Raw genomic sequence first — 143,709 nt, 5'->3', positions numbered from 1 at the left:
CTATCGCTGCAGCAGCAGCAGCCCTTGCTCTCTTCTCCGCATCAGCCAGTTCCGCACGTAGTTTCTCAATTTCACGAGTCATGGAAATCATATATCTATCCATTGCTTGCCTGTGCTCGAGGTTACTAGCACGTGTTTTCTTCTCGTTTTCGATAGCAGCCCTATTCATATCCCATAACAGGAGTGGTATCATTTGAAACTTTCGAAAAGACAACAATGTAATTTCTTATTACTTTCAAACAATTAGATCATAGAGCATCAAGTACTCGAAGGAACAAAATAACTCCCTCTTCACCCACCCTTCCAAAGTGGCTTTGCTATTCTCTACTTAAACTCCTTGCTTAACTCAATTCAAATTCTATGCACGGTTCTTTTCAGATTATGCATCTTTAAAAGGCTTCTCAACAATTTATCTGATACTTCCGCCACTAAATTTTCCTAGTCTCAATTAAATGCATAAAAATGAAAAGCAAATGGGAGTAAAACTGCATAAGAAAAATAAAATCAGGAAAAAATTACCTTCCTCTCTGAATCTCCTTGCGCACGCTCTCAATGTTGGCCTTAATAGACGGGACTTGCTGCGACTCCGAGCGTGCCCTGGCGAGATCGTCCTCGATGGCTTGGAGCTTGGCCGAGAGCTCCTGGCGTGCCCCGCCGAGTTTCTGCACATCGGACCGCACCTGAGCGAGCTCGGCGCTCATCTCATCGATCGCACGAACCTCGGCCTCCATCTTCAAGGACCTCTCGTACAACTCACTCGCTTGAGCATCTCTCTCGGCTTTCACATCGGCGGCCTTCTCCGATAGGTGTCGGAGATCCATCTGAGCCGATCGGAGGTTGTGCTTGAGGGCCACATGGGTGGAGGCGAGCCGTTGGTTTTCCTCGAGAAGGGATTGGATCTCGCGGTGCTGAATGGCGATTCTGTCTTCGAGGACAACGGAGCTCGGGTGGTGGTGGGACCTAACAGATGGCGAGGGGTGGTGGGGGCCACGATGGTGGTGAAGGAGGCGAGCGTCGTCTATTCGGACTTCTTCCCGGAGTTTCGAGGCACTGGGCGTACGGTGCTTTCGTCCGGCCATGTCCCAGATTTCCCAGCAGCAGAAGCCTGCCTTGCCAAAAAGAACAAAGAAAAACAGAACGGCTGCTCTATCTCCGAATTTACACTGTTCACTTTTTGAATTTTAGATTGAAAAAATCTAATTTTTTTTCTCATCCTCTTATTACGTGAGATTTGATGATAAATTCTTAAGTTAAATATAATAAATAATCTTTAATTATTTAATATCACATGATAAAATAATAGAAGATAATGAGAATTAGAATGATGAGTAGATTTAAAGTTTTGATAATAAGTTAAGATGAAATGAAATGAAATGAAATGAAAATTAAATAAAATATTGTTAGAATATTATTTTTTAATAATAATATTATTATTTTGATATTTTAAATTTTTTTATTATATTTTATATGATAATTTGAAAAAATTATAATGATTAAATAAAATAAATTAAAATGTTGTTTTGTATGAAAACCTACGTTTGAATCATCAACTCCTCTCAACTCATATCAATTCATTATTATAACTTTTTCAAATTTTAGTATAAAATATAATAAATAATTTAATTTTTTTTAATTTTAAAATAATAATAATATTAAAAATAATATTTTATCATATTAACTTAACTCAGTTGAACATTTTTAAGTTTTCAGAAATATTTTATTTTAAAAATATAATTTTTTAATAAGTAGTGACATCACAAACAAAATAAATTATATATATTAAGAACATAATAGCATTACTTGTAATTTAGTCTATGATAAAAGTCATAAATTTATAGTTTTAGTTTATGATAAAAAGTCATAAATTTATAGTTTATTGGGAATACATGATTTTCAATTTAATCTTATAGTTTTCTTGACATAATCAAATAACTGACTATTAATAAGAATTCATGAAAATATAAAAATTTATTTTATTTAAATAATAATAATAAACTAATTCAAAAAATCTTGAATATTTTTGAAAAATAAATATACTTGACTGTGAAGGGTTATAAATTCGAACTCAACTCAACTTGTTTATAAACTTATCTTTAAGCTCATGTTCGTTGGATTGTATCAAGTAAATGGGCGAGGGGCAAATTTTAAGCAAGATTCGCCCGTTTTATACCTTCCGCCCGTCCATAATAATTAATTAAAATTTTATTATAAAATTATAACTATACCCCAAGAACCCTAGTATCTAATTTATTTTTGTTTCCCATTTCTTCCACGTCTACCTCTTTCTCTCGTTTATTCTCCCTTTCCTTGGTCTCTTTTGTTTTTCTTCCTATTTCTTTATTTTTCTTCATTATAATCACATAAGTTGGGTTCATCATAATCCTAGCACCAAAAATTTATTCTCTTGTTCTTTCTTTCTTGTCTTCTTTGTGGTTTTCATGGCGTGTTCGTGGAAGAGCCCTCGTTTCGTGGTAGGAGCATATGTTCTCTCCATTATCAATTTCTACGTTATTTTTGTGGACGAAATATCTTTATAGTTTGGACTCAGAGATGGATAACGAGTTACCGTGGTTGAGCATCTTCGTTGTTTTTGTTAGGTTTGTAATGAGTTTATCTGATAGTTGCAAGACAATCTTCATGGGTGTTAATTTTGGATGTTTTGATCTAATTGGATAAAGACGGTTTACGAGCAAAACGAGTAAGAATCCTTTCGATCGTTTAAAGGATGTGAGCAAGACAAGGTTGGGGTGATGCCAGAATTGATGCCAACCCCCCCCCCCCAAAAAAAAAAATAGGTGGGTGCAAGGTCGAGAATGACCGGCTAAATGATTACTATATAATGTTATGAGTAGTGCTACTCTGTTGCCTGAATAGCACGAGTAGCACCGTTCATTTTGACCGCTAGGTTAAAATTATGTTTTTATTTTTTAAAATTTTCTTATTCATTTTTTTTATCATTTTAAAATAATGTTAAAAAATATAAAGATATATCAATACACTAATAATCACTTCTTTAACTATTATTAATAAAAAAAATAAAAATATATGAAGTGTCAAAATGAGGAGACAAATTGAGTGGGCAAAGTATGATTTTTCTAATGTTATATTCGATTTAATGAATGTTAGGGTACTTACACTTAACATTTGAAGGAGATTTAAAAAATGTATGAAATAATTTGTGAAAATATAAATGATTTATAATCTTATAAAAATACATTTTTATAAATAGACATGATTTGATATAAAAATTAAATTTACTTTAACTTTGTGGAAAAAAAAAACTTCCCTTATAAGGACAACGAGAGAGATTCATCGAGTGAATTAACTTTTTTATTTTTTTGTTAGAACATAACAATGTCATTTATAATAATAGAATCAGTAACAAAATTAACACCCAACAATTACAAATTAGCATCTAGTAAGACTCTAGGATGAATAAAATCTAGACATTGATACCATCACTGAATAGTATCATCTACAAAATGAGCGTGCCTCACAAGTAAGTGAGCTGCTTCATTTTCTTGCCTGATACATGAATTACATCATAGTCCACAAAATAAGAAAAAAGACTTTGAGTTTAGATCATATTCCCTTGCCTTGAGTAATTAGTTTCCTTAGATCTAATAGCTTCAATTATAGACAATGAATCTCCTTCCAATAGCAAACTGGAAAAACCTAAATTCAAAATCATCTGAAGTCTCCTCAAAGCAACCAAAGTCTCAATGTCATCTACTTCAAATAGCCCAACTTTTTTCTGACTCAAAGCAAATAAAACATCATATTTATCATCTCTTAAAATAACTCCAACCCTCACAAAGTCAGAAAAATGAAATAATGCATTATCAAAATTAAGATTTGCTATATTTTAGTGAGGGAGGTTTCCAAGAGAGTACAATTTCTTTACGTATAATCAGCTGTTGCATTTTAAAAGTAGTGTACCCCTCAACATATACTAAGCAATAGGCATGTTCATCTGGGCCGGGCTTTTTTGCTGGCCCAGTTCGGAACATGGTTATCTGGGTTTCGACCCGAAACAAATTCGGACCAGTACCCGCATAGAAAAATTTAGGTACACCCAGAACCTGGGTTTACAACCTGGTACCTGATTTTTTATTTTTTATTTTTCGGTTTGAATGTGTTGATTTGTTTTTGTTCCTTTTTAGCAACTAAATGGACAGAAACTCAAAAGAAAAATGCATATTATATCCAATGAATCATCCATCTTATGATTTTTTTTACTCTCTTATCCATTTGGTTTTTTATTGGTGGTCAAGGAACATGTAGACTTTGATTTAAAAAACTAAATAAATAGAGTTTGAATGCTGCATCAACATTTTTTTCATGAAAAAATATTTATAACATGTAGGCTTTAATTTAAAAAAGAAAAAATCAGGTGCAACTAGGAACTCGGGTTCTAGGTTTTTAAAAATCGATTTCAATCCTAGTTCTAGCCCGAGTTTGACTTGGACTAACTCGGTCTGGGTTTTAGCCTAATTTTGGAACCCGAGTTTCGATCTCAGTATACTCGAGTTCTTGGGCTGGAACCCCGATGAACAATACTTCTAAACAATTATCAACAACATATTAAAGCACACAATCAATTATAAAATAATTTGAAATTCCTATACTTCCAGAGTGAACTAACTAAGAAGTTTAGAGCATTCTCATTGGTTTGACCAAATGCAAATTCATATTTTAACTAATATCACATGAGTTTGTATTTGTATATTCAATTCATATATAATCCTAACATTGAATTATCTATTTACTTTTTATATAATAATAAAATATTATTAATTTAATAATTTTTTTATTTAATTTATTTTTATCACATTTTATTGTTCTACAAATTGATAATAATTACATTCTAATTAAATTAATATTAAATATTACTATTAATAATAATTATATTTTAATTAACTTATAATTATAATTAACTTAATAATTAATATTCTAATTAATATTAACTATTAATTGATTTTTATTACATTTTATATTTAATAATAATAAATTTAATCAAATTTATTAATTACAAAAAATACTTACATATTTTGTGAGAGGAGTGAGAATTGAATATTTTAATATTTGACAAACCTATTATTCACCTACAAATTTCGTGAATTATTGTAACCGAAGTCCAAATTTATATAAGAAGTGCTACATACACAAAGAGAGTACATAAATATAAATCTATAAATTGATGTAGTTTCATGTGATCCGTTAGATCTACATTATAATAAAAATAATTTTATAATTTGACGTACTACATAAATTTATATATTAATTTTTGTATAATACTTTTGTGGCCAAAGTATTAAGATATGCCTAATCCAATGTGGTGGTTTTTTGACACATATTGACTAAAATTTAACTATCTTTAAACTTCTTATATATATAAAAAAAATTAAAATTATCTTTAAACTTTAACTAAGCCAATAAAAATACTCTAAAAATCTCTGTTAAATATTCTCATTACGACTATGTCATCATCGTCGTCAAAGAATGTAGGATCATTCGTCATTGAGAAATATCAACGAAAACTTCTAACGATTGTGTAATTTTTTTTTTTATTTTGTTTCAAACATTTTTTAAAATTCCTTAAAATATTCGAAAAAATCATAAACTTATTAAAAAAACAATTTCTTAAGTAAAAAAGAAAAGAAAAGAAAATCTATATATTCTCTCGATACGCACTCGGGGTGGAACACTGGAACTAGCATGGCACTATTAAATACTTGTGCACTATTAAATGCACAAGTATTTAAATTCCATACCAATTCGAGAATATGGCCCGCTAGTTCCCTCCAAAAATGGCAGAAGCGCTTGCTCAGCAGCTTTACACCTCTTCCGTTTCCCTAAACAAACCCAGAAGGTCGATTTTCGTTTCCATAGATTTTTCAATTTGTTTCTTGGTCTGGAACAAAAACTTTGAATTCCTCTTTTCGGCGCAGATTCGACAACGCGACGTACGAATTCATTCTCGAATCTGTTTTGGTTTCCAAATCCGTGATATCGCTGAAGGAATTCGAATCGATCTTCCCGAGATCCGAATCTCTTTGTTCCATTCGCGAAATCTGCAATAAACCTGTCGATCGGAATTCTTGATTCTTGAATTTCTCGTCTACGCTATTTTTCGTTCTAATAGGCGAGGTTGAGGCACTAAATCTTGGAAATATAATCAGCATTTTCATTACCTAAATTTTGTTTACCTAGTTGGCTGGCTGCATATGATCTTCTATAGTTAGGTGATGTAGTAAAATGTGTGTAGATTTTGAAGTGAAATGCCTCTTAATACGTTTGGAACTTTTGTGTGGTATCTTGTATTCCTGTTTCGTTAAGTAGCTTTTGGAAGTGCTTAATTCTGTTTGTTCAAACTATCTGTATCTCGTTTTATTTTCATTGTGATAGCTGATTCCGTAAAATAAATGGATTAAAACCTTCCATTGTAGTATTTCTAACTTCTTTTCTATTATGTTCTATAAAAACCCCTTAGTTTTTGTTTTTCCTTATTTCATTGTTTCTCGTTGAGTTGTTTGCTGAAATAACAAAACCTGATTAAGAAAGAGTTTGATGAAGGGGATCTTGTGCTAGTGCATTTTAGGAAGGAAAGATTTCCTAAGGGCACCTACCATAAACTAAAGGCAAGGAAGCAATTTGAATAGGGATTATGAACGGGCCCTTACCTTGGCCTTACCCGTTCGATGAATTGTTCTACTAAAGTCGAAGTTTCATTAAGATTTTATTAAAATTTAAAATTAGGATTATAAGAATTCCAACGTATAGATCTAGAGGACTTTGATTTGAAAGGATGTTGTGGAAGTTATTGGCTGCTGCGTATTGCAGGGTCATTGTTATTGTTGATGCAGTTTATTATTTAGCTAGGGAAACACTGTATTAATGATCTACCCTTATTAGTAATTTTTTCTTGACGCGCTCAATCTTTTCAGGGTTGCTTCGCTCTCAGATACGAGGCCTTGCGTATGTGAGAACTCCAGTCTGCAAGTTCCCAATGGCTAGAAGTTTCATATTTTGAATGGCTGAATTTCGCTGAACACTCACTGGACCATGGTTTCTATTCAATTGCTGTGAAGGTAATTTCGATGTTGTTTTACTTTATTCTTATTCTGGTGATAGTTGACATCACGATATTTAATGTATAAAATTCAAATTAAAATTTATCTTGCAAACCAAATTATGCCATGTTAGTAGAATGTTTGATGGGTCGTTGACACCAGTTTGCAAGTAAGAGGACTTAGATGGCTACAAATTCTGTCATGGGCCAAGTTATAGGTATGGAAATGTTCATGAAATTTAGGTCTAAATTTTAATGAGGCAATATCACTACCGATGTTAAATAGGGTTCCTCTGAGCCTTGTGGATCATATCAGAGTCAGGCTTAAGAATCGTCAGATACGGTGATTAAGGAAGCTTAATGCATTAGAAGGAAAATTAATCTGGTTAGCTTTTGTAGCATTCCCAATGAAGCTATTCATCTTAATATTGAAGGAAATTTGATCTTGTTAACTCTCCTGATGGTCTCATGTGGGTTTTTTTTTTTAAGATACAGACATTTGTTTGCTCTGTTTTGGTGATAATTTATCACACCTCTGCCTGCATATTCAACATCATTCAAGAGGAGTGTGTCTTCATGTTCTTACATCTCTATGTCAGAGGGATTTTAGTGTGTTTCTATTTTAGAAGAACTATTTCCTTGTTTCGTTTTAAAGTCCATGTTTAGAATATGATCTCGTATCATCACTGCAATTTATATATAACTGGATCATCTGATTGGTATATTCGATGTATCTCGACCTTACTTTTGCCAGATCAAGCTGGCTCAGATATTCAAATCTTGGGACTTCTTTTTTTTTTTTTTCTACATAACAGCTGTTCTAATTGGAAATCAGAAAACGTAATGATTGTTTATTCTAATCTCAGCCTTCACTATTGACTTTTTTCCTTATAGGCATGTGAAAACGCACTATTATGCCTTAAAAGGAACGATATTGCAAACCCCAAAATAGATGCATTCTTTGAAAATTTGTAAGTTTTGGACAAAATTAGGAGACTTGAAAACTGAAAAGTTGTCTTTAACATCAGCCGCTTCACGCTCTGGACAGTCTTCCTTATTTGTGTAAATAATTTCCTAAAAAGCTCTTTGAGGGGATAAAAAAGAGAGAGAAAGAGAACTTATGCTGCGATTGATTTGAAGGCCTGACCTGCTCCGAGAGCCTGTTCGGGCTAGTTGGATGTAGATCCTGCCAAGCTCATTAGGTTTAACTAATTGTATTCTAAGTGCTATGTGCCCATATTGCATCAATAATGGTATCTGCCATAGAAGTTGAGATGCAGGGACACAATAACTAAGCCTAGTACATTTGATGCCTCTGTCTCATCAAGTGAAAATATAATAACCTTACCACCTGATCAGTTGGCAGAGAAGCAGCAGCTCGATTCTCATGTTTTGGATTGCATAGGAAGATTATCCTGACTGAAAATTTTTGAAATGAAAAGGAAGTTATCAGTTGATTATGATGATCAAGAAGATGATTTAATTATTCTATTGAAAAATTCATGTAGGGGAAAACTGAAGCCTTCAGTTATGGTTGTGTTAGTCAGTGAAGTGATTTGTAGAAATGACGTGATTTACAAAGGGAGTTTGTATGATTTGACCTTGTTATACCAAATAGGTGAATAGGGAGCTGCAGGATTGCTGTTCAATTTATTGAGCTAATTATGCATCATGTGTATGGCAGTCACAATTGATAAACTTGAATGTCTCGTGATGACATTATTTTTGGCAATTCATCTCTGATTGGTTGACTTATGGTTCTGTTTTCCAAGAGTACAAGAGCTTGGATATTGGACTTGTCAATTTGTTGTTATTTTTTGTTGATATTACGGAGTTATGATATACTGATCATCTGGTCATGTTGCTTATTCAGACGAGTTTCTTTAGCAACTAGCAAGTGGGAATAAAGGGTTAAATATGAGGAGGATCTAGAAAGAAGTGCTATAGGTCTAATGAGGGTATGTGTTACGGTTCTTATTTCTCTTAGTTCCGATTTTTGGCGATCAAATGATTCAAATCATTCCCATTTTCCTCAAATAGGATTTAAGGGCCAGATGCTGTCAATTGATCACTGTAAATTCTGTCTCCATATCAGTTCAGACGCAGGCTGCAGAGTACTTGCCACCAAGATTACCGGGTCGTGTAAACCCAGTAACAGAGAACATACCTCACGGCTCAAAGTATGAGGGTAAGTCGTTGTCGGTCATGCAATTTTCGTAGATTACTCTTATTGATTTCATTTCTGAAATAGTGAATGATGTTTGTTGCCTTTCTTAGCGCTCTGAGTAAAATTTTTCTTTGAATAATATTCGTTTAGTTTACTTGCACATTTGGATTCACTTACCCCTTTTAAACTTCAATATCTACGTCTTTTTATTTTTATTTTACTTTATAATTTGTTCGAGTGAACGATCAAGATTATCATTCAACCATCTGATTTTTCGAACAGTTGAAAATTTATGTGAGAAAAAAAAAAAAAAAAAAAAAACTCGACTCAATCCGTCTGCTTAGAGTCACTTACCCTCCTTTTTAACTTCAATACATATGCCTTTTTTTAATTTATTCAAATGAAGGGTCATGATCATCATATAACTTCAATATGCCGATATGCTTGTAGTACTCGAATGAATAAATTAAAATGATTTTTCGAACTGCATGTGTGGGCCCGGGCCGATATAATTGCAATACTGGGATTGGTAATAGGTAATTATTAGGTTTAGTGCCGCAGAATAATATTATGGAATTGTTGTGGCTCGACCTTGACCTTGCCTTATCAGGAGTGAATTATATATTCGATCACGGATTATATATTTATCATTGTCGCGGATTATATTTATCTTGTATAATCTTTTTTTTTTCTATTAAATTGTTGTGAGGGGTTTCCACAATCATGTATTATCAACGGTGGTTGGGAGTTGGATCACTGAATTAGTACAAGATATCTGGCGTTTAGAGGTCCTTTTTAATTCTAAGAAATATAATAAAAAAAAGTATGGGCAGGCCGCGGGGATTGATTAGTCACACTGTTGATTAAAGTCCCACTTGCTCAAGTCTGTTTAAGAGCACTAATAATGGGTTTAACAAAGTTAAATTTTAACCAAAAAATAACCGAAGTTCAATAATGGACTCAATAAATAAACAGTAAATTTATCTTCAAATTTGTTGAGCTAAAGGGGCTAACCAAATATTATGGATAAAAATATAATGTTTCTGCTGCTTGCTTCTCTCATACGCAAGTAGAAATGTATTATTTTCCGTTGCTGGCTTCTCCCCCCATGCCACCGTGATGACTTTTTAAATATGAACTTTTAAGATAATTTCTCTATATATTATATATATATATATATATATATATATTAAAATCTTAACTACAATTTCCAGTTTTGCAATACTTGCTAGCTCAACTAGAATTTATAAATTAGTTTTCCAAGTAACAAAAATTTATAAGTAAAATAAATAAAGAATATCCACTATAAATAAAAAATTTACAAGAATAAATTACAATTACAATTAGAATAAATAAATAGTTCAAAATCAATATTTTAAGGAAAATGCTACTTGCCCAGCTGGGGGCTCCCGCTGGGTCTGTAGCATTTTTTTATTTAGTTTATTTAATTTTTTTTTATATAGATATTTTTAATAATTTAAAATATTTTAAAAAATAAAATAAAAATTATAATATTATTAAAAAATACTTTCTTAATCATAAAATAGAATAAAAAATAATATTTATTCTACTTCGTGATTAAGAAAGTATTTTTTAATGATTTTTTTAACTTTCTGATTAAGGAAGTGTTTTTTAATGATATTTTAAATTTATTTTATTTTTTAAAAATATTTAAAAGTGTAAAAAAATCAATATAAAAAATAAATTAAAAAAATACACATAGAAAAGTACATGTTAAGCCCAACCGGAGCCTCCAATGAGACTGTAGCATGTCCATTTTAAATATTTAAAAAAATCATAATATTATTAAAAAATAATTTCTTAATCATAAAGTAAAATAAAAAATTAAAAAAATATGTCCATGCTACAATATGTCCATTAAAAAAAAAATTAAATAAACTAAATAAAAAAATGCTACAGGCCCAGCGGGAGCCCCCAGCGGGGCAAGTAGCATTTTCCATATTTTAATGGAATGGTAAAAGATTTGTTGAGCCTGTTATTTGATGTTGTTGAAAAGTGGCTAGTTAAATTTGTAAAAGTGAATTTCTTAGTAAAATTTTAGCCAAAGTTTGTTGAACCCACTACTAGTACTCTAATTATGGGCCGGGATCCAAATCTCTGCTCATGCTTATCTATCCTTCATTATAGTGTAGTTTGGAGAGAAGATATTTGCAACTGTAAATTGTGCAACTACCGCATAATCACTTTGAAAAAAATGATTAAAACATGGGACTCACATAAAAATAATTAATTTTTTTAATAGTGAATCTCACTCTTTTTCAAAACGTTTATGCGGCAGTTGCATACTTTACGATTGTATGTAGAATTACTCGTGTAGTTTGATATCCGGACCATTTCTATAAGCATGTCTTGTATGAAAGGTAAGTAATGGAAAACCTAAACCTGCTGGAAGAAATTAGCACGGTCCAATGTCCGAATGGCATGTGGTTCAAACTAGTGAATCTTGATCCTATCCAAGTTTTATGTTTACGCTGAGCAGATATTAATGTAGACCTTGATTCTGAAGAGTGGCATTGGAAATCCAAAAACACTCTGCTCAAGCAATTGAATTTCAGGTCAGCTGCATGCCATGACTTGAACTTGAACACCCCCCCTCAACTCCAAACAACATTGCTAGCTATCTTGTAATAATCTCCACCCTTTCAGATTTGAGAACCGCATCTATGCAAATCTCAAGAATCGAATCTTCCATATCACCAAGCGCGCATTCAATGTTTGCATTGGAGCTAGCGTGTTTTTTGTTTGTCTAAGATGGTGAGAGATGTCTGTTTTTTTCTTTACTTTATTCACAAGCTTTAAAGAAAAAACCCAAAACAAAGATTATTTGGCCGGGTTTCTCATCACCTTCTACTTTCTAGAGCCTGGAGGCCGTTTTTCTTCTTCCTAGAGCTTAGGTGTTTGAAACTTTGAAAGTGGAAGTAATTATAAACATGATAAGCGTTCTGTGACGTAATGCAATAAATAAATTCAGCAGAGTGGTCCCATTTTTTTCTTTTTTATAGTGTGAGATGAAAGTCTTAAGAGAAAAAAACACACGTAGTTTATACGAAAAGTTCGTATAGGAATAATATATATATATATGTATATAAATATTCCATGACAACTAGGGGAATAGTGCTGTTTTCCTCGGAACTAAAGATTAGAAGCTTGGAGTCATGTGAAGATCATTAAATGCTAGAGTGGGAAAAGGGTCTTAGGGTTCCACAACTCTAAAATAGTTTCAGTTTCAAATTAATCTTCTGATCTCTCGAAGTGGGATTCCTTTTAATAATCATTAGATCTTAGCTTCATGTCGGATCTCATTAACTGGTTCACATTGATCATTTCTTAGTTGGCTCTTATTATTAATGTTGTATATAATATAATAAATCATGAGATGAGAATTTAGAGTTAAAAAATAAAAATAAAAATCAGATGATAGAAATTTTAAAAAAAATCACATGAATGCGGTTAATCGGTACGCGCATGCATGCAAACTATTTGACTCGAAGTAGCTAGATTCATAATTGGAACAGCATTTTGTTTATAGTTATTACCATTCTTGTTGTTCTTGACGATATATATAATTAAATGTAGATTGCTAGCTATCTATCTATCTATATATAAGAAATATTAATGAATTCATGTATATATATATATATATATATTTCTCTGAATTTCCACAATCTCGTGCACGTGGGTGCATAAGGGTGCTTAGAGGGTCATATTTACTGGGTAGGTGGGTACATACATGCATGTAATATTTCCACATGAATGTCCCCCAACAAACATTCACGTCGAAACTGGCCATCTCGCTCTCTCTTTTAATTACTTCACCTTTCTCTTTTTACTATATATATATATATTACTATTCATATTCTACCCTAATAATTAATAATTAGTACTGATCTCTACATTTAATTTAACCTGCTCTCTCTCCCGGCCAGTAGTACTCCCTATCTAATAAATAATTAATCATGTTTCTGAATAACAAACTCGATCGTATGAGGAATAGAAAACATCATGAATATCATGACTTATATATATATATATAATGTACGTATGTATGCATGTATGTATATAGAAGATCGAGTCAAAAGGAGAACGTGAAAACTACTAATTCACAACTAGTGCATGGATGGATTGCGCGCCAACCTATCACACGCCTAGGGGCGGTGGTCAACCCTCTCCAAATTTTTTAATAATAGTTTATTATTCCACTGCTTGAAAACGACCCTTTATTCCCTTGATCATGCTATTTTACACATCTTTCATATTACTAGCTGGCTAAAACTGTCAAGTCCAACTTATGTATGTATGAATTCGATCAAGTAGTACTAGTACTCATGTGTCGTGTATGGATTAACTATTAATGGTTCCTTCTACTTTCAGGAATATTTCGTAGACTTTAAATTATTTTCTTTGTTGTGGTAGGACACTATCAATGCAATTTCTTGTTTAATTAATTACGAGTGTACATACTTTATTCGTATTTTAGAACAGAAGCATGTGGATGATCTATTCTACATTGATCAGATAGCACCTCTCCGTAACCACTATAAATACATATATATTAAGCTCATTTTTCTTCAGCATCTTTCTGGTCTGAAACGTCTCTTGATCCTTCATCCATCCCCTAGAAATTAAGCATCTTCTTTTGATCTTGGCTTGTTTTTGATCGACCGTCTGTCTACATGGGGGGTTCTTCACCCTGTGCTTCATGCAAGTTGTTGAGACGCCGCTGCGCCAAGGACTGCATCTTTGCTCCTTACTTCCCACCCGATGACCCTCACAAGTTTGCCATTGTTCACAAGGTTTTTGGTGCCAGCAATGTCAGCAAAATGTTGCAGGTCTGATCTCTTTCTATTTTCTAATCTGCGCATAATGTACTTTCATTACTTTTGAGCTTCTTCTTAATTTACTTTCTTTCGATTTCTATAGCATGCACCATGCTTTGGCCATAAAAAGAAAGACTCGTTATAACAAGTTCTTTAATTTGACACTCCATTTATTTTTCTTTGAAATTTTGCAGGAGCTTCCTATTCATCAGAGGGCAGATGCCGTGAGTAGTTTAGTTTACGAAGCAAATGCAAGAGTAAGAGACCCTGTTTATGGATGTGTTGGGGCAATATCTTACCTACAGAATCAAGTATCACAGTTGCAAATGCAGCTTGCAGTGGCTCAAGCAGAGTTTCTTTGCATCCAGATGCAGCAAGAGCCTAACTTACCAGCCCAGATAGACCAAGACGAGAAGTCGTTTCTTTTATCCAGCAACTTCAATAACAATATTCCCCAGTACCTCGGCTTTGCTTCTTCTAGCACTGTAAACCAAGACCCTCTAAAGAGAGAGTCTCTTTGGACTTAATATTATCTCCTAATTGCCTCTAATGAAATTGCCAAACTGTTCCAAATTGTTTCTTTTTCTTATTTTCTCCTCCCTCTTTCCCTTCTCTCCTTGGTTGTTGGGCCTAGATTATTTTGCTTGTCTTGTATGTATATGTATGTATGTATGTATGAATGCACTTATGTAAGAGAAGCTAGTGGCTTAGTGATCCAATATTGCAAGAGGAAAATGTAGCCAAAACTAGATGCATAAGAAAACAAGGGGACCTGGATTTAGGGGTCAACCCTAGCATGCATGTGAGACATGGAGTAAAGTTGGGTTGACATAGTTTCCCTCCCTTGATTTAGAAGTTATATAAATGAAGAGTAATGTTGTACACCACACTTTCATCCCACTATATAAGATATGGCACATTTATCATCATTGGTGATTGTGAAATTACTATTTGTCCCAAAAGTTTAAGTTGATGGGAAGAAGTAGATTTTATTATTTATTTTTATATCTTAACACTCCCCCTCACGTGTGGGACAGACTCCAACACGTGAAATATTTAATTAAATATGATAAAATGCAGAGTCACTCTGAGTACGGCACTTCGAATCCGACTTTGTCGGAGGTCGAATCTGACCTCCGACTCCGATTCCGATTTGCATAGACTCCAATTCGACTTCGACTTGTCGGAGCGGAGTCGAATTTAGATTTTTTTATTGGGCTTTTTTTCTTAGCCCATTTGAATTATCAATTTGACAATCTTGGACTCACTAATCGGATTTGAGCTTCTAGATTTCAGTTTTTTTTTTTTTAAACAAATATTTTTTTCAATTTCAATTTTATTAAAACATAATCAAAACTGAAAAAATAAAACACTGTACAAATTAATGTTATTATACATTAGTATTATATGTTATTATATGTTAATATTTATACATTAGTATTACATGTTATTATACTTTAGTTATTATATATTAGTATTACATGTTATTATAAATTTATATATTTGTGTTTATACATAATACATTGGTATTAAATGTTACTTTACATTAGTTATTATATAATTAGTATTAAATGTTATTATACATTAGTTGTTATTATTTATTAGTTTTATATGGTAGTAATAATTAATAGTATGGTGTTTAGTTACATATACTAAACTCTAGTATTAGTCAATTTATTCTATTTATATTATATTATAAGCATATTATTTTATAATAATTTGCTCATACAATATTCTTAAATTTAATTAACAATATAAATTATAGTTATATAAAATATATATGATTAATATATAAAAAATACATATATTTTTATAAAATATGTAAAATATAAGAGTTAGAATCGGTACATCGCCACCTCTATTTCGCTCCTGAGTCGGATTTTCAGAACTCAGCCCTACTCTTGAGACAGCTATCATTGTTCTATAAAGTTATAGCCGTAACTTTTTGCCTTTCTACTTTTTAACTCGAAATCTATTAAAATTTGAGCCTAGCTGTAATTATACGATAGTATTGAATATAATATATATATATATATATGTATGTATGTATATATAGATGCTGAATGGAATATCAAATTGTTTGGGATGGAATCAAATTCTTGGCCCATTCATATAATGATTCCAAGAGGCTCTTATAAGAGTTTTTGAAATGTAAAGCCAAATTTAATTTGAAAATGTTAATAAGAAGGTTCAATTAATAGAGTGATATCGTCTCTTTTTAACAGTGGATGTCTCGGTTGTGTCCTCTCATAATCAGTGTGCGTTTGGGATTACAGAATAGGACAACACAACACAACACAACACTATCATTTGCAAGCAGGAAAGCATAAAAAGAAGGATACTAGTAAAACAGTGAAAAGTGCACAGAAAGTAGCCGACCACGCCGAGAAAAGATATTTACAATAACGGGAATTATATTCGAGAAAGGGTGCAGCTTTTGTTTACCGGCCAGGAGATGAATGCACGTACACTGCATAGATAGGCTAACATGTGTATGAATATGGGCCACCCTTTTACCTGCTGGCTGCATGAAAGCCCATTGAGCTGTGTTTATCAACATTCAACCCTTTTGGTCACGTGAATTTCGATAACTATATTACAGTACTAGTCTCGACAGGAGTAAGCGTCTTTGGTCCCAACTTCCAAGTCACAGCCACAGGCAGTGAAAAGGGCATTTGGGAACCACTACCTCCCTCCAAGCTGGAGTCTTTCAACCAATTACAAGAAAGTATGCTATGAACCAACCGATAGCAAAATGATAAGGTACCATATTGTAGGACAATAAAGCAAAAAAAGTGAAGAAATGAATAAAAATCTAGCTACCCTCATTTGGCTATATTCAGATTCGTATGCATACATAACACAAGAAGCAAAAGTACTAAGACTGTCTCTGAGAGAGAGAGAGAGAGATAAGAAGAACAAAGATGGGTTACCATTCGTTCTTGAGAAGTCCAAAGAAAGAAGAACAGGAAGTGCCAGATACTGTTCTAACCGAATTCTCCGACACAAAGGATGCTTCTTATGCCGATGAAGAACTCGACATCATGGATGAACTGGAGGGTATTTGGGGCATTGAAGCCGATGAAAAATTACCACAGAACAACAAGAAGTATGGTCAACTCAACTGGGATTTCATGGATTGGGAAGAATTTCCATTTAGAGAAGGCCGTACTGAAGAACAAGATCATCAGCAGAAAGTGTTTGAAGAAGAAAGCAACCGTACAACTGGCAAGGTTATAAAGAAGGAGAATCTTGGGCTTTTGGGGGATGATGATCATGATGATGAGAAGAAGGCATCATTGAATTTGAACTTGAATTATGAAGATGTCTTACATGCTTGGTCCGACCGGGGCTCTCTTTGGGCCGATGATTATTCTCCTTCCATGGCAAGCAATGGCTATTATGTTAGTACCATTCATTTATTATATATATATATTAGCCTTTTTGAATTTCTTTCTTTCCCTATATTTTGAAGGAAATTATATATATCTTGATTATACAATCAAGTCACGAGCCTTTCAAGTATTTTCATTTGTATGTACGAGTTCATTACATATATATATATATATATATATATATATATATATTATATTATTCCAAAGCATGGAGGAAATTAGTTAAAATTTATTTCTGAATAATGAGATATTTTTGAATCTTTTTAAGACGAGAGAGGTGCCTGTGATGGAAGAGGAGAGAACAAGAAGGGAAGCAAGAGTAGAAAGGTACAAGGAGAAACGCCATACCAGGTTGTTCTCAAAGAAGATAAGATACCAAGTTCGCAAACTCAATGCAGATAAAAGGCCTAGACTCAAGGTTATATATATAATTCATGTCCTCTAGCGCCTCTGTATGATTATCTCTATCTATCTTCCTCGTGACGCTGTGATTTTTTATATATATTTCCAACTTAAGTAGTATTTAATGCAATATTTTTGGTTGCAGGGTCGGTTTGTGAAGAGAGTTTCTTGACAATATAGTTAGATGCTCGAACTTGGACGAAGAAATATCTCTCAAAATATCTCTATACATATTGTATCTTTTCTAGAATATCCTTTTTTGTAATTGCATCTGTTGAAAATATCTCCACTCAGCAGACTTTCTGTGCACATGTTATGGAACTTTATATGGTGGACTTGAAAGTTGAAAGGCCCTATCATGCAAAATTGACAGACCCCATTAGTTAATATCATGGTCTATCTCCATCCCAGCTCTCAGATCATGAACCGTATGACAAGATTTTGATCTTCAGCAATCCAACGGTCAGCATTCAGAGGGATATATATATATATTATTTTGTATATAAGGGGGTATGTACAATAATATTATACAGTGGTCCTCATCGATCCATCTCCATCACCATTTTTTATCTTGTTCTTTTTTCCTGGTTTTTTCTTTGCTATTGGCTGTCTTTTTTACCTATATATATGCAGCTGCAATAGTCTGCTACTGCTAGAATATGCATATCATCATGATCATGATCAGGAGGCTCCAACACAACCAATGAACCATTGTTAAGGTGCCAACGTCTAGACAGGTGGTGCCTCATGATAGCAGTACGCGATATTGATTCCAATTGAAGAGTACTTTCTACTGGTCATATCATGTGGTAATTATGGACTTTCCGATGTGGCAGACATGTATCAATTTGGTGGAATAATCGAATATCTCACCTCGGATATTGATGTTTTTTTAGTCCTTTCCTTTTACTTTTCTTAAGCTTTTTTTGGTTAGCATTAATTCGTTGTATGGATTGGATGGTACTTCCTTAATCTCCGGAGATTTTGAACTTTCTTTATATATTGACAACATGACTTTATGGCACACACTCGATTAACGCTTAAGTATAAATTGACATTTAAAAGTGATATAACATTTTAAGTCTTCAAGGTGCTCACATTATCATTTGTTTTTTTCTTTCAAGCAAGATTTTTATTAAGAATTCTACTTACGCAAAGATTCTGGCTATAAATAAACACACTATTTATTAATTATAAGATTAAAAAATAAAAATAGTACAAAAATTTAAAAATAAATAATTTTTGTTCTGCTTGATGTGACAGTTTTCTATATAGTGATTAAAGTTTCATTTGGTAACACAATTGTTTTAATGTATTCTTAAATTTTTTTTTTTATAAATATCACTCAAACGCAAAATATTTTCAATTTTAAATCTTTAAAATTTTTTAATCCAAAGCGTTCTAGCATCTGTTATTCTTGGTCTCCCCTATGAAGCAAAGTCGAACAAGAGGGAGAAAGACATGGAATTGATAGGGAACCGTAGCCAAGTGGCCAAGGCATGATCAGTCTGCGCTTAGTGAAGTAGAACTGGGGTCGTGCAGCTTGCTTGACGCATCATTTCTTTCCTTTCAGCCTTATTAGCGTTAGTAGTTAAGACGGACAGGTAAATTTCGTCCCAGTTGTTGTAATAATCATTATAATCTAATTATTATAACTTTTCTAAATTTTAAAACAAAACACAAAAAATAATATTACTCTCTCATCTCTCTGCATGAGCTACAAAACTTTCGGTTGGTGAAAAGTGTAAGATATTTTGTATTTTTGTAAGGGAGTTTTCATGTTCAACTTGTTTTGAGTCCTGTCCAACATTTTAGGTAGTCATATATATATATATATATAAACGAGCTAGGGACTAATGGGCGATGCTTGAAACTTTTGTGGGGTTTAGAAGAAATCGACTCGACGACTCATGATCGTGATCGAATCCATGACTGTTGGGAAGGGCCCAACCCCGCCCCGCATTTCTCCCGCCCCGCCCCCGTCCCCATTTATATATATATATATATATTATATACATATATAAACATAAATATCTATTTATATTTTGCAATTTTTATATATATAAATATATATATTACAATTTGTTAGACTTGTTCACAAAATATGTATTGACAAATTTAAAAATTACATAGTTTAAAAACTAATACACTACAATTTACACAAAATATGTACTAATAAATTTAAAAATTACATAGTTTTTAAATTATAGTCATATTTACAAAATTTTAATTTATAATTTGGATCTAAAAATGTATTTTTAAATATTTTTACACTTATAAATAATTTTTAAATAAAATAAATATAGAGTTTTTTTTAAATGAAAAGAGGCGGGGCGCACCGGGGCGGGGGACGGGGGTGAAAACCCCATCCCCTCCCCATGCGGGGCGGGGTGCGGGGAAGGGGTGCCCCCGCCCCGTAGGGGGCGGGTAGCACCCCTAGAGCAAGGTTCGTCTTCTTCCTCTAACCACGAACAGAGCAAGGGCTGGGTCTTCTTCTCATCTTCTTCGTCTACCCACGAAGACGAACACAAGTTAGATTCTTCTCATCTTCTTGTTTTCATGCCCTAAAGAGCAGTACGTGGTCGCATGCCCTAAAGAGCAGATTCGGTGATCTTTGGTCTTCTTCTCATCTTCTTTGTCTACCCACGAACAGAGCAAGGTACTGCTATTTGATTTATCAATTATTTTAGTAAAAAAATTGATGTAAAGAGCAAACTAACATTAGAAAGGCACTACATGCAAAGCACAGACTCGCGAACACAGTTTTTGTGCATTGAAAATTTCAAAGTATGATATTATGCAAACAACTAGTTACAGTTCATCATGGAAACATAGCATACCTCCGGAAAAAATCTAAAATAAATGACACCCAAGCTGCCTATCAATGTGTTCTCCTTCAAAGCACAAATAAAAGTCCAAATGGAAATGCTGCACCTGAGGCATAGAAAAGGCAAGAAATTTGACTTCCGACGGCACTCCCTCCTTTCTCTTCTTCTTCAGCTAGGTTTTATTTTCCCTCTATTTTTGTGTTTTCTTTTTTTAATTTTATAAATATATCGGCTGACTAACACGTCAGCCGATTCCCCCAAAGGTACCCAATGCCAATTGCCGGGTACCTGTAGCAGAACTGAATTTAAAATTACTACTCTAATTCACAAATTTTTAAGATCTCTTCATGTGACACTTTAATTCGTCGCTATATATAACTAAGGGTGTGCAACCAGATCCGGATCCGGATATTCGGTTATAACCGAATCCAAATCTAGATCCGGATTCTAAAAACCAGGCGATTATCTACCCAAATTAATCTGGGCAGATAATCGGATTCAATCCGGATATTCAGATTTTTTTTCCTTTTTTGGCTATAAATTTGGATATTCGAATTGTAATCGGATTTATTAATACTTTAAAAAAAATTGTTTAAACCTTAAAAAATATTTTTATAGCACTTTTTTTAAAAAAAAAAAATTATGATATCATGTTTAAATTGCCCGGATTTAAAAAAAATAAATAAATTAAACACTTTTTAAAAGGTTTTTTTTTAAAATAAAATAAATAACAAAATAAGTAACAAGGTAAAATAAATAATATTATTGTTACATCATAATGCAAAATATTAATTTACAAAGAACAAAATAAATAATAATAGATCATAACTAATTAGACTAATACAATGCTACTACTCTTCACATCTTGAATCTAAAATTGGGGGGAAAATTGATTTCTTTCATCTGTAACACAAATTGAAGCAATATCAAATCAAGTGTACAATGCTAGCACTAAAACTTTATAATCATAGACAGAATTCAAAGGTAAGCATTGGTGAAGTATAAAAATGCCAACCTAATAGAAATTTTGTGGACATCTATTTTCCTTATTTAATGCTACTCATTATTAATAGAAAGCTCTGCCTACTTCCGCCTTAGCTTCAAAAGTTCACATTAATTTTTTAGAATATTATAAGTAATTTACTACTCCATCGATATTATTACTCCATTGATATTAGAATATTCTTCTTTATTAATTTATGTTTTAGAATATTATTAAGTTCACATTCAATAGGGATCCGGATTGAAAACATACTACAGATGAATATTTTATTACTCCATTGATATGATCTCGCTATCTTAATAATTAAAAAATTATTTATTATTCCATTGACTCTAGAGTGCTGAATTCGGATTCTGTGGCTGTGGTGGTCCTGGCCGGGCCCTGACACGAGCTCCACCAAGTTTCGCTCGCCACTCACGTAAACTAGCGAGATCTAGTCCTGGCCCATGCCCTTGAATTAGCGGCCCATTGACACGAGTGCTTGGGATCTTATTTTTTGTGCATTCTCGTCATCACATATCTTAATGCTCAAGCTTAAACTTATAAGCATAATTATAAGAAGTTCTACCAAATACATAAAATATAAAGTCTTATAAGAGTAACCATATTTTGATTGGACACCATGGTTTTTTTTTTTTTTTTTTTCCTACTCCATTTTCCTTAAAATATTTTTGAGTACTACTATCATTTTGAGTAAGTAAATTTCATCAAACATGGAAACAATTCCACGACACACGAAAGTAACGCTATTATTTAATTTAAAAGATCAGAAAAGATGATACGTAGAATAGATTAATTCTGTATTATTGATCTATTACATAATTTTATATTGTTAATAACTAATGATTATTATATACTTAATGATGGAGAGCTAAAAGTGTGGACACGTCTTACTTTATTGAATTATTATTACCTCATGATGAGTAATTCTCAGGTAGCTTTCAACTATAAACATATCTATCAGAGTCAATCCCACAAATCATGCATCAAATCAAATCACAGAAACGTAGCCAAGATTTAAGGAGGTGACTGTCGGACTAATCGCAAGAATCAAGCTTCACAATAGTTACATCCTTACGGCCACGATTTTAGCTAACTTTCCTAGAATAAATTTCTTACTCTGTGTATATATATAGCACTCAATTTAATTGTATATGTATTGGGATATTGTAATCAATTCTGTTAATATACAGTCAAGATTCAAATTCGATCAGTATTTGCATATTATCGTCAATTAAAATCGACATTTTATTTAAATAATTTTGAAATTATTTATATAAAATATTAATTTTAATAAATTGGTTTCATCCCTAGTTTAGAAAAAGTACTTTACTAGATTAATGGAAGGAGATGTATGCTCCAACTTCCTTCATTCCCTTTATTTAAAAATAACCAAAAACTAAACAAGTGAAAAACTTCAAATTATTCATTATTCTTATGGTGGGATTGGATACAGAAATTATCTCATCTCATCTCATCAATATAATTTTTTCAAATTTTCACAAAAAATATAATAAATAATTCAATTTTTTCAAATCTCAAAAAAATATTAATATTAAAAAATAATATTCTAACAATAGTTTATTCAACTAATTTAAAACCATTTCATCTCATCTCATTATCTCAACTCATCAGGTAGGTTTGGGACATGAGATGAGACATAAAATTCACATCTAATAGCATTTTATCTCATTCTATTTTATTCTCAAATATAATTTAAATACAAAATTCTCAAAATAATCATTGCAACTTTTTTCAAATTTTCAAATAAAAAATATTTCTAATTTTTTCAAATTCCTAAACAAAAATAATATTATAAAACTATATTATTACAATATTTAAATTTTATAATATTTTTTATTTAACTTTTTCTCTCTCATTTTCTAAAACTTAAAAAATACTCAACTCAAACTATATCACTATTATTTATAAACTATCTTACTATTATTCACAAAAGGATAATAGCGGGATCCCGTTCATTTTCCCGTTGACTTTTTTTTTTTGAGTTTTTTTTTTTACGTAATGATTAAGAAAATGTTGTTTAATAATATTGAAATTTTAAAAAAAAAATATTTAAAAGTATTAAAAAATAATGTGAAAAAAGTTAAAATATAATATTTTCTTAATCACTACATTAAAAAAAAAAAACTCAAAAAAAACAAAAAATTAGAAACGAAAAAATAAACGAAATCCCTAACATTTTTCTTCACAAAATTATCACATTTCATCGCATCTCAATTCTCAAATAATCTTTCCGGTGTCTTCATTTAGCAATTGTCGTCGTGCTGCTGTCCAACTAGGCATGCTCTTATTTTGTCATGCTGTTTCCAGTGACCCTACGTGGGCCAAATTCATTATTTACCTACCCCCAGTGTCTTATCAATAAAAGAAAAAAAAAATTATTTGAGGCTTCTAAACGTGAGTATATGATATAGATTTGTTCTTTTTTTTTTTTAATAAAAAAGACGATACATCTGCATATAAATTTTATATAAAAAAAATTATACAGTGAAGTTATTTTAAGTAACTTATTTAATATAATATTTTAAATTTATTTTATAATACAACGTTTTATAATATAATATACTATTGATAAAGCATTTTATATAAGATTTGTACGATGATTAAATATTTCCTATTTTATAAACTGAAGGTAGACAATCTTTATAGAGCAATGCTATACAACCTTCTTAATCTCTACACATCATATTTTTTTAAAATTTTAAAATTTTTTAATATTTTTTTAAATTTATTCTTTTTAAAATAATTTAATTTTTCTATTCATTATTTATACATTAAATATTTGATAAAAAAATAATAAAAATTAAAAAATATGTGATGTATGGATGTTATGTAAATAGTACAAGATTGTGTAAATTTTTTTATTTTCAAATGTAATGATAACAAATATTGTTCATAAATAGTGTGAATTTTATTATCGATAAATAATAATTAAAAAAAAAATTATTAGATCCGCGATGAAGTGCGGGGATAACTTTGATCTGCACTGGTCAGAAGAAGTCTACCGCCAAGTCAACACCCGTCGGTCAACACGGCACTCACCAGTTCGTCAAGAGGCCAGAGCTATTACCAACTGCCGCATCGAGATTAAGCAGTTAATCCCGTACAGGCTTGGGGCAGCTCCGTCATTTAAATTAAAATTTCATAATGTTAGGTACAAAATATTAGTAGACAAATTTCATACGAATTCATTATAAAAAAAATAAGATGCAGTTTAAATAGTAAAAGTGTTTAATTTAATTTAATTTAATTTTATCATGATAATCTTTTAAAGTTTTATATAAAGTCTAATAAAAAATTCAAAATTTTTAATTTTTAAAATAATAATAATATTATTTATAAATAATATTTTAATAATATTTTATTCAACTTTTAATTTTAATTTTAATTTATTTTATCTTAAATTTTATTAATAAAAAATAATTTATTTTAGATTTTTTTAAAAGATATAGCCTACTTTTGATTTATTCGGCTTCTACGTATCAGTTCTATCTATTTAAGCCGCCACTGCCAAGCTTTCTAGGAACAATTTCTTACCTCAGTGGCTCAGTGCCGTTTCCCGTCTTGTTCCGGAGTTGCTGCCTGCCATTGCCCGGAGCTTGCGTCGATCGTTAAGATCAGCTGCCAGAAATGGATCCTATCAAAAAGAGCTCATCCGCCTGTTAAATATTTTAACATGAATATTAATAAATGGATCTTTGATTTTGTATGATCCACAATAATAAACCGTAATAATAAAAGATGTACCTTTCTCCATCTGTTTGATGAAGAAATTAATCTGGCTATGAGAGAAGGATCACCCTAGCAACTTGGCCTCACTAGTGTCTCCCGATGGCTAGAGGCACTCTAATGCTGTAGGTGAGAACTCTTTAACCCCTCAGTCCTATTTATAGATTTCTGGCCATCATGAAATCTAAGGGCTCGTTTGTTTTCAGAGATGAGATGAGATCAGTTGAGATTAAAATTAAAAAGTTAAATAAAATATTGTTAGAATATATTTTTTAATATTATTGTTGTTTTGGGATTTGAAAAAGTTGAATTGTTTATTTTATTTTATATGGGGATTCGAGAAAGTTGTAATAATGAGGTGAGATGAGATGAGATGAGATGAGATGTTTTTGGAAAACAAACAAGGCCTAAGTCTTTGAGTCAGACTATAATTAGAGATAAAAGTTAATCTTATCTCTTAGGAGTTTAAATCCCATTATAACTCTAACACTATTTAAAACTCTATCAGATATGGGTGAGTGGGACATATAGTTCAAATAGAACTCTTACATTCTCCCACTTGGCTCATACGCCCATAAATGATATTTTCCGTTCATGAGTTTATTACAGGAAATTAACCATATTGCGCAAATTCATTTCCTAAAATTTTTTATAGCTTAATTTACATTTCATGAGTTCCGTGATATCAATGTCAAACTAGATACTAATGCGAGTCATGGCGGTCCTCTGTTATATAATCAACAAATTCCCTTCCATGTACCACAACATCAGTAACCTAATTTAACATGATCTTTGATTGGGATAATTAAGGCTAATGCTATAATGCCTTGGGTTCCAATTCATGTCTATTGTTGGCATTATCTTGTCATCATTCATCCACATCATTTAATGTACATATAAAGTGGAAAGACAAGAAAACAGAAACAAAATAACCATAATAGATATCATTAAGTGTCAAAATAGAATTCAAAATATTTACAAGCTCATTAACATGTTCATATCATAAGACTCATTCTATCAACATGTTCCTTAAATAGCTTTGCTACTAGACCCTTTGTTAATGGGTCTGCTATCATGAGCATAGTACTAATATGTTCTATGGACACTGTTTGTTTCTGTACTTCCTCCTTAACGCTTAGGTATTTGAGCTCCATGTGCTTGGCACCTTTAGAATACCTATCGTTCTTGGAAAAAAATACTGCAGAGGAATTATCACAATAAATTCTCAGCGGCCTGGCTATAGAGTCGATAACTCCAAGCCCTGAAATAAAGTTCCTCAGCCATAAACCATGTACTGTGGCCTCAAAGCATGCCACAAACTCAACCTCCATTGTAGATGAAGTAGTGATGGTTTGCTTCATACTTCTCCATGAGATCGTTCCACCAGCCAGCAGGAAAACATAACCTGAAGTGGATTTCCTGCTATCAGAGCAACCAGCAAAATCAGAGTCTGAGTATCCAGTTACCTCCAAAATGTCAGTTCTTCTGAAGGTAAGCTGGTAATCCTTAGTTCCTTACAAATATCGCAACACCCTCTTTGCTGCTTTCCAATGAGACATCCCTGGGTTACTTTGGTAGCGCCCAAGCATGCCAACTGCAAAACTAATATCTGGCCTCGTGCAAATCTGTGCATATATCAAGCTCCCCACGACTGATGCATATGGGATTTTTGCCATCTCTTTGCGCTCCCACTCATTTTTAGGACACTGAGATAGGCTAAACTTATCACCTTTTGATATTGGAGTGTCCAGTGATGAACAACTTTTCATGCCAAATCTCTCAAGAACTCTTTCTATGTAACTTTTCTGAGACAATCCCAACAGTCCTTGTTTTCGATCTCGAAAAATTTCGATTCCGATCACAAAAGATGCCTCACCCATATCTTTCATTTCAAAGTTCTTAGAAAGAAAACCCTTGGTTTCATAAAGTAAGCCAAGATCATTGCTAGCTAACAAGATATCATCAACATACAGAATCAAAATTATGAACTTACTCCCACTGACCTTTAGGTATATACATCGATCAACAATGTTTTCTTTAAAACCAAAGGCAGTAATGGTATCATTGAACTTTAAGTACCATTGTCGGGAAGCTTGCTTAAGCCCGTATATTGATTTCTTAAGCTTACATACTAGGTGATCTTTGCCCTTTTCTGAGTAGCCTTCTGGCTGCTCCATGTAGACCTCTTCATTCAAACTTCCATTTAAAAATACCGTTTTCACATCCATCTGGTGTAACTCTAAATCATAATGAGCCACCAATGCCATAATGATCCTGAAAGAGTCCTTTTTAGATACTGGAGAAAAAGTCTCTTTGTAATCAATGCCCTCTTTCCGAGTGAAACCCTTGGCAACAAGTCTGGCCTTATATCGTTCAATATTGCCTTTTGAGTCGCGTTTGGTCTTAAAGACCCATTTACACCCGACTCTTTTACTCCCTTCAGGCAATTCAACGAGATCCCAGACTTGATTTTGATCCATGGATTTCAATTCTTCTTTCATGGCATCGATCCATTTACTAGAATCATTTCCGTGTATAGCTTGTGAAAATGTTAGTGGATCCTTACTTGTCCCAATGTCAAATTCAGATTCCTGGAGATACACCACATAGTCTGTTGAAATAGCAGGTCTTCGATCTCTCTGAGACCTGCGTAAGACAACTTGTTCTGGTGACTCCGAATTTGGTTCGTCAGTGATATTATCATTCTGAGATGGATAATCATTTACATGTTCCAATGTATCATCGTGATGATCAATTAGAGGAACTATTATCCTTTCTGAGGATGTAGGTATAGGGACATCTATCCGTACTTCCTCAATTATCACATCTCTGGGTTCAATTCTCCCACTGATCTCACCAAATTCAATGAATTTAGCATTTCCTGTTTCCACTATTCTCGGACTGTGATTAGGACAGTAAAACCTATACCCTTTGGATCTCTTTGGGTACCCAATAAAGTACCCGCTTACAGTTCTAGGATCCAATTTCCTTTCATGTGGATTGTAAAGTCTCGCTTCGGCTGGGCAACCCCAAACATGCATGTGCCTTAAACTTGGTGTCCTACCAGTCCATAGCTCGAAAGGAGTTTTTGGAACTGACTTACTAGGAACTCGGTTTAAGATATACATTGCCGTCTTAATAGCTTCACCCCACAGTGATTTGGGTAAGGTAGTATTGCTTACCATACTTCTGACCATATCCAATAAGGTCCGATTACGCCTTTCAGCAACACCATTCTGCTGTGGCGTCCCGGGCATCGTATATTGTGCAACAATGCCACGCTGTTCAAGAAGTTTGGCGAATGGGCCAGGGTTACGGCCCGATTCATCATACTTTCCATAATATTCTCCACCTCGATCCGACCTGATGATTTTCACTTTTTTATCTAACTGCCTTTCCACCTCCATGAGAAATACCTCAAGTACTGAAACAGCTTGAGATTTCTCATGTAATAAGTAGATATATCCAAACCGTGAAAAATCATCAATAAAGGTGATAAAATATTTTTCTCCACCAAAACATTCAGTGGAGAATGGTCCACATATATCAGTGTGAATTATTTCAAGAAGCCTTTTACTTCTTGTGGCACCTTTCTTAGTATGTTTGGTTTGCTTTCCTTTAATGCAATCCACACACACTTCAAGATTAGTAAAATAAAGATGCGGAAGTATCCATTCTTTTACTAATCTTTGTAACCGTTCTTTGGAGATATGTCACAATCTTTTATGCCACAAGTCATAAGAATTTTCATTCATAATGTTTCTTTTAGTTCCAATACAAGTTTCATGGTACTGAGTATAGGTATTTTTAATAAATGTATTATCGAGGCAAAGTCGATAAAGACCATCGGAAAGAAACCCAGAACCAATAGATAAATCATTTCGAAATAAATTGAAACTACCATTATGGAACGAAAAAGAATAACCATCAGTATCAAGTCTGGATAAGGAAATCAAATTACGCCTCACAGAAGGCACATATACTGTGTTATGAAGGTCTAAATATTGACCGGTATTTAAAACCAAACGAAAAGTTCCTATGGCTAAAACTTCAGCCTTATTATCGTTTCCCATAAAGATAAATCGTTCACTGGGGCTTGGTGTTTGGCTTGTAAGGTATCCCTGCATGGTTATAAAAACATGAACATTAGCACCTGAATCTAACCACCAAGAGTTAGTGGGAACATTTACAAGGTTTGATTCAAAACATACAAAGGCAAGTGACTTACCTTTCTTTTCAAACCAAGCCTTACGTTTCGGATACTCAGCTTTCATGTGTCCATGCTTCCCACAAAAGTAGCATTTGCTACTGTTATGTTGAACCTGATTAACTTTCTCAGGTTGCTTTCCTTTCGGTGGTCCAATTCGTTTCATCTTGCCATACTGGTGCTTTTTCTTTCCGGCTTCTTTGGTCACAAAATTAACAGAGTAATGACCTTGTTGTTTCAGTCTCGCTTCTTCCTGAACTACCATACTTGCCAACTCATTCACATTCCATTTGTCTTTAATTGAATTATAATGCATTTGGAATGGACCATACTGAGGTGGCAATGAGTTCAGAATAAACTGAACAATGAAGGACTCCTCAACTTTCATTCCAAGAGTTTGTAATCTAGCGGCAATATTGGTCATTTCAAGGATATGCTCTTGCATTCCTTTAGCACCATCATATTTCATGGTGGTAAGTCTAGCCATAAGTGTTCATGCTAAAGATTTATCTGCGGACGTAAATCTCACCTCAGCATTTTTCAAAAAAATTTGGGCTTCCTCAGCACTAGGGAGTGAATTTTTTATATTTTCAGCTATGGTCATTTTCATGAACATCAAACTCAGCCTATTTGATCTCTCCCATTGTTTATAAGACTCTCTCTGATCTCTATCACTATTCTCAATGATGGGTGGTGGTTTTGGACTCGTAAGTGATGAGTCCAAGTCAAGGACTCCCAAGGTGAACCTAACTCGCTCAACCCATTCAGAAAAATTAGAGCCAGTCAAAACAGGAACAGATGAAGTTTGTGAGTGTAGTGATGTAGATACGCTTACTGCAAGAAAATTTTATCACATAATGCTTTGAGTTAGACACTTATAAATAATAATCAGAATTTAAACAATTATGGATAAACAAATAGTATCATCAAGACCCTCCTTTGGGAGTAGATCTTAATACACAAAGTGTTCTCACCAGTATTAAATTCTGTGGATGAACTAGTTGTATCATCAGAATTCTCCTTTGGGAGTAAACTCTGATATACAAAGTGTTCCCTCCAATCTTTACTTTTGATGGATGAACTAGAAGTGTCATCAAGACCCTCCTTTGGGAGTAGATATTAACACACAAATTGTTCACTCCATCATATCCACTTTACTATAGGTTTAATGATTTATCATAAAAATTAAGAAAATCTTGTACCTTTGGGCAACCAATATTTCCTTAATTTTTGAAGTAAATCATTTGTCCTATATTGGATAAAATATGCATGACATAATAATAGCCAAAATAAACAATTCATACATGTATTTAATAATATGCATAAAATTTAATTAATACATGTATATAATAATAACATGTTAATAAATTTAATACATGTCCTTAACAATAATAACATGTATAAAATTCAATTTTATACCAACAATAACATGTTAATAAAAATTAATATATGTCTTTAACAATAATAACATGCATAAAATAACAGAAAATAAATTCCAGAATTTTTTTTTTAAATAAAAAATAATATAATATTATTATAATATAATATAATATAACCGGTCCGGGTCTGGACCGGACCGTACAGTAACCCGGGCGGAAACCCGGTTCAGTGATGAGGCTGGTTAACACAGTAGACCAGAATTCGGGCCTACTGTACAAGGCCCAATACAATTCTGTTTTTTTTTTTTTTTTAATATATACCTTTCTCTCGGGCTGGGCCAAGGCCCACGGCTCAGGCCCTTTACAAAACAGAAAAACAAGAAAATACAATAAAAACTCGGGTTGGGCCAAGACCCACGGCCCAGACCCGTATCAATTATAAGAAACCCTACGGTTTCTTTCTCTCCCGCCCACAGTGCTACATCATATCCTTTCTTCTGTGATGGCGCCGCAGCACACACAGACCAGCCTCATCCCGCAATGGTGGACGTTGCCGGCGAGGAAGAGCTCGGCAAGGGTCTCCGTCCACCTCTTGCCGCCGACATCCAAGTCACGGTTCATTTTTTTTTTTTTTTTTACTGCTTTTCTCCTCAAAACCGCCGTGGGCAGTGGGCTTGAGAGCCCTCTGCCGCCGTTACAGAGATGCCGGCGAGGAGGTTCTCAGCCTCCTCGCGGCGCCGTCCTTCCTCAGGGTTTTATATAGGCAGGAACGGCACCCATTCGGGACTTCACAGTCCCATTGTGCCGTCCCGTCTAGCTCCTTGCACAGCAGCGTGTAGAGACACGGCCACTACTCACAGTGGTTCCACCATATACGGTGGTTCCTCAACCTCAACCACACGGTTCCACCAGAGTTGTTATTGGAATTTTTTTTTTTTTTTTATTACCAACACGCATCAATGTAAACAATGCGTAATATTTGAAATACACTCAACCAAAACAGATGCAAGTAATCGTAACAGGAGAAATAGGTACAAAACCGAAATATATTAATAATTATCAATGCATCGTAATTTCATATTACATAGAAACAATCGTTATAAAATTTTCCTCAGATTGTAAAAACAATGTTTTTAATCTTTCACAGAATGATAAAATCATAATATATGAAAGCACATGTTTACTATAAATTTTATTGAGATCATAAAAATCTATAACCTGAAGCTCTGATACCACATGTTAAATATTTTAACATGAACATTAATAAATGGATCTTTGATTTTGTATGATCCACAATAATAAACAGTAATAATAAAAGATGTACCTTTCTCCATCTGTTTGATGAAGAAATTAATCTGGCTATGAGAGAAGGATCACCCTAGCAACTTGGCCTCACTAGTGTCTTCCGATGGCTAGAGGCACTCTAATGTTGTAGGTGAGAACCCTTTAACCCCTCAGTCCTATTTATAGATTTCTGGCCATCATGAAATCTAAGTCTTTGAGTCAGACTATAATTAGAGATAAAAGTTAATCTTATCTCTTAGGAGTTTAAATCCCATTATAACTCTAACACTATTTAAAACTCTATCAGATATGGGTGAGTGGGACATAGAGTTCAAATAGAACTCTTACACCGCCGTCTGCCACGTGGTGGCGATGCCATATCCCGGTCGAGGCCATATCAACCCCATGATGAACCTTTGCAAGCAACTAGTTTTGAAAAGCCCATCCATCCTCGTCACCTTCGTCGTCACCGAGGAGTGGCTCGGCTTCATCGGCGAAGAACCTAAGCCGGCTAACATAAGCTACGCCACGGTACCCAACGTCATACCCTCCGAGCATGGTCGTGCTAAAGACTTTCCCCGCTTCTTTCAGGCCGTCAATACGAAGATGGAAGCTCCCTTTGAGGAGCTGCTGGACCGGCTTGAGCATCCGGTGAGTGCCATAGTGGCCGATACTTATGTGATTTGGGTTGTCAGAGTGGGGAACCGGAGGAATATCCCGGTGGCGTCATTAATGACCATGTCCGCGACGGTGTTCTCGGTGCTTCACCATTTCGAGCTCCTAGTGCAGAACGGGCATTTCCCGGTTGAACTGTCAGGTGAGATGCTTCCAAAACCTCTTTCTCTATCAAATTTTGCCCTCCCTCGTGCCTTGTGGATTAGAGAATGGACCAGACACCACTCACCAGCAGTCATCAGTTGATAAGAAGCTTTAGTTCCCATGGACTGAATTAGATTAAATTTAAAAATTAACTAAAATATCGTTAGAATATATTTTTTTAATATTATTTTTATTTTAAGATTTAAAAAAGTTAAATTATTTATTTAATTTTGTATGAGAATTTGAAAAAATTATAATGATTAGATGAGATAAGAGGAGTTGAGAAGAGTTGTGAAAACCAACCATACCTAAATTCATCTCAACTCAAAATATTTTTACACATGGGGCCTATAACTTTTTTTTAATTCAACATTTCTTTACACGCGAGACTTATAACATTTTTCAACTTTTCATAAATATATCTAAACTAATCTTAACAACCAAACACATCTAAATTTATCTTAGATTGACCCCACAAAACTTATTTCACCATCTCAACTCATTACTATTTATAGAGAACTCAACTCATTTCAAGTCAGCTCAATATCCAAATACGGCTTTAAACTTTTCCCATATAGATTATGCATTCTCTTTTTCCCTTGGATTTAAGGTAATTGAAATTTTTTATTTTGGGTCAGTGGGAACGATTAATTTCGTTGAAATATAACACCTGGTTCAATTCATTACCGATTTAGATAGAAAAAATTTACTTATCATTTTCACACCATGCACTATATAATTTTTTTTTTTCCTCACCAAATATATAGTGTACGGATGATAAGTAGAAGCTTTCAATTAGTTTAGAAAGATTAGAACAAAAGAAAATAATTAAAATAAATATGCTGTATGATGTGTGTAAATGATGAGTAGGAAAGCTCAACATATGAAAGTATAGACTGATCTCAACTTACCTCCTAAGGGCTTAAAGCTAACAAAGCATCTCTTGTTCTGCCTATTATAAAGGTCATTTGAGAAGTAATTAAATCTTGTACTTCATGCGACATAGATGTGTCATATGTGAGAATTTATGTCACTCTGATCTCAATTGGTATAGCTCGATATCCAGTTGACACATAAGACTTCCATTCCTTCAATATTTGTTTTGGGTTTGATATGCATGAGCAATCATAAATTTCAATAAAACCTAGTTAGCATCAGGCATCCTTAATAAAGAATCTCAAGTTGAATAAAGATCATCTTGTTTCTATAGGTTTTTAAAATTTTTCATTACAACTTCTAGCTAATAGCTTTCTTTGTCATTCTGTGATGTGTTTGATTAAGAACGGGGAGACGAGCTTGTTGACTACATCCCCGGAGTCCCTACAACACGCCTTGCAGATCTTCCTACCTTTTTCTCTGGAGATGGGCTGATAATCTTGCCTCTTAATCGGGATTGTATTTTGTCAGTACCAAAAGCACAATATCTACTATTCACTTCCATCCACGAGCTTGAAGCACAAGTCATTGACACTTTAAGAGCAAAACTTTCAATCCCCGTCTACCCAATTGGCCCTTCCATACCCTACTTAGAACTTCAAGACAATGCCTCTGACTCTAATGGCAACATCAATGGTGTAAACTATTTTCACTGGCTAGATTCTCAACCTATTTGTTCTGTCTTGTACATCTCTTTTGGAAGTCTCTACTCAGTCTCAGATGCTCAAATGGATGAAATTGTTGGTGGGGTGAGGGACAGTGGTATCAGGTGCTTGTGGGTGTCCAGGGGGAACACTGCTAGGTTTAAAGATGGTAGTTGTAATATGGGGTTCGTGGTACCCTGGTGTGACCAATTGAAGGTTTTGTGCCACTCCTCCATAGGAGGGTTTTGGACACACTGTGGATGGAATTCTACATTAGAGGGTGTTTTTGCTGGTCTTCCAATGCTTACTTCACCCATATTTTTTGATCAAGTCCCAAACTGTAAACGAATTGTGGAAGATTGGAAAATTGGATGGAGGATTAAGAAAGATGTGAAATCTAAAAATTTGGTGTCAAGAGGAGAGATTTCAGATCTCCTGAAGAGATTTATGAATCAAGAAAACAATGAAGGGCTCGAACTGAGGAAACGAGCGAAAGAACTTCAAGATACCTGTCACAAAGCAATTGTTGAAGGTGGATCAACTGATAATAATCTTCAAGCTTTTATCAGGGACATTACAAGAGGCCAATCTTGATGATTTGTATTACAAATTATAATGTGTTGTATTTTGCAATTACTTGATTTGTAGCATATGTTTGTAGTTTGAGTAACTACTTCGTGTGCTGAATCTTCTACCATTAGTAAGGACTATCAATAATTTTAAAAGGTACCAATCCCCTTATTAAAGTACAATTATGTTCATTTGAATCATGGAGACTCGTTATTCTTCCTGAGATCTTGAAAAGTAAAATTGAATCTATCACACAAAAAATGCATGAGAAAATATATGCAATGAAATTGACTGTCTCACTAGATATTTGTTCTGGGTTTTGTTCTATACATACTAAGAAATTAAACTGAATTATTTATAATTTATTTATAATTAAATATATGAAACCCATATTGGTTGGGATTAATCGATTGACTTATATATATATATATATATTGAAAGTAATAAACTTGCACATCGAAATGAAAGTGGCTTGGTACGTAGCAGACATGCTACTTGATGGTTTTCGATAGTGCTACATTGCCATGTGTCATAAGATTTATTTGCTTGCATAGTTTTGGGCATTTAAGGTACTGTACGTAATGTTCAAAATAGAATATAGTTCTAGCCGGCCCTAAATATTTCTAGAGAGAAGCTCTCATCCTCCCAGATGCAGTTTTCTCTAAGTATTTAATTTTTCAACCGGTGTTTTGATTTTATTTTTATTTTTTCTGGTCAAAGCATGGAGAAGCAGCGTGTTTGATGTTTTTCGGTGACCAGCGACCACCACGGGATTCCTAAGCCACCAATCTTTCAAATTGCTTAAGGTTTCTCCAAAAGGAGTGGTGTGTAATCCACACGCGCAGGTCAAAGTGTTTGCCTCCACACGCCACCACACAGAGGGTTCTGCTAGTGCTACGCGCGGCATTTCTGGGGTTAGCGATCTCGGTAGCTTCAGGATTGACGGTCCGTCACACTCCTAGCGTGGCACATGTCCTTCACGCACCATTACAGCTTCCTTGTTCAGTGTTTTTGGTTTTCAGTGTATTTCAAGGTTATGTTTTGTTGTATTTCTATTTTTTCTTTTTTTTTTTCCTTTGTTTTTCCATTTTGTTGCTTGTGTTAAGTAAAACTAAAAAGAAATAAGCTATTGAACTTGTTGTCCATAGCAGGAGAACCCTCTCATTCTTTGGAGGATGAGGGATGGTTTTCCCGCTCCTCATTTGGAGGATGGGGGGTGGTTTTCCCTTTCCTCCTTTGGAGGATAGGGGGTGGTTGTCCCTCTCCTCCTTTAGAGGATGAAAATTGGTTATTTTGTTGTTACAGAGTGTTATATTCTCAGACAAACTGAGATTGAAATCTCTGTTCTTACAAAGTCTCATATCTTCAATCTCAGAAAGTTTTGACATTAGGGAGCTTATAGAAGTTAAGATAATATCCATCACAAAAAAATTTGTGTACGGTGAAGCCCCAAACAGATGACTAGTTTGGCTTTTAATATAGATTTTTTCCTGTATTTATCAGTTACAACTGTAACTTCAATTTCATTAAATGAAATGAAATATATTTCCCATAAAAAAAAAATAGAGGAGACTTTCTCTCATACTCATATTTGTTATAATTTTAAATAATAGTTTTAAAAATAATTTAAATAACAACAAAAATATAAAAAAATAATAATAGTAAAAATAATTTAAAGTTTTATTTTAAATATTCACTAGAGTAATAGTTCAAAATATAAGAAAAAATATTGAATAGTTAAATTTGTAAATGGAATTGAGAGAAAAAAAATAATAAATAAAGAATAGAGAAATATTATTTTAATAGAATAGAGAAATGATAGGGAATGGTATGTAAAAGGTTTTTTAAAGATAAGTAAAATTTAGGATAAAATTATAGAGAGTATCGTTTTTAGCTAAAATTGAAGGAAAAACTTAGGGAACATGATGAGAATGCTCTAAGGATGGAAAAATGATTCTTCAAGTTACAAAATTGCTCGGGTTAGTGTGAACTCGTACCATTTAGAATAGAGGATTGTCCACAAAATAGACAGTAAAAGACTTCACCATCCGAGAGAGAGAGGAACATACTGTAGGTTTCGGAGTTGAGAGAGAGAGAGAGAGATGGGGCAAACAGCGACGAACTCGCAGTCACAGACTTGCAGTGATGACTTTCGGATTCGAGAGACTTGAGAGAAGCTGAGACTTGAGAGTTGAGAGACTTGAGGAAAAAAAAAAAGAAAAAAAAAAGGATTCGAGAGTAGTTTGAGACACTTGAGAAAAAAAATTTGCTTCCAAAACAACATCGTTATGGAAGCAGGAATTTTTTTTTATAAAAAATGGAACTAATTACGGATAACTGGATCATAAAATCGGATCCGTAAGTGAATATAGGTTTCTCTCAACCTCTCGGATACACCTGGATTTCGGGTTTCAGACCGGACCGGGAAAAAATTCGGCCCGGTTCTACACCCCTATATATAACAACATATATAAAACAAATGAACAGGTATTCATGATAACATGACCTTGATCATGATATGCTCATGCATAGTAATTATTGGCATATTAGAAAGTACTGCTACATTTACAAATAAATTATACAAAAACAATCTTACAAACTGATATGGTTTTATCTAATCCGTTAGATCTACTTTACAATAAAATTAATTTCATAATTTGATGAACTATATCAAGCCACGTCAATTTGTAAAATTGTTTTTATGTAATTCATTTGTAGTTAAAATATTTATATATATATATATATATATATATAAACTCCTCAGAATAACATCCCTTAACTCGATTACTTATTTGAGGGTTTTTTTTTCCTTTATTTCGTATCCTTATATCCTTATAAATTAAATTATTAAGTTGACATTAATTTTTTAGAATATTATAAGTAATTTACTATTCCATTGATATTATTACTCCATTGATATTAGAATATTCTTCGTTATTAATTTATGTTTTAGAATATTATTAAGTTCACATTCAATACGGATCCGGATTGAAAACATACTAAAGAAGAATATTTTATTACTCCATTGATATGATCTCGCTATCTTAATAATTAAAAAGTATTTATTATTCCATTGACACTGAAGAAGTACTTAGTCCTTTGCTAAAACCAAGGGTATATAAATAAAAGTGGATTTTATTTTTTAAAATAAGAAATTAACCCCCAATAACTATATCTATTTTTATATAAAATAAATAAATAGACCCGAAGTTTCCTATTTGTTATGTGTACCGCTTTGTATATTATTGATGGTCGAGAATGACCATAATTATTAGCATTTCAAAGGTAGAATTTATAGAGTGCTGAATTAGGATTCTGTGGCTGTGGTGGTCCAGGCCGGGCCCTGACACGAGCTCCACCAAGTTTCGCTCGCCACTCACCTAAACTAGCGACATCTAGTCCTGGCCCATGCCCTTGAATTAGCGGCCCATTGACACGAGTGCTCGGGATTTTGTCCCGACTAAACTTTGAAGTGCACGTTTCTTTTGTAAGAGAGATGCGAGAGTATAATTTAGGTGTGCTACCCGCATCGCTCTCCACATGGGTCGGGGGTGGAGTTTTCACCCTTGCCCCTCGTCTCTGCACGTTGGGGTTGGGATAGATTCTTAATCTACTTCGCCTCTCGCCCACTTTAATAATGGATTACAGTTCACTAAATCTAAAAATTATTTTTGAATATAAAAGTGATAAAAAATATATATTTGGATCAAAATTGTAAATTTAAATTTGTAAATATGACTATAATTTAAAAACTATGTAATTTTTAAATTTATTAGTACATATTTTGTGTAAGTATTAGTGTAGTAGGGTAATCCTTTTATAGATTGTCTTCACAATACAAGTCTCACACTTAAGCAGTATGAGACTCTTGTATTGCCATGATAATATATAAAAGGGTCATTCTATTACACTACAACTTACACAAAATATTAAATAAAAATTCTATTTAATACATATTACAATATTTAGATATAGTATAAATAATAAATATTTATAAAAACGTATAGTATAAATAGATATAAACATATATTTATATAATAAAATATATAAGTATGGGGCGGGGGAAATGCAGGACGGGGTTGGGCCCTCCTCACCCCTTGCCCTCATTAGGGGGGCCAGATTCAGGGCGGGGTTGCTTGCCCTGCCATGAGGGGGTGAGGTAGCGGGGCCCGCTGCTTCACCCCTAGAGTATATTGATATTCTATGCTAATTTGATATTCTTGCCAATAACAAACTAAAAAAATAAACAAAACATAAGATTTTATTTTTGTGCATTCTCCTTGTAAAGGATTTTTCCCCCTCTGTCTTAGCGGGCCTGAGAAGGGCAACTAAGTTAACAAGAAGCAAATGCCCAACCCAGATCAAGTAGACTCTTTGGTCCGACCCACGGGTAAACTCTCCTGGACACAACTTCCACAAGGGAACGTACTATTGGGGGATGAGATTTGCTGGCCTAGAGAACCCTCGAATAGTGTCCAGTCCTTGAATACTTGTCCACGTAAACGAGGGGGAAGTAAGGGGATCCTCGATCATCTGACAATGAGATATTGATGGACCACCAAGGACGCCTGTAGGGTAAGGCAAATTGGAAATCACGTCGCATTAATGGTACCACTATCAGAGCTACACGCCACATCAACGAAGCCATCGCAGTGGCACGCTGCATTAAAAGATTCTGACAAAAAGAATAGTAAAAGGACACAAACTCCATAGGGGTAGACACAATCTTTCCTCCAGACTCTTGGTATAAATAATAACTCTTAGGTACGAGAAACCTCTATCTGATCCCTAAACTTTTTTATTTATTTATAAACTTCTAAAAAATGATTCTAACTTTAGTATCGGAGACTCTCCGATCCCAAGACCACTCTTTCTCAGTTGCTTTATTTTTTATTTTTGCAGGCCTAATTATAAAGACCTGAGTTATTGAAATATGGCCCAAAAATGTACGAAACACGACGTTAACACTCCTCATCACAGATCTTAACGCTCAAGCTTAAACTTATAAGCATAATTATAAGAAGTTATACCAAATACATAAAATATAATGTCTTATAAGAGTAACCATATTTTGATGGGACACCATGGTTTTTTTTTTTCTACTCCATTTTCTTAACCATTCTCCTTAAATCTTTTTGAGCACTACTACCATTCTGAGTAAGTAAATTTCATCAAACATGGAAACAACTCCACCACATATGAAAGTAGCGCCATTATTTAATTTAAAAGATCAGAAAAGATGATACGTAAAATGGATTAATTATGTATTATTGATCCATAGTATTACATAATTTTATATTGTTAATAACTATTGATTATTATATACTTAATGATAGAGAGCTCTAAAAGTGTGGACGCATCTTACACTATTGAATTATTATTACCTCATGATGAGTAATTCTTAGGTAGTTTTCAACTATAAACATCTAGTATTTTCATATTATGGTCAATTAAAATCGACAATTTATTTAAATAATTTTGAAATTATTTATATAAAATATTAATTTTAATATATTGGTTTCATCCCAAATTTCGAAAAAGTACTGTGATAGATTAATGGAAGGAGATGTATGCTCCAACTACCTTCACTCCTTTATTTAAAAATAACCAAAAACTAAATCGGTGAAAAACGTGAAATTATACTAAGGCTAGTTTGAATACAGAAACTATCTCATTTTATCTCATCTTATTATTAAATTTTTTTAAATTTTTACAAAAATATAATAAAAATTTTTAATATTTTCAAATCCTAAAATAATAATAATATTAAAAAATAATATTTTAACAATATTTTATTCAACTAATATAAAACCATCTTATCTCATCTCACTATCTCAACTCATCGAGCAGGTTTGGGGCATGGGATGAGACATAAAATTTTTATCTAATCTCATTTTATTCTCAAACATAATTCAAATACAAAATTATCAAATTAATCATTACAACTTTTTCAAATTAATCATTACAATTTTTTCAAATTTTTAAATAAAAAGCATTTCAAACTTTTTCAAATCTTCAAACAAAAATAATATTATAAAACTATATTCTTACAATATTTTAATTTATAATATTTTATATTTAATTTTTTCTCTCTCATTTTTTAAAATTTAAAAAATACTCAATTCAAATTATCTTACTTATAGTTACAAATTATCTTATTACTCTTCATAAAAATATCTTATTTCATATTAACTTTCCAGTGTCTTCAATTAGTAATTGTTGTCTTGCTGCTATCCAACTAGCCTTGTTGTGTTGTTTATTTTGGTATCATGGCTCATGTGAAAATGTAGGTTGGTGGAATCAGACATAAAATTTTTATCTTATCTTATTTTATTATTATATATTTTTTTAATTTTTATATAAAATATAATAAATAATTTTATTTTTTTAAATTCTAATTTAATTTTTTTAAATTTTAAAATAATAATAATATTAAAATATAATATTTTAAATATTAAAACAAAATATAAAATTCTCTTCTCATCCTAAACCGGTGAACGTACGTGGACCAAATTTATTATTTTTCATTATTTGCCTACCCCAGTCATTTATTTGTGTCTTGTCAGTTGTCAGTAAAAAAAAATTATTCGAGGCTTCTAAACGTGAGTATATGATATAGATTTGTTTTTTTTTAATAAAAAAAAACGATACATCTGCATATAAATTTTATAATATAATATATTATTGATAAAGCATTATTATATAAGATTTATACGATGATTAAATATTTCCTATTTTATAAACTGAAGATAGACAATCTTTGAATGTAATGATAATAAATATTGTTCATAAATAGTGTGAATTTTATTATCGATAAATAATAATTAAAAGAAAAAAATTCTTAGATCAGGAAGTGCGGGGATAACTTTGGATGCATTATCTGAACTGGTCAAAAGAAGTCTACCGCCAAGTCAACACCCGTCGGTCAACACGGCACTCACCAATTCTTCAAGAGGCCAGGGCTATTACCAACGGCCACATCGAGATTAAGCAGTTAATCCCATAGAGGCTTGGGGCAGCTCGGTCATTTAAATTAAAATTTCGTAACGTTAGGTACAAACTGTTAGTAGACAAATTTCATACGAATTCATTATAAAAGCTATCAGTAGACAAATTCCATACGAATTCATTGTAAAAAAATAAAGTGAGTTTAGATAATGAAAATATTTTATCTCATTTTATTTTATCTCATCATAATAATTTTTTTAATTTTTTATTTAAAATATTATAAATAATTTAATTTTTTTAATTTTTAAAATAATAATATTAAAAAAATAATATTATAATAATATTTTTTTAACTTTCATTTTAATTCATTCCATTTTAATTTACTATTAAAATTGCATCTCAATTTTATTAAAAAGATATATGATTATATTTGAATGTTAAATTGAATTTAGTTGAAATAAAAGTTAAAAATTAAATATAATATTATTAAAATATTATTTTTTAATATTATTATTATTATAAAATTAAAAATAAATTAAATTATTTATCATATATTATATTAAAATTAAAAAAAAAATCATCAGTTGATGGGTCTGAGATACAGACGTACTAATAGCCTACTTTTGATTTATTTGGCTTCTCATCTATTTAAGCCGCCACTGCCAAGCTTTCAAGGATAAATTTCTTACCTCAGTGGCTCAGTGCCGTTTCCCGTCTTGTTCCGGAGTTTCTGCCTGCCATTGCCCGGAGCTTGCGTCGAATTAGAAAGATCAGCTGCCAGAAATGGATCCTACCAAAAAGAGCTCATCCGCCGTCTGCCACGTGGTGGCGATGCCATATCCCGGTCGAGGCCATATCAACCCCATGATGAACCTTTGCAAGCAACTAGTTTTGAAAAGCCCATCCATCCTCGTCACCTTCGTCGTCACCGAGGAGTGGCTCAGCTTCATCGGAGAAGAACCTAAGCCGGCTAACATACGATACGCCACGATACCCAACGTCATACCGTCCGAGCATGGTCGTGCTAAAGATTTTCCCCGCTTCCTTCAGGCCGTCAATTCGAAGATGGAAGCGCCCTTTGAGGAGCTGCTTGACCGGCTTGAGCATCCGGTGAGTGCCATAGTGGCCGATACTTATGTGATTTGGGTTGTCGGAGTGGGGAACCGGAGAAATATCCCGGTGGCGTCATTAATGACCATGTCCGCGACGGTGTTCTCGGTGGTCCACCATTTCGAGCTCCTAGTGCAGAACGGCCATTTCCCGGTTGAACTGTCAGGTGAGATGCTTCCAAAACCTCTCTCTTATCAAATTTTGCCCTGCCTGCGTGCCTGTGGATTAGAGAATGGACCACACACCGCTCACCAGTTGATAAGAAGCTTTAGGGTGAATTTGATTACCAAACTCATCTCAACTCATCTCAATTTATCATTACAATTTTTTTAAATTTTAATACAAAATATAATAAACAATTCAATTTTTTTAAATCTTAAAATAATAATAATATTAAAAAATAATATTCTAACAATATTTTATCATCTCAACTCAACTCAACTCAACTCACTTCAACATCCAAACACAACCTTAGTTAACGTTTGAAATTTGGACGGAACTAAAAACAGTTCGATCTAATTTTAAACTAAATTTAATATTTAAATATTAAAATTTCAAATTATTTAGATTTTATTTATTTTCATAAATGACATGAAATGAAATAAATTAAGATTAAAATTAAAAGTTAAATAAAATATCGTTAAAATATATTTTTTAATATTATTTTTATTTTAAAATTTTAAAAAATTGAATTATTTATTTAATTTTGTGTATAAATTTAAAAAAGTTGTAATGATTAGATGAGATGAGTTAAGAGGAGTTGTGAAAACAAACGAATCTAAATTCATTTCAACTCAAAACATTTTTACACGTAAGACCCATTACTTTTTTCAACTCAATATCTCTTTACATGCGGGACTTACAACATTTTTCAATTTCTTATAAATACACCTAAATTAATCTTAACATCCAAACACATCTAAATTCATATTCACCATCTCAACTCACTACTATTTATAAAGAACTCAACTCATTTCAACTCAAATCAACATTCAAATACCGTCTTAAACTTTTCCCATATAGATTATGCATTCTCGTTTTCTCTTGGATTTAAGGCAATCGAAAAGTTTTTATTTTGGGTCAATTTAGAGACAAAAATTCTACTCATCATATTCACACACTATGCACTACACATAATTTTTTTTCTCACCAAATATATAGTGTACGGATGATAAATAGAAGAATTCAATTAGTTTAAAAAGAAAAAAACAAAAGAAAAAAAAAATATGGTGTATGATGTGCAGGCGGAAATGATGAGTATGAAAGCTCAACATATGAAAGTATAGACTGATCTCAACTTACCTCCAAAGGGCTTAAAAGCTAACAGAGCATTTCTTGTTGTGCCTATTATAAAGGTCATCTGAGGAGTAATTAAATCTTGTACTTCATGCGACACAGATGTGTCATGTGAAAATTTATGTCACTCTGAACTAACGGAAATGCAACAAGAAGAAGGCAATTGTTAATATGTTTTTTGAAAAACAACAAATTCCGGCCAAATATAGTCAATGACTCAATTGGTATGACCCGTTATCGAGTTGACACTTAAGATTTCCATTCCTTCAATATTTGTTATGGGTTTGATATGCATGCGCAATCATAAATTTCAATAAAACCTAGTTAGCATCATGCATCCATAATAAAGAACGTCAAGTTGAATAAAGATCATCTTGTTTCTATGGATTTTTATTTTTTTAAATTTTTCATTACCACATCTAGCTAATAGCTTTCTTTGTGTTTCTATGATGTGTTTGATTAAGAACGGGGAGACGAGCTTGTTGACTACATCCCCGGAGTCCTTACAACACGCCTTGCAGATCTTCCTACCTTTTTCTCTGGAGATGGGTTGATAATCTTGCCTCTTACTCGGGATTGTATTTTGTCGGTGCCCAAAGCACAATATCTACTATTCACTTCTGTCCACGAGCTTGAAGCTCAAGTCATTGATACTTTAAGAGCAAAACTTTCAATTCCCGTCTACCCAATTGGCCCTTCCATACCCTACTTAGAACTTCAAGACAATGCCTCCGGCTCCGATGGCAACATCAATGGCGTAAACTATTTCCATTGGCTAGATTCTCAACCTTTTCGTTCTGTCTTGTACATCTCATTTGGAAGTTTCCACTCTATGTCAGAAGCTCAAATGGATGAAATTGTTGGTGGGGTGAAGGACAGTGGTATCAGGTACTTGTGGGTGTCCAGGGGGAACACTGCTAGGTTTAAAGATGGTTGTGGTGATATGGGGTTCGTGGTACCTTGGTGTGACCAATTGAAGGTTTTGTGCCACTCCTCCATAGGAGGGTTTTGGACACACTGTGGATGGAATTCCACATTAGAGGGTGTTTTTGCTGGTCTTCCAATGCTTACTTCACCCATATTTTTTGATCAAGTCCCAAACTGTAAACGAATTGTAGAAGACTGGAAAATTGGATGGAGGATTAAGAAAGATGTGAAATCTAAAAATTTGGTGACAAGAGGAGAGATTTCAGATCTCTTGAAAAGGTTTATGAATCAAGAAAATAATGAGGGGCTCGAATTGAGGAAGCGAGCGAAAGAACTTCAAGATGCTTGTCACAAAGCAATTGCTGAAGGTGGATCAACTGAAAATAATCTTCAAGCTTTTATTAGGGACATTACAAGAGGCCAATCTTGATGATTTGTATTACAAATTGTAATGTGTTGTATTTTGCAATTACTTGATTTGTAGCATATGTTTGTAGTTTGAATAACTACTTCCTATGCTAAATCTTCTTCCATTAGTAACGACTATCAATAATTTAAAAATGTACCAATCACCTTGTTAAAGTATAATTATGTTCATTTGAATCATAAAGACTCGTTATTCTTCCTGTGATATTGAAAAGTAAAATTGAATTTATTACACAAAAAATTCATGAGAAAATGTATATAGTGAAATTGAATGTCTCACTGGAAACTTGTTCTGGCCGGTTTTGTTCTATACATACTTAGAAATTAAACTGAATTATTTATAATTTATTTATAATTGAATGTATGAAACCCTTGGGATTCATCGATTGACTTATATATATATATATATACATACTAGTGTAGGAGTTTGCACGTTTGCGTAGTTCTATTTTAAAGAAATAATATATTTTTTATAAAAATAAAATAAATTTCAATCAATAATTTGATGTATAGGAAAAAGAAAAATGTCAGTTCTAATAAATATTTGTGGATAATAATTTGATCCATCATTACCCAGACAGACTGATGAACCAGCGAACTGAGACATGCATGGAGTTTTTTTATTTTTTGTTGAGTAACACTAAACCCACAGTGGTCCTGAATGGGGATCCCAAGTACGTTTTATTTATTTATTTTTTTTTACGTAGTGATGAAAAATATTTTTTAATGGTTTTGTGACCTCTTAAAATTTTGTTAAATATTTAAAAATATTAAAAGAATACATTGGAAAAGTGAAAAAAAAAGATGTAAATTTATACTGACACAACCGGCAAAACCCAATTTAAAAATAATAAAACCAAAATATATATAAAAAAAAACCATTAATGAAAAAATAAAGAAGTTCGAATTTTCCTTTTAAAAATTCTTGAACATGTATTTAACTTAATTGTGCAGGGAAAGTGCAATTTGGATTACCCAAACAAATAATGAATTGACCACCAAAAGCAAAAAGCAAAAATAAATTAATATCCATGCGCGTTGATCGTGTCTCATGTCCAGAATGAAAAAAAACAAGAAATAATGCTCCTTTTCCGTCTTAGAGCATTCCCATCTGATTTTTTAAATTTTTTCTTAAATTTTAGTTAAAAAGGACACTCTTTATAATTTTATCCTAAATTTTACTCATTTTTAAAAAACCTTCTACATCTCATTCCCTATCCTTTATCTATTCTATTAAAATAATATTCTTCTATTATTTCTTTATTACTTTTTTCTCTCACTTCCATTTTCAAACTTCACTACTTAATATTTTTTCTTATGTTTTGAACTATTATTATAGTGAATATTTTAAATAAAAATTTAAATTCTTTTTTTAAGGGTTTAATAATATTTTTAAAATTATTATTTTTATATTTTAGTAATTATTTAAATTATTTTTAAAAATATTATTTAAAAGAATAATAAATATGAGTATAAGAGAAAATGTAGTTGATTGAAAAAAGAATTTATTTTATTTATTTGAATAAAATATTAATAAAAAATAATTTAGGGGATGAATATTTAGGGAACCACTGTTCATTTCTTAAATCAAAATCTTAAAATAGGGAATAGGATGGGAGGGAGTTTTTGAACTTTTCCCTATAATTTTCCTTATAATTTAGGAATAATAGTATTTTAAGCATCGGGGATGCTCTTATGTCCAAAAGCGAAGAAGAAAAACAAACTCTCTCGCGTCAAAGCCAAATAAATTGGGAGTTTTTTTTATTTCTTTTGGGTTTTCCTTCTTTGTTTACGTAAATTGTCTAAAAAGCTTTGAATTGGGTCCCTCATGAATGGCTTCTACTACGAAAGAATTTTCTTTTTCTTCTTCCCAGCTGCACGTCGTCTTGCCTCCATCAAACGAAATCTCATGTGAATGCATTTCTTTTTTATTTTTTTCTGCTCAGCGTGAGACTTGGCTTTCTACCACCAGCCTTCCATCTGCATTTTAGTCTGTAGTCCTCTGTCTATCGCCGATTAAATAAAGCAAAACCAGTCAGATCATTTAGAGACGCAAAGAATGATAGACAAACAAACAAACAGACAGACAGAGGGTGGAAGAGACAAACCAAGAATCTGAAACGGGTGGAATGAGCAGCAGAAAGAATAGATTGCAGGCAATATGAATGGCCATAGTAAGTAGCATAATGCAAGCAGGTTCTTCGATGTAGAGAATCAAACATCAGTATCTAGTAAATTTCACACAAAACCCATGATCAATTCCGATTTATTTTGATGCTCAAGTAAGAAGTTTTACCGAGAAAGTTCTCATAACTAAAATAAGAAGCAACATACATTTGCTCCTGCTTGAATAAGCTTATGCACGCAAAAAATCTTCCCATGCATGCATTGTCGCCAACACCAAGGGGGTCCATACTCACAGCTCACCCGAACGAAGATTGAGCAAGAAAAAACTCAAACCAAACACTACGACACATTTTTTTCGGGGCCTCACATTCAACAGATTTGTGATAAATGAGAAAAACCTATAACCGATAACCCTGCCTTCCATCCCTCTTATTGAGTGGCCAAAACATCTCCTCACTTTGAAAGAGTCACACCAACACTGTACAAAAAGCAATTGCTGATAAAGCAACGAACGTGAGATCTATGGTGGATCTGAGTGCTGACATGCAATGGGTACGAATCCTCTGCTTCTAATCCGTCGTGGAGGAGATCGAGAAGAGAAATGGCAGATCTGGGGTGACTCGGCATGATGCAGAGCTTGCTAATGACTCTGTTGCTGACGACGTGGTCCATACATCGGTTGCAGAGAGGGAGACAGGGCTCGGGGTGGGCTGCGGCGCAAAGGAGAAATGAGGGAGAAGAGAAAAGAAAGAAAGAAAAAAAAAATAACTTGGTGTTTTGACCTTCCGTAGCGAAAAAATAGAACGGAAGATAAAAAAGCCCAAACTTGAAGAGAGAAGAGGCATAGACGAACACGAAGAGAAATCAAATCTTGGATATCAACCACTGCATGCAAAGAAAAAAGAAATCAATATATTTTGTTAAGAAATATGGAGACCAAAACCCATCTACAATCCTCAAACCAGGTGCAACGACATGAAAAAACTTGAGAGCCTAGAGTTCCTCCTTTTGAGAGCCTCGGCCTCAATTATAGCTCTGAGGTTTTCAAAACCAGTCAGATCTGGACCCTCACGAAACTGAAAACGCAGTCGATCAACACAAATCAAACACTACAAACCTGAAAATGAAAGCATGCATATCAGACAAGCAAAATAATCAGCTTCAACGAAATGAAAGGAAAAAATAAACCCAACACAAAAAAATAAATTTGAAGAACCAAAAGAAGAGAGAAGATGCACAGAAGAGAGAAGACGAAGAGAGAAAAGAGAAAAGACAGAGGATCTGAATTGAGAGAGAACTCGAGAGGGAGAGAACCGACAATGAGAGAGAATTTGAGGGAGCTGACACAACCAAATAAAACCCTTCAGACAAAATATATGACTAAAGTTGCCGACACCTAACACACCGTTGAATTAAAAGACCAAAAACAAGAGAAAAGCTACTTACAACCGGCATTGCGTAACCTTATGCAACCGGCGCTCCTTTTGAGGAGAACTTATCCCAAACAAACTTCACGTGAATTATTCCCATTCAAAGCACTGCACGTCCTCTACGTAGAGAAAATCTATTCTTTCTTTGTCGGAATCGTCGTGTTCCTAGAAATCAGAGTTGTCATAACACCACCAACAGTTTCGAGCCCAAGACTAAGTGGCGTGACATCGAGCAGCAACAAGTCCTGCACCTTCTCGCTCCCTTCACCGGTCAGAATCGCAGCCTGAACCGCAGCACCGTAAGCCACAACTTCATCGGGGTTAATACTCTTACAAAGCTCCTTCCCATTGAAAAAGTCCTGCAACATGTTCTGAATTTTGGGAATCCTCGTGGACCCGCCTACAAGAACCACGTCATGAACTTGGTGCTTGTCGATCTTCGCATCTTGCAGGAATTTCTCCACCGCCTCAATACATTTCAGGAACAAATCCATGTTCATTTCCTCGAACCTCGCCCTCGTGATTGTCGTGTAGAAATCAATCCCTTCGTACAGAGAATCGATCTCTATGGTAGTCTGCATCGTCGAAGACAGCACCCTCTTGGCTCTCTCGCACGCATTCTTCAGCCGTCTCAGTGCTCTAGCATTGCGTTCTGATTTCCTTCTTGTGCTTCCTCCAAAACTCAGCTTCGTGTGGATGCAGGTGCATGGTTGTGGAGTTGGGTACACTGCATGGGGCCGCTCACGGCTTTGGCAACAGCGTGGAGTTGTGCTGTGCAGAGGTGAAGGGTTGGAAGTGTTGGGCTTACAAAAGAGTTGACCGATTTTCTTTTTCACACGTTTCGAATCTTAGCTTTTCTCGTTTGTAAGTAGCTTTTCTCCTCAAAAGGAGCGCCGGTTGCATAAGATTACACAATGCCGGTTGTAAGTAGCTTTTCTACAAAAACAATTCGTATAAACGAACGCAAAAGAAGAAAATAGAATGATAGAAAAGACACAACACACTAAAAGACAAAACATAAAAGACAGTGTCACTGAATCAGAACTTAAAATGACAGTGTACCAGAATCGGCAAAGCAGTATGACAGATTAAAATAACATCACAATCAATGAATAAACATTTGAAAAATAAAAAACTGACTGATGCAATTCCATCTTATCCCAAAGAAAAGACAACAAAAAAACTTGAAAGAGAAAAGAAAAGACACAACTAATACAGACTAAAAGACAAGAAAATTACTGTTCTCAAAATTCCCGTAGCAAGTTAACGTTGATTTAACAATTGTTAACGGAAAATAAGAATTTTCATTTCAATTGTTACGTAACCACTTATATAATAGATAATGTAGCGTTTCCGATTTCCATATAAGAAAATACAGGAATCGAAATATCAAGACGATGACAATACAGTCATGCATCCTAAAGATAATATCATGTGTATATATATACAACAATGTATAATAAAAACATAGCAGATAATTAAGTCTACTAAGTATCAGAGTTCAAACACAATTTAAACCATCTGTAAAAATGTTTAAAAATTATACAGTCATCCAAAAATAAATAAAATACATGTCCCAAATAAAATGAGTGATTCCAAATTACTCCTCGGGCGGAGCTAACTCCTCAGGCTCACCCTCATCCTCATCTGCATCAAAATCTGCATTACCAAAAACGGTACTGCAGGTAAGTATAAACCAAAAAACCATGAGATTGCAAATGCATTAATGCTACCAACAAAAATGCATGCATATGATGAAATATGCATTATGTCCCAAAACAGCATTTTCTCCGAAAATGAATAATTTTCCAACACAAGCCAAAATTCCATTTTGACCCAAATATCCGTAAAACATTTTCCCAGAAAATGATTTACACAAAAAATCCAACACGTTATTTTTCCAGAAAATAGTCCATTTATCCATTATTACCATATGCACCATGATCTCCCCTAGGGACCATCCGCACGTCCTGACTTCGTAGCGATGCCCAGTTCCACGCCCAACACGTTCATGGCCAAGCATCATTTACGCAACAAGCGATGCCCAGTTTCGTGCCCAGCGCGTTCGTGGCCAAGCATCCTCTAGCCCCCGCCAGCAGAGGGGCCATGGAGTAGGCACGAGACCATTTCGTCCGATCCCATTGTCGCTCAGTAACAATCCAGAGGACGTCACTCAGTATATTCCGCTCCCGAGTGACCAGAGGAGCTCCATCAAGATAATGCCCCATCTCGGCTTGTGGTCGTGATACACAAGCACCCAAAAATCCTTTCACATGAAAACCCAGTTTTCAATAAACACATGAACATGAATGCAATACACGAAAATCCAGTTTCCTTTACAAACATGATCATGTGTGCAATTATGTAATGAACATGTACCACACAAATCCCAACCAACAATTCAACACAGCCCAAATACATAATCAAACTTCCTCCACTAAATCATCCGACCCCCATACTCCTCGGACTCAGTCCGGTAAAACCAACCAGATCACAGTGAAAAGAGTTAGTGCAAAAATACATTTAAATCACGAAAGTTCTTTGGAGAAATACTTACAGCGCTATATAGTAATTTTTGGAGGATCACGGAGCTGCAAGAAGTGGCGGCTCAGCAACGTAACAGTGCAGAATGCACTGTAGCCGTGGGTCTCAAAAACTCACTTTTGAACGGGTGCAAACGAAGACCCAAGATTGATAGGGTAGGGCCTAGGGATGTCGGTGAAGCTAGTGGTGGTGGTGGTTGGCCGTGAGTGGCGGCGCAATGGGTGGTTGAAGACCAAAAATAACCAAATCGAAAATGGGGTTGGAAGTACTTCACCAGTGACGGATCGGAGCTGGGGTTGGGTCCATTGGGTTGCTAGGTGGTTGATGATGAAGCGGTAAAGAAATGGTGGCTGAAGGTGGCGCGACGACGGTGCTGGAGTGAAGAGAGCGTCACGACTTGGTGTGGTGTGTGAGGGCTATCAGCGGCGATGGAGGAGCTGGAAACGAAGGGAGGTGGTCGTTGGCCGGTGGGGGAGCTGAAGGGAGGGGCGGTGTCGTGCACGGCGGCGGCTGGGTAGAGAGGGAGAAGCGCACAGGAAAGAGAGGGAGGGGGAACGTCGCGCGGGAAGCAGAGGAAAAAGAAGAAAAAGAAAGAAAAAGAGAAAGAAGAAAAGAAAAAAGAGAGGAAAGAGAAAATGGAGGAAAAGAAGTGAGGTTCAATCCTCACATTTTGGGCCATGAAAATGATCCAACGGCGGAAACGATTTTAAAATAGCAAGTAAAATAAAATAATTCGAACGTAGTGATTAAAATGAAAATAAATAATTAAACCCAACAATAAATTAATTAAATATGAAAAGCAATTTAAATGCAAAAGAATAATTAATTAAAAAAACACTTCAAAATAATTTTCACACAATTAAAATCATAAAAATAAACTCACTAAAAATCCAACTAATTTTAAAACAAGAGAATAAATTTTTGAATTTATAAAAATAATTTGTTCAGTAAAAATATACTAAAATACGAAATGTTATAGATAATATATATATATATATATATATATTGAAAGTAATAAACTTGCATATTGAAATGAAAGTGGCTTGGTACGTAGCAGACATGCTACTTGTTGGTTTTCGATAGTGCTGCATTGCCATGTGTCATAAGATTTATTTGCTTGCATAGTTTTGGGCATTTGAGGTACTCTACGTAATGTTCAAAATAGAATACAGTTCTAGCCGGCCCACCCTCCCTCCTCCTAAATGCATTTTTCTCCAAGTATTTAATTTTTCAACATATGTTTTGATTTTATTTTTGTTTTTTTTTCGGTCAAAGTATGAGAAGCAGCGTTTGATGTTTTCTAGTGGCCATGGACGACCACTTGCACCACCACGGGATTTCTAAGCTGTCGATCTTTTATACTGCGTAAGGTTTTGCCAAAAAGAGTGGTGCATGATCTACACATGAGGATCAAAGTGCGCGCATGGCCTCCACTCGCCACCACACAGAGGGCTCTACTGCCGCTATGCACGGCATTTCTGGGGTCAGCAATCTCGGTAGCTTCAAGATTGACGGTCCGACACACTTATATGGCGCGTGTCCTTCACACGCTATTACAGCCTCCTTTCTCAGTGTTTTTCTTGGTTTTTAGTGTATTTCAAATTTTTGTTTTGTTGTATTTCTGTTTTCTCAAAATTTTCCTATATTTTTTTGTTCTGTTGCTTGTGTTAAGTAAAAATAAAAAGAAATAAGCTATTGGACTTGTTGTCCATAGCAAGATAGTAGGGGAACCCTCTCCTCTTTTGGAGGATGAGGCATGGTTTTCCCTCTCCTCCTTTGAAGGATGGGGTTGGTTTTCCCTCTCCTCCTTTGGAAGATGACAGTTGGTTATCTTATTGTTACAGAGTGTTATATTTTCAGACAAATCGGGATTGAAATTTATGTTCTTACAGAGTTTCATATTTCCGAAAGTTTTTGTCAGTAGAGAACTTATAGAAGTTAAGACAATATTCGTCACAAAGAAATTTGTGTGCAGAAAAGCTCCAAACAGATTAATAGTTTGGCTTGTAATCTGAATTTTTTTCTTTATTTATCAGTCACATCGGTAACTTCAATTTCATTAAATAAAATAAAGTCTATTTCCCATAAAAAAAAAAGAATATAGTTCGAGTCTCTTTCCCTGTGTTTTCGTGGTCGCAACCATGCATTGCTTTGTTATTCTCGAATAGTAGTTTCGTGTCCAACTATTCAGGTTCTAGAAGGCATATTGCAGCAATTCATATGAGCAGAGCCACATAAGTCTCGTGTCAAAATATTCTTATTACTCCATTGAAATTATCTCGCACTCTTAATAATCAAAATTTTACCCTCAATAACTATATAACTTTACATAAAAATACAAAATAAATAGAGGTGTTAGATATACACATAAATTTTATCGTAAGAAAATTTATATATTTACGCAATATAATATAATACATCAAATCTATTTTATAATAAAAAAATTAATAAATCATTAAATTAAGTCAATGTATAAATCTTAAAGTAATGATTTATACAATTAGTCTCGCACAATTCTTTTATAAAAAGGTAGATTGTAGCATAAAAAAGTATAAAAAAAAAACTAATTTTAATAAGATACATTTTTTTACATATAAAACATGCACACTTTAAATTTATACCCAGCATTCATCTAAATTTTACGCATAGACTAAACATTTGAAAAAACCAAAAAGTTTAATTTAAATATTTTGTTTTATCCCGTAAATATAGCATGCTGAATTCGGACCCTGTGGTTGTACAGGTCGGGTCCACCATTCACCTACCAGGCTAGGACCACCTTATTCAGTCGAGTAATAATACAAATATAATTTTTTTTACAATAGGATATTTATTTAAAATGATATTATTCTTATAAGTTATATTACAAAAATACCTTTATTGAAAATATAATTATATACAAAATTATAAAAAGAGTTGCATGTCTATCATTTTTCTATTCAATATCTTTTGTCAATAGTGTAAGGAGATTTCCCTCTCACCCATAAGCTTACTAAGCGCTCGATCAAGAGTAATGAGTTTCGTCTCGATATCTGACCCCAGGGTTTAAACTTGCCCACAACACAACTCGTCTGCAAGGATAAGTAAGTAATGATAGCTGATGGGATGGACAGGCTTGACGCGCCTTGACCACATCCTGCTCATGGGGATTTGTACATGATAGAACGAGAAAGACAGATAACCTTTAATCTTCTGACAAGGGAACATCGACGGACGACCAACAGAGTCTGCAGAATAAGACAAATCAAGAAACCACACTGCATTAATGACACTACTATCCGAGCAACACGTCACATTAATGACGCCATTGCAGAGGCACGACGCATTAAAAGACCCTGACAAGAGAACAGTAATGAGGACGTAGGTCCTACGGGGCAAGCGCGATCTGCCCCCCAGACTTCCGGTATAAATAACAATTTTCAGGTATGAAAAAGATCTCGAGACTCTCTCATTATTTATAAACTTCTAAAATACTCTATCGACTTTAGCATCGGAGACTCTCTGATCCCAAGACTGCCTTTCCCAGCTTATTTCTTCTTTGTTTTCGCAGACCCAACTTTGAAGATCCAAGTTGCTAAAACCTAGTCCATAAGTGTACGAAACACGATGTTAACATTTTCCTATTCAATATCTTTTGTCAATAGCAAAAGCTGCTTTTTTTTTTTAAATAAATAAATACAACATCCTTATGAATTCTTGTCATCACTCTTGATGCCCAAGCTTAAGCTTATAATGGTTCCGCCACATACATAAAATATAATGAAAATGGTAGAGTTTTTAAAACAAGAAATGTCGTTTTAAAAACAAGAGACAAGTTCTCAGACCTAGGGTTGCAAAGAATGCTCAAGGCCAACAAAACTACTCAAACCAAAGGGCGATCAGGGAGTGATCAAACCCCGAGATGAGCAACAACAATTTCGACACAACTCTAGCAAAAGTACTCAATCCCAATGAAAAACAAGGAGTGCTCGCATCCCATGTTTGCACCTCGAGTGAGCAACAACTGCTCAAATCCCGGGACAAGCAAAGAGAGCTCGAATGCCAGGGTGAGCAACAACAACTCCCACAAAAGACAAATACTATGTTGATAAAAAAAAAAATTGCTCGCTCCTCGAAGGGCTAGCAATGCACTTATCCAACCAAAGAGTGCACATACCAATGGGGGCAAAGTGTGCCTGCACTCTGGAACTAGAATAAAATAAAGATTGGATGAAAAAATGGCATAGGATGGAAAAATAAAGATAGGACTGAAAAAATATCTTAAGGCTGAAAATGAAGAAAGGACCAAAAACTGAGAGGGGAGAAAAAAATACATTAGGGTGGAAAAATGAAGATAAGACAAAAAATAAGGAGTGACAAATTGTGTTAACGGGTCAAGTTCATGTTATGTCAGGTCGTGTATATTATACAATATGTGTCAACCCGAACATAACCCGTTAAGTTTAACGGGTTAGATTTACAAACTCTAACACGATTTATTAAAATAATAGATTGACACGACACAACCCATTATGAATTAATTAAAAATATATCGACACAATCCGTTTCAACCTGTTTATGTAAATGTGTTGAATTGCTCAAAATAATCTATTTGACCCGATTAACATAATTTCATATAAAAGTTAAAATCAAAATATCTCTTAAAAATATAAAACTAACTACATAAGTCCACAATTACAAATTTACAATTCATAATAAAAATACCAAAATTACAATTCAGAAGAAGTGTGGGAGACGGTCGTCACTCGTGAGAACTAACCCAATTGAGAACTGAGAGAGTGAGGGTTTGAGAGAGAGTTAGGAAATACGATTTATTGATATGCTGAAAATTATAAATTATAAATTTTAAATTTTTTTTAAAAATTGATAAAATAGATTTTATATGTAAAATTATAATAATACGAGCAAGCTGACATGGGATGATTAAGAAATTTAAAATTTTAATCTAGAAAGAAAATCGATAAAATAGATTTTACATGTAAAATTATAATTACAAGTAACACCACTCATATGTTGAATTATTGTAGTTGAAAGCTCACGTGACTCTTGAATGTTTAATTCAAGCGATAGAAGTCAAATTCAACACCTACCGTCGGCGAAGATGATCAAGTAATGTATAATTATTTTTTTAAAAAATAAAATGTATTATTATTTTTATAAATCTCATATTTATTTATAATTTTTAAAAAATTTACATAATATTTACACACTCAATAACTATCAATATAGATACTTCAAAAAAAAAAATCTATTCCATATAGATTAGGCTAGTTCTGCCATTTAGTTTACAAAAAATCTACTTAACCTCCTACTATTCACACAACCTCCACACTTCATATTATTTTTAATTTTTATTATTTTTTTCTTTTATTAAATATTTATTATATGAATAATAAATAAAAATTTGAAATAATTTAAAAAAAATAAACTTAAAAAAAATATTAAAAATTTAAAAAATTTAAAGAAATATAAAGCGTGGAGTGTGATGGAAGTTTGCGTAACAAAACTCTTTAGTTTATTCTTATCAATTTCTTAAGCGTGCGCCGCACAACTTTGACTGATGCGCGACTAGTACAAGTTGTACAACTTTGACTGGATGTGCGACTAGTACCAGTTGTATATTTTAATTTGTTTTTTGTTATAAGTTTCAAACATTTTTTAAAATAAACCCAACATTTAAGTGTTAAGTGGTCGCAAACTCTGGGCATACTACCATTTTCCATTTCTACCGTTGCTCAGCGCCGCCTTGTTCCTGAGTTGCCCGGAGCTTGCTTCAACGGTGACGATTAGCTGCCAGAAATGGATTCTACCAAAACGGATTCATCCGCCGTCTGTCGCGTGGTGGCAATGCCCTATCCCGGCCGAGGCCACATCAACCCCATGATGAACCTTTGCAAGCAACTAGTTTTGAAAAGCCCATCCACCATTGTCACCTTCGTCGTCACCGAGGAGTGGCTCGGCATCATCGGCGAGGAACCTAAGCCGGCTAACATACGCTTCGCCACGATACCCAACGTCATTCCCTCCGAACATGGTCGTGGTAAAGATATTCTTGGCTTCTTTCAGGCCGTCAGCACGAAGATGGAAGCGCCCTTTGAGGAGCTACTCGACCGGCATGAACATCCGGTGACTGCCATAGTGGCCGATACTTATTTGGTATGGGCCGTCGGAGTGGGGAACCGGAGGAATATTCCGGTGGCGTCACTAATGACCATGTCCGCGACGATTTTCTCGGTGCATCACCATCTTGAGCTCCTTGAGCAGAACGGGCATTTCCCGGTTGAACTGTCAGGTCAGTTTCTTCCAAAACCTCTTTCCCATGAATCAAATTTTTTCCTGTGTGCGTGCTTCCTAGATTACAGTTTGTTCCTGTAGATAAGACGCTTGCCAATTGTTTTTCCGATATAGATACTCAGTATTCTTCTTTTCCCTTGGATAAGGTAATTGAAAGTTCTTATTTTGGGTCAGTGGAAAGCGATATAATTAAGTTCATCGAAAGATCATAACCTGACGAGGTTCAATCAATTCAAACATCATATATAGGAACAAGGTGGCAGTTGGTTACTATTAGTGTTCTGTCATTAGCAAACAAAAGAAAAACCCATTTGAATGAAAGATGTTTCCAGGTGATTTTATAAGGTTCTGAACCAAGAAAAAACGTAACTGCAGTCTGCAAGAAGAAGATCATTCATAACATGTCTATGAAAAACGACATAACCCACTAGTATGGCCGGGCCCGTAATTGAATTACACCATAATTTCCATTCCATCAGTGCATGACGTTTGTAGTGTTTGGTATATGCGTGATCATAAATTTCTAAAAACCCTTGCATCATCCATAGCTAGTAAAGAATCTTAAGCTTGCGGATGTAGTACAGCTAAAAAGAAAATTTTTCTGCCCATATCCCCATAGAGGCATAAACATGACCTTCTTTCTGTCGTTGGAATTTCTAAATTTGTCATTACAACATCTAACAAGAAGGTTTTCCCTAGCAAAGTTTTCACTTACATTGCTTTCTCTACTTGTCTGTCTCGTGTTTGATTAAGAACGGGGAGACGAGCTTGTGGACTACATCCCTGGAGTCCCAACTATGCGTGTTGCAGATCTTCCTGCTCTTTCATTTGACTATGGATTAAAAGTCAAGCCTCTTAGCTGGGAATGTATTTTGTTGGTGCCCAAAGCGCAGTATCTACTATTCACTTGTGTCAATGAGCTTGAACCTCAAGTCTTTGACACTTTAAGAGCAAAACTTCCAATCCCCATCTACCCCATTGGCCCTTCCATACCCTACTTAGAACTTCAAGACAATGCCTCCAGCTCCCATGGTAACATCAATGGTGTGAACTATTTCCATTGGCTGGATTCTCAACCCATCCGTTCTGTCTTGTACATCTCATTTGGAAGTTTGCACTCAGTCCCAGATGCTCAAATGGATGAAATTGTTGGTGGTGTGCGAGATAGTGGTGTTAGGTGCTTGTGGGTGTCAAGGGGAAACAATGCTAGGTTTAAGAATGGTTGTGGGGATATGGGTTTGGTGGTACCGTGGTGTGACCAATTGAAGGTTTTGTGCCACTCTTCCATAGGAGGGTTTTGGACACACTGTGGATGGAATTCCACAATAGAGGGTGTTTTTGCTGGTGTTCCAATGCTTACTTTTCCCATATTGTTTGATCAATTTCCAAATAGTAAACAAATTGTAGAAGATTGGAAAGTTGGATGGAGGATTAAGAAAGATGTGAGATCTAAAGATTTGGTAACAAGAGGAGAGATTTCCAAGCTCTTAAAAAGGTTTATGGATCAAGAAAACAACGAGGGGCTCAAACTGAGGATGCGAGCAAAAGAACTTCAAGAGACCTGTCACATAGCAATTGCTGAAGGTGGATCAACTGCAAATAATCTTGAAGCTTTTATCAAAGACATTTCAAGAGGCCAATCTTGATGCTTTGTATTAAAAATTGTAATGTGTTGTATTTTACAATTACTTGATTTATAGCATATGTTTGTAGTTTGAATAACTTCATCGTACCTGCTAATTAATCTTTTACCATATATAAGTAAGGGCAATAAAAAATATTAAAAGGTACCAATCCCCTTATATATTAAAGTAAAATGATATTCATTTGAATCGTGGAGACTCGTTATATATTTATATATTGAATGTATGAAACCCATATTGGTTGGGATTAATCAATGAAAAAGGCTACTATGCCGCCTTAAATGTACCACTCAAATGTACCTCTTGATAGAATTTTTTTTTACTTAGTGATGAAGAAAATGATTTTAAGTGTATTGATATATTTTTTTTATTTTTTAAAAATATTTAAATCTATTAAAAAAATTTGAAAAAAAAAAATTGAAAAACAACTAGCGGTCATATAGACCGGGATACTCTGGGTAGCAGAGTACCGACTCTTAGGGTAGGTTTGGGGGGTGGGATGAGACACAAAATTTTCATCTTATCTCATCTCATCATTACGTATTTTTCAAATCTCCATACAAAATATAATAAGGAATTTAACTTTTTAAAATCCCAATTCAACTTTTTCAAATCTCAATACAATAATAATACTAAAATATAATATTTTAAACATTAAAATAAAACATAAAATTCTCATCTCACTTCCAAACTTACCCTTAATCAATTGACTTGTATATTTATATATTGAGGGTTATAAATTTGCGTATCGAAATGAACGCGACTTGGTAGCAGACATGCATGTTACTCGATGGTTTTCGATAGTGCTGCATTGCCATGTACTATTGTCAAAACCCATTTGTATTATAAGATTTAAAAAAATTCTTCTAATTAGTTACTATTCATCACTCTACATCTTATAAAAAATTTAAGTACACACCTTATGAAAAAATTATAAGTGTGGAGTGTGAAAGTGAATAGTAACTAATGTATAGCATTTCTCTAAAATTTATTTTGCTTGCATAGTTTTGAGTATTTAAGGTACTCACTACTCATGTAGTGTTCAAAATGGGAAATGGTTTGAGAGTCTCTTTCCCTTTTTTCCTGTTCGCAACCATGCATTGCTCTGTTCTTCTCAGATGGTAGTTTCGTGTCCAACTATTCCAGTTTCTAGAAGGCTTATGGCAGCAATAGTTCATATCAGCAGATGAGATAAGTCTCGTGTCAAAATATTCTTATTATTCTATTGACATGATTATCTCGCATGCACTCTTAATAATCAAAGTTTTACCCTCAATAACAATATATAGCTTTACATATAGAAGTGGCAGACATTCACAGGACAAATCTTACACAATAAAATTTACATATTGTCGTAACTTAATATAATCTATCATATCTACTTAATAATAAAAAAAGATTTTATAATTTGATGGATCACATTTAATTATGTCAATGTATAAATTTTATGGCTTAAGATTTATAGGCAGACCAAACATTTCTCATAATCAAAAAGTTTAATTTAATGGCTTGTTTCGGAAGTGAGATGATCTCATCTCATCCCATTTCAAAACTTTCATAATTTTATTTTTAAATATTACTCAAACACAAACACTCTTCAATTTTAAATTTTAAATTTTTTAACTTTTATCTAATTATTACCTAATCATTACAAAGTGGACCTCATATTAAAAATATATTAAAAAAACCTACTTTTAGTGGGATCTACTTTTTTATAAAAAAAAAAAAACTATACGAAACTTGTTTATTTAGAACTTATATTTAGCATTACTCAATATTTTAACTTGAAAATAATCTATTCATCATCTATTTTATCATATTCTCGTGATGTGACATTAAATGATAAGTTTTCAAGTAAAATATAATAAATAGTTTCTAATCATCTAATACTACATCAAAGAATGATGAGAAAAGAAAGGAAAATACTCTAGCCACAAAGGATTACACAAAAAGAATCTCACAAACTGATATAGTTTAATATGGTTCGTAAGATTATAAAGTTATTTTTATTATAAAATAAATTTAACAATCAGATGAAATTATATTAATTTATGGAATTACTTTTATGCAATTTGTTTATAGATATAACAGTAATAGAAAAGAAGTGATAGTAATGTTACTCTTTTTAACTTTACCTTAGATAAAGGCACGAACAGCCGTCAGTTAAGACGACAATTAGCAATCACCAACCTCGGTTATTCCACATCTGGGTTAATTAGTTAATCCCATATTAGATTAGGCTACCTCTATCATTCAATTTATGTTTAATGTTAGATAATTATGTGTTGTGCAAGTACAGCGTAATTTTTTTTAAAAAAGAGTGAGATCTATTATTAAAAAATAAATTTTTTATATAAATCTCATATTTATTCAATTTTTTTACGCGCACAGCTATGGAGATCATTTCTCATTTCTTAATTACCTTGATCAGTGGCTCAGTACCGGCTTGTTCCTGAGTTGCCTGGAGCTTGCGTCAACAGTGACAATCAGTTGCCAGAAATGGAACCGACCAAAACATATTCATCCGCCGTCTATTGCGTGGTGGTGATTCCCTATCCCGGTCGAGGCCACATCAACCCCATGATGAATTCACACGAGGAACTTGAAGTCCAAGAATTGGACAGATTTGATTATGTTGAGTGTGCTATGTATGCATGAACAATGGATTGTGTGATGGGGCTTAGTTTAGAAAACTTATTCATTTTTTCATTGATTAATTAAATTAAAGTTAGTTTAAACATAGACAAATTTAATTAAATGTAGTTGTTTGGGTTAGTTATAATCTGTCATTGGTTAGGATATAATAATTATAGCCTATATTAGACTATTTATTATGATTATTTTTCGCTCAGTCTCATTTTTTTTATTTGACAATTTTTTTTTAAATCTCTTAGCATTTGTCGAGAATGAAACTCATGGCAAATGCTTCGAAAGTAATTATTTCTCACGATAAATTTTTTTCATAAATAAGTATTTTTGACAAAATACTTTGTGGAAAATATATATTTTCCAAGAAAGTATTTTTGTCAGAGATATCAAAAATCACTTTTTCCACAAAGATGTGTCGTGAGTGAACACTTTTTGCCACAACCTCTTTCCATGAAGAATGATGTTATTTCCCACCACATTATACCAGATGAGACCTTATTTGTCACGAAGAAAAAAAGTTTTAACTGCCACATTTGTCGTGGGAAAAAGAAGGTATTTCCCATGAACTTGTAATTTAGTAGAAAAAGACTCTTTCTCCACCTATTATATGACACGAGTTTCTCATGGAATAAATTGGTGGAAAATTTTTTTTTACTAAAGATATATTTTTTTCCCCGACTGTCATTCTTGAAAAAAAACCCACATTTATTGTAGTGAACTCACAATCTCAAAAATGGATGTATGAAGTCTTAGGTTGTGTTTGGATGTTGAAGTGAGTTGAGTTGAGTTGAGTTGAGATGATAAAATATTGTTAGAATATTATTTTTTAATATTATTATTATTTTGAGATTTGAAAAAATTGAATTGTTTATTATATTTTATACTGGGATTTGAAAAAGTTGTAATGATGAGTTGAGAGTATTTGAGGAACCAAACGAAACTAAACTCTCTCCCTCGACTCAAAAAATAATAATAAAAAAATAAAAATAAAAGGTACCAATCCCCTTATTAAAGTAAAATGATATTCATATCGATTTTTTCTCATTTCCGAGGAAGTACATGGAGACTCGTTATTTTCTCGAGTCTTAAAAAGTGAAATTAAAATCTATCACACAAAAAATGCATGAGAAATATGAAATCATGGGTGTCTTATTGGAATTAAATTTGTTCTGGGTTTTTTTCTATACATACTAAGATACTGAATTATATATTTACTTCTTGAATGTATGAAACGATTAATCAATTGACTTGTATATTTATATATTGAGGGTAATAAATTTGGATATCGAAATGAACGTGGCTTGGTAGTAGACATGTTACTCGTTGGTTTTCGATTGTGCTGCATTGCCATCCTGTACTACTGTCAAAACCCATTTGTATTATAAGATTTATTTTGCTTGCATAGTTTTGGGTATTTAAGGTACTCACTAGTACTCATGTAGCGTTCAAAATAGAAAATGAGCAATTACCATTCATTTACGATTTATTAATAAAATAATAATTTTTTTATAACTTAAATGCATCAAATCAAAATCAAAATTAAAATATATGTTTTAAAAAATATTATTTTATTCTAAGATTATAGACAAATAGTAAAGTAGTACGTATTTTATCATTGGAAAACTCTAAACCCAGGCATAGCTTGGGCTTGTACGCGGACGACATCCTACGTGGAGACAAGCGCACTGTTTTGAAGTAAATAAAACGATGCGTTTAGTTCGGTTTGAAATTGGGTAAAGCTACTTTCGAAACGTTGCGTTTCACATTTTCACTGAAATTGTTCTCTCCCCCTGCTCTCTCTCTCCCCTACCCTCCTCTGTGCGACTCCTGTTCGGTTGTTCCCAACCCTAACCCTAACGCAACAGACCTGCTACGTTATACTGGAGGATTTTGCTCAAAGTTCGACGCTGTCCTAGGTAACTCAAAGATCTGTTTCTTTCTTTTCCCCTTTTTAGTTTCATCTGTTTAAGGTTTATGCATGGTGGTGTCATGAAAATATTGATGAAAATATTGAAATCGGGTTTAAAGAAACTGGAAACTGGCTGGCTTGAAAATGTTTTTTTTTTATATTTTGTATGGGTCTCTGATTATTATTTGGAGAAGTTCTATTTCGCACTTTATGGGTTTTCCTCGTTTGGCTTTTTCTGGATTTTTTTTCTTGGTCTTCTTAAAGTAGAGAAATATGTTATGTTTGTAATTCATTCTGGGTTAGGACCTGGAATTTTATGTACTCAACTTTGCCTTTTCTCTTTCCTTTCTATGGTAGAACACAAATCAACCAATCAATTTTATTTTGTTGCTTAGTCATGAGATTCGTTGCAAAACATATCTTGAAGCCCTACAACAGGGATAGTTCTAGCACATAAATACATGATGAATTTATGTAAGTATGGACGTGCCGAGTTACTAATCTAGGTAGTTCCTTTGGCGAGTATAAAATAGAAACAAGGGGTGCTGAGTGAGGCCATGGATTCAATCCAGTATAAGTGAATCAGTGAGGTTTATCAGTGTGGTAAGATAAATACATGAAATTAGTCCAATCAAATTTATACATGAATGGGTTTCTTTTGGAAATGGTTGAATTTTGATTGAGATTATAAAATTTGTTTCTTCTCGATTTGGTTGTTTATTTCTGTCACATTCGTGAAATTGACTTTAATATATAGGATTTTTGTTTTTAATTATCTAATATCCCATCAACCCTGACTAAAAGCACGATTATGTGTTCCATAGAGTTTCATGGAAAGATGTTATTATAAAAAAAATGTTTAAGTTGCGGTTGCAGTTGTTTTTCCCTTATTTACTCATTAAAAGAAGGAAACAAAAGGCTATAAATCAAAGAAAATCCATGAGAAGTGAGAACCTCTTTGTTTTTTTTGTCTGGACATAAGTTTAGCTTGGACCTCATGTCATCACTCCACTTAATAATTTTGAACAGTTGCAGATAAAGAGAGTACTTGTAAAGAGAAGCTGAATTGTTAAGGAATGAGGAAGAGTTTCAAAAGAGAGAAAGATTTGGAAGAGAGAGTTGGGACTCTATAACAATCAAGTGGAGCTTCAAAGGAAGAAGCAGACATGCGGCATTTCGTGTGTATTGATATCAAAGTGAAGCCCCAACTGAATCAACTGATTGGGATACATCGACCAACAAGTTGATGACTTTGTTATTAGGGACTTAGTGTTTGTAACAGAGACAAATTATTGGGAAATATGTTGCTAGTGACTTTATATTGTTGTTGGAAGGAATCTTCGAATACAGTACTTTAGTGACTTTATTTTTTTTTAAAACTTTCATGTTAATTAAATTGGATTCATTTCCACCAAAATCATGTCCAAGTAATTTTCTGCAGTCCACCCAAGAAGTAGTCAAATACATAACTCAATTCGTTGATTATAATGAATTCGGTGGTGCTATCCCGTTCAGAAAATATCTGCAATATTCATGCATTTGATCCCTATCCCCATCAATTATTCTGTGGAAACAAACTTTGGAGATGGTATGAAGATAAAAAGAATTAAAATGACTTGTCTATTCCCGATGTGCTTGCTCTATTTTTGAATGTATATATAATACATATAGTAATAGCACACCACAACACTAGCCATTGTGCAGATATTTTTTCATAAAATATATAAAAATATTTTTCTGAACAAGAGTGACAGAGTTCATGAGTTCAACAAGTTTCTTTAGTCAACCCACTCCCAAATACATAAAAGAAATGCAACTTCACCTTCCTACAATCACTCCCAAATACAAAAAGAAATGCATCTTCAGCTTATACAAAATCACCCCAACAGAACATCATTTTTAGATTCCCAGCTCTACTTTACGTTGTTGTTGCACCATCTCAACTAGCATTCTTTTTTGCTTTACCTGATACAATCAAACTCAATTAATTAACGATTTGCATAAAAGTTTGCAATACAATCAAAGTAGTTTCAAATACTCAATATTTCAAAATCCAACACTGGACCAGCAAGTAATCCCACTTCCTAAAGTAAGCAGATACCATATGTCTGATATGCCAAAATGATGTAAAAGGAGAACAATATTCTAATCCTAACAAGTAAACCAATGTCGGGACAAATTTGCAACACAATAATGGTTGAGAAAAATATTTTTTTTTTATGCAAGTTGATACTTGAGTTTAGGTATTCAAGATAAGCCCAAACACTTTCTCATCTTATTTGTCTTCTTTTTCCCTTGGTTTCTAAAGGTTTAGGTTTTCTATATTCACTTATTGCCAAATCCATAACTTCAATAACCAACAACTAAAACCACAAGTCATACAACATAACTCACGTTATAATATCTTTAGTTCACAAGTGGGCAGTGGAAAGGTGAGGTTGGAGAGCTCGTACTTATATCTGTGCACCAGCTTGTCTAGAGGTTTGCATGCATCTTTGGCAAGGTTGCTAATCTCATAATGTAGCTAAAAAAACTGAGGCCACTCAGAACAAAAGAGAATAAGAAAACTGAGATGATTAATTAGTCAAGTTCTGAACAAATGTCAAAGTGCAATGCCTATAGTGGATACTGGAGACTGGGCAGAGCATATTGAAGCTCACATGTGATTTGGGCAGTGCATATATACCAACACACATCATCTCAAACCAACACACAAATTAAATATATTATCCCATGCCACCAACACACAACATCCCAAGTTACCATGGCATAACTTCCATATAAGCTACCAACACACTATAATCTTTGTATGTATATGTATGCATCCCTTGCTTTCATCGCAGTTTTACCTCTTGAAAACACTGCTCTAATTTTTCACCCTTTTGTCTCAACCTTCTCAAAGTCATCAGTATCTTGTATTATCAATCTTCTCTAGCTTGTACATTTTGCACGATCCATTTAGATCTAAGTAGTTGACAAACCTCAACCAAATTTTAATCTGGACTTCCCATAATTTTTCAGCAAAATATATATTTTTTTTTTGTGTCCCATCCATGATCCTCTTTGTTTTTTTTTCTTTGATTATAAGTTATAACACCCCCCTCCAGTGCATTTAATATTGTTGGGCAATTATCCATGTAGCAAAAAGTCTTTATTTCAGTAGAAAAAATTCTAAATGCTTACCAGATAAACAGAGAAAAGCATAAATTGTTTGAAAAAATTCAAAACTCACACTACACAGTCCCAAAGTCAGACAAAATATAAACAGAAAAAAAAGCTTTTAAGCCTCTTACCAAGTTCGATGCCGAAATGTGGGTAGCAGCCGAGGATGGCGTGGGTTGCTGCAACTGATCAACAACGACGGTAAGCGACACAAATCTGAGACTTTGCTACGATATGAGCGGGAGAGAAACAAAACCAAAACTTTTTCGAAACCAAGATAGACGAAAGTGTAAAAGAAACGAAATCAAGAGAGAAACCAATCGAATAGATGATGGACAAAATTGTAAAAGAAATGAAACGAAGAGATGATGGATGAAACTGTAAAAGAAATGAAAGCAAGAGAGAAACCAGTCCAAAACTCAACTTTTTCGAAATCAAGAGAAATGAAAACGAGAGAAAGGGGGGAGTCTGTTTTCCCTTTCTTCTTCCTCCGTTTTGTTTTGTTTTTCTTTTTTTAAATAAAATAAAAGCTGCCACGTCAGATGGAGTACGCATACAAGCACAACTTTTTGCCTGGACTCTTTATCATTACTCTTTTAACTTTACCTAAGTTAAAGGCAAGACCAACCGTCGGTTAAGACGACAATCAACAATCACCAACCTCGGTTATTCCGCATCTGAGTTAATTAGTTAGTCCCATATCAGATTAGGCTACCTCTATCATTCAATCTATGTTTATCGATTTCTTAAATGTAATATTAGATATAATTAGGAATGATATAAGTGTCATGTAAATTTTTTTAAAAAGAGTGAAATTTATTATTAAAAATTTAATTTTTTATATAAATATTATATTTACTCAATTTTTTTAAAATAATATGCGGCAATTGCGGTGAGTATCATTTCTCATTTCTTAATTACCTTGATCAGTGCTCAGTACCGGCTTGTTACTTAGTTGCCAGGAGCTTGCGTCAACGGTGACGATCAGCAGCCAGAAATGGATCCGACCAAAACATATTCATCCGCCGTCTGCCGCGTGGTGGCGATGCCCTATCCCGGTCGAGGCCACATCAACCCCATGATGAACCTTTGCAAGCAACTAGTTTTGAAAAGCCCATCCATCATCGTCACCTTCGTCGTCACCGAGGAGTGGCTCGGCATCATCGGCGAACAAACCAAGCCGGCTAACATACGCTTCGCCACGATACCCAACGTCATACCTTCCGAGCGTGTTCGTGCTAAAGATTTTCCCGGATTCCTTGAGGCCATCAGCACGAAGATGGAAGCGCCCTTTGAGGAGCTACTGGACCGGCTTGAACATCCGGTGACTGCCATAGTGGCCGATACTTATTTGGTATGGGCCGTCGAAGTGGGGAACCGGAGGAATATTCCGGTGGCGTCACTAATGACCATGTCCGCGACGGTGTTCTCGGTGATTCACCATCTTGAGCTCCTCGTGCAGAACGGGCATTTCCCGGTTGAACTGTCTGGTCAGTTTCTTCCAAAACCTCTTTCTCAATCAAATTTTTACCTTCCTGCGTGACTACTAGATTACAGATGGCCCAGTAGGTAAGACGCTTCCAATTGTTTTTCCGTTATAGATACGCAGTATTTCTTTTTCCTTGGATAAGGTAATTCAAAGTTCTTATTTTGGGTCAGTGGAAAACGATATAAGTTCATCGAAACATCATAACATGACCAGGTTCAATCAATTCAAACATCAAAGGAACAAGGTGGTAGTTGTTTAGTATTAGTGTTCTGTCATTAGCAGACAAAAGAAAACACCATTTGAATGAAAGATGTTTTCAGGTGATTTTATACCTCTCTGAACCAAGAAGAAACTTAACAAGATGAAGAAGATCATTTGATAATATGTCTATGAAAAACGACAAAACCCAATGGTATGGCCAGGCCCGTTATACAATTACACCATAATTTCCATTCCTTCAGTGCATGTTTGTAGTGTTTGGTATGCGTGATCATAAAATTTCTAAAAAGCCTTGCATCATCCATCGCTAGTAGAGAATCTTAACCTAAAAAGAAAATTTGTCTGTACATATCCCCATAGAGGCATAAACATGATCTTGTTTCCGTTGGAATTTTCTAAATTTGTCATTGGCCTAGCTAAGTTTTCACTTACATTGCTTTCTCTACGTGTCTTTGCCTCATGTTTGATTAAGAACGGGGAGACGAGCTTGTGGACTACATCCCTGGAGTCCCAGCTATGCGTCTTGCAGATCTTCCTGCCTTTTTACCTGGAAATGGTTTAAAAGTCAAGTCTCTTAGCTGGAAATGTATTTTGTTGGTGCCCAAAGCGCAGTATCTACTATTCACTTGTGTACATGAGCTTGAACCTCAAGTCTTTGACACTTTAAGAGCAGAATTTCCAATCCCCATCTACCCCATTGGCCCTTCCATACCCTACTTAGAACTTCGAGACGATGCCTCCGGCTCCGATGGTAACGTCAATGGTGTAAACTATTTCCACTGGCTAGATTCTCAACCTATCCGTTCTGTCTTGTACATCTCATTTGGAAGTTTCTACTCAGTCTCAGATGCTCAAATGGATGAAATTGTTGGTGGTGTGCGAGATAGTGGTGTTAGGTGCTTGTGGGTGTCAAGGGGGAACAATGCTAGGTTTAAGGATGGTTGTGGGGATATGGGTTTGGTGGTACCTTGGTGTGACCAATTGAAGGTTTTGTGCCACTCTTCCTTAGGAGGGTTTTGGACACATTGTGGATGGAATTCCACATTAGAGGGTGTTTTTGCTGGTCTTCCAATGCTTACTTTTCCCATATTGTTTGATCAATTTCCAAACAGTAAACAAATTGTAGACGATTGGAAAGTTGGATGGAGGATTAAGAAAGATGTGAGATCGAAAGATTTGGTGACAAGAGGAGACATTTCTGAGCTCTTAAAGAAGTTTATGGATCAAAAAAGTAACGAGGGGCTCAAACTGAGGATGCGAGCAAAAGAACTTCAAGAGGCCTGTCAAAGGGCAACTGCTGAAGGTGGATCAACTCAAAATTATCTTGATGCCTTCATCAAGGACATTTATGGAAGCCAATCTTGACATGTTTATCACTTTGTAATATGTAATTGTGTTTTGTGATTGCTTGATTTAGAGCTTGTGTTTGTAGTTTGAGCTAATTCATATGCTTAATCTTTTGCCACAAGTATCAATAATATTGAAAGGTATATATACTATCGTCTTCTTAAAAAAAATTCATGTTTGTTTAAATTTAGGAGACTCATTATTCTTCATTGAGTTCCTTGCAAGTAAAATTGAATCTATCACACAAAAAATGCATGAGAAAATATTTGCAATGAAATTGGCTGTCTCATTGGAAATTTGTTCTGCGTTCTGTTCTATACAAATATACTTATAAGAAACTGAATTATGTATTTATATATTGAATGTATGAAACCCATATTGGTAGGAATTAATCAATTGACTTGTGTATTTGTTAAATGTATTAAATTTGCATAACGAAATGAACGTGTGGCACAGTAGCAGACATGCTACTTGTAATAACACAATACAACACAATCGCATCCATTTTCTGGAAGTTAAAAGAGCTCTTCGTCCCATACCACTTGCCAGATACAACAGGGGAGGAGGGTTGGTCGTAGCTTAGATTGACAAGCAATTTCGGACGTTATAAATACCATAATTTTCATTTCCAACTAATATTTCTCTAAAGTAATAGTGCTATTATTTAATTTACATAATAAAACAGAAAAAATGATAGGCAGATTAAATTAATTAATGATACCTAATATTCCATTCTATTATAATATAATATTGTATAAATGACTATACAAATGATGATAGAGTTAAAACTACTGCCGACTCATCCCACCTACCATGATACCATATTCACGTTTCGAGTATTTAATTAGTAGTGTAGCTCACATGCATGTTATTTCTATGCATTTAGTATCTTCGAGATCGATACCATTCATCTTATCCATAAATATATGACTCATCATGTGAGGGGAGAAATCCTTAGAGGCCCGGGAAGAGGCTCAGGCCTGAGCCCGGGCCCGAGAGTCTCGATGGGCCGGGATGGCACAGAAGGCCCAATGAGAAGAAGGTAAAGCTGGGGTCCTGGGAAGAAAATTGAAGACCGTACAATCTGAAATACTGACCAAGGAACTGCCGCAATCTGATATACTGACCAAGGAACCGCCGGTTCTACCATCAGGAATGCACAAATCCTGACAAGTTAGCCCGAATGGCGCTAAAGGACAGGGGAACCCATTCGAAGCCACGCCGCACTTAATAGAAGTAGGAACGAGTCTGATTGAGGCCACGCCTCATTTAATGACACGGGAGCAAGAGTGCATGGCAGGGCCACACCACATTCAATGTGTCCAGAAGGATGGCACACAACACAGAAGCCCTCTTGAGTTCTAGCAACAACTTTGGCCAGGTCAGGCAGGACTGGTGGGAGGTAGGAGATGGGCAGGGATGTGCAATCCCAGTATAGAGTCGTTTGCATGTCGTTATCACCTCGGGTCTCGTCTTGGCAGGTATAAATACCCATCACTCCGCCGAAAGGGGGGTTACTCTCTCACACTTGAATATTGTTTGCTATCTTAATCTAGCCTCCATTCATTTTTCTTCTTCCTCAACCTTAGACTAACTTGAGCATCAAAGGTTTCATGGCCCCCGAGCTCTCCCGTTCTCCTCCTTGCAGGGAAGCACTCGAGCTGCTAGCGTAGAGTGGCCCAGACACGCGAAACACAACATCAACATTTGCGTCGTATATGGGATATCTTTTCTTGCAAGTAACGTGTCATTCACATGCTAGCAACAACGCGTTCTCAAGCCTCGTGACGAGAAAAAGAACGACCTGAGGCGATGGAATGAAGAATTAATGAACAAGCTGCAACAATACAGAGACTCATGTAAGAAATGGCGGCCCTCCGCCGGGAAAGCGCCGCCTTGAAGGGGGACAAAGAACCAGAAGGAGACTAGCAAAGCCACAGCTCCGAGACTCGACGCCCACCTGAGACGAAGGCAGCAGAAGAAGAATGGCGCAAGACAGACCTCAAGTTCCAGAAACTCGAGAACAAGTACGACGAGGTAGTCAAACAGGTAGGCCCACCTTTCACTACGGACCAATTGCTCATTAGCGTTGAGTTGCCATATAGCGCCGATGTGCGGTTCCTCTACCCCCGAGGTTCAAAGTCCCGCTGATAGATGCATACGACGGGTCGAAGGATCCCTTGTAACACTTAGAAACCTTCAAGGTACACATGACCCTGAACGGGTTCCTGAGCGAAGTTGCATGCAGGGCGTTCCCCCTCACGCTAAAGGGGGAGGTGAGAGCATGGTTTAGGGCTCTGCTACCTAGGACTGTCACTAGCTTCACCGAGCTGGCTCGGCTCTTTTTGACGCAGTTAATGGCGAGCCGGAAGAGGAGACGACCTGCTGCCTATCTCTTGACGATGAAACAAAGAGATGACAAGAGCATGAAGTCCCACCTCTTAAGTTTCAATAAGGAACGCATGACGACGAATGACCATGACGAGAAAATCACCTTGGCAACACTACTGTGAGGGATTTGGCCCCACAACCCCTTCATGGCAAAGATAGCAAGGAAAACCCTGACCTCGTTAAGGGAGTTCATGGACCGCGCCGACGACTTCATTAACGCAGAGGACATGCTCCAACCCTTAATGGCCCCGCGCCAAACCAAATTGGACAGAGCAGACAGGAAAGCAACTAGCCAAAAAGACGAGGGAAGTCGAGAGGATGGTAAGAAAAAGACATGCGACACAAAGCGCAAGGAAGAACAACCCACATGGGGGAAGGTCGGACAACGCACCCACACTAACCTGGTCGTGGAGACCAAAAGGGACTTGAGCCTGCAGAACGAATGGTGACGGGACTCTGGCCACCTTAAATATTGCACTTATCACAAAACTAGTAGCCACCGGATGGAGGATTGCATCACAAGGAAGTGGAAGTTAGAGGATATGGAAGCCTTGATAGACCAGTGGGGTGATGAAATGCGTGGCCCGCGAAACGACGACTGAAGGCAGTCACAGAGAAGCGAAAGCAACGACAGGAGGAGGCCCAATGGGCCCAACAGGGCAAGCCCACGACGTAGAAGGCAGCGAAATACGTACGATAGCAGGAGAATACGCAGGAGGTGGTGTCACCTCGTCGGCAAGAAAGCCTGTGCTAGAAGAGCCAGACACGAGGAAGTGTTCACCACCTATAAGGCTACCCCGAGCTCGAGTAGCCATGCGAGGGAACCTGTCATAACTTTCAGCGAGAAAGATGAAGAAGAGATTTTGTGCCCCCATGATTATGCCCTCGTCGTGATCGTGCAGATCACCAACTACTTAACTATAAGGGTTCTAATAGACAACGGCATCTCAGCAGACATTTTGTATTGAGAAGCATTCATCCAGATGGGGACCATGCTCGACCATTTGTGTCCAGCTCCATCCTTGCTCAAGGGATTTACCAGGGATATGCTCCAACCAGTTGAAGCCATCACCTTATCCATTCTAGCAGAAACGACCCCAAGAACGACAGCGGTTATGGTGGACTTCCTCGTAGTAAAAGCCTCCTCCTCCTACAACACAATCCTGGGGTGACCAAACCGCCTCAGGGCGGTGACATCTACCTATCACCTCAAGAAAAAATTCTCGACCCCCATAGGAGTGGAAGAGATACACAACGAACATAAGCTAGCAAGGGAGTGTTACACTCGTGAGCTAAAGCTCGATGCCGCGGAAGTCTGAACCCTCAGAGAATGACCCAAGGTAGTGGCTCTGCCCCAGGCTTAGGTAGAATAAGGGACCATGAAGGCCATGAGCGACCCTAGATGAGAGGGAACATTTTTTTAAGAAATATATATGGGTCCACGACTCCACCCAATCATGTAACCTGCGATCGTTTAAATGAAAGTAATATTTCACCCATGTTCGCTCTTGTCGTTAGAATATCCAGGCCACAAGCCTAGTCCCTTGGCTGGCTGCGATGCATTAGCTAAGGGCCAAAGCCTTCCAAGCTCTCTACTTTACAGCCAGTTTGGCACGATTCACATAACTCGATGACATTCACGCAATGCATGATCGTGATGCATTGGCTAAGGGGCAAAGCCTCCCAAGCTTACCCCTTTATAGCCAGTTGGGCACGAGTCCATGGACTTACCGATCTTCGTGCACCACATGCCCAGTCCCTTGGTTGGCCGCGATACATTGGATAAGGGGCAAAACCTCCTGAGCTTACCCCTTCACAACGAGTCGGGCATAAGTCCATGGACTTGCCGACCTTCGTGCACCACAAGCCCAATCCCTCGGCTGGCCGCAATACATTGGCTAAGGGCCAAAAATTTCCAAGCTTACCCATTCACAACCAGTCGGGCACAAGTCCATGGACTTGCCGACATGAATGCACCACAAGCCCAATTCCACGGTTGGCGTGATGTATTGGCTAAGGGCCAGAGTCTGCCGAGCTCCCCCCTTTACAGCTAGTCAGCACGAGTCACATAACTCGCCGACCTTCGCGCAATGCATGGTCGCGATGCATTGGCTAAGGGGCAAAGCCTCTCGAGTTTACCCTTTCATAGTCAGTCGAGCAGAAATCCATGGACTTGCCGACCTTTATGCACCACAAGCCCAGTCCCTTGGCTGGATGTGATGCATTGGCTAAGGGTCAAAGCCTCCTGAGCTCCCCTCTTTACAGCCAGTCGGGCATGAGTCATATGACTTGCCGACCTTCGCGCAATGCATGGTGGTGATGCATTGGCTAAAGGGCAAAGCCTACCGAGCTTACCCCTTCACAGCTAGTCAAGCACAAGTCCATGGACTTGCCGACCTTCAGGCACCACAAGCCTAGTCCATTGGCTGGCTACGAAGTATTGGCTAAAGGCCAGAGCCTCCCGAGCTCCCCTCTTTACAATCAGTCGGGCACAAGTCACATAACTCGTCAACCTTCGCGCAATGCATGGTCGCGATGCATTGGCTAAGGGGGCAAAGCCTCCCGAGATTACCTCTTCATAGCCAGTCTGGCACAAGTCCAAGGACTTGCCGACCTTCTTCCACCACAAGTCGCTATGGGCTCGGCCACCAGAACGACAGCGGGACAACAAAGAAGGAAAATACAAAGGAGATGCAAGCACGAACGCAAACATAGAAAGAAAGCCAGCCTTGATTATAGTTTTACATAGACAGACCCAAATTACAAAAGTCCAAGATACAAAGGCTTGTGGGCTGATAAAAAGGAAAAAGAAAGGCCTAAGAAGATGGGCGCGAATCTCCCGAAAAGTATGGGGTTCTCCCTAGTTTCCCAAGCTCCTTGACAAAAGCAAAGGCGAGGGGGTGTAGTTCCAAGGACTTCAGATCTAGGGTATCAAGGTCTATGTCGAGATTCAGGCGCATGAGGTGTCAAAACCGCTCGAGGCCCTCCTTGTAACCATATCCCCAGGAAGCATCACGGATGGTCTGAGCACGCCAAACCTGAGTCCTGACTTACTCGATGACGCTACTCTAAAGATAAAAAATCTTATAGTTCGCATGTTGCAGCTCGACTGTGGAGTTGGGCCTCCATCCGCTGCACTTCGCTCTTCTGGCGTTGAACCTCCCAGACCAGGGAAAAGTGTTTGAACGTGAGTTGGAAGTGTGGCCTGACGGCCGTCTCTAGCTCCCGGTCCACTTGACGCCTCTCCCCCTAGAGTGTGAGAACAACCTTTCAGAGGTGATCCGTTCTCCTCTCGTATTCGCCCAACTCATCACGAAGGTGTCGAGCCTCCTTGGAAGCATGGGCGTAATCTACTTTAAGCTTGGCAAGCTCGTCCTTCAACCTGGACTTATTCCTCTTGACTTACTGGACCTTGTCCCACAGCTTTTGATGGCGCTCCTGTAACTTGTCCATTTTCTCCCGAAGCACCTCACACTCAACCCAGACGGTCTCCGTCTCCCTTTGGGCTTCTGGACCTCATGGCGGGCCAGTATGGAAAGGGATCGGAGTGCCGGGAGCTCAACCTCGAGCTCCCCGCGCTCGTCGATGATAATGCTGGCCAACTAATCCGCGGCCTGCATGGAAGGAAGACATTAAAGGCTTCAACCAAAACGAGAAACTCCTCGTGGTAAAAGTTAAATGAGGACAAGAGTTATACAAGCGCAAAAAGAGGCCTCAGCTTTTTGGCCTCACGTTGGATTGCCTCGGTCGAAGCTTGAACAAAGCCCGAGCCCGAAGACTAACTAGGCCATGGACCGGCCTAGGAAGAGGATGCGCCAGTACCTATCAGGGGCAGCACTGGGAGTGAAGCGTCACTTATGGACTCCGGCGAAGGACAGGCGCCAAAGGCTCCTTCAGAAATGAGCGCGATGGGCAGGCAAAACCCCTGCACCCGAGGAAGTCCCTTCATCGTTAGGGGACCCCACGTCAAGTGGAGGAGCCATTTCGGGAAAGGCCAAATAAGAGTCCACCTCTAGCCCAGGGGAGGATGGCGAGGGCAATGGCAAGATCGAAGCGAAGCTGTCACTGAGATCCATGATGAAGAGGGAGCTTGGGCCAGATTCCTCCTCATTTTCAATGTTCAGACCCCTGACACCTTCTTGGTTAGGGACCTTCGGAAGAGAGGAGGACATCAGAGACTCGATCGGAGACGACGCATTCGGTGCCATCTCCCGGGCAAGAGCCTCCTCGAAGCAAAGATGGGTGTCAGCAGCGACGCCCAAGCTGGGTGCAGGGTCGACAAAAGCATCCAAGAAGACAACCCGGAAGACTTCGCCATCTCCCTCCTCTTCGGCGACGAAGGCAGGGGCCCTGCCCTAGGAAGAACCTTCTCTGCTCCTGGATCCCTCGTCGGCTTCTTGGGAGTGCCTTTCCCGCGAAGCTTCCCTTTCCTCGGCGTGCACCACCTTTGGACGCTTACCTTTACCATGAATTGTTGGGTTAGGGAAGGTCCAACAAGAAGTCCCGACCAAGAACATACGAGCAGTCAAGAGTGGTGAGAAAACTCCTGATGTTACACGACGTCAGTTTCCATGTCATAAGGGTGGGTCGACACCTAAGACAGCACGACAGCTAGCCTAGCCTCTTCCCTCTGGGATAGGTAGATGACCAAGCTCTTGGCTAGAGGAACTTAAGACCAGACGGCTTGGACGGGAAACTCTTGGTAGTCTTGTTCCCCCTCTGGGTATTCACATCCCTAGCTTGAAACAAGGAAGAATCTTCTGGAATAGTCTTTGATGTGAGAATGACGTGTCACTGTGCTCGGTACACTGCCAGGAACTCCTTGGCCATCAAATCGGGATATTCCTCCGAGCCGGAACTGAGGACCCTCCAATAGGTGATGTAACTCGCCACCAATAAGCACCAGGAGTTCGGGTGGTGTTGAGCAGGGGCCAACCCCAAGAAGTCAAGCACATTGCGAACAGGGCGACAGAAAGGTAGTCGGAGCCCATTTGCAAACATCAGAGGATAAAGGGTCATGCGGCCCGCCATTCCATGGGCATCGACGGGAGCTTCGCAATGGTCAGGAACCTCCAACTTCACCATCGAATGAATGTTGTACTTCGCGTGAAATGCCCAAAGGTTGTCGACGATGACCGACGAAACCTAGTCCTTTTTTAAGAGGTGCAACGGCTTGGAGGATGAAGAAACTTTTAGGGCCATGGCAACAAGAAGGGTTGAAGCAGTGAAGGACAGTGGAGAATGGAGGAGGAACTGTGGAGCGAGAACAATGGGATGGATGAAATACAAGGAAGGCTTCAAAGCAAAAAGCAAGGAAACAGGAAGTAAACGAATAATAAAAGGAGGGGAGAAGGAACAAATGGCAAAAGAGAGGGGCTTATATAAGCTTGCCCGCAAATCGAGGAGCAGTTTGATGTTACGGGTTGGTGAGCTTGGGAACACTAGGTGGCACAGAATGGCAAGGACGTGGGAACCTGGTAACGGATGCGTGTGCTACACCAACCACGAGGGGCTCTAGGAGTAAACAAATGTAACGTACACGCCGTAACCATCAAAGATGAGAGAGCATCGAGAGTCCAAACGGCAGGGAAGCTAGGAGTTAATGATAGGGATAGGTGGCCTCAGGAAGCCCAAATAACAAGGGATGGCGCGGTATGGAGGAACCCTAAGCAAGCAACGTCAGCATTAATGATGACCCCAGCGCAAGGACCGATGTCAACACCAATGATGGCCCCTGCGCACGTGATGGCCTTCTTGCAAAGTGCAAGGGAACCCAAGACTTCATCAAAGACCGAGAGGTAAGCACCGGGCAGGCAGCATATGAGGCCATCCTGCTAAGTGCAAGGGAAAGAAGGTTTACAGGAAATTCCCACCACACTCGTCTGCTAGGAATTTGCGGGGTACTGTGAGGAAAGAAATCCCCAGATGTCCAGGAGGTGGCTTAGGCTGGGGCCCGGGCCCAAGCTCGAGAGTCACAATGGGTTAGGATGGCACAGAAGGCCTAGGGAGAAGAAGGTAAAGTTGGGGTCCTGTGAAGAAAACTGAAGACCGTACAATTTGACACACTAACCAAGGAGCCGTTGGTTCTGGCATGGCAAGGTGGGCTGAGACGCGGAGTGGCCAACCATCGGGAACGCCCAGATCCTGACAGGTCAGCTCGAATGGCGCTAAAGGACAGGGGAACTCGTCTGAAGCCATGCCGCATTTAATGGAAGCAAGAACGGGTCTGACCAAGGCCACGCCGCATTCAATGCATCCTAGAGGACGACACACAACACAAAAGCCCTCCTGAGTGCCAGCAGCAACTCTGGCCAAGCTAGGCAGGATTGGTGGGAGGCAAGAGATGGGCCGGGATGTGTGATCCCAGTACAGAGCCGTCCGCATGTCGTTATCACCTAGGGTCCCTTCTTGGCAAGTATAAATACCCCTCACTCTGCTGGGAGGGGGTTACTCTCTCACACTTGAATACTGTTTGCTATCTCATTCTAGACTCCCTTCCTTCTTCTTCCTCAACCTTAGACTAACTTAAGCGTCAGAGGTATCACGACTCCCGAGCTCCCCCATTCTCCTCATTGCAGGGAAGAGCTTGAGCGCTGCTAGCATAGTGTGGCCGAGGCACGCGAAACATGATATATATTTATTAAGAATTCTATTTACGCAAAAATTCTAACTATAAACACACTATTTATAATTATAAGATTAAAAAATAAAAAATGGAAAAAAATTTTAAAAAAATAAATAATTTCTTATTTTACTTGATGTGACAGGTTTCTATATAGTGATTAACGTTGAATTTAGGTAATGAGACGATCTCAGATATACTATAAATAGTAGTGAAAAAGTAATGCTAGAATATTAAATAGTAGCGAATAACAGTGAAAGGTATGTGAAAAATAATAATAAAATAATGAAGAAATACTCCACTACCCAAAATAGCCCAGCTCCATTTGGTAATACAATTGTTCTAAAGTATTTTCAGATATTTTCTTTCCAAACATCAGTCAAACACAAAATATATACTTTCAATTTCAAATCTATAATTTTTTTCATCCAATAATCATTATAATCTGATTATTACAACTTTTCCAAACTCTTAAAAAAATACAAAAAATAATACTTCTTTTTCAAATTTTAAAACAAAAATAATATTAAAAAAATACATTCAAACAATTTTATAAGTTTATAACATTTTTATTCGATATTTTCTTTCTTCTTTTTCAAAAACCAATAAAATATTTTAACTCAAACAATTTCATTGGTATTCACATATATACATATTGATCTAAATATCCAAATGGGTCCTAAGAGGGTTTGTACGATGATTGTTAATGCTCCTAAGGGTGGTAGATGGATGAGTATTAACACTACAAGAAAATTGTTTATTTGTGGCCAATTATTTCTTGCGAAATGACTATTTTTTACTAAAATATTTTTCTCACAAATAATTCGTCACAAATGTTTATTTTTCTTATAGTGATTTTGGACAAGATCAATACTGACATTTTCCAATTGATATAAAATGCACATGTTCTCTCTTTAGACATAAAGAGAAAGGAAGAGATTAAAGGCTGATACCCTCCATCATATATAATTCAAATGTTTGAGATGGATTAATAAGCGACATATGAATGCATGCATGCCAAGTACTTGAATTAAAGCTAATCGAAGGCATAGTAGTACTGTCATAGTAAAGGCCCGATCGATCGTTGCTAATCGTATTAACTCCTCTTATAATTAATTCGTGCGTACGTACATATATACCAAGAAAACATCATGAGTACTTACCTGCAACCGAATTTGGCCCAAATGAACATGAGTTCCTTTTTTACAACTCCAAACTAGCTCTCTCTCTCTCTCTCTCTCTTTCTGAGCTACAAAACTTTCGGTTGGTGAAAAGTGTAAGATATTTTGTAAGGGAGTTTTCATGTTCATGAACTTGTTTTGTGTCCAGTCCAACATTTTAGGTGGTCATATATATATATATATCAATTCTTTTATATATAATCGTTAGATACAACCGGCGTGCAGTCGTCTATGCCACGTCAGATTTAAAATGAATTATTCATCTCTCATCAGCTCTCTCTCTCATCAGCTCGGTCTTTCTCACCCATCAGCTCCAACAACTTGGTCTCTCCCTCTCCTCAGCTCTCTCTCATCTCTCTCATCAGCTCGATCTCTCTCTCATCAAGTGTCTCCATGTCAGCCTCGTATGCACGCCGTTTACACCAAATGCTTGCAACAAGCGTTTTTCTCTATATATATATATATATATATATATATATTATATAGGGACTGATGGGCGGTGCTTGAAACTTTTGTGGGGTTTAGATCAAGAAACCGACTCGACTATTGATCGTGATCATCGCATCCATGACGGTCGGAAGGGTAATATAGATATATAAGGGTCCAAAAACACGAGAATTATAACATGTAACATTGATAGTGTGGTACGTGTACATGCAGGATCGTTGAGATTTCACATTCATCATGTTTAAGTACATGCATGCAGCATGCTTAATTAGTGAGTAGAGTTTAATTCATGCATGCATGCAAACCATCTTCAATACTTTTCTAATTCGTTTTCTCTATCTAAATCCAAAATGGTTACAGAAAATACATCGTTTGATTATACATACGAGATGAGATAAGATAAAAATTAAAAGTTAAAAATTGAACAAAATATTTTTAGAATATAATTTATTAATATTAGCTAGTTTTGTTTTGAGATTTGAAAAAATTGAATTGTTTATTATATTTTGTGTAAGAATTTATAAAAATTATAATGATTAGATGAAATAAAATAGTTTGTGTTATGTAACCAAATGTGACAAAACGCATCATAAAGTTTAAGATAATTTAAAATTACTGCACTAATTCACAAATTTTTATGATCCCTTCATGTACGTGGTATATACTTTAATTTGTCGCTATATATAACAACATATATAAAACATATGTACAGGTATTCATGATAACATGACCTTGATCATGATCTGCTCGTGCATAATAATTCTTGGCCTATTACAAAGAGTGATGTTATATCCACAAATAAGTTATATAAAAATAATCTCATAAATTGGTGTGGTTTCATCTGATCCGTTAGATCTACTTTACAATTCAAATAATTTTATAATCTAACAAACCATATCAAGTCACGTCATTTGTGAAATTACTTTTGTATAATCCCTTAGTGGCTAGAATATTTTCCTTAATGTCCCTTAATGCAATTATTTAAGTTTTAAATGAAAAGTAGTGACTTTTCTCTTCTTAATAACTTTAAATTAACATATATAGTTCAAAACTAATAATAAATGAGTAATGTTACATGCAGTCGTGGAGTGCGCAAGTTTCATGCAGTCGCTTTGAAAAAGAGTGAAGTCTACTATTAAAAAATTAATTTTTTTCATGTGGATCTCGTATTTATTTATTTATTTTAAAGTAATTGCACAACGTTTACGCACTCACGACTGCAACTATCATTTCTGATAATAAATATACATACTAATTATTTTCACTCTCAAACTTTCAAAAACTAATATTTTTCAGTACCCTCTCGTTAAATCCAACCGCCAAAATTATCATATATTTTATAATCCATCTTAACAATAGGAGTTGGATCATGAAGGTGCAGAGAATAAATTTTTCGAAATTATAATGTGTATTAAGTTTTAGTAGTTTAGGGTGTAAAGTACAAAATCTTGATAGTTTGAGAATGCAAAGTGTATTTTTCCATAAACAGTACTATTATTATCTCGATTACTTATTTGAGGGTTTTTTTTTTCTTTATTTCGTATCCTGATATCATTATAAATTATATTATTAAGTTCACATTAATTTTTTAGAATATTATAAGTAATTTAACTCAAGCAAACCTGTCAAAATACTCCGGATGGAAAACATACCAAGGAAGAATATTTATTACTCCATTGATATGATCACGCAATCTTAATAATGAAAAAGTCCTTATTATTCCATTGTCACTAAAGAAGTACACTAAGTTTGTGTTTGATTAGTGAAATGATCTCAGATATTCTGTGAATAGTAATAAAAAATAATAAAAAAATAATGATAGAATATTAAATAGTAATAAAAAATATATAAAAAATAATAATAAAATAATAAATACTCTACTATCCAAATTAATCTTTAGTCCTTCGCTAAAACCAATGGTATATAAATAAAAGTGGATTTTATTTTTTAAAATAAGAAATTAACCCCAATAACTATATCTATTTTTATATAAAATAAATAAATAAGGTTTGAAGGGTTAATTTCTAACTCAAGATGATCTTTTATCTTTTTCTTTTTCTTTTTCTTGACCCGTAAGTTTCTTATTTGTTTTGGGTACCGGTTTGTAAATTATTGATGGTCGAGAATGACTGTGGTTTTAGCAATGGGCCGCTAATTCGGATTCTGTGGCTGACAGCAGTGGTGGTCCAGGTCGGGCCCTGACACGAGCTCCACCAACTTTGAAGTGGTTCTGTATTGATATTCTTGCCAATAGCAAATTAAAATAACTAAACAAAACATAAGATCTTATTTTTGTGCATTCTCCTCATCACGTATCTTAATGCTCAAGCTTAAACTTATAAGCATAATTATAAGAAGTTATACCAAATACATAAAATATAATGTCTTATAAGAGTAACCATATTTTGATGGGACACCATGGTTTCATTTTCCTACTTCATTTTCCTAACCATTGTCCTTAAATCTTTTTGAGTACTATTGAGGGGAGGTAAAATATTTAAGCCAAAAACCAGACCCAACCCACAAGGCATCACTAAGGGATAAGAGGGAAAGTAGAGAGATAAGGGAGAAGGGGGTGTCAGAGGGCAGGAAGGGGGTGTCATGAAGATGGGACAATGTCAGGAGAAAGGGAGAGATGTTCAGACACACAAAGTAGACATCCCTCACCAATTACTGAGGCACATGCAGGAAGATGATCAGATAAAAAGAGAGGTCCAGACGACTTCAAATGAGCTTTTTCTTTGTCTTCTTCTTTAACTACTGGAGGGAGAGCTCTAGAGAGAACATCTTCCCCAGCAAGTAGATCTCCAACTCTTATTGTACAATGAGAAATTAGAGGCTATAAGAGAATGTAAATAAACATATTATAGTAGATCTTTTTCTCCCCAAACAACAGTGGACGTAGGCAACATGCTAAACTATGTAAATTTGTGTGTCTCTTTCTCTCTATTTACTCTGCACTTATTTTACATCCACTGTCATGGACGTACGCACCAATACAGTATAGTCATACCGAACCACTGCTGGGGGCTCTAAACAACACCGATCGAGATTCAAATCATCTTAGCAGATTAGGGATGTTTCTTTCTCTCATTTCGACTTGCTGTGCGATTTTTCATGCATCAACAACTACCATTTTGAGTAAGTAAATTTCATCAAACATGGAAACAACTCCACAACACTCAAAAGTAGCACTATTATTTAATTTAAAAGATCAGAAAAGATGATACGTAGAAAAGATTAATTATGTATTATTCATCCAGAGAATTACATAATTTTATATTGTTAATAACTAATGATTATTATATACTTAAATGATAGAGAGCTAAAAGTGTGGACGCATCTTACTTTATTGAGTTAATATTACCTCATGATGAGTAATTCTTAGGTAGTTTTCAACTATAAACATCTAGTATTTTCATATTATCGTCAATTAAAATCGACATTTTATGTAAATAATTTTGAAATTATTTATATAAAATATTAATTTTAATAAATTGGTTTCATCCCTAGTTTAGAAAAAAGTACTTTGATAGATTAATGGAAGGAGATGTATGCACCAACTTCCTTCACTCACTTTATTTAAAAATAACCAAAAACCAAACAGGTGAAAAATTTGAAATTATCTTATGCCCGTTTAGATAGTGAGATGAGTTGAGATGATTTTAGATGAGTCGAATAAAATATTATTAAAATATTATTTTTTTTGTAAATTTATAGAATGTATTTTATGGATGACCATTAGAATTCTTTCATATTCATATATCCTTATTTTTCATGTTAATGTATCCATTTGATTCATGTATTGTCATTCCTTAAGTTCATGTACTCATTCAATATCATCTATCCGCCATCCATATTAAAGGGTGTATTGAGGAGCATTTGTAGTAAACTTACAACAAGGAAGTTGAGAGAAATAATATTTAGTTCTTGAAGAACTAATTCTAGATATTATAGTCTTTCAATTCTCTTATTACTTTTCTTTAGTTTTACAACACGTTATCAACACGACAATTACTTATCTTGAATTCTGGATGTTGAAATTCATCTTGATGCAATGAACCTTGTAAATACTATCCAAGAAAAGAATGAAATGTCCCTGCAGGATCGTGCTAAAGCAATGATTTTTCTTTGCCATCATTTGCATGAAGAATTGAAAAGTGAGTATCTCATTATAAAAGATCCCTTGATTTTATGAAATAGTCTAAGGGAGAGATATGAGCACCAAAAGACCATTATCCTTCCAAAGACTCGCTATGATTGGATACACCTGAGACTGCAAGATTTTAAAACAGTGTCTGAGTATAACTCTACACGTTTCAAAACAAGCTCACAGTTAAAATTATATGGTGAAAAAGTCACTGATGAAGATATGTTAGAAAAAAAACATATATCACTTTCTATGCCTCGAATGTACTCCTGCAGCAGCAATATCGAGAGCGGAAGTTCACAAAATATTCTGAACTAATATCTTGTCTATTAGTGGCTGAATAGAACAATAAGCTTTTAATGAAAAATCATCAATCTCGTCCAACTGGTTCTACTCCATTCCCTGAAACAAATGGAACTTCATTTCATAATCATAAAGGAAATCGTGGACGTGGTCAGGGACGTGGTCGTGATAAGAAAAACTATAAAAGTCAAGGAAATCGTACTCAAAATTACTCAAAAAGAAACTCAGTATACCACCGAAAGTGGAACAACACTAAGAGTAAAATGATGATAATAAAGGCTCACAGAATAAGCCTGCGAAGAACTATGAGGATAAATGTTTTAGATGTGGTATGAATAGACAATGGTCACGTACCTATCGTACACCAAAATATTTGGTAGACCTATATCAGGCCTCCATTAAAGAAAAGGAAAATGTGATCAAAATGAATTTTGCTGATCACAAGATTTCAGTAGATTCAACTTATATCCCAAATGAAATGGATCCCACCCATTTGGGTGTTTCTGATTTCTTTGTGAACCCCAACGAAAATACAGATTTTTTTTATTAGTGATGATTTTGGATACAATAATTAATTTTCTTTTTTTATCTTGTAATCACATTATATTTCAGTTATTATATATGAATACATTGTACTTTTTCCTTTATATTAATAAAGTTTTATATGTATTTTGCTTTTATTAAGGAAGCATGGATTTTATTGATCAATTGATCAATTTGAAGAAAATCGATGGAGATGTATGTCTCGCAGATAGTTGTACCACACATATAATTCTTAAACATAATAAATATTTTCAATGTTTAACATTAAATAAAGTTAATGTCAATACCATATTTAGTTCTTCAGATCTAATTGAAAGTTACGGAAGAGCAAATATAATGTTACCAAAATGAACAAAATTTTGTATTGACAATGCTTTGTATTCTTCAAAATCTAGAAGATATTTGCTGAGTTTTAAAGATATTCGTCATAATGGTTATCATGTTAAAATTACCAATGAAGGCAATAATGAATATCCTTACATTACTTCTATAATTTCGGGCCAGATGCTCTTATTAGAAAAATTGTCAGTTTTTTCTTCGAGCTTATATTATACAACTATAAGTACAATTGAGTCAAATATTGTAATGCACCGAAAGTGCTCTGATCCAAAATTTTTTTGCTTTGGCATGATTGCCTTGGACATTCGGGATTAATTATGATGCGACGAATAATTGAAAACTCACATGGACATCCTCTAAAGAACTTGAAGATTCTTTTACCAAGTGATTATCTATATACATCATATTCTCAAGGTAAACTTATTATCAGACCATCCCCTTCTAAAGTAGTAATTGAATCTCCATCATTTTTAGAAAGAACTGATAGGGACATATGTGGCCAATACATCTGCTATGTTGACCATTTAGATATTGTATGATTTTAATAGATGCATCAACTATATAATCACATGTTTGTCTACTCTCTACTCGTAATGTTGCATTTGCTAAACTTCTTGCACAAATTATTAAATTACGAGCTCAATTTCTTGATTATCCAATCAAGTCTATCAGATTGGATAATGCAGCAAAATTTACATCTCAAGCCTTTGATGATTATTACATATCAATAGGAATTCATGTTGAACATTCAATTGCCCATGTACATGCGCTCAGAACGGTTTAGCTGAATCTTTTATTAAACGACTTAAATTAATTGCTAGACCTTCGCTTATGAGAAAAAAACTACATGTTTCTGCTTGAGGACATACAATTTTACATGCTGCATCATTAGTTCGGATTAAACCAACTGCCCATGATAAATACTCCACATTACAACTTGTTTTTGGTCAACCATCAAATATTTTTCATTTTCATATTTTTGGTTATGTTGTCTATGTTCCGATTATACCTCCCAAACGCACTAAGATGGACCCTCAACAAAGACTGAGTATTTATATTGGTTTTGATTTTCCTTCTATTATTAGATACCTGAACCTTTAACTGGTGATATTTGTAAGGCACGTTTCGAAAATTGTCATTTTGATAAAACAATTTTTTCACCATTATGAAAAGATAATGTGCCTAGAGCACAAAAAGAAATAACATGGAATGCATCGATATTATCTTATATTGATCCTCATAAAAATCAATATGAACTGGAAGTTCAAATGATTATTCATTTACAATGTATTGAAATAAATTACCGGATGCATTTATTGATAGTAAGAAAATAACAAAATCTCATATTCCATCTTCTAATTTCCCTGTGTAGATTGAAGTTCATGTAGGACAATCAAGAAATCAAGCAGCAAATAAATCTAAGACATGCCTAAAGCATGGAAGACTTATTGGTGAAAATGATAAGATTCTCCAAAAGAGAAAAGCAAAAGAATTTGGTATTCTTGAAGAAACCATACCCACAAAACAAACAACAAAATCAATTGATCTATCCAAACTTTCAACACCAAATTCTATTAAAAAGAATCTACTGAAGAGATATCTCCTGAAGAAGAACAGATACGTGAAAATAACAAAATCTCAATAAATTATGTAAGTACATGAGAATTATGGGATAGAAATAAAATTATAGTCAGTAATATATTTTCATTTAAAGTTGCAATTGACATTACCAGAAGTAATGATGAAATTGAACCACAAATCGTTGCAGAATGTCGACGTAGAAATGATTGGTCAAAATGAAAAAATGCAATTAATGCAGAATTGAATTCACTTGCAAAACGTGAAGTATTTGGACATGTCGTCCAAACACCTAAAGGTGTTACACCAATGGATATAAGTGGATATTTGTACGAAAACATAATGAGAAAAATAAAATTATGAGATATAAAGCATGACTTGTTGCACAAGGTTTCTCACAGAAACCTGGTATTGATTTTCAAGAAACATATTCTCTTGTAATGGATTCAATTGCATTCAGTTTTTTTATTACCTTGGTAATAATAGAAAGTTTGGATATGCGTTTAATGGATGTGGTTACTGCATATTTATATGGATTACTAGATTATGATATATACTTGAAAATCCCTGAAGGATATAAACTGCCTGAAACATATAATTCAAAATCCAAAAGGATTTATTCTATCAAACTACAAAAATCATTATATAGATTAAACCAATCCGGACGCATGTGATACAATCGTTTTAGCAAAATATATATTGAAAAAAGGATTTAAGAATAATTCAATTTCTCCATGTGTTTTGATTAAGAAGTCATAATCTGGATTCGCTATTATTGCAACATATGTGGATGATTTAAATTTCGTTGAGACTCCAGAAGAGCTCACGAAAACTACAACTTGTTTGAAAAATGAATTTGAAATTAAAGATCTTGGAAAAACCATATTTTGTCTTGGTTTACAAATTGAACATCTTTTAAATGAAATTTTAGTGCATCGGTGTACATAAACAAAAAAAGTCCTGAAGCACTTTTATATGGATAAAACTCATCCTTTAAGCACTCAAATGATTGTTCGATCACTTGATATTGAGATGACCATTTTCGTCCTCGAGGGGAAGATGAAGAAATTATTGGTCCTGAAGTACCATATCTTAGTGCAATTAATGCTTTAATGTATCTTACAAATTCTACCAAGACTTGATATTGCATTTTCGGTCAACTTATTAGCAAAATATAGTTCTGCAACAACTCGAAGACATTGCAATTGAGTTAAACATGTCCTACGTTACTTTCGTGATACGAACGACATGTGATTATTTTATCTAAAATAATCAAGTACACAATTAATTCGATATGTAGATGCAGGTTATCTATCTGATCCGCATAAAAAGCATTCTCAAACAAAATGCCTATTTACATATGAAGGTGCAGCTATTTCATTGAAGTCTGTCAAACAAACAATAGTAGTTACTTCTTCCAATCACTCAGAAATTATTACAATACATGAAGCAAGCCGTGAATGTATTTTGTTAAGATCAATAATTCATCATATTCAAGAAAAGTGTGGTTTACCCACAATCAAATGCGGCCCAACAATATTATACGAAGATAATGCGGCATGTATTATGCAAATTAAAAGGGGTTACATCAAAGGTGATAGGATCAAACATATTTCACCAAAGTTCTTTTATACACAAACTTCAAAAGAGTAGTGACATTAATGTCAAGAAAATACAGTCAAGTAATAATTTGACAGACTTATTCACTAAAACTTTACCAACTGCAACATTCAAAAAGTTGATACACAATATTGGAATGCAACGGCTCAAGGATCTTTCATCATGAACGATTGAAGATTTGCATACCAACAAGGGGAAGTCAATTATCATCTAGATTGTACTCTTTTTCCATCGCTAAGGTTTTTCCCATAGGATTTTATTTTGCAAGGTTTTAATGAAGCATTCCAAAACACATTAGAATGTTATACTATTTTCCTTCAGCACAAGTTTTTCTCACTAGATTTTCTTTCGTAAGGTTTTAACGAGACATATTCTTTGTGTATAGTCATCAAGGGGAAGTATTGTAAATTCATGGAATGTATTTGATGTATGAACATTAGAATTCTTCTATATTTATGTATCTCTATTTTTCATATTCATGAATCTCTTTGATTCATGTATTGTCATTCTTTAAATTTATGTACTGATTTAATATCATGTATCATCCATGCCTATAAAAGGATGTATTAAGAGGCATTTGTAGTAGACTTACAACAAGGAAGTTGAGAGAAATAATATTTAGTTCTTGAAAAATTAATTCTAAATATTGTGATCTTTCAATTTATTTATTACTTTTTTTTAGTTTTACGATAATTTTTTAATATTATTATTATTTTAAGATTTGAAAAAGTTAAATTTTTTATTATATTTTTTATAAAATTTAAAAAAAATATATAATAATAAGATGAGATAATCATTTATCTGTACGGACAATTCACGGTGTCTTCAACTAGCAATTGTCGTCTTGCTGCTGTCCAACTAACCTCCTTGTGTTGTTGATTTTGGTATCATAACTCGTGTGAAAGAAGTAGGCATGCTCTTATTTTGTCATGCTGTTTCCAGTGACCGTACGTGGGCCGAATTCATTATTTACCCACCCCCCAGGCCCCAATCATTTATTTGAGTCAAGAAAAAAAAAATATTAGTCTATGATATAGATTTATTTTTTTTAATAAAAATCGATATGTCTGCATATAAATTATATATAAAAAAAAAGTATACAATCAAGTTATTTAATATAATATTTTAAATTTATTTTATAATACAACGTTTTATAATATAATATATTATTGAGAAAACATTATTATATAAGATTTATGCGATGATTAAGATTGTGTTTGAATGTTGAATTGAGTTGAGTTGAGTTGAGATAATAAAATATTATTAGAATATTATTTTTTAATATTATTATTATTTTATAATTTAAAAAAATTAAATTATTTATTATATTTTGTGTTAAAATTTAAAAAAATTATAATGATGAGTTAAAATGAATCGAGAGATATTTGATAACCAAACGAAATCTAAATATTTCCTATTTTATAAACTGAAGATAGACAATCTTTGAATGTAATGGTTAAAAAAAAAAATCTTAGATCCGCGAGGAAGTGCGGGGATATGAGGATATCTTTGGATGCATGATCTGCACTGGTCAGAAGAAGTCTATCGGCAAGTCAGCATCCTTCGGTCAACACGGCACTCACCAATTCGTCATGAGGCCAAGAGTTATTTTAGCAACTGCCACATCGAGATGAATTTGGGTAGTCAATATAATTTAATATTTTTTAAATATTTTTATATTATTAAAAATACTTCACATATAAAATAATTTAAAATATTTTTAATGAGATTCACAAACTTACTTCAATCTCTACTCATAACTATTCATAAATATTTTATAATATTTATTAATATTATATATAAATAAAAATAAAATCACTACAATATTTATCACTATTAAATATAAATAAAAAATAAAATTACTATAATATTTATCACTATTATATATAAATAAAAAATAAAATCAATAATATTTATCACTATTATATATAAATAAAAATAAAAATCAATAATATTTATCACTATTAAATATAAATAAAAAATAAAATCATTATAATATTTATCACTATTATATATAAATTAAAATTAAAATTAATAATATTTATCACTATTATATATAAATAAAAATTAAAATCAACAATATTTATCACTATTATATATAAATAAAAAATAAAATCACTATAATGTTTATCACTATTAAATATAAATAAAAAATAAAAGCACTATAATATTTATCAATATTATATATAAATTAAAATTAAAATCAATAATATTTATCACTATTATATATAAATAAAAATAAAAATCAATAATCTTTATCACTATTATATATAAATAAAATATAAAATCACTACAATATTTATCACTATTGAATATAAATAAAAAATAAAATTACTATAATATTTATCATTATTATATATAAATAAAAATATAAATCAATAATATTTATCACTATTAAATATAAATAAAAAATGAAATCACTATAATATTTATCACTATTAAATATAAATTAAAATTAAAATCACTATAATATTTATCATTATTATATATAAATAAAAATTAAAATCAATAATATTTATCACTATTATATATAAATAAAAAATAAAATCACTACAATATTTATCACTATTATATATAAATAAAAAATAAAATCACTATAATATTTATCACTATTATATATAAATAAAAAATAAAATCACTATAATATATAAATAAAAAATAACATTACTATATATTTATCACTATTATATATATGAAAATAAAATCATTGTAATATTTATCACTATTATTTATAAATTAAAAAATAAAATCAATATAATATTTGTCATTATTATATATAAAAATAAAATAAAATCACTACAATATTTATTAATATTAAAAAATTACTATAATAAAATCATTATAATATTTATGAGACCCACACATTCTTCAATTACCTATCCAAAAGTCAATAATTCAACATATTTCACACATCCAAATAACTCAAAATATTCTTAATGGGATTCACAAACTTACTCTAATCTCTACTCATAACTATTCACAAACATTCTCAATACTTTTCAAGTATTCTCACTACCCAAACATATCCTTAATCCCATGCAACTCGGTCGTTTGAATTAAAATTTCGTAATGTAAAGCATAAACTATAAGTAAACAAATTTCATATGATTTCTTTCTAAAAAAATAAAGTGTTTGAAAAATAAAAAAATTTTATTTCATATCATTATGATAAATTTTTTAAAAATTTTATATAAAATATAATAAATAATTTAATTTTTTTAAATTTTAAAATAATAATAATAATTTTTTAATTTTTAATTTTATCTCAACTTATGTTACTTACGTCAACCTATTATTAGATCACACCTAAGTCTTATTAATAAAGAATAATGATTTCTCATCTATTTAAGCCGCCACTGCCAAGCTTTCTAGGATCAATTTCTTACCTCAGTGGCTCAGTGCCGTTTCCCGTCTTGTTCCGGACTTGCTGCCTGCCATTGCCCGGAGCTTGCGTCGACCGTGAAGATCAGCTGCCAGAAATGGATCCTACCAAAAAGAGCTCATCCGCCGTCTGCCACGTGGTGGCGATGCCATATCAACCCCGCTCGAGGCCATATCAACCCCATGATGAACCTTTGCAAGCAACTGGTTTTGAAAAGCCCATCCATCCTCGTCACCTTCGTCGTCACCGAGGAGTGGCTCGGCTTCATCGGCGAAGAACCTAAGCCGGCTACCATACGCTACGCCACGATACCCAACGTCATACCCTCCGACCATGATCGTGCTAAAGATTTTTCCCGCTTCTTTCAGGCCATCAATACAAAGATGGAAGCGCCCTTTGAGGAGCTGCTGGACCGGCTTGAGCATCCGGTGAGTGCCATAGTGGCCGATACTTATATGACTTGGGTCGTCAGACTGGGGAACCGGAGGAATATTCCGGTGGCGTCATTAATCACCATGTCCGCGACGGTGTTCTCGGTGCTTCACCATTTCGAGCTCCTAGTGCGGAACGGCCATTTCCCGGCTGAACTGTCAGGTGAGATGCTTTCAAAACCTCTTTCTCTATCAAATTTTGCCCTGCCAGCGTGCCTTGTGGTCCTGTGGATTAGAGAATGGACCAGACACCGCGCGTGTCCAACTATTCAGGTTCCAGAAGGCATATTGCAGCAATTCATAGGAGCAAAGCCACGTAAGTCTCGTGTCAAAATATTCTTATTACTCCATTTAAATTATCTCGCACTCTTAATAATCAAAATTTTACCCCCAATAACTATATACCTTTACATAAAAATACAAAGAATAAATAAAAAATAAATAGTGTTAGATATACACATAAATTTTATCTAAGAAAATTTATACATTTACGTGATATAATATGATATATCATATATATTTTATAATAAAAAAATTAATGAATCATATTAAACTAAGTCAATCTATAAATTTTAGAGTAATGATTTATACAAGTCTCAAATATACAAGTCTCTTGCAGTTCTTTTGTAAAAAGATAAATTGTACCATAAAAAAGTATAAAAAAAATTATTTTTAATAAGATCCATTTTTTTACAAATAAAACGTGACAGTTTAAATTTATATCTAGCATTCATCTAAATTTTACGGATAGACTAAACATTTAACAAAACGAAAAAGTTTAATTTAAATATTTATAGCATGTTGAATTCAGACCCAGTGGTTGTACAGGTCTGCCGTAGGGCTATGCAAACTTTCGAAAATTTCAACTCCGTCCGACCTCCACTCCAATTCCGACTCCAACTTTTTTTATTTTTTTTAAAAAATAAATTTCAGACGTCGTTTTACATCTGGATTTAAAAAAGATCAGACGGGGGGTCCAAAACGTAAGACCTCATTCTCTTCTTCCTACTTCCTTCTTCCCTTCTTCTGTTATTTTCTGAACCTCTTGGATCTCCTTTGCTCGCCGCCTTCGTTCCCTCTCTATTAACGTCGTTCCCTCTTTGTGCCTCTGTAGTCCGTTGACTCTGTTTCCCTTCACTTCTCAGGCCAGCCTCCGTTCAGCCTTTGGTAAGTTATCCGACTCCGAGCCCTAAATCAAGGAAATTTAGTTTTATGTTTTCTTTTTTTTTTCCATGTTGTTGGGTTTCTTAGAATTAGTTGTTTTGGGTCTAATTTTTGTGAAGTTGTGTTGTAGTAAGGAAATGTAATAGAATTGAATATGGTTGGATGCGTTGGACTGTGAAAACCAGTATGCATGCAATATGTTTGGTTTTTAGGCCGATTCTAATTGTTGTGTTTCATTTTGGGTGGCAGCCCATATATGTTTCTTTATGTTTAGTTTCTAATTTATTTTTTTCCATCTTAAATGAGTTGATGCCTTTTAATATAATCTAGTTATTTTTTAAATTATTTTTTTGCTTCTAATTTATTTTTTCAGCTTCTTTGATTGTGATCTGGATCTTACACCTAGTGGAGACGATCGTCCATAAGAGAATGTGGCATATGCTAGTGCTATTGCTCCTACACCGGTGGGTACTTCCACCCTTAGAGATGCTACATTTTGTGCAAGTAGTCAACTCCCAATAGATATAAAGGATGGGGATATGTTCAACGAAGAGGAGGATATGCCCATTGAGCACGATCGACCACCACGGCCTTCTAAAAAAAGGTCATGTACATGGGAGCATTTCACTAAAATTCCTGGTGATTGTGCGAACCTATAAGCAAGATGTCACCACTGTGGGTAACTTCGTGGTTGCCATTCGAAGAAGCAAGGCACCAGTGTGTTAATAGCACATCTAAATGGTTGCCAAAGATATAAGATCGCGAAGGGATTGGACGTCACTTATCAAACCAAGCTCAGTTACAAAACTTCTACAACCACTGTTGGTACACAGGTTAAGAAATTGGTCATCCCTCAATACAGTGAGAATATTTTGGGGGACATGTTTGCAGAGATGATAATTACTGATGAGATGCCATTTATCACAGTCGACAAAGAGGCTTCCGAAAGTTAGCCACAATTTCTCATTCTATCACGGTATACGGTGATGCGAGATTGTATGAAAAGACAATGGAAATAGAAGGTAGAGATAAAGAAGATGTTTATTATCACTAACCAGAGAGTGTCATTTATGACTGACACATGGATGTCCATACAGAATGTCTACTATATGGATATTACAGCACACTACATTGACAGTGAGTGAATTTTGTATAAAAGAATTATTAGCTTCAAAGAAATTGTGGATCATAAAGGTGCATCCATTGGGGTGAAGATGAATGATTATATAAAGGACTGAAAAATTCGAAAAGTGTTGTGTATTATAGTTGATAATGTCAGCGCCAATGACATAACAATTGATTGGTTCAAACGGAATACGACGGTGAAAGATGATGTCATTCGGGCACACGAGTTTATTTATGTTTATTGTCGTGCTCATATCATCAACTCTTTAGTTGTTGAAGGATTAAAAGAGGTTGATGATTCCATTACTAGAGTCCGTAGCATTGTGCGATATGTGAGAGCTTCCCCCAAAGGCTTGCCAAGTTTAAAGCAATAACAGAAGATCTTCAGATTGCATATTCTAGTATGTTGTGCTTGGACATTCTGACTCGATGGAACTTTACATACATGATGTTGGATGTGGCACAAAAGTACAAAAGAGCGTTCGAGCGGATGGAGGTCAAGGATGGGGGCCTGAGGTATGCTTTATTGGAGACAGCAGGACAGAGACTTGGTGCGTCAGATGCACATGATTGGACTAGTGTGAGGTACTTCGTTTAATTTTTGAAAATTTTTTATGACATAACCATGCGGATATCTAGATCCAAATATACGACTGCGAGGTCGCGTGTTGGATGCTTATCGGAGTTCACTGTCACCGTCATCCGTGGAGGCCCTCGCACACAGAATTAGATAAGTGAAACGCCCATTGGATTAGATACCGTTGGGGTTGATGCCGAGAGCTATAAGCTTGAATCAGATAACTTTATATGCTTTTAAATGATTATTTAATTATTTTTAATGTTTCATTTACTTAACATATACTTTTTATGATTTTATAGACCTAATTGTAAATCCTAACATAATTTTCGATAACTGAGAGTCTGAGACGGAGGCCCCTCGAGAGTTGGGATGGAGTTGAGGGACTATGGACTATGGAGAAACCCATTTCTTTGTGAGAATCAAATTCTACTTTTACTGTATTCAATTTTTTATTATCAATTTTTTTTATTTATTAATTGTAACTTTCTATATTCATTTCAGCCTTTCAGGTATGACCAATGAACCATTGAGATTTGAGTGAAATCCTTGCTGCACAAGTACACATAGTGTTTAATATTTATGTAGTTATCTCTAAAGACTAAGTCAAAGTTGTAATAAATGAGATTGTTATAATTTATGACTACATGTTATTTACTTTTTAAACTAATGTATTTAAGTTTTTTTTCAGTTATTTTTTTTTACAGGTTTGGAATTGGGCTTTGGTGTGCCCAAAAGTAAAAAAAAAAAATGGCATTAATTTAGCCCAGAAAACGATCGGAGCTCCTATCATTAATTTTTTTTTTTTAAAAAAAAAAAGTTCTCAGACCAATGGGAGCAAAGAATGCTCGCATATGAAACAATGTTTCGGTCGAACCATTGAAATGAGATATTTTGATACCGGTACCGTTTTGGAATAGTCTATATATGAATCAATTATATGCATATATATATATAATATTTCAAAATAATAGTCTATATATGAATAAATTATATATAAATATATATATATATAAATTATAAATAGTCTGGTCTGAATTGGGGGATAAAAAAATGAGCATGTAGTTTGAAGAAATGAAAAAATGAAAAAATAAAGAAGAAAAAAGTAAAGGTCGAAATATAGGCCAGTATGGGCTGAAATATCGGTCGGTACGAGCTGAAACGGCCGAAATTTTGACCAATACGAAACTATATCCTTCTATGTACAGGCTATGCCACAGAAACAGTATATTTCGACCGTACCAACCCTTTGATATGAAGCCAAAAAACTACTCAAACCTAAGGTCAAGCAAGGAGTGATCAAACCCCGAGATGAGCAACAACAACTTCAACACAAATCAAGCAAAAGTACTCAATCGCAATGGCAAACAATGAGTGCTCGCATCCCATGTTTGCACCTCGGGTGAGCAACGATTGCTCAAACCCCGGGACACACAAAGAGAGCTCGAATGCTAGGGTGAGCAACAACTCCCAAAAAAGGCAAACACTATGTTGATAAAAATATGCTCGCTCCTCATAGGGCTAGCAATCAAAGTTGTGAATTTTGTACCGTACCAGCTGGTACGGCTGAAATTTTTCGTACTGGTCGTCCGGCCGGTACAGGTACTATATTTGTTTCGTACCGGCCTCAATTTCAGCTTGTGCCAGCCGATATTTCGGCCAATGTTTTTTTTTTTTTTCATTTTTTCAAACTACAAGCTTATTTTTTAACTCTCAATTCAGATTAGACTATTTATAATTTATATATATATGTATTTATATATAATTTATTTATATATCGACTATCCTGAAATGTTATCCCGAAACGCTATCCCGAAACGGTACCAGTACCAAAATATTTCGTTCCAGTGCCATGACCGATACAACGTCCGGTACAGTATTCAAAACATTGCTGGCAATGCATTTGTCGAACCAAAGAGTGCACATACCAATGGGGCAAGCAAAGCGTGCCTCCACTCTAGAACTAGAGCAAAATAAAGATAGGAAGGAAAAATGGCATAGGATAGAAAAATAAAGATAGGACTGAAAAAATATCCTTAGGCTGAAAGTGAAGATAGGACAAAAAAACGAGAGGGGTGAAAAAATACATTCGGGTGGAAAAATGAATACAAGACAAAAAATTAGGGGTGACAAACAGTGTCAACGGGTCATGTTCGTATCATGTATATTATACGATATGAGTCAACCAAAATATGATATGTTAAGCTTAACAGGTCAAATTTCTAAGCCCTAACATGACCCATTAAAATAATGGATTGACACGACACGACCTGTTATGAATTAATTAAAAACATATTGACATGATCCTTGTCAACTTGTTTATGTAAATGTGTTGAATTGACTCAAATAATCCATTTGACCTTATTAACATAATTTCATATAAAATTTAAAATCAAAATATCTCTCAAAAATATAAAACCAACTACATAAATCCATAATTACAATTCAAATAATAAAAACACCAAAAATACAATCTAGAAGAAGTGTGGGAAGCGGTCGTGACTTGTGAGAACTAATCCAACTTAAAACTGAGAAAGTGAGGGTCTGAGAGAGAGTTAGAAAACACGAAATAGAATTAGGGTATTTTGTTTTTAGGTTAAAAATAATATAATTGTAAATTTGAGTAAAAATATTTAATGGGTCCCAAGCGGGTTAACCGGGTTGACCCATTAGTAACCCGTTAATAAATCGTGCCTTAACAAGTCAATCCGTTTTAACCCGAGTTCATTAGCATCAAACTCAAACCTACTAATTCCGTGTCATGTTCATGTTAAGTTAATGGGTCATGTCACATATTGCTACCGCTACAAAAAACTCTCCGAGCAAACTTCCACTTCCAAGCAAAAGGCATATATTGTATCTGAGCTTCACATGCGTTACGAGTCGAGCATTTATCTTTATTCATTCAAGCATTACCAAGGAAAGAAACTATGCTCTTGCTCGAGATGATTGAGTAAGACCAATTACTCGAGAGTTCTCGCACGAGACCCAGAAGAAACCAAGAAGTGCTCGCACCTAATCGACTAAAAGTTCTCACCTTAGGCGAGCACTTTGATTGGAATGAGCAATAGTCCTCGCATCATGGAGGTTGAGTGATGCTCTCGAATCCCTAGCGAGTGACAACACTAAAGAAGTGATCGTCCCCTGCATGTAAGCAGTCCACTTTTATTCATGCCCCAACAAGGCAAGTGTTCGCACCTCGTTGGAACTCAGGCAAATCATACCAACTCCATGAGAAATGCTCCTTTTAGGGCAAGCATTCAAGAAAAAATAAATAACGTCTGCAAAAGTTGCTCACCACCAAGGGCAAGCACCAACATCACACTCTTGGGACAAGCACTTTGCTCATTTTACCTACACAAGGATCAAGCCCGATGGTCGTAGCAACTTCAGAATCGTGCTCGATGTCCGTGTGACCTTGGGTAAATCGTACTAGCTCCATTAGATCTGACACTTACATGGGAGCTCAAATCCAGAGCATGTAAAACATACCCGATCTTCATAAGTATCTAACCCTCTATCAAATTGGTCAGATTACATGGGAGCTCAGCTCTCGAGTAAGTAAAGCATACCAGATCATCAGTATCTGACATTCAATCAAATTGGTTGGATGACTTGGGATTTCCGACCCTGGATCAATTGGTCGAATTAGGTGGCGAGCAACAACATCTTGCACTTGGGGGTGAGCACTATGCTTGCATCCTAGCAGAGTTCTCACACCTCATCTTAGAACCGCGACAATGACATCAACATAACCATAAATCTCTATCTTAGAACCATCAAGTCGATGACACAAATACCAGCAAAAAAATCTTTGTCTTAAAACCATCAGGCTTACGAAAAAAGTACCCACAAGAAATCTCTATCTCACACTCATAACAGCGATATATCGATAGCGTTTAATCTGGTGTTAAAGTGAACATAACAATTATATCATTCATTCTAATTATATTATTTTTATTTGTTTATATTTTTAAAGCAAAACGATGGATAAAGTTTGAAACATATTTTTAGTGTCAAAAATTGCACAACAGACTGGAAATGAATAAAGAGTCATCCCCGACCCACGTTGGTAATTCGGGCTTCAATACCGTAACCGGCCCGGGTTGGGCCGGTTAAGAGTGATGCGGATTCCAGTCCAGATTGTATCCGAGCTGGAACCCATAACTGGAACCCAGTTATCCGGGTTCTAGACAAGGGCGGATAAAAATTCGGCTTGAATGAACAGTCTTAGCTTAGATTGGCAAGCAATTAGGGACGTCATAAATATCATAATTTTCATTTCCAACTAATATTTCTCTAAAAATCGGAGATAATTTGTAGCTCTCTCTCCAGGATCATACCAGCATATGGCTCTTTATATATCTATATATATATATATATATTGATGTGATTAGATGAGTTATATTTATGAGAAGCTTTGAGCTTTACTCAATTAGCCTTACCATTGTCGTATTATTAAATTTATATTAAACGTGGAAACAACTACAACACACACTAAAATAATACTGCTATTATTTAATTTAAATAAAAAACAGAAAAAGAATGATAGGCAGATTAAATTAATTAATGATACCTAATTTTCCATTCTATTATATAATATGTATAAATGATGATAGAGTTAAAACTACTGCCGACTCATCCCACCCAACATTATACCATATAATATATTCAAGTTTCCAGTATTTAATTTGTAGTGTAGCTCATCACATACATGTTATTTCTATGCATTTAGTATCTTCGAGATCGATGCTATTCATTTTGAATTAAACGAAGAGATCTTAACAGTAAATATGAGTTTTACTACTCATCATTTTCATATATATATCATATATTATATATAATTACTTTTATTTTTTTATTTTTAAACTAATTGAATTTTTCTACTCATCATTCATCTCTACACATTATCGAATTTATCGAATAAATTTAACGAATCAGATAAAATTACATTAATTTATAGAATTGATTTTATGTAATTTATAATTTGTTTACAGATGTAACAGTCATCGAAAAGAAATGATAGTAACGTTACTCTTTTTAACTTTACGTACCTAAGAGCATCCTCATCCGGATGCCTAAAACACTGTTTTCTCTAAATTATAGGAAAAATTATAGGGAAAAGCTCAAAAACCCCCTCCCATCCCATTCCCTATTTTAGGATTTTGATTTAGGAAATGAACAGTGGTTCCCTAAATATAGGGAACTACTATTCATCCCCTAAATCATTTTTTATTAATATTTTATTTAAATAAATAAAATAAATTCTTTTTTCAATCAACTACATTTTCTCTTATACTCATATTTATTATACTTTTAAATAATATTTTTAAAAATAATTTAAATAATTACTAAAATATAAAAATAATAATTTTAAAAATATTATTAAACCCTTAAAAAAATTATTTAAATTTTTATTTAAAATATTCACTATAATAATAGTTCAAAACATAAGAAAAAATATTAAGTAGTGAAGTTTGAAAATGGAAGTGAGAGAAAAAAGTAATAAAGAAATAATAGAAGAATATTATTTTAATAGAATAGAGAAAGGATAGGGAATAGGATGTAGAAGGTTTTTTAAAAATGAGTAAAATTTAGGATAAAATTATAAGAAGTGTCCTTTTTAACTAAAATTTAGAAAAAAATTTAAGGAATCGGATAGGAATGCTCTAAGATAAAGGCACGAACAGCCATCGGTTAAGACGACAATCACCAATCACCAATCACCAATCTCGGTTATTCCGCATTTGGGTTAATTAGTTAGTCCCATATCAGATTAGGCTACCTCTATCGACATTCAATCTATATTTATCAATTTCTTAAAAATAATTATAGATTATATAAGCATAACGTAAATTTTTTTAATTGAATAAAATTTAATTTTAAAAAATTTATTTTTTAATATAAATTTTATATTTATTCAATTCTTTTAAAAAGAATATGCGCACTGTTGTAAATATTTCTTAATTACCTTTGATCATTGGCTCAGTGCCGGCTTGTTACTTAGTTGCCCAAAGCTTGCGTCACGGTGACTATCAGCTGCCAGAAATGGATCCGACCAAAACATATTCATCCGCCGTCTGCCGCGTGGTGGCGATGCCCTATCCCGGTCGAGGCCACATCAACCCCATGATGAACCTTTGCAAGCAACTAGTTTTGAAAAGCCCATCCATCATCGTCACCTTCGTCGTCACCGAGGAGTGGCTCGGCATCATCGGCGAACAAACCAAGCCGGCTAACATACGCATCGCCACGATACCCAACGTCATACCTTCCGAGCGCGTTCGTGCTAAAGATTTTCCCGGATTCCTTGAGGCCATCAGCACGAAGATGGAAGCGCCTTTTGAGGAGCTACTGGACCGGCTTGAACATCCGGTGACTGCCATAGTGGCCGATACTTATTTGGTATGGGCCGTCGAAGTGGGGAACCGGAGGAATATTCCGGTGGCGTCACTAATGACCATGTCCGCGACGGTGTTCTCGGTGGTACACCATCTTGAGCTCCTCGTGCAGAACGGGCATTTCCCGGTTGAACTGTCAGGTCAGTTTCTTCCAAAACCTCAATCAAATTTTTTCCTGCCTGCGTGACTGCTAGATTACAGATGGCCCTGTAGGTAAGACGCTTGCCAATTGTTTTTCCGATATGGATACGCAGTATTTCTTTTCCCGTATAAGGTAATTGAAAGTTCTTATTTTGGGTCAGTGGAAAACGATATAAGTTCATCGAAAGATCACAACATGACCAGGTTCAATCAATTCAAACATCGAAGGAACAAGGAGGTGGTAGTTTAGTATTAGTGTTCTGTCATTAGCAGACAAAAGAAAACACCATTTGAATGAAAGATGTTTTCAGGTCATTTTATACCTCTCTGAACCAAGAAGAAACGTAACAAGATGAAGGAGATTCACTGATAATATGTCTATGAAAAACGACAAAACCCAATGGTATGACCGGGCCCGTTATACAATTACACCATAATTTCCATTCCTTCAGTGCATGTTTGTACTGTTTGGTATGCATGATCATAAATTTCTAAAATGCATCATCCATCGCTAGTAAAGAATCTTAAGCTAAAAAGAAAATTTGTCTGTACATATCCCCATAGAGGCATAAACATGATCTTGTTTCCGTTGGAATTTTCTAAATTTGTCATTACAACATCTAACAACAAGGTTTCCCCTAGCTAAGTTTTCACTTACATTGCTTTCTCTACGTGTCTTTGCCTCATGTCTGATTAAGGACGGGGAGACGAGCTTGTGGACTACATCCCTGGAATCCCAGCTATGCGTCTTGCAGATCTTCCTGCCTTTTCATCTGGAAATGGATTAAAAGTCAAGCCTCTTAGCTGGAAATGTATTTTGTTGGTGCCCAAAGCGCATTGTCTGCTATTCACTTGTGTCCATGAGCTTGAACCTCAAGTCTTTGACAATTTAAGAGCAGAATTTCCAATCCCCATCTACCCCATTGGCCCTTCCATACCCTACTTAGAACTCCGAGACAATGCCTCCGGCTCCGATAGTAACGTCAATGGTGTAAACTATTTCCACTGGCTAGATTCTCAACCTATCAATTCCGTCTTGTACATCTCATTTGGAAGTTTCTATTCAGTCTCAGATGCTCAAATGGATGAAATTGTTGGTGGTGTGCGAGATAGTGGTGTTAGGTGTTTGTGGGTGTCAAGGGGGAACAATGCTAGGTTTAAGGATGGTTGTGGGGATATGGGTTTGGTGGTACCGTGGTGTGACCAATTGAAGGCTTTGTGCCACTCTTCCTTAGGAGGGTTTTGGACACACTGTGGATGGAATTCCACATTAGAGGGTGTTTTTGCTGGTGTTCCAATGCTTACTTTACCCATATTGTTTGATCAATTTCCAAACAGTAAACAAATTGTAGAAGATTGGAAAGTTGGATGGAGGATTAAGAAAGATGTGAAATCTAAAGATTTGGTGACAAGAGGAGAGATTTCCGAGCTCTTAAAAAGGTTTATGGATCAAGAAAGCAACGAGGGGCTCAAACTGAGGATGCGAGCAAAAGAACTTCAAGAGGTCTGTCAAAGGGCAATTGCTGAAGGTGGATCAACTCAAAATTATCTTGATGCCTTCATCGCGGACATTTCAAGAAGCCAATCTTGAAACGTTTATCACTTTGTAATATGTAATTGTGTTTTGTGATTGCTTGATTTATAGCTTGTGTTTGTCATACGCTTAATCTTTTGCCACAAGTATCAATAATACTACCACTTATCAGATACAACAGGGGAGGAGGGTTGGTCGTAGCTTAGATTGGCAAGCAATTCCGGACGTCATAAATATCATAATTTTCATTTCCAACTAATATTTCTCTAAGAATCGGAGATAATTTGTAGATCTCTTTCCAGGATCATACCAGCATATGGCTCTTTATATATATGTATATTGAGGTGATTAGATGAGTTATATTTATGAGAGGCTTTGATCTTTACTCAATTAGCCTTACCATTGTCGTATTATTAAATTTACATTAAACGTGGAAACAACTACAACACACACTAAAATAATACTGCTATTATTTAATTTAAATAAAAAACAGAAAAAAAAATGATAGGCAGATTAAATTAATTAATGATACCTAATATTCCATTCTATTATATAATATGTATAAATGATGATAAGAGTTAAAACTACTGCCGACTCATTCCACCCACCATTATACCATATAATATATTCAAGTTTCCAGTATTTAATTTGTAGTGTAGCTCATCACATACATGTTATTTCTATGCATTTAGTATCTTCGAGATCGATGCTATTCATTTTGAATTAAACGAAGAGATCTTATCCGTAAATATATGAGTTTTACTACTAATCATTTTTATATATTATATATTATATATAATTACTTTTATTTTTTTATTTTTTTTCTTCTTAAACTAATTGAATTCTTCTATTCATCATTCATCTTTACACATTTGGTTAAAGAAAAAAAATAAAAATAAAAATAAGTATAGTGTATGATATATGATGTATGATGTATGATGTGTATTGTGTAATGATGATGAATAGTCATTACTTGGCTTAGAGAATCTCCCCCCCCCCCCTCCCGGGCGGCGGTTATGCTCCGTCCCCGCATGGGTGGAGCGGGGTTGGCCCCCGCCCTGCATTTAGGGCCCCTAGCAAGGGCAGGTGGCGTGGAGGGCCCAACCCCGTCCCGCCCCGCCCCCATTTATATATATATATATATATTATATACATCAAAAATTAACATAAATATATATTTATATTTTATAAATTGTGTATATATAAATATATATTACAATTTGTTAGACTTATTCATAAAATATGAATTGGTAAATTTAAAAATTAAATAGTTTAAAAACTAATACACAACAATTTATACAAAATATGCACTAGCAAATTTAAAAATTACATAGTTTTTAAATTATAGTCATATTTACAAAATTTAAATTTATAATTTAAATCTAAAAATGTATTTTTAATTACTTTTACACTTATAAATAATTTTTAAATCAAATAAATGTATTTTTTTTTAAGTGAAAAGAGGCGGGGCAGGGGACGGGGTTGAAAACCCTACCCCCAGCCCCATGCGGGGAAGGGGTGCCCCCGCCCCGTAGGGGACGGGTAGCACCCCTAGAATCTGTAACGCTCACCGTCAACTTGTTCTACATGCATTAAATCCTCCATCACTCGGAACAAGCTCTTTTAGCCGTGCATGCCTGGTACTCTGTTTTAAACGATTTTTCTCTCTCTCTCTTTCAATACCCTGTTTCTTCTAATTCTATGGCTATAAAAATCAGTTTTGTTTTCTCGTTTGGAAGGTGAAGTAGGAATGCAGATAAAAATTCAGGATTGATTTGATAAAAATATGAGATGAGATGATTTTAGATGAAATATAAAAGTTAAATAAGTATTATTAAAATATTATTTTTTAATATTATTATTATTTTAAGACTTGAAAAAATTAAATTTTTTATTATATTTTATATGAAAATTTAAAAAAGTTATAATGATATGATGAGATAAAATAAAACATTTTCTAAATCCAAACAGGACCTTATAAGTTTTGTTTGAGAGGATAATGACCGTAGGAAAAAAAGGAAAAAGAGTTTTGGTGCGGTTTGGACAATGAGATGAGATAATTTTATATGAAAGTTGAAAGTTAAATAAAATATTGTTAGAATATTATTTTTTTTAATATTTTTATTATTTTAAAATTTGTAAGAATTGAATTGTTTATTATACTTTATGTGAAAATTTAAAAAGATTATAATGATAAAATATGATGAGATGAAATAAAATATTTTTATTATCCAAGTGGGATCAGTACTTATCCACGTGTGATATCGTGCATTTCGTGAGGCTCAGGGGGCTTCGCACGGCTCGGGGAGAAAAAGAAAGTCAACACAGCCAAGAAGCTGGGCCTATTCTTCTCCCAGAGCCGGAGAATATTGAATATTCATCAAACACCTAGTACAATCTGTTTCCGTTCAAGCATTACATGGATCCCGCCGGCGTTGAACCAACCGCAGTTTTCCACGTCGTGGCCATGCCTTTTCCATGTCAAGGCCACGTCAACGCCATGATGAACCTTTGCAAGTTGTTGTCTTCAAGATCAGCAAACCCCCTTCTCATCACCTTCGTCGTCACCGAAGAGTGGCTCGACTGCATCGGGTCCGAGCCCAAGCCGGAAAACATCCGCTTCGCCTCCATTCCTAACGTCGTAGAGCGCTCAAATGCCGTTGACTTTGGCGGCTTCAACGGAGCAGTCAAGACCAAAATGGAAGCTCCTTTCGAGCAGCTCCTGGATCGGCTTGAACCACCTGTGGCTAGAATCTTAGCTGACTTTGAGTTGCAGTGGGCGCTCGACTTCGGGATTCGAAGGAATATTCCGGTGGCGTCGCTTTGGACCATGTCGGCTTCTTTTTTCTCGGTGCTCCATCATTTCTATGTTTTCACACAAGATCGTCACTTGTCGGTTCACGTTTTACGTAAGTACTTCGTATGTCCGTGCTTCCATTCATTTTCTATACTTTTAGCAACCTTTTTTAATTTGCTGAGACTTTTTTTCCTGTAATTCTTGAACAAAAAAAAATTGAACTCTTAATTTTAATTAGTCTTTTAATTATAAACTACTTCATCGAACTTGATCGATAATAAAACTGTCTCCTCGAAGTCTCAACGAATCCCATTAACTCTAGATCTAGCAATCATCATTTGGGTCATCTATATTAATCAATTTTTTATATCAGAAAAGTCATCTACAAATATAATTCAATAATCAAAAATAAATATTTATGACAAATTATTTGATACGAAAATGATTATTTATGATGAATAATAATCAATGAAAATAATTTTTATAATAAATAAACTTTTTTTTTTTATAGCGGATAAAGATTTAATTGCTAATGTACAATGTCATCCTACTTGATTATTGCTGCCTATATGAACGTGAGTAGCTCAACCCTGTTCATGATTAGTTTTGCAATTGCTGTTGTGATTTGGGGAGACAGATGTCACAGATCATGGAGACGAGCATTTGGATCAGATACCCGGAATCTCTTCAAAACATCTAGAAGATCTACGAACAGTTTTTCATGAAAATGATCCACGGGGCATGGAATCACTCTTGGGAAGCATTTCAAACGTGCCGAAAGCAAAACATCTTCTAGTTAATTCTGTATACGAGCTTGAACCCCAAGCTTTTGACACTCTGAAAGCAGTACTTCCTCTCCCTGTGTACCCAGTTGGCCCTGTCATACCTTACTTGGATCTTGAAGATGCTTCCTTTAAGAATGGCGAACCTGACTATCTAAAATGGTTGGATGCCCAACCCCAAGATTCTGTGCTGTACATCTCTCTCGGAAGTTTCTTTGTGGTATCAAGCACCCAAATGGATGAATTTGCCATAGCACTGCGTAATAGTGGTGTTAGATTCTTGTGGGTGGCTCGTGAAGAAGCATCTCGGTTGAAAGATAGCTGCGGTGATAAGGGTTTTGTGGTGCCTTGGTGTGAGCAATTGAAGGTTTTGTGTCATCCTTCTGTAGGAGGGTTTTGGTCACATTGTGGGTGGAATTCCACTCAAGAAGCTGTTTATGGAGGCGTTCCAATGCTTGCTTTCCCTCTGTTCTTGGATCAAGTTCCTAATTGCAGGCAGATTGTAGAGGACTGGAAGAGTGGGTGGAGTGTGAAAAGAGCAGAGGTGGGAAGCGAGATTTTGGTGGCAAAAGAAGATATATCAGTGCTCGTACAAAAGTTTATGGATCTTAAAAGCTCTGAAGGCAATGAAGTTAGGAAAAGGGCAAGAGAACTGAAAAGCATCTGTCGTCAAGCAATTTCAAAAAGTAGCTCATCTTCTGCTAACCTGGATGCATTTATCTGTGATTTTTTAGCAGGACATGGCCATTGAGTATTGTTATTGGTGCTTGCCGTTAGAGATGACCAATCTAGGTAAAAGTTCTAAATAGATAAATATTATAAGTCTTTTATAAAAAAATAAATCTTACCAAAAAATAAGAAAACTCCTATTATATTATGAAGTCCCTAAAGCATATTTCTAATTTAATTGTCTATTTGTTTTCCTTGATGTTATAAATGAGCAAATATCTGAAATGAGTCAATTGGAGAACTCCACACAAAAGTTATGATCTTTCGTTCGCAAACTTGTTTTTGAGATCATTTATGGAGGCGCTGCTTTGCACCTTCACATCCCTGAAATGTATCTTCACAAGCCCTCCTGCCAACGCCGTGAATGCCTTCGCGCTGCCGATAAATTTGTTACCGATATAAATAATTAAATTTATTTTTTTATCAGTTTAAATTTTTTAAATAATTAGTAATTTCATATGATATTAAAATAAAAATTCTGAATTTAAATTTCGACTCTACACTTTATACATTTAATCAAATATTTTACACATTAGATCACCCACTTATAGAGGGGGCCGAGATTTGATTCGCACATAAAATAAAATAAAAAATAAAAAGTGTTAAGGAAATAAATAATAAAATCTAATTTTTCTTAAACCTGTTTGGATTTTTAAAGTGTTTTATCTCATCTCATCTTATTATTATAATTTTTTTAAATTCTCACACAAAATATAATAAACAATTTAAATTTTTTAAATCTCAATTTAAATTTTTCAAATCTCAAAATAATAATAAAATTAAAAAATAATATTTTTTTTAACTTTCATCTTTCATTTAAAATCATTTCATCTCATATTTAATTTAAAGCAATCCTTATCAATTAAATATTTTATACAAATGAGAGTTACACACAAAATAATTTATATTTTCGCGTAAAATAAATTATCATTATTATTATTATTTTATAACCGATTGGAACATAGCGTTACCAAAACATATGTGATAAGTTATAACGTCACTGATTACTGATTCATTCTCAGCTGAGCTTAGCCCATTCTTCTGCCAAAACATTTATCAGAGCAAACCCCTCTCAATTTCATGGAACGTCCCTCCGGCGATGCTGAACCAAGCCCCGTCTGTCATGTGGTTGCGATGCCTTTTCCAGGCCGAGGGCACATCAATCCCATGATGAACCTCTGCAAGTTACTCTCTTCAAATCAACCTAACCTTCTCATCAGCTTCGTCGTCACCAAAGAGTGGCTTGGCTATATCGGCTCCGATACCAAGCCCGATAACATCCGCTTCATCTCGATCCCCGACGGCGTCGTCCCCCCAGAACGTCTAAAGGCTGCCAACTTCCCCGGATTCTACGAGGCCACGATGACAAAGATGGAAGCCCCCTTTGAGGAGCTCCTTGATCGGCTTGAGCCACCGGTTGATACCATCTTGGGTGACGTTGAGCTACTGTGGGTGATCGGTGTTGGAAATCGGAGGAACATCGCAGTGGCGTCGCTTTGGACCATGCCGGCGACCTTTTTCTCATTGTTACATCATTATCATGTTTTCGCACGAAACCGGCAATTACCGGTTGATTTTAGAGGTAAGCCGTAATACCCATTGCACACTTGCATAGGTTTTTTTATTGAAAATGCTATTTACAGCACTAATTTTACAATGATTTATATAACTATATTTTAAAAATATATTTTTATAAAATAATTTATAAAAATAACATTATTTTACAGTAATATAAAATAACATTATTTTATATAAAAGGTTATTATTTATATTTATAATTTTAGTATCATTTATATAAAAAAATATTATTTATATTTATAATTTTAGTTACGTAATCATGATCTGCTAGCTATTAAAAATTGTGAGAATTTTAAAATTCAAATTAAAAAATTAATGATAAAATAGTGTCATCGCTCAATACTTATAATATTGGACTTAAAATTATACGTACATGTAATCCTATTCTTAAAGAAATATCCTATTTTACGACATAATTATATAAAAAATAATTGTGCGCATATAAATATTATAAAAAATGGTTGTGCCTGTATTATTGTGCAGAAATTCTTATTCTCATAATCACGCAACAATTATATTAGAAAGAACACACGCTTAAGGGTTGTTTGGATACAATCTCTCAATTAATTTCATCTAATTATTATAATTTTTTTAAATTTCTACATAAAATATAATAAATATTTCAATTTTTTAAAATTTTAAAATAAAAATAATATTTTATTTAATTTTTATCTTATATCATTTTATCTCATCTCAATTTACTATCCAAACCCCTCCTTACTCTAAAAATAAATTGACATGTATTTTACAAGGATTTAGCTTTTACACAATTCTTTAAATGAGAGCAGACTTGCCATAGCGTTTACCACAGGAGTACTGGATAGCTACGTCCTGAAAAAGGCTTCCTGGAAACTTTTGATAAAAGTGCGAGCAACTGATTCATGTCTTTCTGGCTTCTATACTCTTAATTCATTTTTTGTAGCTCAATGTCTGCCCATTTGTGTGAATAGAACTTAGAGACGAGCATGTGGACATCCCCGGACTTTCTTCAACACAAGCAGCAGACCTTCAGACAGTCTTTCATGAAAACGACCAACGAGTACTGCAGCTTGCCATGGAATGCATCTCCACGATTCCGAAGCACAGTACCTTCTATTTACTTCTGTCTACGATCTTGAACCCCAAGCCATTGACTCTTTAAATGCAGCATTCAATTTCCCTGTCTACCCCATTGGCCCTGCAATACCTTACTTAAAATTTGAAGATAAATCCTCCATTACTGGCAGTCACAATGACCCCAAGTACTTACAGTGGCTAGATTCCCAACCTGCAGGTTCAGTCTTGTACATCTCATTGGGAAGTTTCCTTTCAGTTTCAGGCGCCCAAATGGATGAAATTGCTGCAGGGCTGCATGATAGTAATGTTCGGTTCTTGTGGGTGGCTCGTGGAGAAGCTTCTCGGTTGAACGGGAGTTGTGGTGATAAGGGGTTAGTAGTGCCATGGTGTGACCAAATGAAGGTGTTATGCCATTCTTCCATTGGAGGTTTCTGGACACATTGTGGGTGGAATTCTACTCTAGAAGCTGTCTATGCAGGCGTACCAATGCTTACTTTCCCTCTGTTTTTAGATCAAGTTCCGATTAGTAGGCTAATTGTAGAAGACTGGAAGGTTGGGTGGAGGGTAAAGAGATCAGAGGTGGGAAGTGAAATTCTGGTGACCAGAGAAGAAATATCAGAGCTTGTGCAAAGGTTTGTGAATCCCGAAAGTGGAGAGGGGAAAAAATTGAGGGTAAGAGCAAGAGAACTAAAAGATATTTGTCACAAAGCTATTATAGAAGGCGGATCTTCTCATACAAACCTTGACTTATTTATGAAGAGCATTTCTCAAAGCCACGGCAAATGAGCAGTTTCTCTATCTTATAATATTTAGACTCTGCCACACCATTTGGAGTGAAGGGCGGTTTCTCTGCATATTGTTGTCCCTCTTTGTTTCCTATCCCTGCTTTTTTCTGGTTTCTCGCATTGTAGATGGAATTCTACTCTAGAAGCTGTTTATGCAGGCATACCAATGCTTATTTTCCCTTTGTTTTAGTACCAAATCGTAGAAGACTGGAAGGAAGTGAAATTTTGGCGACCGGAGAAGAAATGTAAGAGCTTGTGCAAAAGGTTTTTGAATCCGGTTTTTGAATCCCAAAAGTGGAGAGGGGAAAGAATTGAGGACAAGAGCAAGTGAGCTAAAAGATATTTGTCACAAAGGATTTTCTTGTACAACCCTTTGACGCATATATGAAGAGCATTTCACAAACTCGTATCAATTGAATTGAGCAGTTTCTGTATCTTATGCCTAGTTATCAAGACTCCGCCACACCATTCGGGGTGAAGAAGGGTTGTTTCTCTGCACATTGTCGCCCCCTCTTTGTTTCCTACCAAGTCTATGGTTGCTTTTTTCTGTTTTATACTGTTTTGAGGATAGCTGCGTTCATAGTATGCTATAGTTTTTAACATCTGGTGCAGAGTAATCTGCTGCGTTGTCTCAGCATTTGATTGATTTTTTGGTTTAGCTCGTCTCTTTGAATCGGATGGTATGGTATCCATACTTTCTAATTGGCGTGTATGCCCAATTAATTAAAGAGAAATGGTGGTAAGTTTTATATATTTATTTTTTTTAAAATTTAAAATTAGCATAAAAATTTTATTTTTTTAATACTAGATTTATTTGAAAATTTATGCCATTTATCTCGTTTGTTTTTACAAAAAAAATGAGACGAGCTGAAATTAAAATTAAAAATTGAATAAAATATTGTTAGAATATATCTTTTTAATATTATTTTTATTTTAAAATTTAAAATAATTAAATTTTTTATTTTATTTTATGTGAAAGTTTGAATAAATTACAATAACTAGATAAAATAATATAAATTAAAAAAAATTGTAAAAACAAAAAAAGTGTTAAACATTCTAAAATTATATCTCCTAAAGATTTGGAGAGGGTTGTAGAAACGAAAGCAGCATGAAGGACAGTTTCGTCCATTAATAAGTAAAGAAAATCTCTTTTTAGCTGGTGAGCTGACCAGAACAACGCCGAATTTAAAAACAAGACAAAATAAGACCTAAATCCCTAACTCTTTGGAACCCTAATTAATGGAAGTCAAGCTTCATCCAAAGCGACAACCACAATGTCGACCTGTTATAACCTCAGGGCTCATCGTAATTTGGAAACTCCATGCTGCTCCATCTCTCCCGCAACCGCTTGGAGCTTTTCGTGAGTGACAGCAAAACCCCCCAATTTTGAGTTCAATCCAAAATCCTAATTTTCTCAAACATTCTAAAATCAACTCAGCCGAAAAATCAAGCCCACCTAAAAAAAATTCAAATCTTACCAAATAATATACATACGGTATACCCATTGCTCCCCCCGTCTCAATTTTCACCGCTGTTTCGCTTCTAAAATCCAATCTCCATGGCCTCAGACGCCACGCCTAAGTTCCAAAACCCGGACTTTCGGCCTGTACCACAGACCCCAGACTTCCACCCTGAGCTCACTGTCTCGGACCACGATGGCCTCCACTTTTGGCAGTTCATGATCGCCGGTTCGATCGCCGGCTCGATCGAGCACATGGCCATGTTCCCGGTCGACACCTTGAAGACCCACATGCAGGCCCTCGGGTCTTGCCCTATCAAGTCGGTCAGTGTCCGACAAGCCCTTCAATCGATTTTGAAATCGGAGGGCTACGCAGGGCTATACAGAGGCATCGCCGCAATGGGTCTCGGCGCGGGACCTGCTCATGCCGTTTACTTCTCGGTTTACGAGGTGTGCAAGAAGTTCTTCTCGCGTGGAAAACCGAACAACCCTGCGGCACACGCCGTCTCAGGCGTTTGCGCCACGGTTGCGAGCGATGCGGTGTTCACGCCGATGGATATGGTGAAGCAGAGGCTGCAGCTGAGCAATAGTCACTATGCGGGGGTCTGGGATTGCGTGAAGAGGGTGTTGAGGGAGGAAGGGTTTGGAGCTTTCTACGCATCGTATAGGACCACGGTGTTGATGAATGCCCCGTTTACAGCGGTACACTTCACGACCTATGAGTCTGCCAAGAGGGCCTTGATGGAGATTTCGCCGGAGAGCGCCAGCGATGAGCGGTGGGTAGTTCATGCCACCGCAGGCGCCGCTGCTGGCGCCTTGGCTGCTGCTGTGACCACACCGCTCGATGTGGTCAAGACCCAATTGCAGTGTCAGGTATAACCCTTTATTTTTTTGTGTGTTTTAAGCTTTTTTTCTAATTTTGGACGTAAATTAGGCTGCGTAATATTGTGGAAGCTTAGTATATCTCTCTTAGAGGAGTTTGAATTCTTAGGTAGTAACCAAAAAATTAAACACAAACAAGATTTTCGCTGCAAATATTGATCTTTGCTACCAGAAGCAAGCTACCCGTTGTACTTGATAGCTGTGTCTCTTTCCTACTGCAGACTCAATGATAATCTCCATCTCCATTAGGATTGGATTCTACTTTCATTAGTGTCTGAATCTATCTTGTGCATGAATATCGCTATAATCTTATAGCTGACAAATTTAAAAGAAATTGGATGGCAATTGACTTGCCCTGAAAGAGCGATGCTATTCAATAGATTTTCACGGTGTTGCAATTTATTACATTGAGTTTCACTGCCTCAATGCCAAATGTCTGGAGTTATTATGTACTTGATTTGTGCTTGGTGAAGTTTGATAGCAGAAATGGTGAAGTGAGAAATCTGCGATGTACGGTATGTACTTCCATCGGTGAGGGATCGCACTGATCATTAATTCTCACTTCTTTTGGCGAAGTAGCATGGAACCAAAAGCGTTAAGAGTAATTAATCAAACAACTAGTTATATGTGACAAATTCATTGGTTTGCATTTAACTGAGATTAGATACATTAAGTCAGCCAATAGATATCCAATTATATCCTTTAAATGGAAACTTTAAGTATAAACTGCTAGCTTGTCAATTCGATCGGTACGATGGTAGTTTAAGTCCCATACACTTAACGCTGTTTCTACTACACTTTACTGTTCCTAAACTTGATTAGGGTGTGCCATGAATTATTTCTTACTTGTTTTCTGTTTTTGGTGCTCCTTCCTCAACCAACTGTTCTTATCTGTTTAAACCATCCAACAATATTATGAATAAAATGATAATTGAACAATAGAATAGTGTTGAAAAGCAGCTGTGTAGTTATGTTCATTGGTAAATACTTACTCCGGAATTTTTTAAGATGATCTGAATGGTGGTTAGTGACTAATCTTACAGGTAACGGAATGCTTAACATAATTTGTAACATTTAAATTATGTACAGGGTGTTTGTGGATGCGACAGGTTTCAAAGTGGCTCAATCAGGGATGTAATTCAAACAATAGTTAAAAAGGATGGATACAGAGGGCTTATGCGGGGATGGATTCCACGGATGCTTTTCCATGCTCCTGCTGCTGCAATTTGCTGGTCTACATATGAAGCCTCAAAAGCTTTCTTCCAAGAACTCAATAGTCGCCGCAGTAAAGGTGGCACAGTCACCTGAAAAAACCTTCAAGAAAAAGGGCATTCCTTATTTTGCATCTGCTTCACGGATACCTCTACACAATGATAAATAGAGTTTGCTTCATGGGATGGATGGGCAAGCAAGACAAATAAGCATGTTTCCCACTGATCTGACCACAGTTTAAGTGGTAGCAATCGGAGTAGCCGGTGAGTTTTAGCTGTATAAGATGTCAGCTTTTATAATCCTATTGATAATTTTTTTTCCTGGTGTTAATAAACCCCCCCCCCCCCCCAAAAAAAAAAAAAAACATAAACAAAATAAAATACCGTGCAAGGATTTTTGCATTTCTTGCGAGGTTCAGTCAGATGAGAAAGTTAAGGGAGGTTGCATGGCATCACAATTTTTTTGTTATTAGTAGCCATTGTTGTTCCATAAGCAGGCGGATGTTATCTTATTGACATATTTCAGATATTTTGTTCTTGCTGTTTTATGTCATCTGAAATTCCCCCCTTTTTTATTTCTACTTCCATATAGTTATTATGATTGATTGAATTTTTTTTTTCAGAATAATTTATTTCGTTTCCTTCATCTTTGCACGACCTTAGGAACACCAGGCTTTAAACATTTATGCATCCTTTCTCCTACTATTTCAAAATCAAAATGGAATTTGGGTCTTGGTTAAATCCCCCTCATAACTAAGAATTAGAAATTCATTCAAATTCAAATCATGTCTCAATGTGTCTGCATTTTATTTTCTCCTGGGTCAACGTATATATCTCCCTTTGAGGGCTTAGTCTGGTATTGGCCCGGGTGAATTTTTTTCTCAAAATAAATTGAGCAAATTGTAAGTGGATGAGTCTTTTTAAGGCTAATCATAACCTATATTTTCCCATTTAAGTATCTATTGCACATCTAATATATTACAATTGAGAGAGCGACGTAAAAAGGAACTTCCATGGTTACATGAATTTTCCCAACATATTAAAGCTGTTTGTAAAAAGTAAATGGTGCAGTAGTTTCCGGGGCATCATCCTTCACTTAGAGCATAGGCATCCAATTATGTAATTTTTCTGGTTAAAATGATGCTAATTGTTTTAAGGAACACACGCATACCAGCATCAGCCACATCTCTGTATCTTGCTATAGGCGAAACAACTTTGTCGTCGAAAGAATAATCTTAGATATAGTTTTAGGGTGGGCAAGTCTCGCGTATTCTTTTTTAAAAACATTATCAAACAGTCGATTAACTAGTTCCACTCGCTAACTTCTTGTTATTGGTGTCATAATCATGATGATCATGGGATACTGGATTTCTGAAATGCATTGTGAAGTACAAGATTTACCTTTCTTATTGAGTTACAAAATAGATTGGTTTCATACATTAGGGTGACTAAATGCCTAAATAGCAGCCCATTTATGATAAGAGAAATGATATTTACAATTTTAGGATTAACAAGTCTCACATATTTTTTTAAAAAAAAATTGGATAAATCTGAGACCTCACATTTTTCTCAAAATGAGTACTTGAAACTTACACACGTCTAAAATTATATCTAGCATTACTCTTATCATAAACAATATATTAAAATAGAAAAAGTTTTAGTTTCCCCATACTCTCAGTTAGAGCATTAGCATTGGATTCATCAAATTTATCTTCAAAATTTAATGAAAAGTATATTTTTTTCATAAATCTAAAACTTCCTTATCCATAACCCTACATTAGATTAGCCATTTGATTCATCAAAATAATAATATAATATTATTTTTAAATTTTTTCTTTTATATTTTACAATTACACTAACCATATGTACATTAATAATTTTATTTTATATTTAAATTATTATTTTCCAACTAATTTTTCATCAACTTATTTCCAACCGTAGTGTAGCCAACCATAGTGTAGCCAACATAAAAACAAGCCACAACCCAAAATACAAAAACTAAAAACAATTTATAACATCAATTTATAATACAAAGGCCAAGCCGCATCTCAAAATCTACCAACATTCAGTATCACCCAACAAAGGCGAAGAAGTAGTACATTTCAGTATCAACATTTCTACCCAACATTTCCACCAACAAATCAGTTCATAAACCCACAACTTCAGTTCATTAAGCAGAAAGTTACAAGGCTTGAGGTTCAGCACCAGGGTCCCAATTGAATGCAACTCTATAATCGCTTTTGCCAAATTGATCCCATACCCGTAAGCATTAGCATTTTCGAAGACTATAGCCCTCCTTTGATGGATGCAGCACCTTGACAGCCACTTCATGATACTCCTCAAAATCATGACCCAATTGGTGATGAGTTACTAAGAAAACATCACCAAAGGGGCCCTACGTACACCACTGGATCCAAAGAAAAATGCATAGGTTTGAAACAGAGTTAACATTACAATTACAAGCATATCTACAGATTTCCACAAATCATTATGTGACCAATTTGTTATACTTTTGTCCGAATCATATACCGTTCATCCACATCATTCTGGAACCTATTTACTGTGCTTTGTCCGAATTATGTAGAATTTGAAGCAAAAAAATAACTGCCAATAAAATTAACAAAAATGATCTAAGTTCGAATTTCCATCTTCCAAAAAATATATTCATCTTGGCATCTTGCAAGTGGATGAACGATAAAGAAGAAAACATAACAGCCACTTGACCCAAATTCAAAAGAATTTACCAGACTCGAACCCATCTGCTTCCAACTGTACAGTTTATGTTGGAGAAAATATGTACCAAATGAACCAAACAAGGCAGGATCCTGCCATTAATCTTAAAAGGACAAAAATTTAAGAAATCACTTTGGATTACTTAAAGTTAAAAAATAAATTCATATCATTTATGGAATAGAAACCATGGTTGAACTTTCAAAACTCTACTTTTTAAAAAGACACCACCTTGAAGTTGGATCAAATCCGAAATAAAACTCAAAACACAACACCATCAAGACGATTTCTTTTAACCCCATTCCAATCAAAATAAACCAAGTGCAAAACAATAACCAATAACAGTATAAAAAACCACCAGATAAAAGACAACATTTTTCTATTTCAAATAATGCCTCAGAATTGTAAAATGACAGCAAGACCTTTTTAGAAGCCATTCAGTCTCGAAAGATGGTATTATGGTATAGAAACACACAACATCTTCGATGAAGTCTTAAAAACAACAACCAAATTCAGTAACAGAAGGAGATAGAGTTTCTGAATATTCATTTCATTGATCATTATACATAGTGTCTCAGTGTATTGTTATATAGCCACGAGCATAGCAAGCAGTACAAAAAGAGAATAAAAGTTTGTTACAACAGACTTATTCTAGAGGATACCAATTTTTGGAATATTCTAAGTTGGCTGAGGTGGCTCTTGCTGCTTGTGGGTAGGCTTCTCTTGATTTACTCTAATATGCCCCATCGAGTCAAGTGGGGTGTCAAGCACACGAAGACTCGTTCTGAGAATGAAGAACCTATCAGACACCAAGGGCTTAGTAAACACATCGGCAATTTGATCTTTGCTGCTGCAGAATTGGGCTTGTAAGGTTTTGGCAGCCACCCTATCTCTCACAAAATGAAAATCTATATCCATATGTTTTGTGCGAGAGTGATACACAGGATTAGAAGTGAGATATGTTGCCCTGAAATTGTCACACCATAAAACAGGGGGTTGTGAGAGAGAAAAGCCGAGCTTTTTAATCAAAGTTTGTAGCCAAATAAGTTCAGCAATGGTATTTGCTAAGGATTTGTATTCAGTTTCAGTGCTGGACCTTGCAATAGTATGTTGCTTTCTTGAACTCCATGAGATTGGATGATTACCCAGAAAAATACAGAAGCCTCTAGTAGATCTTCTGTCATCTGGGCACCCTGCCCAGTCTGTATCAAAGTATGCATGCAAAATGAAAGAAGACTGTTTTGAAAGAAAAAGGCCATGATTAATGGTGGCTTTGAGATACCGAATAATTCTTTTGACATCAGTCCAGTGGGTAAGTTTGGGTTCATGCATAAATTGGCACACCTTATTTACAGCAAAAGAGACATTAGGTCTTATTAAATAGAGGTACTGCAAACTTCCAACAGTGCTTCTAAATAAGGTGACATCTTCAAAAGGTGGAGAATCAAATTTGGAAAGTTTTGTTGAAGCTGACATGGGTGAGGAGATGAGATTGGCAGAACTCATATTGGTCTTTTTTAACAGGTCTTAAATATATTTTCGCTAACTTATGAAGATACCATCCGTAAGGCAGTCAAGTTCCAAACCAAGAAAAAAAGACAGTTTGCCTAAATCTTTAACAGGGAAGGCACGACCAAGAGAGTAAATGAGATTATCAACAGGAAGGGATGATGAAGATGTAATAATCATGTCATCAACATACACAAGGATGAACATGCATACTAATGATGTGTTCATAATAATAAGAGACGGGTCACCCTTTGATGCAGAAAATCCATAATGAACCAAGAGCTCAATTCCGAGAACCATGCTCGGGGAGCCTACTTAAGACCGTAGATTACTTTGTTCAACTTGCAAACAAAATGAGGTCTCTGTGGATCAACAAACCCTTGGGGTTGTTGCATAAAAATTGTTTCAGAGAGGTGACCATGAAGGAAAGCATTCTGTATGTCTATTTGTCTAAGACACCAGCCACGAGCAGTTGCGATTGAGAGGACTAACCGAATGTTTGATGGCTTTACCAGAACGTTTCGGTGTAGTCAATACCGATTTGTTGATGAAAGCCATTGGCCACGAGCCTCGCTTTCGTCTTTCAATTAAGCCATCGGATCGCAGCTTTGTCCGAAATACCCACCTGCATCCAATAAGGTTAGAAACAGAGGAAGGGGAAACAAATTGACAAGTGTTGGTTTTAACAAGGGCTTAGTATTCTTGGTACATGACTTCTTTCCATTCTGGAAATTTAGAGGCAACAGTGAAGGAGGATGGTTCATCGGGTACCAGCACAATGGATACGTAACAGTGTCAAGAGGGAAATGGAACAGTGCCATCAGTGAAGGTACGGGGTCAAGAGGAATTAGTGATAGAGTTAGTGATGATTAGCGATCTTGGAGGATTTACGGCAACTGGAGGGCAGGTTGTTGATGGTTGAGTAGCTGCAGGAAATGGGTTAGGCATTTCTGAAAAGGAAGATGAAGTGGAATTGAGAGAGGATGTCATGAAGGGATTAGGAATGATGGGCTAAACAGGAGAAGTAGGGGAGATATGAGATGGGCCAGAGTTACAAACGGGCGAAGGATGAGATTGACTAGAGTTAGAGATGGGTTGAGTTCTATCCGAGGCAATGTTGGAGGGAATTGGGCCCAAAATAGATTGAGGAAAAAGAGGGAGGATGGCAGTGGGAGGAATGGGCTGGGAGGGAGGTACAGTAGTGGGCTTTTTGTATGGAAAGTTTGTCTCATTAAAAATAACATCTCGTGATATATAGAGCCAATTTGGTGAAGAACGAGACATTTGTATCCTTTATGAGGAGAACTATATCTAAGAAATAAACATGAAGTGGATCGAAAATTTAATTTGTGACGGTTGTATGGTCGAAGGTTGAGCCAGCACTCACATCCAAAAATTTTAAGAAATGTGTAATCGGGTGATTTATGATGAATCATGAAATAAGGTGAGCGGTTTTGCAAAATTGATGTTGGGAGGAGATTGATAAGGTAAGTGACAGTTTCAAAGGCGTCAGCCTAAAAAGAGAAAGGAAGAGACGCTTGGGCTAGTAAGGCAAGCCCAGTTTCAACAATGTGACGGTGTTTGCGTTCAACGAGACCGTTTTGTTGATGTGTGTGTGGACAAGAGTAACGATGAAGAATACCAAGATTTTTGCAAAGTGAGGTTAATGGAAGAAATTCTCCCCCTGCATCAGTTTGAATGGAGATTATTTTGGTGTTAAAAAATATTTCTGCAAATTGAATGAAGGTGGTAAAAATTGAAAGTACATCAGATTTATTTTTAAGAGGAAAATACTAGGTAAATCTTGTGAAGTGATCAACTATAGAGAGATAATATTTGTAACCATTTCTTGAAATAAAAGGAGCTGGGCCCCATACATCAGCCCATAACAACTCTAAGGGCTTAATAGTCCGTGTAGAACTAAAAGGAACAAAAGGGAGTTGATGGTAGGGGTGGGTGGCCCCACCCTTCAGCACCTATAAAACCCGCCATATGGTTACCCGCCATACCCATAGAGAGAGAGAGCCGGGGCTGGATACTCTGTGTTCTTTCACCGCCCGCATTAAAATTAAAATTTTATTTATATATATTAAATAAATATATTGTATATAAATATACACAATTTATAAAAGACTTAAAATTATATTCAAGTCATTGGATTGCTTTGGCCTCCTAGGCCAATCTTTATATAGGAGGCCAAGGCAATACAATAGTCATCTTTAAGCAATGTGGGACTTAGTAGTAAGTCCCACATTGCTTAAAGATGACTATTGTATTGCCTTGGCCTCCTATATAAAGATTGGCCTAGGAGGCCAAATCAATCCAAAATCTAACTCTAATGAGTTTAAATTTTTTTTATATTTATAAATTTTAATTTATTATTTAAATTATATTATAATTTTGGTCTAAAAAAATATTTTTAGACTAAAAATTTTTTTTTTTAATATTATGGCGGGGGGCGGGGCGGATGGGAGTTTTTCCCCCGCCCCCCGGCACCGGGGCGGGGGACCCCGCCCCCGCCTCCCGGGGGCGGGGTGCGGGGGAAAAACCCCCATCACCCGCATGGTGCGGGGCGGGGGGCGGGGAGGGGGTGCCCCCGCCCCGCACCATGCGGGTAGCACCCCTAGTTGATGGGCCTTAGCCATAGGACATTTAGGACAAACAAAAGGTAAATGATTGGAGAATTTTGACAAACAGTTGTGACGTAGAAGTTGAGAGACGACAGAAAGAGATGGGTGTCCAAGTCTTCAATGCCAACAGCCAAGAGTAGCTCATTCACCCAGATGAACAGAGATTGAAGATAGCGACGGAGAGGATGGAAATTGATATAGCCCATTACGGGTTGGCCCGCTGATGAGGAGCTTCTTGGTCACTTTGTCCTTCACACAAAAATGGGTAGAATGAAATTCGAAGAAATAAGAATTGTCAGTGCAAAATTGTAGAATAGAAACCAATTTTTTTGTTATAGAATGAACGTGAAGAAGATTATGAAGTTTGAAAGAGGAAGAGTTAATGGGGAACTTCAATCACCAATATTATGAATCTGAAGACCTGTTTCGTTTCTGAATATTCATTTCATTGATCATTATACATATTGCCTCAGTGTATTGTTATATAGGCACGAGCATAGCAAGCAGAACAAAAAGAGAATAAAAGTTTGTTACAACAGACTTATTCTAGAGGGTACCAATTTCTGGAAGATTCTGAGTTGGCTGAGGTGGCTCTTGCTGCTTGTGGGTAGGCTTCTCTTGATTTACTCTAATATTCAATACCTTGATATTGTCTAAGACAGCAATCAGAGATTCATAATATGAGGGAATAGCAAAAAGAACAGAGAGACTAAGACCTAGAAGACGGCAAGGATGATAGATGAAGTGATGATCCCTAAAGCTTAAAGGCAAAAGCCATCATCAAACAAACATTCCTCATATCAATTCGATTATTGCTGAATCTGAAACTTTGATTTAAATACAGAAAAAAAAAATGTTTAATTCCTTAGTTATCCAAACTAAAGAAATTCTAGACATTTCCAAAGCCACCGTAATTCATGGGTACCTAAATAAATCAGGACAGCAGCAGAACAACAAAACAGAAACCCTACATACATACTTGCCTAAACATATGCAATCAACACAGACCTGCACAAACACAGATAGATAAGTTTACAAATAAAACCCTTTTTAGTTCCTACGAAAATAGAAACTAATCTACAGATTATGTTATTTTCTTTCTCTGAATTCCTGTAGATAGAAAGGGGAAGGGGCCATTGAGGATTTCGGGATTTCAGGGTAGAGGAAGAAAGCAGAGAAGAGAGGGAAGAAATAACTGCTTTGCCAGATTCGTGAAGAAAGAAAGGAAGAGGAGAGGAAGAAAGAAAGGGAGAGGAATCGAAGAGAGATTTCGGGATTTCGGGGTAGAGGAAGAAAGCAAAATAGAGAGGGAAGAAAGAACTGTTTTACGTGCGAAAGAGTATTTTCGTAATAAAATATTCCGATAGAAGTTGAATAGTAGTTCGCCAAGTTTGAAGATAAATGAAACTTCACTTTAGCTAAAAACTTCAGATTTAAGTAAAAGGTGAATCCAATACCGTATGTTTTGAGCAAAATTCATCAAATTTTAGACATTGGAAGTCCAATGCCAGTGCTCTAAATAATAATAAATACGCAAATTCAACAAGAACAGTAAGCACCAGTGGTCTAGTGGTAGAATAGTACCCTGCCACGGTACAGACCCGGGTTCGATTCCCGGCTGGTGCATTTCGATTTTCATTTTTGTTATTTTCCGCTCAAATTTTTTTACTCCGTAATTATCTAAATCAATCGTTCCTCTCTATTCAACACAATTCAAGTACTGCTTCTCTCTTTTTCCCATCTCATCCTTTCTCTCTATCCGTCTGAAATCTGGATCTCAAAATATGAACGCTATTTCTAACTCTTCTACTGATGTTGTTGAAGGTATGTAAACCGATTATTCTCGCTATTATGGAAAGTAATTACGTCGAGTCTCTCTTCAATTACCTGACCTAAGCACTATTCTTTGCACCCAATTGTATCTCAATCACCTTGCTTTGTTGCTATCTCCCCACAATTTGTACTACCAATGTGCATCGCATTCGCAGACGGCGCTCACGGAAGCGATTCCGACACGAATCCCGACGAGGTCCCGGAATACTATCAGCCTATCTCCGCCGTCGACGACGACGACGAAGTCAGCTCAGACGAAGATCACGCCTCTGGTTTACACCAACGCCTCACTAACGGTGGGTACCACACGCAATCCGTGGAAGCAGAGAACGGGATAGCGTCTCTTGAAATAAACGACGACCTTGAGGAGGAGGAGGAGGAGGAGAAGAGCAGCGAAGACGAGGAGGAAGAGAGGATGAGGTTGGGTTCGGGTTCGGATTCGGATTCGGCAGTTGTGAGGGCTTTCAGAGAAGACGAGAGTCGAAGGAACGCTCCGCTAACGCCGGAGAATGCGACGCGAGTGATGGAGGCCATGCGTGGGGTTTCGTTCGGTGGAGTGGCTCCTGATTGGGTGGGCCGCGTCCCCGAGGCACAATGGATCGATCGCCTTCGGAGACTCAGATAACCACCGCATCACAACCCAAGTACAATTCAGAACTGAGACTTGGGAGAGGATCTTCTTCGTATCGGATTGGAGTTGCTTCTTTTTTTCCCCTTTTCTTTTCTGCCTCTGATTTTTGTCAAAGATTTGAAACTACGTTGAATCGTAATCATTGTTTTCAATCAACTTGAGCAATATTTAGTTTTTGGGTGAACCGGTCTGAATTGATAAGCAAATGTGATAACAGTGCATGATTGTACGGCAGCTGGTGTTCTTGATTTAGGAACAAGCTCATTGTAACATTGTGTATGCATCATATGTAACTTTGTGCACATTTTCTGCTAAAATCTTTTTGCTTGTAGATTTTCTCTGGGAAGAACGTGATATAGATTTATCTGCTTAAACAAAAGCAAAGGAGAAACACAGTTTCTGAGATAGAAGTCTGGAATCAATGAAGTGAAATCCTTTGATTCAAAAAAACGGATCATGAAGCAAGAAACCCGCAACCTAATCAACTTGGAGAGAGAATTTTTTTTAACCAAACACTTCACGAGGTGTAATCAGTCCGATTCTGTCCATATATACTAAATTAAATCCAGCTGCCAGGACCCCGAGATGAGTTGTTGCGATTTGGTATGGCGGATGAACTCAAGACATCTTTTGATCAGAGAACAAGATTAATGATGTCAATGGAGAGATTAGGCAAATCTGGCGACAGAATTAAGGAAAGTAGAAGAACCGAGCTGGAAACAGAGGAGCTTGATGTTTCAGTTCCTCAAAGCGAAAGTCTCTGTTGCATGCTCGTAACACGCTGCATTGGAGTTTTGACCGCCGTGTCAAGGAGAATGAGCAGGAACAAGTGGATAATTTGGCTCCATTAATATTGCAGTTCTTGTCATCGCCATATTCATCTTGATCTTGTATTTTAAACTTCCTAAATAGAGATCACATTTTCTGCTGTTGGGTTTGTGGGTGGCTCTGTGGGACACCATTTTCCTTTTCCTTCTCCTTGTAATGTTGTTCTTGGTTCTTTTTGTGAGATTACAATTGAATTGCCAACACAAAGATACTTTTCTGTGCAGCAACAGCAACATAAAGTGCTTCTGTGCATTGTTGGATGGCATAATGTGTTCTCTAATTTTCGTCGTGTGGAATGTTAGTTCCTCTGTGATGATTAAATATCAAAGGGCTTATGATTAATCATAGTCACAACTGATGAAAGCCAATTGAATCACATGAGATAAAAATCAAACTATGATTCCCTTCTATCTGGGCTCATTTAGATAGTAAAATAAGATGAGATGAGATGAAATGATTTTAGATGAGTTGAATAAAATATTATTAAAATATTATTTTTTAATATTATTAATTTTTTTTCAGTCATGAACATCGATGAAAGTGAACTCTCAAACTGCTACGGTATGGAGCCAAAGAAAAATCTCATACCGGTCTATACTACCCAAAAAAATCCAACCTAATGTATTATCTGGCTAATTCTTGAATAAGGAGCATCTTCTCGAACTCCAAATGCTACGAATATGACCACCGCAAGATGCTGCTGAAGGAGCTACTTCCAATGACCTTCTCAAGCACCGATATTCTCAATGTCAGCACTCCTGTCCATTCTTTTCACAATGCCGGCAATAACCTGATACAAAAATTTACAAGGAACAGATGAGAGAGCTCATTAATAATTGACTTTAACGAGTTTGTGTCCCCAATTTTAGTAGATATCCCAAGGCTTGAAGTCTGAATATTATACCTTTCCAGGTCCCAATTCATAACTCTTCTTCAACCCCTTGGTCAGGAGAGTCTTCACCGTTGTTTCCCATTGAACAGGTGAAGTCACCTGTAATTTTGCATTTATGATGCATTTATATTTCCAGCTGAAGCTTGAGAAGTGCAAGTTATGATAAGCATACCTGGCATGCCAGTATCTTCTTAATTGTGTCAGGATCCGCATGTGGCTGTGCATCAACATTGGAGATAACTGGTATTTTTGGAGTTCTGATCTCAGTAGCAGCTAATGCAGCTTCCAATCTTGAGACAGCTGGTTCCATAAAACTGGTGTGGAAAGCACCAGCAACAGCTAGACGCACCTGAGAAAAGAGGTAAGATGCAGCTTTATTGCCGGTGGAAAGATGGCACTAGACAGCGTTCAAATTTAAAGAGAGAAATACCGTCATTCGAGCCTTGAATGATTTTGCTTTGGCTTCTACTGCTTCCACTCCTTTCACACCTCCAGATACAGCATAATTTCCCTACCATAGTAAAATGCATCCAATGAAAAGAATCAAATGTACATCACATTAGTGGAGAAGCAAATTACCCAGCTCAGCTAATCAAAATAAAAGGCAGATTTAAAAGAATCTTACAGGACATAGGTAATTTGCAATCTGAACTTTATTAGCTTCGTCGACTTCTTGATTGGCCGCATCACACAACTGCTGAACCTTTTCTGAATCCAGTCCTATTACACTGACCATGGCACTTTTAGCAGCATTGGCAGCTTCCTAGAGCCAGTCCAAAAAAAAAGAGCTAGAAGAGAGTACAATATATATCTGGAACATAAGACTACAACAATTGTTACCAATTATGGGATGGGTACCTGCATAGCTTCTCCCCTTAATTTGACCAGCTTGAGTCCATCCTCAAAGCTTACAGATTAAAACAAATCCAGAAGAAGGATGTGTCAATACAAGAATGAAAGGGAAATAAAGGATTTCAGACATATGAATTAGAAAGGCAGGTAAGTCAGGAGTCTATGGATGTGATAATCTCCTATTCTATCGAGTCAATGATATGCTAAACATGCATTAATAGAAGGGTGTGTCTATCTATTTGATTTCTTTGTGTTCATGTAGCACAATGTTGCTTTCACATGGAAAAAGTAACACATGCAAGTAATTTTGTTGAGTTGGATGACTCACCTAAAAGCCCCAGCAAATGCCAGAGCTGTATATTCTCCCAGGCTAAGACCGCATGTGACATCAACAGAATCAATTATCTGCTGACCTCCATCACGGGCACGAAGTAACTCTACAGCAGCTAGACTCGTGACATAGATAGCTGGCTGCAGAAGTACAGTATCAGATGCTGACTAATAACTGTCAATTGAAAATCTTCTTCCATGATAAAAATGGATAAGAACGTATCAAAAAAAAAAAATGGATAAGATAGTCGAAATTCAATAGCATTAGCAATTCAATGTAACATTATAAAAAGTGAAGTTCCATCAGAAATAATAAGCAAATACTAAAGCAGAGAAGGGACAAAAGAGTAGAGATCTTAGAAGTTCAAAAAAGGACTAAAATAATGTTTTTCAGTTGTGAAATGGAGTCTATGCGGCTATATAAATAATACAGAGCAGCTTATCGTTCTCTATACTAATTATAATTGTAATAAAACATTGTGAAATAAACCAGTAAAAGTGTTCAGGTGGAATACCTGGCTAATAACAGTTGAATCTAGCTTCTCTTTTGGTCCATTGACGCAAATATCCAGAAGGTCAAACCTGCTTGCAAGAGAAACGTCATGTCGCACATATACCATTTTTATTAATCATGAGAAAATGATCAGAATATGGACTGAAATACAGTTTCCCAGGCTTAAAACAAAAAGCTCGAAATCACAGAAAATAGTACAAAGTTAGTTAATTAATTCTACCCTAATAGATCATTTGCATTCTTGTACAAGTCTGCAGCAGCAGGCACATTCTGTGCTTCCTTTCCCATACCAACTACTTGGGCACCCTGAGATTAAAAACAATAAAACACAGAAACAAGAAGCACAATGTCAGATGATGTATTTTCCGAAGAAAAGATGAGTTTTATGCCCATTAAATAACAAAAATCAATTTAAACAAAGATAAATTCCTCAATGAAATTAATATATTATGCTCTACAATGCGGTATACCCTTATTTCTCTCTAAACTTCCTTGGTCTTCACCCTGAACTGTGTGATTCAGAAACTTGTCTTGTGTACGTTTTGGTATTTCACTCTAGGCCAAACCAGAAAGTAAACAGCCACTTTCATACTTGATTGCAACTAGGATGAATTGCTACAAAACTGAGCAGAAAGGGCAGCACAAAGACTGCTCTAGCAATTGAAAACAAGTGGATTAATGGTTAACTTGATTTCCATAATAGTCGAGGCTTCAACTCCCTCACAATTGTCCACAATACACGGCCAATGGGCCAACCATTCAAATAATATACACAATTGGGCCAAAACCAACCTAGAGTCTTAAGCTGAGAGGATGAAGTGGTATTTCAACATGCATATGGATGGTTTATTGGTGGGCTCCCAGGCGTCTCTCTCCCCCAGCATAGAAGAGGCCCTTTCTACTGTTCTTATCGTCCTCTCCTCCAAACCTCGTATGATTTCATAACACCATTTCTTTTTCCGTCGTATTTCCAATAGTTACTTCCTTTTATACAATCTTTATTCAGTCTCGTTGAAACCGCATTACATTGAAATTAGAAACTACAAGGGCATTCTTTTTCTATTCAAAGCATATGGTCAATTTCAAGAATTTACAAAATTAAACCATTTCATTCTGCACAAACATATAGTTATGAGATAATTTTATCGTAATAATTCAACAGTAATGGAAGGATAGTGTATAGTGCTTTATGAAGCTACAAATAGAAGGATTACTTATTCACTTTACTAATTAAAGAAAAAGGATTAACTATTCAATTCAGCGGAGTGTCCAATGTATACTCACCGCCTTATACTACACGAATGAACTCTTTACCTCAACAATTCTGATTGGCAATTTGTTATCAAATTAATCCCAAAACCAGAACTTTTCGTCCCAATTACTCACTGATTTGATATTTTTTTTAAATAATTGATAGCGGTTTTCTATAATTTCGTAAATAAATGTACATCCGTGCCGATATATAACAAAAGCAAAACGAAACGTCAAACTACCTGACCAGGAAACAGGAAAGCAGAGCTGGGCTTATAATCCGAGAACAAGGCATCGTCGACAATGGCCTGGGATCCAACCGAAGCACTCATAAAAACCCTAGATCGGTCAAGATTTCGATCTCTAGCACTCCGAAGAGTCACATTCCTGAACCAAAAAGAGGAATTGGAGCTCTTGAATGAATGGGAGGCATTGAAAGAAGGAAGCTTCTGGAGAGAAATGGAAGGGAGAGTTAGGGAGGAAGAAGAAGTAGCCATGGTGGAGAGCGAAAGAGCAGCAAGACGTGAAGAGGACGAGGAAGAAGAAGAGGGTGTGCGCAAGATAAGAGGATGATGGTGAAGTCGAAGAGAGTGCATATATAAAGACTGCGTCTGCGTGTGTGAAGGGTTGGCGATATAATGGGCAGGGGGTGTTTAGGTTAGCGGAGTTTACGAAGGTAGACGTTGGAGATGGGCATGAAAACCAAGGAAACCGGCCAACTGTCGGAGGCTTCTACACTGGCGGATAAACGTTGGTACGAGTAGACCAAAAAATTGTTGTCTAGGTACATACTTTCCGTACAACTTCTTTTTTATTTTAATCTTTTCCAGCAATTTTACTTTCCATCCACAATTTTATATCAACTGTTTAAATAAACAATCATTTTATTTAAATTACGTTGCACTAAGAAATATGATTAGAACGATCATATTTATGACTAAGTATGTATGTCGTTTCTCTCTTATAAGGATATGTTTCATTACTACATACTCTCTCTCTATCTCCTGCAACCAAAGAGTAAAATAGTTTGGGAGATTGATAGGGTATCTCTGATATCTAAATAGTAATTATAGGAGTATTCTTAAAGTCAAATCATTTAGAGATCTCATTAGGGTACCTGAATTCTTTAAATAGAGTTTTTAAGTTCTTAGAATCATTCGAACTAACTGCTTTGTCCATTATTTGAAATTTGAACCTTGGAACATTCGGGTTATTTACTTACTTTGAATGAGTGAACATCTCAACTATTCTAAAATAAGTGAACGGGTGTTCATGTCCTTAATTAACTTGCATGAACCCTATCGGCCAGAGGAGTTTAAACCTTGAGTAAAATGATTTGTTATATCACCACGACCTAGGTCAATAGTAGCACCCCACGAGCCCTTATGGTAGTATTAAAGCTCTTCCAGAATAAGTGAGTGGGCATTCATGTCCTTAATTAACTAGCATGAACCCTATCAGTCCAAAGGAGTTTAAGGTTGTGTTTGGATGTTGAAGTGAGTTGAGTTGAATTGAGTTGAGATGATAAAATATTGTTAGAATATTATTTTTTAATATTATTATTATTTTGAGATTTGAAAAAATTGAATTGTTTATTATATTTTGTATTGGAATTTGAAAAAATTGTAATGATCAGTGAGATGAGTTGAGAGTATTTGAGGAACCAAACGAAGCCTAAGCCTTGAGTGGAGTGATTTGTTGGGCCACCATGACCTAGGTCTATGGTAGCACCCTGCGAGCCCTTATGATGATATTAAAGTCCTTCCACTCTCTTGCCTATAAATATTTAACATGAATTGATACGATATTTTATATAAAATATATCTAACGTATCATATGCATTTATAAAATTTATTTATAAACATAAGGCTTGAGTCTACACAAAGCAGAACGTCTTGCATTCGCTAGAAAATTGCCCTAGAAAACTCGTTTGATAAATTTGCCATTGTTAAAGAAACAACATATTGTATCAAAGAGTTCGCACAACATATGAACAAAAGTTGTTAGAATTATATCTTCTCTTGATCTCATTTATACTCAGAAATCTAATTACAACTTTCATTGATGATGGCATGAATGAATTTTACATCCAGTGTAAGCAATTCCATTTACATCAAAGCCAGGCCAAAGAATAATTTCACTTTTCAGCATCGAATATGCTCGCTTTGCCTCTTCTTGTGCCCCCTAAATCATCACCACCTACTCTGCTTCTTTGCCGCCATTCGACTTATTGATAGAATACAAGGTGTATCATAACTGTATCGGAGTCAAGAGTATCGACAGTATTTACTGCAAACACATGCAACAAAAATTAGTAAAATTTACATTTGATTGTTCTTACACCTAGAATCTTGCTAATTTGCCATCAAAGACGGTACAGTGTCGATATTCAATTGTCTACCGTCCTTAAAACATCAAAAATTTCGAGATGCCTTGAATTTGATACTCAAGTTGGTAGAGTCTGACATTTTTAAGGTCTTTAATTAGAAACCACTACTAATCTCTATATTTTATCTGTTGAAATGGGCATCCTAAACTCTTATCAAATGAATCTCATACATCAATTGCTAAAAGAGAAACATATCAACAACAAAAAAGTACTGGCAAATACAGTAGTTTAGAGAAAGCATTATGGCATGGACATCCAAGCTCTCAAAACGAAGAAACAAAATAGAGGTTCTCAACGTGCAATAAGTGCAGCACCGAGTAGTGTGTCCTTGCACAAACCAATGTCTAGTTCAGACTGTAATAGAACATAAGATTTAAAGGGGGAAAAAAAACTACTTGTTTTTCATCATACCTCGTCTTTCATTTTGATTGATTATTTGTATAATCAACAATTTGGAGTTGACTATATGTGTCCCTTCTGCTCCTCACAACTCTTGCCATATTATCTCTTATTTCTAGAACCTGGTAAACAGATATCAAACAGTTATTTCCCAATTCCTTTTTACAATATAAATGTAATATCAAGCAGAAACTGAAGCTTGTAAGAAATAAATGGAAATGAATTCAGCTTTAGAGATGGACTTATCATAAAATCCAATCAGATCAGCTCACAAATGACAAAAAGAATTCACTTCGCTCAAATCAAGATTCATGCTTGGAGAAAGACCTATGCCTCCCGCAAATATCAAACCCCAGAAACTCTAGCCACAAGGCTGCTGTGTTTGGTTGTTGAACTCATCTCAGCTCATCTCAACCCAATCATTAATAGGACCCACTACTTTTTCAACTTCCCATAAAAAAGTTATATTCATCTCAACCTACTTCATACATTTAAACACATATCTCAACCTATTTACATTCAAACACATCTCAACGGGACCCACAAAACATTACTATTCATAGATCAACTCAGATCATCTCAATATCCAAACGCAGCATGATCACCCAAAAAATTGAAGACAAGGGACTAAAAGTAAATGCCCTTATTGCATTACACTTAAACCCAATCCCCTCGGGTGGCCAGTGAGGTTGTTATAGAACACACCAGTAATGTACGGAAGAGGTAAGTGCTCTACGCAGAGTGATGCCAGAGAAGTGTCATAGAGTGGCTCAATTGAGTCAGATCTTTAATGTTTTGACACAATAATCTTGGGTGACAGTGATTTTAAGTTTACCTCTGGCCTTGAATTAAGAACTCCGCTGGACATTCCCACATCAATGCGCCATATGCTAGAGTCGTATTTACTGCAGAATTTGGAAAGTACGGGCAGACTTTGAAGATATCAAAATAACTTTGTAGTAATATAACCATAATGAAGTGTATTGCCATACCAATTCACCCCAACAGTTTGAGGGGTGTGCCCCACCACCATTGCTTTCGCACCAACTGCTTGCAATGTCTCCTCAAGAATAGCATGTATCTGAGAAGCATATACTTTTAGTACCAAGATGTTATGAACGATAACGTCGATAAGAGAAAAAAGTAAAGCAAAAACAAAATCAATCACACAAGCACACAAGATTTTCGTGATTTGGCAATGTGCCTATGTCCACAAAGCTACAAAGGATTTTGAACCCTAATAAGGGGTCGGGTCGGGTCGTTTTAGGCTCTAAAATCGGGTAAAAAAAAAACCCAAAAATCCACCGAAAAACTTCAACGAATCGTTATCAAGTTGCATCATCAAATAGGGCCGCCACAAAACAAAACTAAGCTCCACACAAAAAGCCCAACACAAGAGTCACAGAATATGAATATCACAACAGTACAAAATTAACGTTGTTCTTTGTAGTCCACCTTCATCACTTTTCAACAAAAGTTCAAAAAAATAGAAAGCAACTCAGGTTCATGATAACAGATGGCCAAATCAACAAACAGACACCCTAGATTGCCCACGTCCTCAATTCGCCGTTAGAGCTAGTGTCTTTTCCAGGTGAAAATCAATTTATGTTATTAAGTATCAGCAGATTTCTCGAATAAGAAAGGGAAAATATGAAGTGTCGTTTAAAAAGACTTGCCTGCTTAATCTGATAATCCTCCAAATCTGAAATATCTGACGAGTATAGGCGGTTCCATACAACACTGTCATAACCCCTGGTAGCAATGAAAGGAACCTGAGGACTATTTTCACCCTCACTGAGACCTCTCATCCAATGAGATACTTCCCTGTTCATCCTTTCAATGCCATACGCAACTGCAGAATGATCAACACTCCTATCAGGCATTTCAAAGAATAAGAAAAAAGATTGCTTTTCTAGGTTTGAACAGGCAATGATTTTACAATAAAATCACTTCATCCAAATGTCAGTATTATATTACCATGATGAGGAAGAAGGCCACCATGACAGAAGACCCAGTCATTAACCTTAAGTATAACAGCATGCTGCGCCAACTCACATGCCAATAGACCACCTGGTCTCAGGAGCATAGATCTGGCAATCACCCCCTTTTGCCTCTGTCTTAATATTTGAATAATGTTATTACAATAATATTGAGAAATCACTGATGAGGAAAAAAGAAACTAGTCATTTTTAAGAGATGCTGGATGGCTAATATCTTATTTAAGCAATTAAACATGACAACAAGTTTTCATATGGAAAACAAACACTCATTGCTCTTTCCACCATATTGTTTCCTTTACAAGCCTTTCATCAGGAAATACGATACTAAAATAAGTACATAATAGCCAACACATTCAGTTATTTGATGATAAAAAGAAGAGGTATTTTGAAGCTTATGTTTCATGACTGGACACTAAGAAGCTTTGCCATTTAATTGTAAGCAGTATAGATGAAGAGAAGATATGAGCAATTATGATTGGTTTGAAGAAAGTCACCTCAAGCTGCCCCACGTAAGGTCTACTCATCTAAACTTCAACCTATGTTCATACGCTTCCAATTTTATGAATGGAAGCGAGCCAGACATTGTGGCTGCCAACAGGAACTGTTTTCTTTTTTTTTTATATAAGTAACAGAAACTGTTTTCTCATAGTCTAATATCAACAAAGTAATAGTAAAAAGAATAACAGAAACCATTTATCAACAGTTGTTCCTGACTATTGAGAAGAAAACAAGATAAAAACTATAAGTTCCAAAAGTTAATTAATAGGAAAGAGAATTTTAGTACCTTCACCAAGTTCAATGGACCCCAATAATTTTGGGACATTTTCCTATCTTCTTTACATCTTTCGGACACACCAATCCAACTAACAAAAGCTTCTTCCCAGTCACTTCTGCATTCATCTAAGTATTCCAGGAAATCAATACACTCATGAAATGCCCCCGATTCAACATATCTGAAATCCCCTTCAACATTCATGGTCTCATGATTCCCATTGACCTAAAACCAGATGAAGAATGTTAACAGCATATAAATTGAGATGAGAAGATTTAGAAATGTAATTCTAAAAGTTTCAGAAACACTTTTTCAAGTCAACTAGAACGAAGTACAACAACTCAGAAATTTGAAACAGGGAATCCAAATGAATTAGTGACACTTTCTTGCTATCTTAAGATGTCAAATAGAAACATCATCCTTCCCTTACACATGATTAGAAAATCATTACATGAGAGTGACTTGAGCATCACATGCATTTTTGCAAGAGTGTTCAGAGCTGTTCACTTTTAGCAGCACAAACCTGAAAAACTGCTCCACCTTTGGCTTTTGCCTGTATATCCAATGATCTCAACAAGGATAAAATAGCTATCTCATCTTCACCTCGATCTAGTACATCTCCAAGCTGAACTAATACCTGAGTCAGCAAAGAAAGAACCAATAAAAGCTGTAGGAACTTAACACAATAAGCTCCCTACATAGGCAACTCATCTAGAGAACTGCACATCAAGTTCTTTCATGCTCAGAATGGACCAATAAGAAGATAGTATATTTTTTCAAAGTGTATTTCACAAACCAACCCTCTCAACGTGGCAAGTAATTGCTCCTTGACTCTATAAATTTATATATCCCCCACTTTCCTGAATTGCATCTCTTCTCGTTTACTTAATTGTATACTATTTCATTACTCTGCCATGAAACAAATTGAAATTGCAAATTCACATATAGCAATTTAAGAGCAGCAGCAGAACTTAATTAGAATAGACTTCCACACGAAACTCAACACTAACTGTTCTTCTCGTGCAAAAGAGCATACCGTCTCTCCACCTGTCCATAAGTCTTGACCATCAGAACTCAATAAGCCAGCCATCTCAAGTGCACATCTTGCTTTGTCAAGGTCTCCATGAAGATCCCCAACTATACATGCATGTCAAATAAGAAGACAGGATATCTAAATACAAATACAAATATTTGGTCAAAAACTTATGGCAGCTAAATCTTTTGGTTAGTAAATAAAAAAGGAGTTCCACATACAGAATTTGCAATTTAATCAAACGGGTGGACTCAGGTTCTTTCAGTAGACAGCTTAATATTGCCTAGAAAATGCTAAATTTAATTGCACTTTCTGTGCCATTCATTTCCAAAGCCATGACAAAAGTAAAACACAGGAACTAGCCATCCAAAATATATTCTACTATCAGTAACTGAATGCCTGCAATCCAACTTCTACAATTCAAGGGCAAAAAACAATCCAAATATACCATTAAAGATAACATGGGCAATTGAGCATACTTTGAAAAGCCAAAAAATACCGAAAAAAGACGGAAGAAGAAGAACAAGGACGTGTGGTGAAAAACAAACCGGCAACAATTCGGCGCCCAGGAGCGGAAACAAAAGTGGGTGGGTTTCCATTAACGACTATGGGCTTTAAAGCTCCTCCTGCGATAGAATGATAACTATTCAAAGACAAAGAAGAAGAAGATTCGAAGAGTTTGCGGGGGTGGGTAGGTGGTGTTGAAGGTGGCAAAGGAGTTAGGCAAAGCGAAACCATATCTTGGGCATATACTAGTGGCCATTTATCTCCATTGCTCTTATTCTGAAGAGAGCAAAACAAAAGAGAGAAAGCATGGCCAATAGTCGCGAGAAAGACACAGCTCCTCAGCCAAGTATTTGGTATCGTCTTTTTTTTCCTCTCGTTCTCCTTCTATTTTCCTAGATCTTTACGGTCAGAAATTGAAATATCCTTTCGCACTGGCAATTTAAACTTATGATAAATGATAAAAAAAATAATAATAATAATGATAAGGAAGACGTGGAATTAGAAGCGTCAGGAGGACAGACTGATGATAAGTAAAAATAATTTGTTTTAGAAAATAAAACATTTTAAAAAAATAGATATATGAAATAATCATATAAAATGTATTAAGTTTTTAAAATTTATCAGTGCAATGATACACAAAATTGGAGGGCAAAGTCCAAATAATGATACACGGGACATTCTTTTACATGTTTTAAAATGAATATATTTATATAAAAGAAAAATTATATTCTTAAATCGATAAAATATACTTAATAAAATATTTATATGATATAATTTTATTTAAAAAATAAATTTTAAGAAATAAATCTTATAAATCAAATATTATTATTTAAATTATGTGAGTAATAGTATTAAATAACCCTCATTTAAATTATGATGATATAAAAAAAAGTTAATGTGTATCATTTTCCTTTTCAAAAATGATAAATTTAAAGATTCTTAAAATTACGTTTGTTTGGGAACGTAATAGGATTGACTCTTGAGTTATATATGTTTAATATTAATACTACTCATCATCTCAATTTTTATTATGATTTTATTATTTTTTAATGTGATATTAGATAAGTAGAGATTATTTATTATATTTAACTTGTGAACTTATCATCTAATGCTAAATTATGAAATGATAAAAAAAATAAATGATGAATAGGTAAGAGCATTGGTCTAGCCAAAGTCAAGTCTAAAATTTGGCTAAAAATTAAGGTTTTGGCTAAAGTTAAAGCCATTGAAAAAACTAGCTTATATTGGACTAGTCATCCTAAAGTCAAAATAATAATATAATATTATATATTTTAATACTTTTTTTAGTAATATTTTTATTTCCTAATGTTTATTATATTTTACAGTACAAAAGGAAAACATAATTCCTTACAAATTCACAACACAACAAATACACACAGCAGACACATAATTTTTAATTTTTATTGTTGATTATTTGAGAATAAAATATAGATTGATGGATGAACAATATCTCTCTAAATTTGGAGAATACTTTAGAATTACTGTAGATTAAAAAGTTATATGTTTTTTATGAGTCTAATGTAGGTCATTTTGGTAAAAATTATCTATATTTTAAACTTCACTCAGTCCAATGTCAATGCTCGTCACGATGCCCACCGAGCAAGTAATTTTTATTTTCAAATATCTTTTTAAATCTTTTATTATTTACATTTCGTCGAAACCCTGCTTAGTGCTTGCAATCCCATATTTTTCATCGATTTTCCTCTATTTTTTATTTACATTTCGTCATTTCTTTCTTTTTCCTATGTGTTATCAGAAAACTGCCAAAGCAATTGACAGTTGGAGATGAGTAGTCCCAGCAAAAAGCGACGCCGTTCACTGGTGGCAACACTTGGGATCAAGATAAAAGGAAAGGAAAGGAAATATCGACTGCACCGTGATATCCAAACAGGCTTGCAGCCGATTACAGAGACAGATTCCGTAATCAATATTAAAAAACAAAAGATCCTTATTTCTTACATGTATTTTTTTAATATTGTTAAATATTTTATTTTAAATAAAAAATAAAATATGATTAAAAAATACTTTGTTAATCAGTATGTAAAAAAAATTATAAAATAATACAATAAATCTTAGCATGAGCCACCAACGAGAAGAGTAGTATTTTCCTTTCTTTTTTAAAGGTCAGACTTGTTTATAATAAGGTTGGCTCTATAGCCACCACCGGAAGCTGCTAGTTGATTTTATTTATTTATTTATTTATTTTTAATTTTTTTAAATGTATTAATTTGTTAACACTTTTAAATTTTTCTTAAAAAAGATACAACATTATTAAAAAAAACACTTAATCATTAAAAAAAAAAAAAAAAAAACTAGTGATAGCAAGAGTAGGGTTTTCCATGGTTCTTTAACCGAATGACAACTCTATTTATTTGATACTTTGGAGTCGAATCCCTAATCTCAATGATCTTTAAAAACATGATCTATGATTTGTCCCAAACAATTTGTAAACAAATGTGCAAGTGAAAAGAAGGAAGACATGTTCTACATATTGAGTTTAATTTTTCTATACAAGTAAAAAATAAAATTGCTGATAAAAATAGAAGCACGTCAAGGGAGAGGAGAGCCTCAACCAACACTCAAAATATTACAATAAATTATGGCAAAATAAACTATATGGTCTAATGGATGGTCGCAAAAAGATAACTGTTAAAAGGATACATTAGCTAAGTTTTTTTTAAAGAGGATATTGCAATTTGAAGTAAATATAAATCTTTTATTTATTTTTTTTTTTAAAAATAATTATACGATATTTACCTATTCACTCTCAAAACGAAAACCACTCCCGAGAAGTAGAACGAGAGTGGGGCAACTTTGCCTAGACAATGGGCTGCGAAAGTCGCGCATGGTGGAAAGGCACATTGCATTGCGTTACCCAAAAACAAAAATGCTAAAATTTTAAGTGGGGGGAACATAGGGCCCAAAAGCATGGTCAGCCTAGTGCTTTAACATCAAGCAAATCAAACAAAATAGGCTTAGCCTAGCCTTCCACATAGCCCACTTACAGTCTCCATTTTCACTGCCTCTGACCCAACAAAACAAAAACCCAATCCTATCCATGAAAGGCCTTTGTAACAACTCTGACATCTATTAATGAAGACCTTGAAGACTTGGCAAACAACTGGGTACAATGAGTGGGGGCTCTCCAAGCATGCATTCAATTTCAATGGATGAAACCCAAAACATATCTGATCTAAATCCCCCAATCCAATAAAATATAATTCCCTTTTAACATATTTTATAATATATATTTTAAAATAAATGTATTTTTAAAAAGTAATATTATTTTTTATAACTATATAACTATATAATATATTATAAAAAATTATGTGTATTTATAATTTTTCTTCTAGTTACGTCCCAAAAAATTCAAGTACCCACTAGATAATCCAGTCACATCCAGAGTCTGTCTGAGATCGTTTAAGGACCAAATTCTTGATTTTCCAATATTCTCGTATCAAATCGATTTAACACCATACCTAAACGTAGGGTCTCATTCATCCTCAGTCAAGCTTTCCCACACAAGTTGGGAAAAATAAAAATAATAATAAAAAATCTCCATCCCCATTTTCCCTCTCAATTCGATGGATTTTCTCCCTCCGAATCACTTTTTCCTTTCCCCCATCCCCTTTTGGCCTCTCTCTATCTTTAATATATTTTTCATCTTCAATACTAATGCTTCCTTCCAATTCTAAATAATTTTGTATTTAAATAATTAATTTATAAAACTATTTAATCAACTGTGGCCTTCAAGTTCAACCACTCATACTGTTAATACCTTAATTTATACAATAGATGGAAAAGAGGAAATAATTATCCATAGCCCACGAAATGATTTGGGCGCATTTATTTATATAATAAATAATAAATAAGGAAATAAAAGTAAATAAAAAAAATACAGAGATTTACATAATTCGATATAATACCTACGTTCACGAATTGTTTAAAGATAAAATTTACTATAATAAATAATTTTACAATCACTCATAACTCACATATTACTCAATACAATTGAAAAATTTATGAGAGATCATTTAGAGTTGCTATGTGTGATAAAGTTTGGCATAGAGAACTTTTGTAAAGTGAGAATTTGTGAAAAGTCTATTCGTTTTACAAAAGATCTCATTATATATATATATATAGAGGTTCAGCTTACTTTATGAAATTTTATTTTTTAAAAGTTTCATTTTTTTTTTAAATTGTCTATTTTTGTTAAGAATATATATCTTTTATCTTAAGAGTCTGAGTGAACTTATTCTATCTCATCTTTAAACTTAAATTTAGACACATTGATTTGACCCTATACAGACAATGGTCAAGTTACGAGAGAGCTAGTCAGATGAGGCTTTATTTAAAACTTAAAATTATCTCAATTCATCATTATATAATATAAAATATAATAAATAATAATATTCTAATAATATTTTATCAATTCAATTCAATTTAACATTCAAACGCACCCTCGTTTAGCTCGAATTTAGCCACGAAAGAACCGTAAATAACATATATATATATATACATACATTATAAAAAAGTATAAAAACAAATATATATTTTTACAAATAATTTATATGAAATTTATTTATTTGAAAACCGTAACTAACCTTACTTTTATATATATAGATACATATATATATATATATGATAAAAATATATACGTTCGTTGACGCAGCAAGAATATGATAAAATTGGGGGTGACGGGTCATCTTTGTTGCCAAACATACTCGTGTGGTTGCCAAACATGTGTCGTTACTCTTGCATTAATGCCTACTGTGGCTCCAACATCCTTTCCAATCAGTCGCTCTCACTCCCATATTATCCATAATATATATATATAGTCTAGGTTTCAGGGTACGTCTATGATGCAGAATCCTCTCCCTCTCTCTCTCTCTCTCTCTCCTTTTTCGAAGAAAATGGCTGAATGTAGGACGTACCCACCCATGCACCCCTATCGGCTAACTCTGCTAATGGCAACCATCATTGATCTTTATTATTGATGTACTCTAATTTGTTCTTTTTCTGAAAAGAATGAAAGAAAACTAATGTCCAGCAAAGTCTACAAACTTAATATAGAAAACCGAAAGCAAAAGAAGACAAATAACAAGAAGACAAGGAGGTGGCATCATGTCTACTCCCTACACCTCTATTGTACTCTCTCATATTACCATATCTGAGATATGGTGGGATTCACTTTGGATCAAGTTTATATAATATATGATGGTAAGGAAGAATGTCAAAACCGTAGACAAATACTATTCTTAACATACCATTATCATTATCTATTAAAAATTATTAGGTTCATATCCTCTCAAACCTAAATATTTTTTAAGAGTCATGAAATGGATAAACTTTTGTTGAGAGTATGTGCACATTCAAAATTAGTTGAAATTTTATTCTTGAATATGCGTGCTAATAAAAAAAAAAAAAAACGTTTTGTATACATATTGTAAAGGGTTTTTTCTCTTTTAATGGGCATGTGAGGAGTAACTAAAAGAATGAGAAAAAAAAGCACAACCCATAGCAAATAAGTCCCTCGATCGGGCCCACAGGTAGACTTTCCTGGATGCAACCTCCATATGGGAGCAGAGTGCAAGGGACATGGGACTCGCCGTCCTAGAGATCGCTCGAACAACGTCCAACCATTGAGTACATGTCCACATGAACGAGGGGAAGCAAGCGGACCCTTGATCCTCTTACAAGGTGACATCGACGAACCACCGAAAGCACCAGTAGAGTAAGGCAAATTCGGGAACCATACCGCATTAATAGCACCACTGCCCGAACAACACGTTACACGCCACATTAATGATGTCGTCGTATAGGCACGCCGCATTAAAAAATCCTAACAAAGGGAATAATAGTGAGGATGTAGGTCCCACAAGGGCAGGCACGATCTATCCCCCCAGACTCTCGGTATAAATAGCAATTTTTAGGTACAAAAAGACTCTAAACTCTCTCAATATTTACAAATTTCCAAAATTCTCTATTGACTACTCATTTTAGCATCGAAGACTCTCCAGTCCCAAAGCCGCCCTTTCTCAGCTTCTTTCTTCTTCATTTTCACAGACACAGCTTTGAAGACCTGAGTTGCTAGAACTTGGCCTAAAGGAGTATGAAACACGACGTTAACAGTGGTGTCGTCTATGGGATCTTCGTAGATCTTGCGTGTACTTCGTGTGTCTGTGACAACCCATTCCAGACAACTCGAGGGGGACATAGAGAAAGTTGACATTGAGGCAAGACTGAAAACTATGGAGGACTGGGTAACAAAGTTAACCAGCGAAGTGAAAAAACTTCGCAAGGAGAATGAGGTGCTTAGGAAACCTCGACAAGACCAAAAAGAAAAGGCGAACCCAGTAATAGCGAGCACATGAAGTCCCGAAACACAGGAGCTAGAGCGAACGTGGAGGATGAGAGAAAGAACATGCAAGACGAGTTCCGCAACCTCAAAGGAAAATACGAAGAGATTGTAAAGAAAATGGACAAATCATCGTTGGTAGACCAACTGCTCACAAGCACTGGTCTACCCTATACGGAAGAAGTGATGGTTGTGGCCTTACCACCGA

At 35.2% G+C, this 143,709-nt stretch overlaps 15 protein-coding genes, 3 long non-coding RNA genes, 1 other non-coding gene and 1 pseudogene across 22 annotated transcripts in view; 15 read left to right on the top strand and 5 right to left on the bottom strand.

Annotated features, from left to right (window-relative positions):
- Positions 1-1,181, bottom strand: part of LOC108996992 (protein FLC EXPRESSOR) — a 3,037-nt gene extending 1,856 nt beyond the window's left edge. Inside the window, exons 1-2 of one of the 2 annotated variants that reach the window (XM_018973062.2) lie at positions 520-1,181; positions 1-161 (exon numbers count right to left, since the gene is read on the bottom strand). The exon at positions 1-161 is cut by the window's left edge and continues 12 nt beyond it. In XM_018973062.2, the coding sequence (XP_018828607.1) occupies positions 1-161; positions 520-1,079 (721 nt within the window). In that variant the 5' untranslated portion in view covers positions 1,080-1,181. The remainder of the gene's footprint in view (positions 162-519) is intronic. The other variant, XM_018973063.2, reaches the window with a different exon arrangement.
- A 5,728-nt stretch (positions 1,182-6,909) lies between these two features.
- On the top strand, positions 6,910-9,363 carry LOC108997002. Its single transcript, XR_004798353.1, has 3 exons — positions 6,910-7,091; positions 8,946-9,030; positions 9,113-9,363. It is a non-coding gene; the product is annotated as an uncharacterized LOC108997002 (long non-coding RNA).
- Positions 9,364-13,835: 4,472 nt separating this feature from the next.
- On the top strand, positions 13,836-14,972 carry LOC108997001 (LOB domain-containing protein 12). Its single transcript, XM_018973073.2, has 2 exons — positions 13,836-14,089; positions 14,272-14,972. Exons 1-2 carry the CDS (start codon positions 13,934-13,936, stop codon positions 14,602-14,604), a joined length of 489 nt encoding a protein of 162 aa, XP_018828618.1. The 5' UTR covers positions 13,836-13,933; the 3' UTR covers positions 14,605-14,972.
- Positions 14,973-16,914: 1,942 nt separating this feature from the next.
- On the top strand, positions 16,915-18,847 carry LOC108996999 (zinc finger protein CONSTANS-LIKE 16-like). Its single transcript, XM_018973072.2, has 3 exons — positions 16,915-17,481; positions 17,741-17,890; positions 18,020-18,847. The coding sequence occupies exons 1-3, from the start codon at positions 17,002-17,004 to the stop codon at positions 18,044-18,046; spliced, it is 657 nt and encodes a 218-aa protein (XP_018828617.1). The 5' UTR covers positions 16,915-17,001; the 3' UTR covers positions 18,047-18,847.
- A 12,734-nt stretch (positions 18,848-31,581) lies between these two features.
- LOC108996884 (UDP-glycosyltransferase 87A1-like) lies at positions 31,582-35,379 on the top strand. Its single transcript, XM_018972925.2, has 3 exons — positions 31,582-31,656; positions 32,665-33,142; positions 34,426-35,379. Exons 1-3 carry the CDS (start codon positions 31,582-31,584, stop codon positions 35,316-35,318), a joined length of 1,446 nt encoding a protein of 481 aa, XP_018828470.1. The 3' UTR covers positions 35,319-35,379.
- A 7,468-nt stretch (positions 35,380-42,847) lies between these two features.
- LOC108996984 (UDP-glycosyltransferase 87A1-like) lies at positions 42,848-46,178 on the top strand. The gene is made up of 2 exons (XM_018973050.2): positions 42,848-43,518; positions 45,113-46,178. Exons 1-2 carry the CDS (start codon positions 43,026-43,028, stop codon positions 46,003-46,005), a joined length of 1,386 nt encoding a protein of 461 aa, XP_018828595.1. The 5' UTR covers positions 42,848-43,025; the 3' UTR covers positions 46,006-46,178.
- Positions 46,179-49,692: 3,514 nt separating this feature from the next.
- On the bottom strand, positions 49,693-50,139 carry LOC108996885 (heat shock cognate 70 kDa protein 2-like). Its single transcript, XM_018972926.1, has one exon. The coding sequence runs from the start codon at positions 50,137-50,139 to the stop codon at positions 49,693-49,695; it is 447 nt and encodes a 148-aa protein (XP_018828471.1).
- Positions 50,140-57,777: 7,638 nt separating this feature from the next.
- LOC108996855 (UDP-glycosyltransferase 87A1-like) lies at positions 57,778-60,236 on the top strand. Its single transcript, XM_018972892.2, has 2 exons — positions 57,778-58,394; positions 59,150-60,236. Exons 1-2 carry the CDS (start codon positions 57,902-57,904, stop codon positions 60,040-60,042), a joined length of 1,386 nt encoding a protein of 461 aa, XP_018828437.1. The 5' UTR covers positions 57,778-57,901; the 3' UTR covers positions 60,043-60,236.
- Positions 60,237-64,440: 4,204 nt separating this feature from the next.
- Positions 64,441-66,014, top strand: LOC108996901. The gene is made up of 2 exons (XR_001997100.2): positions 64,441-64,604; positions 65,627-66,014. It is a non-coding gene; the product is annotated as an uncharacterized LOC108996901 (long non-coding RNA).
- A 273-nt stretch (positions 66,015-66,287) lies between these two features.
- Positions 66,288-68,229, bottom strand: LOC108996906. The gene is made up of 2 exons (XR_001997102.2): positions 67,891-68,229; positions 66,288-66,562 (listed from the first exon to the last, which is right to left on the bottom strand). It is a non-coding gene; the product is annotated as an uncharacterized LOC108996906 (long non-coding RNA).
- Positions 68,230-68,657: 428 nt separating this feature from the next.
- Positions 68,658-70,984, top strand: LOC108996873 (UDP-glycosyltransferase 87A1-like). The gene is made up of 2 exons (XM_018972915.2): positions 68,658-69,249; positions 69,940-70,984. The coding sequence occupies exons 1-2, from the start codon at positions 68,757-68,759 to the stop codon at positions 70,830-70,832; spliced, it is 1,386 nt and encodes a 461-aa protein (XP_018828460.1). The 5' UTR covers positions 68,658-68,756; the 3' UTR covers positions 70,833-70,984.
- A 22,400-nt stretch (positions 70,985-93,384) lies between these two features.
- On the top strand, positions 93,385-96,096 carry LOC108996871 (UDP-glycosyltransferase 87A1-like). The gene is made up of 2 exons (XM_018972913.2): positions 93,385-94,117; positions 95,339-96,096. Exons 1-2 carry the CDS (start codon positions 93,553-93,555, stop codon positions 95,485-95,487), a joined length of 714 nt encoding a protein of 237 aa, XP_018828458.1. The 5' UTR covers positions 93,385-93,552; the 3' UTR covers positions 95,488-96,096.
- Positions 96,097-102,666: 6,570 nt separating this feature from the next.
- Positions 102,667-104,943, top strand: LOC108996872 (UDP-glycosyltransferase 87A1-like). Its single transcript, XM_018972914.2, has 2 exons — positions 102,667-103,208; positions 103,908-104,943. The coding sequence occupies exons 1-2, from the start codon at positions 102,716-102,718 to the stop codon at positions 104,798-104,800; spliced, it is 1,386 nt and encodes a 461-aa protein (XP_018828459.1). The 5' UTR covers positions 102,667-102,715; the 3' UTR covers positions 104,801-104,943.
- A 2,124-nt stretch (positions 104,944-107,067) lies between these two features.
- Positions 107,068-109,100, top strand: LOC108996874 (UDP-glycosyltransferase 87A2-like). The gene is made up of 2 exons (XM_018972916.2): positions 107,068-107,652; positions 108,178-109,100. The coding sequence occupies exons 1-2, from the start codon at positions 107,163-107,165 to the stop codon at positions 109,071-109,073; spliced, it is 1,386 nt and encodes a 461-aa protein (XP_018828461.1). The 5' UTR covers positions 107,068-107,162; the 3' UTR covers positions 109,074-109,100.
- A 958-nt stretch (positions 109,101-110,058) lies between these two features.
- On the top strand, positions 110,059-112,892 carry LOC108996862 (annotated as a pseudogene).
- Positions 112,893-113,673: 781 nt separating this feature from the next.
- Positions 113,674-116,558, top strand: LOC108996853 (mitoferrin-like). 2 transcript variants are annotated; one of them, XM_018972888.2, is made up of 2 exons: positions 113,674-114,802; positions 115,901-116,558. In XM_018972888.2, exons 1-2 carry the CDS (start codon positions 114,029-114,031, stop codon positions 116,117-116,119), a joined length of 993 nt encoding a protein of 330 aa, XP_018828433.1. In that variant the 5' UTR covers positions 113,674-114,028; the 3' UTR covers positions 116,120-116,558. The 2 variants fall into 2 exon arrangements, with proteins under 2 accessions (XP_018828433.1, XP_018828434.1); XM_018972889.2 differs by having other exon boundaries at positions 115,921-116,071.
- Positions 116,559-124,446: 7,888 nt separating this feature from the next.
- TRNAG-GCC lies at positions 124,447-124,517 on the top strand. The gene has a single exon. It is a non-coding gene; the product is annotated as a tRNA-Gly (tRNA).
- Positions 124,518-124,588: 71 nt separating this feature from the next.
- Positions 124,589-125,972, top strand: LOC108996979 (ATP-dependent RNA helicase dbp-8). Its single transcript, XM_035685515.1, has 2 exons — positions 124,589-124,715; positions 124,880-125,972. Exons 1-2 carry the CDS (start codon positions 124,676-124,678, stop codon positions 125,347-125,349), a joined length of 510 nt encoding a protein of 169 aa, XP_035541408.1. The 5' UTR covers positions 124,589-124,675; the 3' UTR covers positions 125,350-125,972.
- Positions 125,973-126,666: 694 nt separating this feature from the next.
- LOC108996994 (malonyl CoA-acyl carrier protein transacylase-like) lies at positions 126,667-130,794 on the bottom strand. The gene is made up of 10 exons (XM_018973066.2): positions 130,265-130,794; positions 128,992-129,077; positions 128,773-128,839; positions 128,256-128,398; positions 127,934-127,982; positions 127,701-127,838; positions 127,506-127,586; positions 127,248-127,424; positions 127,088-127,174; positions 126,667-126,973 (listed from the first exon to the last, which is right to left on the bottom strand). Exons 1-10 carry the CDS (start codon positions 130,616-130,618, stop codon positions 126,911-126,913), a joined length of 1,245 nt encoding a protein of 414 aa, XP_018828611.1. The 5' UTR covers positions 130,619-130,794; the 3' UTR covers positions 126,667-126,910.
- A 1,157-nt stretch (positions 130,795-131,951) lies between these two features.
- LOC108996962 (shewanella-like protein phosphatase 1) lies at positions 131,952-137,513 on the bottom strand. 2 transcript variants are annotated; one of them, XM_018973023.2, is made up of 10 exons: positions 137,164-137,513; positions 136,619-136,719; positions 136,106-136,219; positions 135,595-135,807; positions 134,788-134,923; positions 134,487-134,662; positions 133,803-133,891; positions 133,646-133,715; positions 132,823-132,932; positions 131,952-132,311 (listed from the first exon to the last, which is right to left on the bottom strand). In XM_018973023.2, exons 1-9 carry the CDS (start codon positions 137,351-137,353, stop codon positions 132,831-132,833), a joined length of 1,191 nt encoding a protein of 396 aa, XP_018828568.1. In that variant the 5' UTR covers positions 137,354-137,513; the 3' UTR covers positions 131,952-132,311; positions 132,823-132,830. The 2 variants fall into 2 exon arrangements, with proteins under 2 accessions (XP_018828568.1, XP_018828569.1); XM_018973024.2 differs by having other exon boundaries at positions 136,619-136,753; positions 137,164-137,512.
- Positions 137,514-143,709: the final 6,196 nt, after the last annotated feature.

This window comes from Juglans regia, chromosome 14, assembly GCF_001411555.2.
Source record: "Juglans regia cultivar Chandler chromosome 14, Walnut 2.0, whole genome shotgun sequence".
Taxonomy (NCBI): domain Eukaryota; kingdom Viridiplantae; phylum Streptophyta; class Magnoliopsida; order Fagales; family Juglandaceae; genus Juglans; species Juglans regia.
The sequence above is the reverse complement of the archived record's forward strand: the minus strand, read 5'-3'. Positions and strand labels throughout refer to the sequence as shown.

Bases quoted from the DNA above. Each gene is read 5' to 3' on its own strand.
- LOC108997001 (XM_018973073.2), top strand. From the start codon at position 13,934: ATGGGGGGTTCTTCACCCTGTGCTTCATGCAAGTTGTTGAGACGCCGC. The intron at 14,090-14,271 runs GTCTGATCTCTT...GAAATTTTGCAG, and splicing joins ATGTCAGCAAAATGTTGCAG to GAGCTTCCTATTCATCAGAG.
- LOC108996999 (XM_018973072.2), top strand. From the start codon at position 17,002: ATGGGTTACCATTCGTTCTTGAGAAGTCCAAAGAAAGAAGAACAGGAA. The intron at 17,482-17,740 runs GTTAGTACCATT...AATCTTTTTAAG, and splicing joins TGGCAAGCAATGGCTATTAT to ACGAGAGAGGTGCCTGTGAT. The intron at 17,891-18,019 runs GTTATATATATA...TTTTGGTTGCAG, and splicing joins ATAAAAGGCCTAGACTCAAG to GGTCGGTTTGTGAAGAGAGT.
- LOC108996884 (XM_018972925.2), top strand. From the start codon at position 31,582: ATGGTGGACGTTGCCGGCGAGGAAGAGCTCGGCAAGGGTCTCCGTCCA. The intron at 31,657-32,664 runs GTTCATTTTTTT...GAGTTCAAATAG, and splicing joins CCGCCGACATCCAAGTCACG to AACTCTTACACCGCCGTCTG. The intron at 33,143-34,425 runs GTGAGATGCTTC...TGTTTGATTAAG, and splicing joins TTTCCCGGTTGAACTGTCAG to AACGGGGAGACGAGCTTGTT.
- LOC108996984 (XM_018973050.2), top strand. From the start codon at position 43,026: ATGGATCCTACCAAAAAGAGCTCATCCGCCGTCTGCCACGTGGTGGCG. The intron at 43,519-45,112 runs GTGAGATGCTTC...TGTTTGATTAAG, and splicing joins TTTCCCGGTTGAACTGTCAG to AACGGGGAGACGAGCTTGTT.
- LOC108996885 (XM_018972926.1), bottom strand. From the start codon at position 50,139: ATGCAGACTACCATAGAGATCGATTCTCTGTACGAAGGGATTGATTTC.
- LOC108996855 (XM_018972892.2), top strand. From the start codon at position 57,902: ATGGATTCTACCAAAACGGATTCATCCGCCGTCTGTCGCGTGGTGGCA. The intron at 58,395-59,149 runs GTCAGTTTCTTC...TGTTTGATTAAG, and splicing joins TTTCCCGGTTGAACTGTCAG to AACGGGGAGACGAGCTTGTG.
- LOC108996873 (XM_018972915.2), top strand. From the start codon at position 68,757: ATGGATCCGACCAAAACATATTCATCCGCCGTCTGCCGCGTGGTGGCG. The intron at 69,250-69,939 runs GTCAGTTTCTTC...TGTTTGATTAAG, and splicing joins TTTCCCGGTTGAACTGTCTG to AACGGGGAGACGAGCTTGTG.
- LOC108996871 (XM_018972913.2), top strand. From the start codon at position 93,553: ATGATGAACCTTTGCAAGCAACTGGTTTTGAAAAGCCCATCCATCCTC. The intron at 94,118-95,338 runs GTAAGTCTCGTG...TTATTTTTTCAG, and splicing joins ATTCATAGGAGCAAAGCCAC to CTTCTTTGATTGTGATCTGG.
- LOC108996872 (XM_018972914.2), top strand. From the start codon at position 102,716: ATGGATCCGACCAAAACATATTCATCCGCCGTCTGCCGCGTGGTGGCG. The intron at 103,209-103,907 runs GTCAGTTTCTTC...TGTCTGATTAAG, and splicing joins TTTCCCGGTTGAACTGTCAG to GACGGGGAGACGAGCTTGTG.
- LOC108996874 (XM_018972916.2), top strand. From the start codon at position 107,163: ATGGATCCCGCCGGCGTTGAACCAACCGCAGTTTTCCACGTCGTGGCC. The intron at 107,653-108,177 runs GTAAGTACTTCG...TTGGGGAGACAG, and splicing joins CTTGTCGGTTCACGTTTTAC to ATGTCACAGATCATGGAGAC.
- LOC108996853 (XM_018972888.2), top strand. From the start codon at position 114,029: ATGGCCTCAGACGCCACGCCTAAGTTCCAAAACCCGGACTTTCGGCCT. The intron at 114,803-115,900 runs GTATAACCCTTT...AATTATGTACAG, and splicing joins AGACCCAATTGCAGTGTCAG to GGTGTTTGTGGATGCGACAG.
- LOC108996979 (XM_035685515.1), top strand. From the start codon at position 124,676: ATGAACGCTATTTCTAACTCTTCTACTGATGTTGTTGAAG. The intron at 124,716-124,879 runs GTATGTAAACCG...TCGCATTCGCAG, and splicing joins TTCTACTGATGTTGTTGAAG to ACGGCGCTCACGGAAGCGAT.
- LOC108996994 (XM_018973066.2), bottom strand. From the start codon at position 130,618: ATGCACTCTCTTCGACTTCACCATCATCCTCTTATCTTGCGCACACCC. The intron at 129,078-130,264 runs GTAGTTTGACGT...TTTTAATCTCAG, and splicing joins CTTTCCTGTTTCCTGGTCAG to GGTGCCCAAGTAGTTGGTAT. The intron at 128,840-128,991 runs GTAGAATTAATT...TCTTGCAAGCAG, and splicing joins AATGCAAATGATCTATTAGG to GTTTGACCTTCTGGATATTT.
- LOC108996962 (XM_018973023.2), bottom strand. From the start codon at position 137,353: ATGGTTTCGCTTTGCCTAACTCCTTTGCCACCTTCAACACCACCTACC. The intron at 136,720-137,163 runs GTTTGTTTTTCA...ATGCATGTATAG, and splicing joins TGGGCGCCGAATTGTTGCCG to TTGGGGATCTTCATGGAGAC. The intron at 134,924-135,594 runs GTACTAAAATTC...ATATTAAGACAG, and splicing joins GTCCATTGAACTTGGTGAAG to AGGCAAAAGGGGGTGATTGC.